We start from the raw sequence: 140,967 nt of genomic DNA on the forward strand, positions 1-140,967 counted from the left end.
ACAACAACAACAACAAACAAAACTTTGCAGTTAACCCCTGACCTATGCCTAGAGCTCCCCCTAGTGGACCACCCCCAAACCCTATTATTAAGCTCAACTAACAGAAGGTTAAAGTAATATGTTATACAGTACACATGGGCCAAGTAGCCTATGTTTATTGATGTCTTAGGTTTGGGGAATGGGATAAAAATGACTCCAGGAATACGTTACAGATATCGTGAGTTGCTATTGCAGGAACCCCAGGCACATTTTAACCATATTGAAAAATTATTAAGTAGTTTTTGCCAAAAAAATTGCTGTCTACCTATCTCGTTTCATAGGGTTTCATTCCAGGGTTGTCCAACCTTAGAATGTTGTGCAACATGTGACATGGGGAGAAGCGCTCTGATTGGTGGATCAGCAGACCAATCAGAAGGCCAACAAAGGGTCAATTAGCTCACTGAGTTAAGCGCTGGTTCTTGGTGTCAGAGGTTGTGAGTTCGAGACCCAGCCAGGGTGATATTGATGATGACCGATCAAAATGTCAAATGTCCTCAACATAAAACACAAGACAATTGTCCTAATGGTGGCATCACAGCAAGCTTCTAAATTTAAAAATTCAAATAGCTTGGACTGGACCATGTGCGAAGGCTCCTAACATCTTAGACTCATAGTAGATGTTTGACAAATACATATCATTATTTTACCTCAAAAACTGATTTTTCTTTTTCTGCCTACACGACAGTGAATGGCTTACTCAATTTGTGAAGCCACTGTTGAACTTCCACTTGTCAATTAGCTCAGTGCGATAGACAACGATCTTTGGTTCCCGAGGTTGTGGGTTCAATCCTCAACTGATGCAAATTGGACATTATAAGGACAACTGTCCTGTCTTCCTATTCTCCTGTTTGTTGCTCAGAATTGCCTAAATTTGCCCAAAAGTAGCCCGGACCCGACCCATCGCTGCGCAGCAGCTATAATTTAATTTTAAAGCCTCACACAGTTGCACTACAGGAAGGAGGGAGCAGTCGGAGGAACATAGAACGAATAAAGATTACAGTGTTTTATAAGGAACGTGAATGTTGATATAGCGTCTGTTCTTCTGATGTTTGTGTTTCTAAAAAAAATACCCACAATCCCATTCTTCCGTTTCCCAGTGCACGATGAGTTTCGCACAGCCTCGGTGGAGGGCCCGTTCCACGGCATCGACCTGGAGGACTGCGGCTACAACATCCCCCAGACGGACGAGTCCACTCTCATGACCACTGTTCCCTCTAAGGTGTTTTACTGTGCAATTGCACACTGCTCCCCACCTCTTTGCCCAGAAGACAAAAAAAGTTGCACACTCAAATATCCCCGACTAGTTTACTGTTTATTTCTCCCTAATGTGGCTTCGAACTGTGAAATTTATGACCTTAACCGTGGTCTGTAGTGCAACTACGATTTAAGTTTTTGCTTGAGAATTATTATTACTGTTCATATCAAGAATACTTCTGTGCCAAGAGTTGATGACACCAACTTGATGTTAGTTATTTTTTTCATACTGTTCATATGGCAATAAATGCAAACTCTATTTTGCCAAAACAATATTGTATTTTGTTATAATTAACTGTAACTGACCTAGATATGGAGTATCCTAGGTAATGTTGTCAAAATAATCTGTTATTAATCATTATAGTAATAGCCAATAGTATTGATATTTGGAGTTGGAGAGGTGAGGCCATAGCACCAGCATGTGGACGTAGTGTGTTCGCTTGAGCTTTCGCTCAGAGTTGCTCAAGCAGGTCACCAGGGGAGTTGAATTTCTGCTCAGGAGTTTTGAAAATTAGAGGGAACATTGCTCATGACCATCGCCTACATCATGGCGGGAATCTGCGCTCTCTTCATGCTGCCGCTGTGTCTCATGGTGTGCCAGTGGCGCTTCGCTCGCTGCCTCCACCGACACGGGGACTTCGCTGACGACATATCACTCCTAAAGTGAAACAGCGGGGACAAAAGCACGCTCATAGAGACCCACACTTGTTGAGTTGAGACACAGGACAGAAGTGGATTTGGGTGAAAGGGTTTGTGATGTATGGTGTTACAAAATTGTTGGTGCTGTTTAAGGAGAGCTTTGAAAACTTTTTTTTTTCAGGAATATAATATATTAAAGCAGAAGTAAGCGATCCGGTCGTTTTGGCTAATGCTGCGTTCCAGGCAGGCTTTTGAAACCGTAAATTACAGCTTCAAGTCACAACTTACGATTTTGTAGCGTTCCAGGCAACCCACTCGTGTTTTTCCGACCTGTTTTACCTGTGAAAGTCACTATAACGGCCACTCGTAACTTCCGACCCGTGAACTCGTACCAGATCGAACTGGTACGACTTCACAGGTCGGAAAAACACGAGTTACGAGTTGCCTTGAACGCACCATAACAGTCCTCGTCCCTACGTCACCACATTCACGCGCATCCCTTGGCTGCACACACAGCCCTGCATGCCGTTCTCTCTCCTCATTGGATAAAAACTGTAGGATACGAGAAAAGTTTTCTCCTCGGCTCAGAGCAGAGCAGAGTGACTGACAGACCCGTGTTTCGGTCCAAACACTCTATAGAAGTGATTGCTGTCGGAAGATATAACTATTTAAGACTTATAAGTTATATTAACACAAATATATCGCTTACTTCTGCTTTAAGTATATACTGACTTCCAGCATGTGAGGATAACTAGAGCCATTACTAACCTGAAGGACAAACTGGATGTCATCAGCGGCAACTTTGCCTGTTTACGCTACCTATGCAGATCGGCATGGTTAGAGGAACAGAGGTTAAGTCAAAAACGAAACACTAAATCATGTCTTTATTAAATATATATATACAGTATATATATATATATAGACAACAGAGGGATGGGATTTTGAATTTTGAAAGATTTGTCTCTTAATGTTGCTGACAGACTCCAGAATGATTTGGATTTGCACAGAAGTTAAAGAGCAAACACTAAAAATGAAGAAGCTGACGACAGGTTGTGAAAGCAACACGTCGTCAGATGTGTTTAACGATGGTGTGAATTTAAACATATGAACGTGTGATTATAGACCTATTGTTTGTGGCTTGTGAGTGAATGAAACAAGTTGATAATGTGTGAGCATGCCTGTATGTGTGCACAGCTGTACTGTAAGTGAAGAGTATACAGAAAGACTTATATGAAAATGATACTTATGAAGATGAAAAATGATACTAGCATCTACAGAATTTACACTTTTGCAAACGCCAGCAAAAAAAAAAAATCTGCAATGCAAATCAAGCATAAAGAGGCTAATTTGATGAAATATCAGATTGTAACAGCATTTACAGTTAAAAAAAAAAAGAAGTCAGTTTTGCTTCGTGTGAAACTGAGACTACTGAACACTATCAGATGTCACTTTTTCTTTTTATATTGATACTTAAAATCCATTGTACGGGAAATGTGTGCGTTCCAGATCGTCTATTTGCGCAGACACACACACACACACACACACACACACAGAATACACACTGCTTATCAGAGTACACATTACTGCACCATCTGATGATTTGCACATTTAACGACACACTACATGTTAACAAACCAAGACTTAATAGGGCTTCTTTCACATACACAACTCATCACATCTTTCAATGGGGACCATATTATGCTTGGACAAAGAAACCAGCCCAAAGTATAAGTATAAGTTATACACTAAAGAACACTATGTATGTCTACAAGGGACGTATTGTCTCTCAGCAAGCTGTAAATAGATAAACTCAGAACTGTATATTCATCTGTCAGGCGCTGGCAGCACCGTTGAACCAATAAAGTACTTATTGTAACTGTAACATGGGAGTTTCTTTTCTTTTTTTTTGCACAAAACATACAGGTATAAAAGATGCAGTTTCTTCTCTTGTGAAGAAAATACTAATGACACAAACCCCTTCATCTTTATGTGTTGTTATAGGTTGTTTATGTCTTTTATTTTACTATCTGTATGGGGAAACCATAACCTACACAAAATACAGTATATGATTCATTAAGATACCATATTTTATACCATGTAAAATAGCTGAGATATAGTCTTGTTATTTTGGAAATGTTATGTGATAATTGGCATGGAAAATACAGCATTACTTTTTAAAGAAAATGGTATGACAACATTTTTTAAAGCAATTAATATTCCTTTCACCTGATACTTAACAGTATGCTGTTGTCTGCGGTTTCACCATCTGATAATAGAACGATATTATAATAATTAATGTGGTTTTTAAACAAAGTTTTCTGAGGAATTTCAGGATAATATACTAATTATATAGTCTAATTTAGAAGTCCCATTAGCATATCAACAACTGATTGTTTCTACAGTTTAAATAACATACTATACCTTATTTTGCCTACAAGGGTTTTTTTTTTGTTTTGTTTTTTTTTATCATTCTGTGATTTAAAAAAAAAAGTAGTAGTAGCACAACTTCCAAACTACTTCAAGGGGCCGATTAGCCTGACAAGCCAGACTATATCATTAAAATATATTTGCTGCCGCTAGGGTGCGTCTAGATTTCTAGGCTAGGGGCTGATATGTATCAACAAAAATGCCAGGGAAAAAAAAACAAACTGTTTTTGATTTAATGTCTTTTTAAATTGGTTGTTGAAAATTACTTTGTTTTTAGATATGCTTGGCGTTCCTAGGTGGCACAGTTGTTTGTGTCCTCTTATGTACCAACATGTCAGGCACTGTTTGTCTGAAAATGCCATTATAATGGCCCTAATAAGCCCTTTAATGGGCTAATGGGCTAATAAGCCCATTAGCCCATGGCTGGCAATGGTATGATAGCTTTGACCCTTTTTTTTCTCTTTCTCACCTTTTTATTTATTTATTTTTTTTTTTTAAAGCATAATACATCTGTTTATTGGTATACAACAGTGGAAGCACAATGAACTTGAACCCCTTCTGCCCTGTCAAGCCCTTATTCCCCATATACTGAGACCTACATGGTCACATTAATGCATTATTGTATACATAAATATACACAAAGAAAATAGCTGAAAGCAGGAGCTTGACCCTTTTTAAAGTAAATGCTGTCCCATATGTGCCTCAAAATATGTATGGTTTGTATATATTTACATAAAATGTTGTGGTTTTTTAATGGCAATAGTAACACATGGTACTGCACAATGTGTTTCCTCCCATTTTTTGTCTGTCTTTTAATTTTTTTAACTGTCATAGGAGGACTAAATGCCTGAAATAAAGATCATATATCATAAATCGTCCTTCCGGTCCTTCCTCTTTAAACGTCGGGGGCGGGGCTTATATAAACGTCGCAGCTGATTGGCTAACTCCTCTTGACCCAGGAACGTCGCCGGACGTCCAGCGTCCACTTGCCGTGACGTAGGACGTACGACGGAGGGTTGTGGTTTGTGTGGTTTATGGAAATGAGATGACAAGCTTTATATTACTCATTAATGTCGCGAGGGACAGGTGAGAGGCAGGAATTCAGTCGAAAGGTAAGCTATACCTGTATTATCGCAACAAACCGCCATGTGCTCTGATTCTCAACACGTTATTTTTCATGACGAAAATCGATCTCGACAGTTGGCGTGAGGACACTTGCTATCATTACTAGCTATGTTATGACAACAACAACACAACGCTTCAGGTGAAACTCCAGTCTCACTTCTTGTTTTTGTGTCCTTTTAGCCGTCGTTTTTTAGTTAATATGCTGGTTTAACCCTCGCTTTTCTTCGGTGTCACACTCGTAGATCATTAACTGAAGTGGCTAGCGGACCTGCTGGCTAACGTTTATTATTAAAACTAAAGCGATCAGCAAAACTGAGAGTTAGCCAACCACATTAGCTGAACAGGAAGCACAGACTGTGAGGGTCGGAGGTCGATAAAACTGTACACTTTACACCTTCAGTCTATCAAACATGAGGTGGTTTCACTTACAGGGACGATAAACTCTAAAATGAGCGATGTTTAACTGTTTGAAAGAGATATCTGTTGATAATACTTGACACTAACGTCGTTATTATCAGTTTCTCATGTGGTCACAGGCGGGTTGTTTGGCCACAGTGCAGCATTGTCTCTCTAGGGAAATAAATGTGGTTATTATAAATTAGTGTGATTGTTTCGATAACACTGTTTACCCAGTTTTCTGTCAATACGGTTCCTTCCGTCAACAGGTCACTATCTCGAAGTCTGTGTTTTATTTTACTTGACTTTGGGTGTGGTGGCGGTGGTGTAATCTTGATGACTCGAGTTGGATTCATATTACTTAATACACTACTCTCCCCATATTACACCGTTGGGTATCGTTCACATACAAACTCACTGACACAGACAACTACATGTGGTCGAGTTGGATTACCAACTGGTCAGAGGGGACAATCAGGTTTACAGGGGACAGTATCCAAAGTTAAATCTCTTTAAAACCAGGTAGTTGTTTCTGTGTGTCTGGGGGAAAAAAAGAAAGAAATATTAAGTGTTAAATTTGCTTTGCACATAATGCTTAGGAAGTGATGTGTAAATAAATGCACCTCCAAACTGGTTGATCAGGGTTTATATTCTTCTTCTTTTTTTTTACTTTAAAATTTTCATTCATAAACACAATAGAAAAGAAGAAAAAAGCAGCTCAAATAGTGAAACATGGATTGTAACTCGACAACTCATATGTCTAATTGTTGCACACTGATACAATGCTATGTGTTTGTGTAGCCTATGTGTTTTTTAATGCGATGGTGACTATTTTAATTTCCCCTCTGGGGATCGATAAAGATATCAATCAAAAAAACATGCATGGAGTGCTGCATGGTTCTCAGTTGTCTTTGCCTCTTGTCTCTACCTCTGGTGCTCTTCAGTGTGAGGATCCAAATACTAGATGGTAGCGGGAACTGAGGCACTCAGAGCAGGAAGGTTATTTTAAAAAGCCTTTATTGCAGCATGGCCAAACAAATTAAAACCAAGCCAACGTGTTGCGGCCACAGGCCTTCATCAGGGCTGATATAAAATGGCTGCCCATATGGCCCATAAAGATATAAATCAATAAGACAATAATAAGACACAAAGGGTAAAGTCAGACAATAACATGAGAAGTCACAAGTATTCCCGGAAAAATAAGTTTGGGATACAGAAAAAAGAATAATAATAATAAAATAGATCAGTAATAATAATAATAATACAGAGGAGACGACTACTTTGCAGTGAGGTGACTCATATTAAGTTTTCCCAACATCCTGATGTCACCGGCCTTTTGCCCCTAGTCCTAGCTGGCAGAACCTCATATGATGCTGTTTCAGTCATTAAGAGTTTCCACTCTTGCAGTGTTGGTTGTGTGGGTGATTTCCAGTGCCCCAGTTTGATCCTGGCAGCTGACGCTATCCCAACCTTCACGACTGAATATGCATTTGTGTTTTATCCACCAAAAGGCAGAAATGTGGAGACACTGGCAAAGAAATTCCTGCCCAAAACTCTGCCCAAGTATGATCAGGGTTATATTTTAACTTCACGATCACAGCTGAAGTTTACTGCATTAAAGTTTGACCTTTTCAAGTCAAAACAATGAATCAAAGGTATTTGTCCAGGTTCTGTTATTAAATTTTCTCCCCCTGCCAGCGCTAACAGAGAAGCTTTTCATGTGTAATAGTCAAGTTGTCCGACTTTCATGTAAACACGGTGTTAATCAGATGTCCTCCTCTGATGCCACAGCTCTCTCTCTGTGCTCGCTGGCGTCTAGTTAGTGTGAAGCTGTGAATCTAATAAGTGTCCTCTGAATACAGCACGCCATTGATACTCAACCAGACTCTCCTCAGATCCTCCTCGCTCCTAACCAGACCTTCCCTCTCCTCTCTTCTTGTCGTTGTCTCACGTCCAGGTTGCTGCTGTTCAGATGAGGAGGAGGACTCGCCTGGTTGACGCCGTGTGTCGCCCCCCGTTGCTATGGCAACGCCCTATTTTCCCACATTCCTCGTGCTCCTCTTCCTGTCCTCCGTCACCCTCTTGCTGCTGACCCTCCTGCCCGCCGTCGTCCCGTCCGTTTCCTCCGACTCCCCCTCTCCTCCCTCTGCTTGGCCGTCGCATTCGTGCGGCCCAGGTCAGTCCTGGGCCGTCCAGCTCCGCGCCGAGCCACACCACGAAGAAGAGGACGGCGAACAGAGATCTGTGCTCTTGGATGGAATAGCTGATACGGTACGGTGGTGCTACATTAACACTTACGTTTTAATCTTTCTAAACGGTGTCAAGCTGTTTTCCCACAGCTCTTGGACTCTTTCATGTTTTATGATATTTTCTAAATAAAACAGAACTACAACCTTTATTTACGTTACTGAGATACTGTTGTTTATAGGAACAGCACATTTGGTACTGCTTTGTTTCTTACTGCATAACCTTAGGGGTATTTTTCATACTCAGCTTTTAGTTCTTTTAGAAACAGATTCTGTTTATTTCTAATACAGCCAAATAGATTTTAATTTGTTAGTTCAACATTTTGGAGGCTCATGGGATTTCTTGGTTTCTCTCATCAAATTCATCAAATACACAATCCAACAACTCCAAAATGCTCTGGTGGACAAGTTGTGACCTGCACATTCACCACGCTATGAGATAATAACAGAACGTTACCAGTTGTTTTCGAGGCAAATGCAGAGACTGCTTGCCAAAAAACTGCTCCGACGGGAATGTGCATCAGCGGTTTTGCCTCGAAAACAACTCAGTTTCTTAACGCCCCGGATTGTGTATTTGATGAGTTTGATGAGGGAAACCAAGAAATCCTATTAGCCTCCGTAGCGTAGCTCTTCTAAAAATAACTTGCACTGACAATTAAAGGTAACAAACCTACTCCTGAGGCTACTGGGATTATGGCAATGGGCCAATTTGCCAAAATGTTGAACTATCCCTTATCTGGTTTCCTGCAAGAATTCAATCTTCCTGCAAGAATTGTTCAAGTCTCATCTGATGTATATTGAAATCACACATGAGTTATTGTTAAGTATTGTGTCAGATCTGTGATGATTAGTGTTTTCTCCGTCGCAGGTGGCAGAGCAGGCCGGGCTGCAGAACCAGGGCCAGATTGGACAGCTGGAAGGCCATTACTTGCTGTGCTCTGTAAATCCCAGTGCTGGATCTGAGGGAGACAGTTTGAGACAAAGTGTCCACCCTGGGGACGTCCTGGCAGCCGACCCTCATGTCCTGTGGTACTCCCAGGAGAGGGTGCTCAGCCGCTCCAAGAGATCCATGGCCTTCAACGATCCCCAGTACCCTAATCAGTGGCACCTGGTGAGGATGTGTATTTTTGTTGTCTTAACTCACTCACTAGAGATGGATAGAGAGATATAGCATTTTCTGTATAATTATTAGTATGGATTTGCTTGTGGTCACTGTGACTTTCAGGGACAACGTAAAAAAAAAAAAGAGTCTAAAACCGAAAACACCATCTAGCCAAGGTTTTCAATTCTACCATTAGCCTAAATATTAAAGGGGAACTGTGCAAGTCCGCTCGCTTTTCCGCTGTTTTGGTTACGCTCTTCTCGCCCATGTGCATTTTTTGACAACGAAGCCGGCGAAAAATCAATAAATGGAGCGGTGGATAATGCTACATAACATATAAGATGTTACGGCGTGTAGGCGTGTGTAGTCGTAACCGTCATAAACAAAAGATTACGGGTTACGGAGCGCGTTTGTGTCGCGGTGCTGCAGAGACGAGAGCTGCGACAGGTACTACACTGATGTTGCAAGGTTGGTTTTCAGCCGTGAGACGCCAGGTGAAGGCAGAGAGCCTCCGTTCTCGCTCGTAACAAGTCACAAGTCATGTAGTTAACAATCACAATTACTCCAGAGCTTTTTAATTAAAGCAGAAGTAAGCGATCCGGTCGTTTTGGCTAACTTCTTGTCAGCCGATGGAGTTGGCAGTCCCTGTACTCGTCCCTACGTCACCACATTCACACGCATCCCTTGGCTGCACACACAGAGAGGACCGCCCCTTTATGCCGTTCTCTCTCCTCATTGGATAAAGGTTGTAGGATACAAGGAAAGTTTTCTTCTCGGCTTACAGCAGAGCAGAGTGACTGACAGACCCGTGTTTCAGACCAAACACTCTATAGAAGCGATTGCTGTCGGAAGATATAACTATTTAAGACTTATATTAATACAAATATTCCGCTTACTTCTGCTTTAAAGGTTGCCATTTATATAAAATCAGGTCTTATAGTTGACACAGTTTAACTAAAATATTCCGCTTACTTCTGCTTTAAGGTAAAAATGTAGCAGAGCCACGGGACAAATCCTGCTTAGTTCCTCTTTAATACAACAGTTGGCACAGAAGACTATTTTAATAGCTCACTGAGGATGTTACATCGACATTAACGTCTCTGTCACAACTGGTTTTCCTCTTGCTTACAAGCAGCAGCCTGGTTTCATAAAGGGCGGGGTGAAAAAGAATGTGCCCGTTACCAGTGTTGGCAATTAACCTTTGTTTTTACAGGGAGCATAACCTGCCAAACCAACACGAGAGCCCAGACAGGATCTATTAAAAAAAAAACATTCATGTCCTGCTCCTTGTTTGTTTTGTTTTTTAACTTAGTTTTGTAACAGTAACATGACATCCATCTACATTTGTTTTCATTTACATTTTTTCCCTATTCACAGCTGCACATAATTTTTTACACTTATGTAAAAAAACAGGATAATTGCATAACCATACATTTTAAAATATATACATATATGATAAGATAAACAGTAACAATTGTATTACACAAATTTAGAAGGAGATAATAGAAGACTCTTTCTTGTTTTAAGTGAGACTTAAACTTGTTGTGCTGAGGCATTAATGTGACACAAACGTAGTTGCTTGATTAGGTGGAGTTTATGTTTTGCTTTCAGTTTGATTTGGTTAAATGTGTTATTACGTGACCTCTCAGCAACCTCAAACCTCAACCTGTTTACATAGAAAAGTCACTGTGGTTATTTTGCAAAAAAAAAGCAAAAGCACTCTAGACACTGGTACTGCACACAGAACTGTTCAACTACAGATAAAAGATCGTCCAACTGCGACTGTTTTTTTTTTTTTAATCAAAGACTTACTCTCCTCTTCACATTACCTCAACATTTCCTTGATTTTCTTTCTTTTTATTTCAGCATAATCGAGTCAATCATGGGATGGATATCAACTTGACCGGGGTGTGGGAGCGTAACATAACCGGCCGAGGGGTCACGGTGGTCGTGGTAGACGACGGGGTGCAGCATACGCACAAGGACATTCAGCCAAACTATGTAAGTCAGCAACATCAGTGGTTTATGCAACTCAACTCCCATGCGCTGTGTTTTCGCTGTTATAGCTGAATCGTTTTGGGAAGTATAAAAGGCTTAATCATACAGGAAGGAAGTGTGTCGGACGTTTGCCAATGAAACTGTATTCATTCCTGTTTGTCAGTCCTTAACGGGCCCTTTATAGTGTGAGTCTGTTCTTATGCTTCAGAGATCATTGTCGTGAAAATGATTTCATTTCTTTAAACTTGGACTCCAGGACAACCTGATTAGATTTTGGTGGTCAAAGGTCACATTGTGACATAATTCATTAATTCAAACAATAATAATTAAACAATTTAATACCACAATGTCCAGCTGGTTTAAATGATGAAGTCATGACATTTTATATATCCCCATTGTCCAATTCTAAAAGGTCGGCTTCAGTGTGACATCATGGTGTTTTGCAAAAACATGCCATAACTCAGGAAGAGAGTTTGTGACCACATACAGTGGTTAGTTAGTTTTCTGCATGAATTGGCCATTAAATGTGATCCGATCTACATCTAAGTCACAAGTATAAACAAACACAATGTGCTTAACCTAATACCACACAAACGATTATATTTCATGTCTTTATTGAACATATCCATTAAACATTCACAGTGCTGGTGGAAAAAGTAAATGAACCCTTGGATTTAATAACTGGTTGAACCTCGTTTGGCAGCAGTAACCTCAACCCGACGTTTCCAGTAGCTGCAGATCAGAACTGCACAACACTCAGGATGAATTTTGGACCATTCGTCCTCACAGACCTGCTTCAGCTCAGCCATGTTATTATAGGATGTCTGGTGTGAACGGCTCTCTTGAGGTCATTCCACAGCATCCCTACTGGATTCCCAGTCTGGTCTCTGACTGGGCCGCTCCCAACAGTGGATTTCCTTTTTTTTTTTGAAGCTACTCTAGATCTTTTACACCATATGTACAAAAAATACAAAACAGTTTAATCTTAGTTTCATCCGTCCACAAAACATGTTCCCCTTAGTATTATGGAGTGGCAAACTTCAAGCCTGCAAAGGAAAGCAAAGATGCCGAAAACTAGGAAATTCCAAAGGGTTCACTTACTTTTCCTTGCAACTGTGCATCCTGCAACTTGGCTGGTTGGTGGAGGCAAACAACCATCAGACAGGAATTCTTGTTAAATTATAGTCAAGGTGTAGTTACCGTACCTGCAAAGGCAGAGGAAAAAGCATCCACTCTAAAGTCATGTTAGGAGCTGTTTTCTGTTCACTCATTACATCAGCGACAGAAATGTCCTAGATTTAAATGTAGACAAGGTTTCACATCACATTGGCATCTTAAAAGTGTTGCAGCAACAGCCAGGAAGATAAGGAGGAGTAGTGGTGGGTGGTGGTGGTGGTGGTGGTGGTGAACTGAGTGGATTTGTTGTGGTTATGCTCTAGTTTTGCTGATCTGGCTAAAAAGACTCAAAACATTTCTAGTAAAACCAGTTTTTATTTATTTTTGAAACGAAACGAAGAAGAAAAGTGACGATGCTGCAAAAGCTGGAGAAACTCCCCTTTGAGTTTGCAATTGTGGCATTTCCCAGCAGTAGGATTGACGTTTTATTTTTTGTATTTTACCAGTCAACTTTGCTTTTACCTATTTATAAACCACATACTTTGAATGATGTTTCTGTCCAGAGTCCAGAGGGGAGTTATGACCTGAACTCCAACGACCCAGACCCCATGCCTCACCCCGACGTCAGCGACAACCACCACGGGACTCGATGCGCCGGGGAGATCGCAGCCGTTCCCAACAACAGCTACTGCGCCGTGGGCGTGGCCTATGGCAGCAAAGTGGCAGGTACAGTACAGACACTGGTCCAAACTCAGAGCTCAGAGTTAAAGGGATACTTCACCCAAAATCGATAATTGAACCAATCATCTACTCACCAACATGCCAAGGAAGGGTTTGGAGAAAACGCTTTAGGAGTTCCAGGGGGGGTACGACTGGCAACGGATTTACATATAATGGCAGCGGATAGAGTTCACTTTTGAATCGTCCAAAACACACACTATGAAACATCCAGATACCTCCATACTGCTCGTCTGTACTGACCCAAGTGTCCTGAAGCCGCAACATGAAAAAATTGTTCAGAAAAGATGCATTTGATATCTGTTTTAGCCTTGTTGTAGTAGTAGCTCCCAGTGGCTGCACGAGATTTGCTGCGAGATGTTCGTCCATGTTTACGTCACACATCCAGTGGTTTACAACGATGAACAGTTCAGATAAGAAACAACGCACACCGTAGGTTGTGGAGGTGCTGGCGATGGATAAAATTGAAGAAAGAAAAAGAGGAACGCCGCACACTCTGCAACTGGAGCTGAGTGTGCGGTGACGTTTTTCTTTCTTACAACGATGAACAAACATCTCGCAGCAAATCTCACACAGCCACTGGGAACTACTACTACAACAAGGCTAAAAACAGAGATCAAATTTTCAACTTTTTCATGTGGCGGCTTCAGGACACTTGGGTCAGTACAGACGAGCAGTATGGAGGTATCTGGATGTTTCATAGTGTGTGTTTTGGACGATTCAAAAGTGAACTCTATCCGCCGCCATTATATGAAAATGCGTTGCCAGCCGGACCCCCCCTGGAACTACAAAAGCCTTTTGATAACTCTGAAAGTTCTCCAAACCCTTCCTTGGCATGACGGTGAGTAGAAAATTGGTGAATTACTGATTTCGGGTGAAGTATCCCTTTAAGAACGTGTGACATACTGTAAAGGCTGAGACTGTGAGTTAAGTGTGTGTGGTGAAACAGGCGCTTGTTCTGCCCTCAGGTATCAGAGTCCTGGACGGCCCGCTGACCGACAGCCTGGAGGCCATCGCCTTCAACAAGCACTACCAGGTCAACGACATCTACAGCTGCAGGTGACACACAACTCTCCTATTAACGTGTTTCCATTTTAGGCGAGACACTACAGCCTAAAAACATTGTTCATGCACCAATGAAATTTGAAGATTTTGGGCTATTTTGCTTCCTTAACATGTCGTCTTTCAGAATAGTGGAAAGAAATGGTTATTTTACTTCATTTTGTCTGTAGCGTTCTCCTGAATTCACCAAAAGCTAAAATACGACTGTGCCATGCCTGTTGTCTGACCCATGTCATGTCTGGCATCTTACTATGACCCCTGTCTATATCCTGAACATTTTTACAGAGGGGTTTGTTTATATATCAATCACAGCCTGATTTACACAACATTTTATTCCTAAAAACATGGTGAAATTGGATTTTTTTTTTTTTTTTAAGGCTGGTGAGTATTTTCTCATTTACAGAGTGATAAATGTATGGAAATGAGCTCATATTTAACTAGATATTGCCTCATTTACATATTTAAACATAAAATCTGACCAAACTTGTAATACAAAAAAACATTTATCTTAATTTAAGTGATAAACTTGGGCAGTTTCATGGTGACATCTGTTAGTTAAAATTTTTACCCTATTCACCTGTATAGTAGTGAAATGTCATTCTTTGACAGCTTCTCTGCAATGTAGTGTGGTATTTAACCTGATTTCACTTTGCCTCTTGTTTCCCTCAGCTGGGGTCCAGATGACGACGGACGCACTGTGGACGGACCTCACCCCCTGGGAAAGGTTTGTGCGCAGTGTTTCTTCTCGTCCAGCAGGGGGCAGCACGTTGCAGCAGATTCTGTGCTCAGTCTCACTCTTTCACTTCTTATATTATTGATTAGATCATTTGGAGCCTTTTTTCCATGGTGTGTGTGTGTGTGTGAAATGTTTCTCTCCTCCTCTCCACAGGCGGCGCTGCAGCACGGCGTGATTGCAGGCAGACGAGGCTTTGGCAGCATCTTCGTGGTTGCCAGTGGCAACGGAGGTCAGTTTGACGACAACTGTAATTACGACGGCTACGCCAACTCCATCTACACCATCACAATCGGTAAGACGCACAGACCGGTGTGTGTGAGTGTGTGTGTGTGTACATGAGTGAGTGACTGTGTAAGTTGCTTTGTGTTTGCGGTGTGAGTGTAGATAATCAGTGTGTGTGTGTGTGTGTGTGTGTTACAGGAGCAGTTGATGAAAAGGGGAGGATGCCCTTCTATGCGGAGGAGTGCGCTGCCATGTTAGCTGTTACTTTCAGCAGCGGGAGGGACAGCGCAAGGAGAATAGTACGTCTCACTGGAACACACACAAACGCACAATTTGATGACTAGACTGAAAGAAAACATGAATGGTGGCACAAGGAACGCGACACAGAGCCAGCAGTCTGCGATGTTTCCTGAAACTGGAGCAAAAAAGACTTGAATAACATTTTCTGTAGAAGGTCAAGTTGCAGTGAGTGAGTCAGAGGATGGTACCGGCGTTACCAAGCAACTGGACCAAGCGAGGGCACCTGAACAGAAGAGTCTACACAGAGCAGACCAACCGCAATAATCAGTGATCTCAGCTTTAAAGGGATAATTCAACATTTTGGCAAATTGGCCCATTGCCATAATCCCTATAGTCATAGCAGGTTCGTTACCTTTAACTCATTGAGTGCCAACCACGTAATTTCTCGTTTTTCGTTCCCATGCGTTGAGTGCCAAAAACGAAATTTTTCGTTTTTTGCTTTTTTTTTTAATTATGAAAATAGACACTTTAATACACATTATATGTAAATTTGGGGACTCTACGACGAGGAGAACTGAAATAGATGACGATCAAAGTCACATGACAGCTCATGATCTGGAAGTTTTTATCATAACTCAGCTTCTGCAAAAGGAGTTCTGCATGCAGATGCAGCGCAGCTGCGCCGCAGCTGCTCTGCTCTCACCCGCGAGGCTGCAGCAGCTGGGAGCTGAACCAGGAAGCTCTCAGCCGACAGTCCCGCCCGGTCTTCATCTGGAGCAACACCGTGTCCTCCCCAAAGTCCTCCCGCGGTAAAATCTGATGGTCTCTGGGTCAAAGCAGACCGGCACCACCGACCCGTACCACAGAAGGACCACGACCACCGACGGGACCGGTGTTCGCGAGCCGCTGTGGCCGGCAGAGCCTCACGTTCCGCGGCGAGAGGCTGTGACACGGCACGGTGCGTCTGTGTTATTGTTGTTTAGTGGCGCCCCCCCCGCCCCCGATGGTGGTTTTGTGAATAGAACAACAATTGTTGTGTATATTTATCTTATACGAGCCCTTTGATCCAGAAATGCGAGTGTGAGAAGAGCGACAGGCACAAACAGCGCACCTTTCATAAAAGACGCTCTATCTCCTTTTCTAGAAAAAAAGGAGGGATTTTGGTGAAACCCAGCCATGTTTAGCTTGACTTTTCTCAGGAACGGAGGCACGTAGAAACAAACGGTTTGTGGCCATTTGAAGGATAAAGTTAAACCTTTCAAATGAGCCACAGTATGTGTTGGTGGCAATAATATAGAATACACTATGGCTCTAAAATAAAAAGTCAAATATGGTCTAATTTGCCGGTACACTTGACTAAAACTTTGGAAAGGAGCGCGGCACTCAATGAGTTAATTGTCGGTGCAAGCTATTTTTAGAACGGTGGAGCAGAGCCGCGCGCTGTTCAGAGTTACGCTACGGAGGCTAATCAAACGCATCAAATACACAATCCAACAACTTTCGTTAGTTTGTTAGTTCGTTAGTGTTAGCACCCAACCACTGCTACTGTAACACAGATTTAAACAGGTAAATGCAAAGCCGGTGCCGTGCCGAAAAACTGCCTCCAACGGGAACGCGCTTCAGCAGTTTTGCATGAATTCACCTCTAAAACAACTCTGTCTGTCTTGTAACGTCCCGCTATTATTTCATAGCGTGGTGAATGTGCAGGTCACAACGTGTCCACCAGAGCGTTTTGGAGTTGTTTTGATTGTGTATTTGATGAGTTTGATGAAGGAAACCAAGAAATCCCGTGAGCCTCCGTAGCGTAGCTCTGAGCAGCTCGCGGCTCTGCTCCGCCACTCTAAAAATAGCTTGCACCGACAATTAAAGGTAACGAACCAACTGCGAAAACTATAGGGATTATGGCAATGGGCCAATTTGCCAAAATGTTGAACTATCCCTTTAATTAAAAATCTAAACAACTGTAAATATATATCCTTTATTTCAACTGGAGAGCCCATTGAGAATCCTCATTTACAACGGTGACGACAATAAAACAACATCAATTAAAGAGAGAAAAAACAAAGATGAAGACAATATTAGCAAAATAAAGCAATGAATCTGCTGATAGGAATAGGTGATATCTTAAAGTTTAGTTTTCATAGTTTAAAGTTTAGTGTGCACTTTGGTGGCGTGTAGCCCACAACTCTGTGTGTCAACTTCAGCAGTTTGTTGTGAAACAGAGCAGTTACATGTTGCTATGCCAACAGAATATAAACATGCAGCTCTTTATCGTGCATTTATCTGCCTAGTCTGTCAGTATTTATTTATTTATTTATCTATGCCTTGGGCCAGTTTCAGTCTATCTCTGTGTCAGCCCTTTGTGACTGCCAGAGAAAACGTTGCAGCTGTCAGAGGTTGGGTCTGTGTAGCTCTGAAGTTCACTCACTTTAGTTTAGTTTATTATTTAATTTGGTCGATTAGACTGACAAATTGCATAGATTTAATTGGTCAGTACATGCAACCAAAAGGTGTAGGCTGAAGCAATAGCTTATTGTGCCTACCCTTTGTACATAAGATTTCCATTTACATAGTGAAGCTGCAGGATCAGCCGTATGTATATCTCTAAATGACGGTATTGTTTATCTGCTATAATTTGGTTTATCTTTTTTGGCGTTGCAGTTAAAAACTGAGCCGTTAAATGCAACATCTCCACTGTCCTTCTGCTTGAACTGCTTCTTGAAGCCCCCCCACCCCCAGACAAAAAAAAAAAACAGCACATCTATCACAAAGTCTAACTGTGTGTGTGCGGTGGGACCTGAGGTGTCGTCCTGCCAGCCTCTGTTTTAGCGATAGTGACAGCTGTTTGAAAGGTCATGAAGGAGCAGAGACTGTTTCCAGCTGAAAACAATGACGGACGATGACAGGAGCAAGGGCCCGTTTATGAAAAAAAAAAGACGAAAATACTGACCTCTTATTTGCTGCTGTTTGCGGCTGTCGCCATGGGAGCGCAGTTTGGACAGAGGATGTCATCGCCAGCGGGAGAGAAGGGCTAAGCCAGGGTAGGGCTCTCTCTCTCTCTGGAGAAGACTGATCCACCACCGCTGACCACAGCCGACTCGCCCGCCAAGTGCTCGCCACACACTGCCCATTAGTGCATTATTCTGCAGAAGCTGTTTAGGATCCACCAAGAACAGCTGCCGTCGCAAATGCACTAGATCACAGTTGGAGTATTTGCTGGTCAGTTTGGGCTTTGCACTTTAAAAATGTTCCCGTTAAACCGTTTTTTTTTTTCTCCGTGGGTCAACTGAGGTCATTATTTTGGGGGCTGATGCATCAGAGGTTCCTCGTTAGCTCGGGGCTTGTTCATTACATGGTCACCACCACATCAACTGCTGCTTTTAGGCGAACACAAGTATCCATGCACAACATTTATTAGTGGCTTTAAACCATCAACATAACTGGAACAGCTGTTGGAAAAGACTCACATGCCCCCCCCCCCGCTCGCATGTAAACACAGAGGAGTGGTTAATGTCTCAGCCCGCATCGCTGTGGTCCCTCCGTCAGACGAGCTGTCAACTGATGTGTGTACCAGCAGGTGGTGTGCTCCAGAAACATACAGCAGGGAAAACATATTTCTCAGTGAATATATTATATTCACTGAGAAATATGTTTTCCATCCATCCATCCTTTTTCCCTATTTCTTATAGACATGTATTTGCTCAGAGCTACGCTACAGAGGTTCATGGGATTTCTTGGTTTCCCTCATCAAACTCATCAAATACACAATTTAACAACTCCAAATGAAGAGACTGCTTGCTGAAAAACCACCCTCGACAGCATCAGCGGTTTTGCATGAATTTCCCTCTAAAACAACTCTGTCTCATAACGTTCCCATGGCATGGTGAATGTGCAGGTCACAACTTGTCCACGAGAACGTTTTGGAGTTGTTGGATTGTGTATTTGATGAGTTTGATGAGGGAAATCAAGAAATCCCATTAGCCTCTGTAGCTCGCGGCTCTGCTCCGCCGTTCTAAAAATAGCTTGCACCGTCAATTAAAGGTAACGAACCTACTGCTATGACCATAGGGATTATGGCAATGGGCCAATTTGCCAAAATGTTGAACTATCCCTTTAACAGTTTACAAAAATACATTTTAATACCTTCAACAAAGTATATAACAGTCAAACTATATAGTTAGTTATAGTTAAAGAAAAGACAGAACTCAAAACAAAACAAAACTGGGTAAAGACATTACGTAATCATACACAGCTAGGCATCAAATGGTTAAGGTATCGACAGTTAGGGACATATCACCTTCAAGTTACCAGAGTTTCTTCAACTTCACAGTTCTCTAAGATGCAAGAAAGGGAATCCAGATCTCTTTGATTTTGGAGTGAATACATTTCTAATCGGGCCATTGATATCAAATTTTCACCAGATGTCGGCAACAACCCAAGTAATCCACACATACAGAGAAATCAAAACATACAGTATATGTCCAAAAGTTATGTGAAATACAGTAAATTGAAATGACACAAGGAATAAGTATTGAACACATGAAGAAATGGAGCCAAGAAACCAACCAGCTGGAATCTGTCAGCATTTAGAAAGTCATCCTGTCCCCTATCAGTGCTAATTAATATCAGCTGGTTTAGTCTTAATTGACGCCTATAAAAGGTCTTTTATTACCAAAGTGCCACACAAGAAGCATCTCATGATGGGTAAAAGCAAAGAGCTCTCTCAAGACCTTCACAGCCTTAATGTTGCAAAACATACTGAGGCCGTTGGTTACAGACGTGTTTCTAAACCCCCTTAAATGCACCATTGGGGCCAGTATCCAGAAACGAAAAGAGCATAAATAATTTCACCATAAACCGGCCACGACCAGGTGCTCCTCGCAAGATTTCTGACTGAGTCTAAAGAAAACTCAGAAGAGTTGTCCAAGAGCCAAGTAGCACTCACACAGAACTTCAGAGAGACCTAGAGTAAAATAACAATGAGTAACTGTGATATGTTCAGTACTTATTTTCCCCGCTGTGTATAGCACGTATACACTACACATATAAAACAATATGAAGAGTTCATCTTGTGTTGCCATGTCTGCTCGTAAACTTAATCATCTGTGTAAATCCATCCCCTCCTTCCTCCTTTTCACCCACTGTGGACTGACTGGATTTTAAACTACGCTACATTACCGTTCCCTTTGTTTTGACATTTTTATTTCCTGGTCTGTTTTAATGGTTTAACAGTTTTCTCTTCTTCTTTTCACTGTCTTTCATCTTCCTAAAGCTGAACCTTCCCAGGGACTTAAAGTACTGAGGTTCTGGCCACTCGCAATAAATATGTCGCTCTGTGACACTGGTGCCTGAGTAAAGTGTTAGTTTATGCTCATGACTTAGATCATTTGTTTTGGATATACCCTATAAGGGGTTTGTATATGCACATCTGTTAATGTATAGCTAAATATATGCACCGTTTGATTTCAGTTTACGTTTGGCTCCTCACCAGAGCTATTACCGGCTTGTCTCTATGTTTGCACATGAACTTCAGCTCATCCGACTTCTCATGTGTGTCCGCAGGTGACGTCAGACTGGTCCATGCGTCAGGGGTCGGGCTGCACGGACGGCCACACCGGCACGTCCGCCGCAGCCCCGCTGGCGGCAGGAATGGTGGCCCTCATGCTGCAGGTGCGTCCCTGCCTCAGCTGGAGGGACGTCCAGCACATCATCACCTTCACCGCCACAGAGGTAGGTGTGACGAAATGACCTTCTGCCCCAGTCATTGCTTTAGTTTACATATGACACAATCTAAAGGGATACGGTAACATTTTTTTTTTCTTGTCTTGCCTCACTCCTGAGTCCATGACCAGCAGATAGACACCATCCTTTCGACTCTGCGTGCAGTAACAAGGGAGATACGGGCAGAGCTGGCGCACCGCTAATTAGCTTAGCTCAAACGCTGGAAGTGTATAGGTAGTGTTAGCCTGCCTCCTACCCAAGCCGAAATCAGCAGTCAGAAGCTGATTTCATTTTATCTGTAAACTCTGTAAATATATCACTTTATCGACATTTCAAACATTTTCAGGCGAAAAAGTAGCCGTTAAGATCAGCAGTGTGTCGTCAATTTGTTTAAATACCAGCTGTTTACAATTTTGTTCAGACGAATTAGGCGCTACTCAAGCTAGCCGTTGTGACCGACGCACTTCCGGTTACTTTCACAAAATAAAACACCCGTCGCCCTTTACATACAGAAAACTATGACGATAGAATCTGTGCTTTTACTTTGAAATAGGAAGCTAACCTACCCTCGATGTAGCTAGCTTGAACCAAAATAAACCGTCTTTGCTTGAACCCTCCGTTTTGACCGATCTCATCCCGTTGCCGGCATTTGACCGCTCAAGATGCCTTACCGGAGAGTTTTGTCAGCTCTGAGACGAAGATCGGCCCGCCGGTTTCCGTTTAGAGTTGCTGAAGAGTTTCTCTGATGACTTTAGGTGGAGGCAGGCTAACACTACCTATACACTTCCAGCGTTTGAGCTAAGCTAATTAGCGGTGCGCCAGCTCTGCCCGTATCTCCCTCGTTACTGCACGCACAGTCGAAAGGATGGTGTCTATCTGCTTGTCATGGACTCGGGAGTGAGTCAAGACACTAAAAAAAAATGTTGCCGTATCCCTTTTAAAGGTTTAATAATCAGGGACAATGCACATTAATAAAATAATTTTGTAAACGTGCCAGAATTAGCCAAAAGGTATTTTATATCTGCTGTCCCTGGACTGACGTTAAGTCGTCACCCTAAAAGAGAATAAAATGATTTAGTTATAGACATACAAATAATACATTAAAGGATTAGAAGGCTACATCTGGATTAAGATTAAAAGGCAGAAAACTATGCAAAAGTCCATTAATACACACACAAGCTTAGATAAACTCAGCTCAAACACCAGCCAATTGCTACAGACAAAACAGAAGCAGCTTTGACACTGGCATCCGATATGGTCATGATGACATCCCCATAGATATACGCACGCAGTTTAATCCCCACCTATGATTTAATACTAATGGCCTAAACTAACAGTTATTTAATCAGCTGATAAATTGTCAGTGCAAATCTTGTTTTGTCCAAAAGCAAAAGGTCGGAAAAAAGTAGCAAATCTTCACTTTTCGAGAAGCTGGGAACCTGAAATGTCTTGAGGACTTGCTTCAGAAGTTCCTGAATATTTAATCAATAACAGAGAGGTACTGGTAGTTCCTTTTCTTTGTGACGGTTGAGAAAGTCAGTGCCATTTGTGTGTATGTGAAGCTACAACAGTGTATCTTAAGACTGGCCTGGCTCTGTTCAGTTTTCCAGTGCCGTTAAAAGTTCAATAATTCAATAACAACACCACATTTCCTCTGCTCCTTGTTGAGTTATTGTGGCTTTTCTCTCCTCTCACAGTGCAGAGATGAGATACTATCTGCACTGTTTGTTTGTCTGTTATATTGCTGCATAACAATAACAGCAGAAAGTAAACTGAGCTTTGTGGTTCGTATTTGTTTTAACAGTGCGACAGCAGTGCAGACTGGAGGGTGAATGGAGCTGGTTTCCATCACAGCCACCAGCACGGCTTTGGTCTGCTCAACGCGTGGAGGCTCGTCAATGCTGCCAGTGTACGTGCACACATTTTTTTTTTTACTTTTACTCTTAAAATATATATATTTTTTATATATATAATTCACACAGCACTATTTACCACAAGAGCTTCATGTTTTCTCTGTTTCACAGGTGTGGGAGCCGGTGCCGTTCCTCGTGTCCTATCAGAGCGCGGCCATTAAAGAGGAGGCGTCCGTCCTGACCTATCCGGACGAGCTGATCCGAACCTGGAATGGTAAATCTGTCTTCTCGTCTGCTGCCTCTCTCTCTCTCTCTCTCTCTGGGCTCTGTATCGGACAGTTGCTTGTCGAGTTTACACACTGCGCCGTGTGGCCGACTCCCTGCCTCCCTCCCTGCCTGCTCCTCAGTCAGTCTCTCTGTCCATATTAGGTAAAAATCTCTTGTTTGTGAGTTCCTGCGTCCACATTGAAATACTGGGTGAGATTTTTCCAGATTGCTGCTTTTTCTTTTTTTTCTCCTTTTTTTTTTTCTTTTCTCCAATTTTTTTTGTCCCCCGCCCCCACCTAATCTGTGTCTGCATTTTACAACAGAACGTTTTGTTCCCTCTTCATTTCTTCATTTCCTACCACTGTGATTCTCTCATTCTCAACTCATCTGTGTATGTGTGAGTGTGTGCGATTCGTCTCTTTCTCTCTCAAACACATGTTTTCACAAATGCTCACAGTGACCTCATTCTAGCAGAAACATTTCCTTCTCCCTCGCCTTTCCCTCTCCTCCCGCGATCAGTATCTTCCCTCTTTAAGGCCTCGTCCCAGTCAGGAGTGCAGCCAGAGACCAGTCTGTGTGTGTGTTAGTGTGTGTGTGTGTGTGTGTGCAGTCTCAGGCAGCAGGAGTTTCTTGAGGACAGAGTGAAAAGTTGCTGATGGTTACAGAGCAGACTGGGCGTTATTTCAAAAAAGATATTGAGTCACATCAAACTACTGTAATTCACATTTGCCTTTTTTTTTTCTTTTTTTTAACCCTCTGTTGGATCGGTCCGAGTCCGTTTGTCACTGATGCAGATTATGGTCTGTCTGTCACATCACTTTGCAATGTCTGTTGTCATAGTTTCTATGTGTTTTGGCTGCCTCAGCGGCTACTGCTCTGTCCCTTAAGAGAATTCCAAACTGCCGGCTTCCCGTGTGAACACCTCCGCCACTGATGCGTGTTGGCGTGTTTGTGTACATGTATACATAGTAACTGGCTCTGACTTAGTGCTGCTGGTCAAGTTCAGGGCTTGTGAGGTGAGCTGTGGTATGAAAGAGCAGCAGTTGCACCGGTGTGTTTCAAGTTTATTGGTGTAAAGTAAGTGTGTATGGACAACATTTGTGATTTAAAAAGAGAATTTGGTTGAAAATGACAACTGGAATTCATTATGGAATAAAGGGGAAAAACACTTCTCTTTCAAAATTTACATCAAATTAATTTAGATAATAATAATAACTTTATTTATATAGCACCTTTAAAAACACAAGTTTACAAAGTGCTTCACAAAACAATATAGAAGAGACAGGTCACAAATGCCATAAAACCAAAAGAGGTGGACCGCCCAAGTCATACAGCAACACAGGCAACACAAGAACCCAACAACAGACTGAGACCACAGGAGGACTCAAATCAGAGTGCAGGATGGAGTTAAAGATACATTAACTAAATAAAAGGGGGGTATAAAAACAAATAAAATGAGATACAATAAAATAAGAAAAAGATAGGATAAAAGAGTTAAAACCGAAGAAGGTGTAAAGTAAAACAAAGAGCTTCTGAGTAAAACTCTGAGATAAAATAGATCGTAGGATGATCACATGAAAGCAAGTCTGTAAAAGTGGATTATTTTACCAATAAATTCAGGCACTTAACACAAGTAACAAAATGTCATGAAAGTATCTCAACCATTTCGTGAGGCTGAGATTGTGAGGTGGCAGCCATATTTGGACTAGAGTTTGTTTTGTTGGCGACTGTGAGACCCCCCCGGCATGATAGAAAACTATGTGGCAGAAATATAAAATGAGTAACTTGATAGTATTTGATAGTTTGTATTTGATAGTACGTGATAAGATCTTAGGAGAAGCAAAAGATATTTTCCCACATATTATCCCGTGGTCGGTCTTCATCCTTTCATCTCATCCGGTGGATGTTGAAACGCTGATTTAAGTGCTGGGAAATCATACTGAACATATAACTTTTGACCTACAGTTGAATGAATCACTCGAAGCCACCAGTGCAGTGTGGACTTTTCTTCCATCTCACAGTCGTGGTAAAGTTAAAAAAAAAAAATCACCTTCATCTCTCTAGTTTTCTTTCTCCTCTCAGTCACTTTCTTCCTCCATCTGCTTTGAACTCACCCTCCATCCTCTCCTCTGTCCTTCCACTTGTCTCCATCTTCTCACCACCCGTCCTCTCTCTCTCCCTCTCTCTCTCTCTCTCTCTTCATGTGGGTCCCCTGACGCTCTGTCTCTCCCTCCACACCTCTGTTTACACTCCGCGTCCCTCCCTACCCCGAGGATGTGTTGCTGCCCTACATGGTCAGGGAGCACCACGACTCATTAGTAGTCAGAGCCCAGGAAATGCCACGAAATTACCAGACACACACAGCGGGAGGTGGTCACGACGACGAGTGATAACACTTTACTATAGAGAAAGTGGAGAAGAGACAACCAGGGTCTGTTTGGAGTCTGCATCTGAAGAAAATCAGCTCCTGTATAATTTAATTATTATTAATTTCTATGTACCTAAATTATATTTATATACATTTTTTTTATTTATTTATGGAAATGTACTGTTTTTTGCCATACATTTTATTTATAAGGAGTCCACAGCCCTGCTCTTGACATGATGCTCTAATGTACAGTGCTAATATGCAAACAATAACAATGCTATACGACTAGAAAATAGTTTCAAGTTGTTATAATGATGATCAGATTCTCTCTCTCTCACACACACGAACACACATGCGTGCGCTGACTGAGTCACTCTCTCCTCTCCCTCAGTCTCTGCTGCCGACCTGAGACAGTCTGGGATGGAGACACTGGAGCACGTGGCCGTCACCGTGACGATAAACCATCCCTGCCGTGGCAACGTGGAGATTGTGCTGGAGTGCCCCAGCGGTATGACGTCAATCATCGGGGCACGCCGCGCCGTAGACAGGTGCGCACACACACATGCACTTAACAGTGAGGTAAACAACAGCCAAGACATATCACATACACATATATGTATTCTTATTTACTGGTATTGAAATAACAAAGTTACAATTATCACACTGCATGTAAGGGTAATCATCTAGCTCATATTAAAGGGGTAGTTCAACATTTTGGCAAATTGGCCCATTGCCATAATCCCTATAGTCATAGCAGTAGGTTCGTTACCTTTAATTTTTGGTGCAAGTTGTTTTTAGAACAGCGGAGCAGAGCCATGAGCTGCTCAGAGCTACGCTACGGAGGCTCATGGGATTTCTTGGTTTCCCTCATCAAACTCATCAAATACACAATCCAACAACTCCAAAACACTCTGGTGGACAAGTTGTGACCTGCACATTCACCACGCTATGAGATAATAACAGAACGTTACCAGACCGCTTATGTGCGTTCCCGGGGGCAGTTTTTCAGCAAAGCAGTCTGCATTTACCTCTAAAACAACTCTGTCTTGTAACGTTCTGTTATTATCTCATAGCGTGGTGAATGTGCAGGTCACAACTTGTCCACAAGAGCGTTTTGGAGTTGTTGGATTGTGTATTTGATGAGTTTGATGAGGGAAACCAAGAAATCCCATTAGCCTCCGTAGCTTAGCTCTGAGCAGCTCACGGCTCTGCTCCGCCGTTCTAAAAGTAGCTTGCACCGACAAATGAAGGTAACGAACCTACTGCTATGATTATAGGGATTATGGCAATGGGCCAATTTGCCAAAATGTTGAACTATCCCTTTAAAGTATCTTCATGTCAGGATTTTTTTTTTTACTGCTGTATAATAAATTAAGGTGTGTGTGTGCATTTATGTGCCCACAGAGACTCTGGCGGTTACCAGGATTGGACTTTCTCCACCGTGCGCTGCTGGGGAGAGAGAGCCGAGGGCCACTACACACTCAAGATATCTGACCACAGTAAGACGCTGCTACAAACACACACACACCTACAGTACAAACATGACGAGTAACTGTGAGGCCTCAGCACAGGGACAGGAAAGACTCTCTCAAGAGTCAGAAACACAAACACACACATTTCTATGTCTTTTATGGTAGTCGTCGTTGGGTTTTTTTTCTTGGTGACCTCATGCACTTCTCCTGCCCACACTGACTCTTCTCTCGGTTCCCGCAGAAGAGCCGTCGTCTACGAAGTGTGCCGCTGTGGGGGTGTTGAAGCAGTGGAAACTGACCCTGTATGGCTCCTCCATGACCTTCAGCGAGGTCAAGGAGAGACAGAGGTACGACCTCACAGCCTGGGAGTAACCTGTGTGTTTTCATTCACAATTTAATAGTTTCCACAATTTCTTATTTTAGTGATTTTAGTGTCAATAACAATGAATTTCATCTTTCTTTCTTTATTTTACGTAATTTATACAAATACTTGCAATTTGAATTAAAGAGATGGTTCGACATTTTGGCAAATTGGCCCATTGCCATAATCCCTATAGTCATAGCAGTAGGTTTGTTACCTTTTGTCGGTGCAAGCTATTTTGAGAACGGCGGAGCAGAGCTGCGAGCTGCTCAGAGTTACGCTACGGAGGCTAATGGGATTTCTTGATTTCCCTCATCAAACTCATCAAATACACAATCCAACAACTCCAAGTTGTGACCTGCACATTCACCACGCTATGAGATAATAACAGAATGTTACGAAAACAACTCTGTCTCGTATCGTTCTGTTATTATCTCATAGCGTGGTGAATGTGCAGGTCACAACTTGTCCACCAGAGCGTTTTGGAGTTGTTGGATTGTGTATTTGATGAGTTTGATGAGGGAAACCAAGAGATCCCTTTAGCCTCTGTAGCATAGCCGTTCTAAAAACAGCTTGCACCGACAATTAAAGGTAATGAACCTACAGTACTCCTAAAACAATAGAGATTATGGCAATGTGCCAATTTGCCAAAATGTTGAACTATCCCTTTAAATGCTGAATGGCAATTAGCTCAGAGTTACCAGCTTTGAATATATTCTGAATGCTGTTTGGTTGTTGATTGACAGACTGGTGGACGAGGCTATGAGTGGTAAATATCTGGACGGCAGCTTTTCTCTGCCCTGCCCCCCAGGCCTGGACATCCCTCCAGAGATCGTTCACCCGTTCACCTCCAACAACCTCAAGGTGAACTCGCACTCAGACACACACACACCACATGTTCACCACCACCACGTCGATGTCCTCCACGACTCTGTCTCCATTAGCCGTTAGTGTTATCTTAGCTGTCTCTACCTAACAACAGGTTGCAGCTGTGTTTCTTTTCCCCTCGAGTAAATAATGCGCTGCACATGTTCCAACATTCATGCTTTTTTTTCTTTTTTTCTCAAAGGAGGTTAAATCGAAAGCAACTGGACTTAGTTACTGTCTAGGAAGACGTTTCACCTCTCATCCAAGAGGCTTCGTCAGTTCATGTACGCATCTGACCAGGCTGACTCCAACGACTGTCGTTATAACAACATAAGGCACTAACGAAGTCGAAACCAACTTTCCATCAAAGACAGTCATTTAAACGACTGTCGTTGGCACTTGGAGCACAAAAGGGAACCAGTGACATCATAACCCTTGTGAACGCCCACACAAGAGGTTAAATAGTGAGTCTCCACACCAGTTAGTTGGACTAGTCCCAGCCTGGTCAGATGCGTACATGAACTGATGAAGCCTCTTGGATGAGAGGTGAAACGTCTTCCTAGACAATAACTAAGTCCAGTTGCTTTCGATTTAACTTCCTTTGAAATACTATGACCTGGACAAATGAGAATATGCACCGGCTTAACATTCATGCTTGTTCTTCCTCCTCCCTCCTCTACAGTTTCTGCTGTTACTGGGCTGCTTCGCTCTCTTTTGGTCCCTCTACTACACGCTGGAGGTCACGCTGGCCCACCTGGACCTCAGGGTCCTCGTCTGCAGGCGATGGGGACGTCACAGGGCCAGGAGAGGGCGCCGAGGGAGAGGAGGAGTGGAGGACGCGGCGGTGGAGGAAGATCGGGAGGAAGAGGAAGCGGACTCAGGGGTGGAGTTGCATGCAGTGCTGCTGGACTCCGAAGCCAAAGCGCCGCTTCTCGGCGGAGATCAGCTGGTGACACACATCGGGCCAGAGGATGGGTCGATAATGTGATACTCAGGCTTTGTCCCTCCACTCCTCCTGTCCTCTTTCTGCCGCCCGTCACCTGCGCCCTGTGGTGATGGACTGCAGATGAACTGAAGAGGGGACTCTTTGTCCCACTCTGCATTCCCCAACTCGTGGCCTTGTATGAGCATCAATTTGTATTTGTGCCGCGACAATATGTGTGAATGTGTGCGTCGTACTCCTGTCCATTGATCAAATGTCCTCGCAAGGAAACAATACTGATGACAATCTTCTAACATGAGGATGTTTTGTCAGTCCTGGGGTTGGAGTGAGCTCAGGACACTGACTGGAAAGCGACCTTACTGGGTCCTCGTGTACTGTAGGCGCATGTTTACATGTGTGAAAGGGTCTTTAGAGGCTCGGCTGTATGTTGAATATGCACCCACAGAAGAACTGAGCTTATAGGTTGATGGGTTTTTTTTTTAAATCAGGAGAAAACGAGAACATGATGTGCACTATAGACTGGTAAAAATCTGTGTGTGAGTGAGTTTGTGCTTTCTCGTGTGTGTGTGTTGTTGTGACACGACTGAGTGAGTGAGTGTGCTTGTAATGTACAAGATCTTCCAGGAAAAGTATCCTCACATGTGAGGTTTTAAGAGTGTACTGTATTTTAAGAATAGGATTTATTTTCTGAGGTGTTTTTATTTTTAAGCCTGGGGTTATTATCTGAGGGTTATTGCCCAACTACTGAAAAAAACTTGAAGTGGGATTTTCAAGAGTGGGATTTGCATATGTATTTCTTTTTGTTTTTATAAAGTGTAATATATACACAATGTGTGCCTGTTGTACAGATATATTCAAAATTTGTTTCATGATTTGTATAAAGTGTTTTTAAGAATGTATTATTAAAGAGTTTAATTTTTTACTGTAATGGAGTGGTTGGAGTGAACTTGGAAACTGTGTTTTGCTGTGCAAGTCACAGGTGATGTGAATGACAATAAATGACTGTTGATGGAAATCAGTTTATTATTCTAACAGTTTTTGTTTTTTTTGTTTTTTTGCCAGTAATTAGGCCTACAGCTCAAGTGAGAATTGTGTAAGATGTTAAAACTGTTTATAAAAAAAGTCTGCAAATATTAACTTTCCTAGCACACTGATGCAAATTTCAGCATATAGTGACTTCAAATGGCTTTGGGACCAAATTTAAGTTTAGGATTGATTTTTAACAACAGCAAAAAAAAAGATTAAAAGCACTGTACAAACAAAGATGAAGGTTATTGAATGGTATGAACTTAATAGTGTACCATCCATACCATGCAAACTCATTTCTGTTTCTGTTGGGGCCTGCCGCCTTTTACAAATTGTTCGTATTTTTATTGCTAGCTTGTGACTAAGGTTTTTCAAAATAAGAAAAAAAAAAAAATCAAATGTTTAATTCAAACCCGAAAAGATTATATTTTTCACCAGCTACCTACTTGTTACTTTTCCCTTTGACCAATGAGCTCGCTCGTTGTCATTTGTGAACACTCGCGTGACGGTCATGTAAGCAAGAAGCTGCAAACTTCAGAGAATGGGCGATTCATTCAGCAACAATGACCCTCCTGCTGTTTACCAAGTTAAAAAAAAGAAAGAAAAAAAAGCGTCGCCTAGAAGAGGACGGATAAAAGAGAACCGGATGAGTTTACCGTGAGAGGTAGAGGTTATTTAGGTCTTTTATACTCAAGCTATCAACGTGTAGCTAAGTGCAGCCAGATGCTAAAGTTAGCTGGAGCGGCTAACCTCCCAGTCAGTGTTGAAGTGAAGTGTTAAGTAGGCCTATGTAACAGGAATGTGTAAAATAAACAAAAGGCATACAATTAAAACAATATGCAAAACAAATAAGTTGCATACTCGAAAAGAAGAGAGTAAAACTAAAAGTTATTCGCTCCCACCCCTCCTCTATAAATCAGTACATAATCTGCTTCCTCTCCATTAGCCTGTGTGAACATAAATGTACACATCTCCACAACTGCAACAATACCCAGACCACCTAGTAATATACTTACTACGGTATATTTCTTTTAAGGAGGATTAAATCTTTGTATTTCTTTGCATTTCAAACTTGTTGGTGACTTTACCTCCCCAGGGTGGACACCGCCCTGGCCCAGTGTTGGCAGGGATTGCCATCCAGCCCACCCTTGGATGAATGGATGGATATTTATGAGTTTGCTGAGGTAGGTAAATTTTCCATGGGTGAGTTCAAGTTTCTCTGTTGAAAAAACATCTGTATAATCTGTGTGACTGCTGGACTCGATAAATACAGTAGGCTACATGTGATTGTGTGATTAGATAATTCATCCAGTCAGGCTGGAAAGACCTGGCTATAGCCTAATGACCATGTGCTTCTCTTCTACTGTGTAAACTTGTTTTTTGTGAGGTATTAGCTGTTGTCAGTGTTGGTTTGTAAGCAATTTAGATTTTTGATACAGATGTGCTGATGAAAGGCTAGTGTGCAGGAGGTGGAGTAACATGGTGAACATTTCATGGAAATTGTCTGTGTTGTTTTTGTAGAGGGTGGGGGATATTATACAATATTTGCACCTGAGCCACTTACAACTGATGTCAACCTTCTGGCCCATAGTAGCTAATGGTAAGAGATACATGCTAATGTTCGCATGCCAACCTGTCAAGCAGACATTGGAGTTACTTTATTCTCCATCTTTATCTTGCCTGTTAGCATGCTACTGATTGCTAATTAGCTCTAAAGGCAAAGCACAGCTAAAGTTAATGATTTGTTGTATTAGTCCATAGACAAGCAACCACTGGTCAAAAATACATTTTCAAACTGGCTACAGCTGTCAGAAGGTAGAAACTTTCCATAGGTAGAGGATGGGATGGATTAAATTGACAGTTTTAAAGCTTTAAAACAACACCCAGTAGCCAGAATCACAAAGTCAGTTCAGAGCTGTATTTCAAAGTCATTATTTAATAAGACAATGTACAAAAATATTGGCGCTGATACAGCAGGCATAGCATTGTGGGAGGTGGTAGAACAACATTATAACAGTAAAATTAAGAAGTACTGGTAAACCACGAGTTGTGTCACCATTCAATTGAAAAGAATGTCCCTTCTGCAAATTACATACTTAAAATCAAAATCAATCTGCGTGAGAATCCCGAAGCAATATTTCTGTAGGTAACCAGTGCCACAAATGTTTGTTATGTATACAGAGCTAGTGGTCAGTCATCTGTAATATCAATGCTGTTTCATGAGCAATAACGTACGTTTTGGCACATGTCATCTTGGTGTTTCTACCACCAAGGCAATGATTTGGTCATATTTATGGTTACTATTAGCTCAATTAGTTGTACTGGTCCTAGCGGAAATGGGAAGAACAAAGCATGGTGACCAGTGCAAGCTTCTACACAAGGGGATTTTGAGGGCTAGTGTCAAGAATAGAAGAGAAGAGGGGGACCTTTTTAGAAAGTAATTAATTTCTAAAGCAGAGAATGTTTTACAATGAAAGGGGAGTTGTAGTTGACTGATAAGATGCTAAGAGGGTGTCGGGGGCTGCAGAGGTTATGGGTATCTTGTGGCTCAGTGATTTTACATGATCTGCCGGGGTCTTCCGTAGCTCATACCCTCCTGACTGGCTCCCTTATTGGAGCCCATCTGTAGGCCAATAACATTTTTGCCCGCCTTCATCTGTTCGTCGCTGAAATCTCGCTTGTTCTCAATCGCTTTCCTGCAACACATCATTGAAAAAAAAATGTCACCAGACAAGTCAAGCTATAAAACTTATCCTAATGGGGGTCAGTGAAATGGCGACTTACTTGAAGAACCAGTTAGGGTCTCCGTTGTATGTGCCTTCATCCTTGGTAACGGCAATGCTCCCCAGAGCTGAAAGGGTCCTCTGCACCGCTGCCAGGTCTTTACCTGTTCCAATACACATACAACCCTACAGTTACATTATGATGTCTCCATACTTGGGCATTGTCATCTCCAAGCAAATACGCTGAAATCTAAGTCAAGATTTATCTCCATCTTTAACTGTTTGAATGAGGAATGAGAGTGACCCACTGACCTTCCCAGAGGTCCACGGTCTGGAACATGTCGGTCTTGGTGACACCGTACTTCTCGGCAGCATTCAGGAACTGGGAGATCTGCTCCATTTGTTTGAAGGCCATGGGTGAGCTCTGGATCTTCTTGATGGGTTTGTCTCCAGCAAACAGACTGTTAATCAGCTCGCTCAGGATCTGGAAAGATGAGAAGACAAGACACACAACGAATTATAGTCTGAAAGCAAATTCTAGGAAAACAGTTCATCAAAAAGCAAAGTGTACTACTCACACATCCGTCTTTCAGCCAGGCCTGGAAACCCATCTTTCCGGGTTCTGGCTTTCCCACGCTGGAACCACACTGACGGGTAATCCACTCCACCAGGATCATCTCCAGCTCAGGGTCGTACTTGCTGTCAATTTTATCCTGGACCTGCCGGCTCATGCCGTAGGATGGACCTTTGTTAGCCATGTTGCCCTGAGGGATGAGTGTGAAACAGTGGATGATGGGGAGTGAAGAGGTTGAAGAGGAGGAAGAAGAGGAGGGACAAGCAGTGGAGGTAGACAGGAAAGTATGGCGGAGAGGAAAATAATGAAAGAAGGAGACAGTGGAAGACAAAAACATGTTAGGAAAAAATGGTCCACGGAGAGACTGAAAAAATGTGAGGAAGAGCAGTTTGGCCGTCACTGGTATCATCCTCATCCTCCTCCCTCTTGACAGTTTACTGCAACAGGACAGATGTTAGAAACTTACACTTTTGTGTAGTAACATCCCAGTACAATTACCTCTCTGTCCAAAACGATTCTTTATGGATACCTGAAGTGTTTATACTTCAATACATATTGGACATATCCTCCAAACATGCATATGTGTGTGACTAACTTAGATTAAGACATTTGTATATAGTCTAATTATTACACAGTCTATTTATATATTTTGTGTATATGCTGTCTGTATAGGACAAACACCAAAGCAACATTAACATCATGCATATCAAAAGCGTGTAAATAAGCGTAAATGCCCAGCGCTTCATTTGAACACCTGTCCCAGAACAGTAGCATTAACAGCGTTGCGTCTCCTAATGCACACCATTTAGCCCAATCCGGACCTGTGTCTGAGGCAAAGTGGTGTACAATGGGAGCTCTCTTTCAGCCCGATAATGTTTTTTGCATACTTAATCTTTTTACACACCGACACATTCACTCACACACACACACACACACACTTCCTTTTGGTCTCCGTCAGCACATACACACACATGACTGCCAGCAGGTTTTTTTTTCATTGGTTTTATGCGCCTGTATTGCCTTTGGGCCAACAGCCAAGTGAAAAAAAACCCATGTCAAGGTGCTGTCTGCACCATCCAACCTTTGCTGCCATCTTGATGTCAGGTCACTTCAACTTCCTGTTCCTGGAGAGGTTCAAAATGTTAAAGGTTAAAGCCAGGAGTTGACTGGAAGAGGCTCGTCTCTGGAGAATCTTATTATAGTGGAAAACAATAAACTTTTGTTTGACAACAATAGGCAACACTGTTTGCTTGTTTTTGTCTTTTTTTTCCAGTGGTTACTGGACATTTGCAACTGGCTGTATTATTCATTCCATAAAAGTCAAGTTGGGCCAAGACTGGACTGATCCACACTTAATGGATTTAAAACTAATATTATACAGTATGCTCTCAGGGAGCCACTGTGGTACATTTTAGTGCTTTTAAACATATATTTTTACAAACATACTTACAGTGAGTGGGGTACTTTTCAATGCAGTACTTAATTGTGGTGTTATTTTACCTTGTGGTTCTGCTAAATTAAACATTTGCATACTTGCCCCACCACCGTAAATAGATGCATACTGCATGTCTGCAATTTAGACTCTGCATGCCAACGGCATTAATGGATTCCTGCCCAGGAGTTGTCCGCACAGTGTCACCACCAGCTCTGTTTAATATTCTTTGCATTCCCTGTAGTCTTTTTCCAGACCGCAAGAAACCAAACACACATGCTGGGCAACACGCTCACTTATACTCAGCCACAAGTTCAGATACTATATTTTATCTTGGTCTGCCCCTCTCTCTCTCTCTCTCTCTCGCTCTGGCAAATACACAGACTTGTACCCCCTTGTTGTTCCCACTGACATGCGTCATTATATAATCATTATTACAGAGTAATGTTTGTCTGGTATGCTGTTAACTTTTCTTTTTTTCCATTGGCCTCCAGTCCTTAGCCTCATAAACTTCTCTGTAGACCACAATTGCAAATCACCCACACTACACTCTTTGTAGGGGAAGAAATAGAAGCAATGTTCACCACATTGTGCACTCACTGCCTTCTTGTGTCTTGTCCAGAGACAAGAAGAGAAGAGGAATTTTATTTCTCCCATAAGTTTTGTCTTGTATCGGTCTCTATGTGGACATTGCATGACAACCAAACAAAGATCACAATATTTTTGGAGGTTAAATGAGTCTGTTTGGGCCTGCTCTCTATTTCTGGTATTTATGTGTGTCCAGGGACCCGCTGTTATGCTTGGGACCCGGCCCAAGTCCAATAATTTAGGATTATCTGCTTAACAGCCTTCTGTGCACTCTGTCTGCTTTTCCTTAAATATTTAAAGTTCTTTTTAAATTTACATAAAAAATGAAAGTAAGCCGTAATCCTGAATTTTTGAGTGAATATGACCCACCTACAGTATCATGCAGAGAATGCTGCATTACCTTTACAACTATTGTTTCAGAATGAATCCTGAAACAAATCCTGCAGATACAACTTTAGCCATTGTATTAACAACAGCTGCTCTCGACTAGGACTGAAAGTATGTGATTAAAGATTCAACTAAAAATGTGATTGACCAATGAAATAAGTGGAAAAACCCCAACATTGAAAGTAGAAAGAAAAGAAAACTAAATAAAAAAGAAAATGCTTCATAAAAATCAAGACAAAAATAGGATAAAACCACAGTTTTCAAGTCTCTAAATTGCTTTATCCCACAAATATGACTTCATCACCTCCATCCCTTCTTCAATCCATCTCTCTCAGTTGTGTTTGTCTTCCTCTGTTTCTCTATTACCATGGTAAATCTGCCTAATGCCAGAACAGGAAACCAGTGAGAGGGCTGTGGCAACTGTGGCAGCCTGAGGGGATGTGGCGTCATGCGGCCTCGCCTGCTCTACAGTTAATCAGCAAACCACCATATAATGATTTGGTATGAATGCAGATGCTGGGGACTTAGTCACTGTGAATAATTGTATTCCTCAGTATGCTTTTATTAGAGGTTGGGATTTGGGATAAAGGAGCTAAAGCTTTGTTAGATTAAGCATCTTCTCTGAAGTTGAAACTCAGCAGACTTGATGTCAGTCGAGTCATCTGGCGTTCTGGACGTTCTCCCTGCTCACTGATGTTCTGCACTTTGATGATGTTCTCAGAGCACTTTTGTTACATGGCTCTGCTTCTTGCCAGCTGCACCGAAAACTGCTGCTCTGCCAGACGTTTACTAGCACAGAAAACCGCTGCCAAGAGCCTTCATGGTCCTGATTATTCTGACAAACTTTATAGCTGTCGTGTGTCTGGACGAATGTATTTCTGCTGCAGATAGTGCTGTCCGATTCAGCTCGGTACAGAGCCCCTGCACCGTGACATGGATGTGGTTGTTTCCTGGCGTGTAAACCACTGTGCCTCTGGGCTCTGCTGTGTTTATGTGCTGCCACAGGATTGGCAGTGCAGATAAGTGTTATCTGCTTCTGCTACTGCTGCTGCTTAGAAGTTGAACTGCCCACTGGTACTTCCTTTGTGCCACTGTTGGCCTGGTTTTCCTGGAACCACTTGATGCGCTGCCATCTTTGAAGATTTACTAGTTACCTTGAGTCGAACTATCACAGAATGCTTTTGCTGTTTACAGCAATTTTCTGTCAAGAGACATCCATTTTCACAAACAGGGGATGAAATTTTGGATGGACTTAAATGTCCCCTGTGGAGATATTCTCTTTCTGCATTTCTTTGTCGAGGCCTCTGCCTTTTTTAGAACGTTTTTTTTTTCCATATACCTGAGAGTGTCTTTATCTGCATCTGTATCTTCATTAGGAAGTGTGGTGTCCTTTCATGAGGTCATCCTTCCAACGCCCATGTATGGCAGTGGATCTTTTGCTTGTGCAAATAAAAGTTATGTTCACTGACTGAGATATGCAACACTGTCTGGCTCACCTCTCTGTCTCCTCCCCTTGCTTCACATGGAAAACATATTAACCCTCAAATAACATCTGAACCATATTAAGGACAAAGAACCCAACTGGAATGAGACCATTCTCTGTAAAAAAAAAATAAAAAATAAAATATATATACGTAATTGTGAAAAAACACACAAAAAAGTAGACTCCAGTGGTTTTTAAACGCTCATTAGTATCCTTTTGAACAAGTGAATAATACCTGTTGTATTATGTAACTCACAGTAACAGATACACCCACAACTGAGTACTGAGTGCAAGAAAACCCAAAGAGTATGATAACCAAATGACACAGAGGAGCAAGTTTTACATACGTTAAACAACCTTTGATATTAAATATACATGATGGTCAAGTGCAGATGCATCTTAACATAAATATTTGCAGACAGACCGTTCCTTTGATGACAATGCTCTCATTTTGAAATGACCACAACGCCTGCTGTTGTTGTTTTATATTCAAAGACTTGCTTTTTTTTTTTTTTTTACCATAAGATGCTACTACATAAGACCTCATGCTTTCAAAAGTCCTGAAGGCCCGTTGACGAGCCACAGGTGACTAGTCCCAAGTTCACCTCACAAGATTGACCCTGTGTGGTGAAGTAAAATTTAAAAAAAAGTATACTCACTGTGTGGAGGAATAGGTCAGTTCACTGCTGGCCACTAGTGCAGTTTGTGGGGTGAGCGTGGATGCTTGACTGAGTGTTTGTATATGCCTCCAAGGGACCTCCCTCTCAAAAATGCCGGCTTAAAAGGAGCAGATGAGGCAAGATGACTTCACTACAGTCTACAGAGAGAGAGAGAGAGAGAGAGAGAGAGGGAGGAGGGAGTGTGACGGAGGACTAGGAGGGCGGGGGAGAGAGAGAGAGAGTGAGAGAGAGGGGAAGGAAAAAAGGAAACTTCATCCCTAAAAGGGCATGGCCTTTCAGCAGCTCCCTCTCCCTGTCTGTGCGTCTCTTCCCCTCACGTTGAGTTAAAAAGCCCAGCCTTATTTGGGTAGAGCAGCTACTCCGCGTAGAGGAGGGAGAAGCGGTGGCCAGGCACTGTTGGTTTGGTCAGCGGGAATTCTCCAAATACTTTCACCACATCCCTCAGCTCGGTCAAAATGGCCGAGAGATGGTGAAGGAGGAGGAGGAGGAGGAGGAGGAGAAGAAGGGAGGAGGGAGATGAGACTTGAAGAAAATGGAGAAAAAGGAGACATTGGGTGTGGAAAAGAGTTTAATGGAGTTGGTTCTGTCCAACGACATCGCAGAGAAGGTGGAAAATTGATTCTGTGTCTGTGGTTTACTGTAACACGATGAGGAAGGAAAGAAGTGAAGAGGAGGGAGGAGAGCAGAGGAAGGACAAGAAGGAAGGAAAGGAAAGGGCAGGAAGATGGAGAGAATAGGAGGAGTAGAGGACACAGAAGGGAAAGTGTGGACAAAGAGAAAGAAAAAACAGGAGGCAAAGTAGGGGGAATAAAGAAAAAGGAGAGGAGAGAGAAAGGTAGAGGGAGAAGGGATTGAGAGGAAAAAATGACAGAGGAGAGGAAGGAAAGTAGAGGCAGACACAAGAGGAACAGGAAGGACTGGAAGATAGACAGAGAAGGAGGAGTGAAAGAAAAAAGGGAAAGGAGAGAAGATGAAGGAGAGGAACAAAGAAAGAAGACGGGTGACAGAGTTAGATGAGAGGAGAGACAGTAGGAGAAGAGAGGATGGGAAGATGGATGGAGATAGGAGGAGGGAAAGTGTGGTCAAGGAGAGGAACTACTGTAAGAAGAGAGTGGGGTGATGAAAGGAATGAAAGAGGAGAGGAAGAAGGGATGGAGATGAAATGAGGAAGGGGAGGCGAGGAGAGGAGAGACAGTAGGAAAATGGAGAGAATTGGAGTGGGGGAAATGAGGGAGAGAAAAGGAGAAAGAGAAGGACAAGAAGATTGAGAGAATAGGAAGAGGAGGAAGGTGTTGGCTATGGCTAGGAGAGGAAAGACAGAAGATGAAGGAGAGGAACTAAGGAATGAGGGAAGAGGAAGAGGGGAGGAGAGGAAATGGAGGAAGGAAAGGAGAGGAGAGACAGTAGAAGAAGCGAGGGCAGGACAATGGAGAAAATCAAAGGAGTGGAGGAAAGGAGAGAAACAAAGAAAGAAGAGGGGGCATAGAGAAGAGAGTGGAGAAAGACAAGATGGAGGTGAGGGAATGAGGGAGAGAAGAGACTGGACAAGAAGATGGAGAAAATAGTGGAGAAAGCAGAAAGGAAAGTAGGGAGAGAGAGAGAGAAGAGAGAAAGAGAAGATGAACGGGATAAACACAGAAAGGAGAGGGATGAGGAGTGAGGAAAGGAGGAATGAGAGGATTAGAGAGGAGAGGAGGAAAGGACAGAAATGGATAAGAGTGAGGAGGAGTAGCAGCAAAGTCCTCATCATTCAGACAGAGAATTCCATGTAAGTCCTGGGTGTTGCATCCAGTGTGTGTGTGTGTGTGTGTGTGTGTGTGTGAGTGTGTGTGTGTGTGTGTGTGTGTGTGTGTGTGTGTGTGTGTGTGTGTGTGTGTGTGTGTGTGTGTGTGTGTGTGTGTGTGTGAACCCCCGCCACCTCCACATTCATCATGACATTTCCATCGCTTCCTATTCCATTACAGATGCTTTCTGGCTCGCTGCTCGCTGCTGTTTCAATATAAGAGGCGTTGAACGTACACTAACTTACACCAGCGGTTTCCTTACCTCAGTGGAAAGTTTGACGTTATATCACACTCGTGATGAGAAACCCATATGTGACCACACTTACTTTGGGGAGTGGCAGGCATCTCGTCTGCAAATGTAGCAGGCAGCCATTATATTAAAGGGACAGTAGTTGGCCCATTGCCATAATCCCAATAGTTTTAGGAGTAGGTTCATTGTCGGTGTAACGGCGGAGCAGAGCCGTGAGCTGCTCAGAGCTATACGCTACGGAGGCTAATGGGATTTCTTGGTTTCCCTCATCAAACTCAACAAACACACAATCCAACAGCTCCTAAACGATCTGGTGGACAAGTTGTGACCTGCACATTCACCACGCTATGAGATAATAACGGGACGTTTCGAGACAGAGTCGTTTTAGAGGTAAATTCATGCAAAACCGCTGATGAGCGTTCCTGTCAGGGGCAGTTTTTCAGCAAGCAGTCTCTGCATTTGCCTCGAAAACAACTCTGTCTTGTAACGTTCTGTTATTATCTCATAGCGTGGTGAATGCGCAGGTCACAACTTGTCCACCAGAGCATTTTGGAGTTGTTGGATTGTGTATTTGATAGGGGTGCAACGGTACAGGTAGCCCAAGGTACGATATGTACCTCGGTTTTTGGCCATGGTTCTCGGTACGGTTTCGGTATGTGTTTTGTGCAGAGAACTTTTTTTTTCTCCCAAAATAATGTTTATAATTTATAATATTTCTAATACAGCTTTCCTCTCTCTCTATCTCTCACTCACTCACTCACTCACTCACACACACACACACACACACACACACACCTGAACTGTCTTAGCCTCCGTAGCGTAGCTCTGCTCCGGCGTTCTAAAAATAGCTTACACCGACAATTAAAGGTAATGAAGCTACTGCTATGACTATAGGGATTATGGCAATGGGCCAATTTGCCAAAATGTTGAACTATCCCTTTAATATTAATATAAAAACTATGTCTTTCTAACTACTTACCAAATACTTCTCTTTTCTGAACTCGTTATAACAAGGTGGCATCATAAGTCTTTGGTGTACTCGTGTAATCACATGTCGCATGTAGGAAATGAAGAAAATCTGCCTCATGATCATTTATTCCCATCTCATACTGATGTGTGTTCCTCTCATATAATCTGCCTCAGTCAGATGTTCACGTATCTCTTTTGTTATTATTATTGTGTATTTACGCAATTATTTTTGCCATAGAGAGGTTGACTTATATGCAACTACGAGGGATTTTCTTTCCTACATGCTATTTCACGGCATAGCGGAGAAAATAAAACAATTTAGCAGAATATTACATTTCTGTAGCTTTATTTATATAATTGCTGTCTTCCTTGAAGACCTTGACTTGATGCTTTGCCAGAAATTGAAAATTTGATTATATAGAGTTTATTAGTATTATATAGATATTATATAGAGTTAAACAAGCTTCATACCACTAAAACAGATATGAGCATTATCAATGTTCTCATCTAACTGTTACGTAAGGAAATGAAATCCTGTTTCTAAAACGTCACACTATCCCTTTAAAATAGCACCATGGATCCACATAGAAGCTTTTTACTGGAATGACTGGTATGTCTAAACTCATGGTGTGTGTGCGTTTGTGTGCGTACTACCTGTGTGTGTAAGCTGCTCCTACATCATGTGTTTATTCAACTGAAAGAATTTCCTCAGCCTGGCAGTGGTTTATATTCATTTGTAATGAGCTTCCATGAAAGGCACTTGTTTACAGTGTTACACAATACTGTAATAGGCCAAATGTCAGCAGCAGCAGCAGCAGCAGCAGCAGCAGCAGCAGCAGCAGTGCTATGATCCACTGTAATCATTCCCAAATTATATCAAAGCCTCTGACTGCTACCTGTTTCCATTCATGGAAGACTGGTGTGTGTGTGTGTGTGTGTGTCCAGTGAGCTAAAATACAAAATCAAACTAAAAAATAAATCTATCTCACCTGTCAAACTTTTTTATTGTGTCCAAACCAAAACAGTTTCACACTTCCTCTGTACACAGAACATCACTGTACTTTTAGCATATATACCTTTTTAATGATGCAAACATTATCAAAACTTCTGTTTCCATGCAATGCAAAAAAAACATCATGAAGTATCTTTCATTGCACAAGTCTACGTATGTTTGACTTGTCCTGTTTATTTCTACTGCAGAGTGGGTCTATGGGGCTTGTCACACACACATCTACATCTGGTGGATCAAAAGCTGCTAGTTTGATGATGTCAGCTGAGCAAGGTTAACTGGATTCTTTCAAGCAAGGTCCTGGAGTAAGAGACGTTCAGTGGCGCGGATCTCAAACTGGTTTAATACTCTTGACTTAAAGGGTACAATATGTATCCAGTGAAGATATTATACTGCAGCGCTTCGCAGAGCTTCCTCCCGGACATCAGCTCTGCATAGACCTGATCTCCTTGCTGCAGCTCCATTACCACAACCTGAGAACATGCACAGTAAACAGTGTCATGTTTTACATAGACATTATATGCAATCAGATCAGAGTCACAGAGTCAGTGTTCAATCGGATACATAATTGCAATATTTAATCACGAGATATGTAGCAACCAAAATATTCTTATGTTCACTTGTTACCTGAGTGGCACTGTCTTCACCATCCTCTCGATTGTTCTCCCACACACTGGCTGTCGGCTCAGAATTTCGCATCAGCTGCACCTACAGATCAAACAAATGCAAAAATTATTATAGAAATGAAGAGCTATTTCTACATAGATAAACTAGCTGAATGTTCTGAAATCAGATATCTGTGAAGTCGAGGTGGTTTGTTTACTTTGTGGTAGAGGCGCATATTCTCCTCCACAGATGAGTAGACTGTGATGGAGAAGCTATAAATGCCGGCACAGGGGGCAGTGAAGAGGCCTGGAGGGTGAAGGCACAAGTTAGTGCAAGTGGCCTTTACAATTATGGATAATAAGGTGTGTGTCTTTGTGTGTGTGTCTCCTACCCAGAGTGGGGTTATATCCCATGCCGTCGTTGAGAGCGACGATGCGGTAGGGGATTGGCACATTAGTGTTAAAAGGACCAAAGCAATTTTGATTAGATCCAGGAATTACAACGGCGTCATTTGGGTCCATGGTGGCTTTGAAGGCGATCTTCACGCGATCTGCAAGTAAGAGAGAGACAGATTTATTGTACAACAATGCTCAGCGTTCACCATCCATTTAGTGTGTGTATTGCTGTGCATGTTGGTCTAAGTGCCCCATCCATCAGCGAAAGTGTCTTTACCTGTCATTTCGTGCACTTTCTCATTCAGCATGCTGACATTGTGCCACAAATGTGCAATCCTTGTGAAGGTCTCCTCCTCTATTTGGAATAAGTCATTGGCGCCACAGCAGCATCCACGCTGGCGATTGAAAGTACAGTCGCAGTCCCACGTGTCACAGGCCAGAGGCCCCTGCCACTGCACTGGGTTAGGATGAAGGAGTGGTGAGAAAGAAGAGAGGGCACAGAAGGTCACAACACTGGGTTCAGAGGTGTATAACTGAGCTAAATTTAAGCAGGGGTTAACTACATATTAATATTCCAGTTTTGTCTGCAAAAAAAACACAAATTTGGGTTGCAAAACCTCAAGAAGAAACGCACAAAGGATTATATGAACCATGTGCATAAGTGAGTAAAATGTTGCAGTTTGTGTGGCCTTACGTGCAGCTTGTTTCAGCATTTCAGTGGTGGAGGATTGGGCCTCAACATGACCACAGAGAAACAGCGACCCCAACAGGAGCAAAGCTGGTAGTACAGGCATCTGAAAAGCAGACGTACAGGTTCAATCATGGATTTGTATGCACTGAAAAGGGCTACAGGTCAGGAGGTAGTTGTAGTAATAGTTTTTATTAAGGCCTCCGTAAAGTAAATATAAACGGAAGTAAGTAAACTGTAACACATTAATGATAATTTATATGATTTCATTTGACTTAGCTACATATCTTACATCATCTTTTTGGGGTATGTGTGTTGCATTTAATGGTGAATTTCTGACACAAAGTTTGAAGCTGTTAAATTTGTTTCAATCTGAGTTAATATTTTATTTTCTATATTTTTATATTGACTTTCTACATAAGGTGAAAAGGTGGAGCGGATGGTACCTCAGAAATCCTCTTGGACTAGTCTGTGCACACTTTCAGCTAATTGTTTGGATTCTCTGGACAGAAATACACTGTGGTTTCAGTGTTGCAACAATCACTAACGATCCAATGCCACCCATTATGCAATTAATTTAGGCAAATATCCACACTGAACTATTGTTACAGTATAATAATTTAATGTCATCTATAAGTTTCATCTAGATAGAAGAACATTTTCTTTTTACCAAGAGATACCCTAGTTTTGAATTCAAACTAAACAGATCTTGGTCATCAGCGTTTACCAAGCTCAAAGGAATCACCTGTGTATTACAGTATGGGTTAGATATCTGCCCAGCATTAAGATAACCAATCTTAAGAATACAGACATCTAGCAGCTGAACTCTTGTGCGAGTAACGAGGAGATTATTTTTGAGATTATTTTTTGAACCACAGTAGTCAGAAGTCACTTATGCAAATTTTTAGCACATCAAATTAAAGCAGAAGTAAGTGGTCTGGTCGTTTTCGCTAATGCTGCGTTCCAGGCAGGCTTTTGAAATCGTAAATTACAGCTTCAAGTCACAACTTATGACTTTGTAGCGTTCCAGGCAACCCACTCGTGTTTTTCCGACCTGTTTTACCGGTGAAAGTCACTGTAACGGCCACTCGTAACTTCCGACCCGTGAACTCGTACCAGATCGAACTGGTACCACTTCACGGTCGGAAAAATACGAGTTTCCTTGAACGCACCATAACAGTCCTCGTCCCTACGTCACCACATTCACGGCGTTCCTTGGCTGCACACACAGCCCTGCATGCCGTTCTCTCTCCTCATTGGATAAAAACTGTAGGATACGATAAATGTTTTCTCTTCGGCTCAGAGCAGAGCAGAATGACTGACAGACCCGTGTTTCAGACCAAACACTCTATGTAAGTGATTGCTGTCGGAAGATATAACTATTTAAGACTTATATTAACACAAATATATCACTTACTTCTGCTTTAACAAGTAATTGATATAAATGTAAAATAATCTAAAAGTAAGAGGAATTACAGATAACAAAATCAATGTGATGCTTACTCCCTTAACTGTGCTTTGAGGAAAAAGCAGTGCCAAGTAATTTGTCACAACTTCATCAAGGCTATTGCATTGGTTGGTGGTTTCACAATCTGAACGATCAATTTGGACTGTTTTGTCTTTTAATTTATATGTTTGGTGAGAGCTATTAAAGGATAGAAACATCAAACTTACTGTTTCTTTTTTGCTCCTCCCTGTCCTGGCTCTGAAAGACTGTGTCAAGTTGTCGTGGGTTTGTGAAACTGAGAGTCAGAGTTTTTAAGCAGGCGTTGGTTTTTAGCTTCTTACTGATGCAGTTCCAGGTGATCCTCCCCCCTGAGGAGGTGAGGGATACAAGCTCCGCCTCCCCCTCGTCACATACACAGATACACGATCACATTGGTCTAAGAGCCAAGCATCCATACTCCTGTTACCAAGATAACCAAGTGCATCGCTGGTAACACAGCACTATAGATGGTTTTCCTTTAGCGTAAAAGAACAAGCATCGATCTTGTTGCATCTTTCAGCACCTTATTGTTGGCGCCATAATACCTTAAATCAGGACAGTGGTGTCTGGTTGCCGTTTTTTTCCAGAAGGACACCAGCTGGTGAACATTGTTGTCAGGTCCCTGAGGGCACAATGGTCTGCAGATGAGAAGACAGAGGAAGCTGATAGGAAAGAGTTGGGGATCCATTGATAAAGACCTAGAACCCACAACAATAGAAAATGTTGCTCGGTTCTCATGCCGAGACAGAGGGACGACTCGAGTGAAGTGATACCAAGTTTTCCCATAGTTGCTTTCCTTTTGGATGCTGTTGGAAACCTAGATGCACTGATTGTAGTTCGGTACTTGGCCAATTTCACTTCAAATTCATTGGGAATGAGTTGATCTTGTGTTCTTCTGTCACAATATTTGGTCAATAACAACACACAAAGCCTTTATTGGGAACAACCAGGAGGTGCCATCGTTCTTTTTATTTTTTAGTGGCAGTTGAGAAAAGAGATAGAAATTGTTGGTGCAGGATGTGTCGCACAGGTCAAACAAAAACAGAAGTTGGCAGCCATCTTATCCTGATGTGGAGTGTTGCTAAAGTTGGTTCAAAAACTGAGAGCCAAGTGAAGTCACAGCAGAATAATCAAATAGAAAAATCCATTTTGACTTACTCCCACAGAAGCATTCTCAGTCTGGCTTGGTGCTGCTAAGCATGGAAATGTTGGTTGGTTGGCTTGGACCAGTTGAAGGACTTTACTGTATATCTATGCATAGGATTTCTATAGGAAAATCAGCTTGGTGGCTTTTGTGCTGTTATGTGAAAGAACGACAATGCAGGAGCAGACACGGTTTATTCATGGGGTTTTGCTCTTAACACATTTACTGTATGAATCTCAAAGCATAATGCCAGTCACCGGTGAGGGCAACTGGTCACGGTCTCATTTATCTCCACTGGTTGTTTGTAACCTGAAGTTGCGCAGTCATCTGTCCTGGTTTTTCCTCTGGTCATATTAGATAACAGGGTGTTTACTCCGTGGGCTTTTAAAAGCTTTCTTTGCTCCTGGGGCAATGCATTGTCTGCATGTGTGCAGTCCCAAGTCAGCTGACCTGGTTCTTCATAATCTGATCTGCTCGATGGAGGCCATGGTGTATCAGGTGTTTACGTCTGCTTTGCACACATGAAGTATCCGGGTGCAAAATAGTGTAAGATAAAATTTTAAGCGGTCATAGAGCTCAGTGTTGAAGAAAAGTGAGAAACATCCACACATCTCCAAAAGATTAACACAAACAGAAAATAATGCAAACTGGCACTCGCGTAAAAAAAAATATGAGGAAAGCGGAGAGCCAAAACGTGTCCTATGTCATCCTTTGCCCAATAAATTCAATATATATTTTTTATGTTAGTGCAGGTTTTCGTTATTTTTTAGGGCTCAGGATTGCCAGAAAATTGTGTGAGAAAGTTGAATCTAGGTCCACTGGAGTCAGTTGTAGGTTCTTGAAGACATTTCACCTCTCTTGCTGATCCCAGAGGTGAACACAACTCTGAAGTGTCTGCTCAGCTCTACAAAGATTTTGTAGTATCTGTCAGTTAGCATGTTGCAGCACCACACTGCAAACTCCTGATGCAGTGGAGCAGATTTTGCCCCCATGAGTTGTTAGTGACCACAAAAACACCAGATAAATACCCGTGCTGTTGTGCCTGCTGCCTGGATGTCAAAGTAAGGCATGATTTGCTATAGTTTCATGTCGTCACATCAACTTAACAGGTGATACCATGTCAGTGTTGCTTGCGCTACTTTGTTTCCACGTGCACGTATTTGTGTCGTAATATTACCTCGTTGCTTCCCAATGGGTGTGGTTCAGAGTATTCAGAGTTTATTGTCCCTCAGAGGAAAATTTGATCCACAATAGAATACACAAAGCACACTAGACTATTAATCACAACACAATTTTGATTTGAACATGAATGCACGAATTAGTAAATTGAACTTAAATCAATAACATGCTCACAGTAGGTCAGGCCCTCTTTTGATTTAGTAAAATTCAAGTTCTCCATAACAGTGGGATCAGCCTTGACACACAACATTGTCTACAGCCATGGCCAAAAGTTTTGAGAATGACCCAAATATTAGTTTTCACAGTCTGCCATGAATAAAGGATGGTACCAAAACATCCTCCGAGAGCATCTTCTCCCAACCATCCAAGAAACTCGATAAACGTAATTGTCAATAAAAGCCTTTGACACTTGAAAATCCTTGTATGTTCAGTATACCATAGTAACATCTGACCAAAACATCTTAAAACACTGACACAGCAAACTTTCGTGAAAACCAATGCTTGTGTGACTCTCAAAACTTCTGGCCACAACTGTACAATGACAATGCAGCTCAACTTCCAACAGTTTTAGACACATGGGTGTGTTAGCGGAAAGTAGTAGTAGTAGTAGATAAAGTAGCCTGAAGCCTTTGGCCTCAAGCATAGATTTAAAAAAAGCTGAAAACTGTGACGGAAATTTGACACTGTTCTCACTGGAGATAGAAAATAATTCGTACATTTTACATTTCTGGTTAAATATACGTGTTTGGATTGGATATCTGACTGAAGACTGTAGTTTTCCAACATTGTGTAACCGAAATGTTTAATTAAAAAAAACAAAACATATGCATTGTGTGTCTTTCAGGGTACTCACAAGTTCTATATTCTTGCTATGTTATCCATAGTGTTTTACTGTGGTGAACATGTGTCACAGAAAGGCCTTGAATTGTCTCTGTGAACACAACATACTGAATGATATATATTGTACTATAATCTACACTTATTTATGGACTCTCCTTCACCTGGCTGGTGAATTCATTTTAATTTCATACACAGAGAAACCAAAACTGTAAAGAAAGTGCTTTATTTAAATGTTCATACCTGTTATTCACTAAAATCACACAGCAGAGTAAGGGTGGTATTTCAGTACTTTCATTTTGCCAACATTTTTTTTCAGTGACATCACATGAATACTACACTTGTTTTGTTGTTTTTAATCAATAATGATGCCATTGGCTTTGTTTAGAATTTATTTTATTGTGAGTTTACACGTTGAATTGGTGTCTAGTGTTTTTCTCTGAAGCATTACACAACATTAATTCAGCAAGAAACAGAACACACATACTCTTTGTAAGTTTTCAAGTTTGGCTTCCCTCAAATAGAGCAGATAGAGATGAGGTGAGGACTCCACAGACAGATTTGATCTAGCAGACTCTAACCTTGTTAGTAGGGAAAGGAGTTGGTATAAAAACCAATATACCCTTCCTCCATTATTTATTCAGTAGGATAAAGCAGGAAGGCGCTGAAAGTGTTAAAGTAGCTTTCGTATTCACAGAGGAAACAGCCTGGAGGCAGGTTGACAGCCACCTCATCCCCAGCTTTCAGTTGAAGGGCCACAATAATACTGGCACTGTCCTCTTGGTCGTCTTTATTGTGGTCGTTGGAAACGCTCATCCGCTGGCCGTTTACCTGCAGCTCGCCACAGGCAGCCAGGGTCCTGTCCCCAGAACCGGCGTCGCTGTAGATGGTCACGGCGATGCTGTACACACCGGAGCAGGGGACGGTAAAGATACCAGTGACCACGCTGTAGCTGTTACCCAGGTTGAGTAAGACATGTTTATACATGACGTTGGTGTTCACAGCGAATGGGCCGAAGCATTGAAACCTAACAAAATCGAAGAGAGCGACGGAGAAGGCAGTGCGGCTGGCTGGAGATACAGAAGGAGAGAGAACAGACAAGACAAGTTAGAAACATCAAGAAAGATTTACAGTGTGTGTGCAGGTTCAATTCCCTTCAGATGCCTTGATCATCCACACTCTTGTCACTCACTTTCGATCTTGCTGAGACATTGCTTTGTTTCCTGGTATTCCTTCTCCAGCCTGGTCAGGGTCGAGTTGAAGTCCATCTTCATCTGGTTCAACTGTTGCTGAATCAAACAGCAGCCGCAAGAACCCAGGTCCACGCCGCACTCTGAGCACAAACACGCGCATAAACACACACTGAAGACTAAAAAAAACCATGCGCAGGCAGGCACTATACCGATTACATACCCAACACAATTCCTCACCATTGCCTGTGTTGGGGTCTGATGACATTTCTGGCGGCTCAAGGGTCGGTCCATTCCAGGGATTAGAGAAATCAGCATGGGCCGCATGCAGCAGACACAGCAGTAGAATAGCTGGGGTGGGGGCAAAGGCAAGAGGCAAGAGGCAAGTACCCCCAGAAAGAGCTTTGCATTAGATGTCCGCCATTGTATTTTTTTTTTATATCTGAACCACTGCTACCTCTGTAAATATATTCATTCTCACCTCTCATGTTGACGTTAAGTGGCGACGGCTTCAGAAAGGATGGAAGGAGCAATGGACTGATCAGGAAGGTGTAATGGATATTTATTTTTCCCAGAGCTCCTCCCTGGTTTTATTCCTCCTCTTCTCAGATCGCTCCTCCTTGTTTCTTTTAATCATCTCCCCCCCGTCTGCCTTTATAAGTGTATCACTGAGGATATTTAATCGTCACCACCAGGTGCTCTCACTTTCTAATATCAACACACACGCACACCCTCGTGGGCTTTGGGCCGGGTATCATGTATTGTCTGGGGAGAGGCGCCTGGACAGTCTCATCAACACACAAAGAAAGTTAGAGAAGAGCTATATTATGGTTTAATTGATGTACAAAATCACTAAAGCTTCTCTGTGTTTGTCCTTAACATTGGATATAATGCTTAACTGCACTCATCTTACTCGAACATGCTGCAGTATTTTAATATTATATATGTAATAGAGCACTCTCTTGCTTCATCATAGATATGTCAAGTCCAGAATTAATTATTAAGTACAGATAGAGATGTTTTATAATAGTCCACAATCTATATGAGGTATTGTAACAACCTGTTACTGTCGTCACACTGGATTTATTATAATCTTTATGTTGTCTGTGTGTGGATGGATATGGTGTCCATTTAAATTCATTGTGAGAAAGGAACAGTATAATTATACAGCGTAACTGAGGATCTACAATAAAATCCTTTATCATGAATAACTAAAAAAAAAAAGTTACGTTACTGTAACCAGATGTCTTTTAATGTAGACTTTTCTCTTTGTCTTATGTTTTCAGTGTTGGGGATGGAAACAATTGACAATGGCAGCAGGTTTTTTCAGCAGAAGTCTGGTTTATTTTGTTGTTAAAGTTCAGATTCATATTTCTATCACAATTTACATCAAATAATTTCAGTGAGTTGAAGATCAACAGCTAGGACAAACAAGAAACTTGATACATGGTATGAGAAAGACACGAAAGCAATTTTTTTTTTAAAGGTTTGAAAGCTTGCACAATGAGTCCTGATAAAAATCTATCACTCAAAGGATGATATTGGCATTTCATGGAACATGATCTCAGCATTACATTGGGTTTAGAGGCTACAAGTCATGACTGTCTCCACACAAAGATGTTGTCTAGCTGACTTTAAACCAGACTGCCAACTTAGTCGATGGCGTAGAGCAGGAAGCCGGTGAAAGTGTTAAAGTGGCTGTCGTTATCGCAGACAGAAAATCCTTTGAGCAGCACCACAGCCACCTGATCCTCAGCCCTCAGCTTCAAGGCCACGACGACGCTGGAGCTGTCGTCGGCGTCGCCGTCGTTCCTTTCGCGGAGGATGGCCACCGCCTGGCCGTTGACCTGCAGTTCGGCGCCTATGGCCACGTTGCCAGAAGCAGAGGCGGTGTAGACGGTGACGGCGACGCTGTAGACACCGGAGCGCGGGACGGTGAAGATACCCGTGTCCATGTTGTAACTGTCACCCAGGTTGAGGAAGACATGTTTGTAGACGATGACCATGTTTTTATCGAAGGGGCCGTAGCATCCGAGGATCCTGTCATTGTTCAACGCCACGGAGAAGGCGCTGCGGCTGGCTGGAAACAAAATCGTCAGGTTAGGACTTGAGAGAAAAAGGATTTGCTGATGCTAGCTCAGGGCCGTTGCTAGGAATTCTGGGCCCCCTTAAAGAATACTAAAGTGGGCCCCTCCCCCTAACTTTTCCAGTTCCGTTTTTTTTTCTTAGACTACGTATGTATTATCATTTTTTATTTAGCCTACTTTGTTTTGATGCTAATGCAGCAGTACACTGCAAAAACTCAAGTATCTCACCAATAATATTTGTCTTATTTCTAGTCCAAATGTAATTTCTAGTCAAAACAAATCTCATTCTACTTAAAATAAGAAACATCATATTAAAAGTAGCTTGTTTTTAGACACTTTTTACTCCTTTCAAGTATATTTTCACTTGAAATAAGTAGAAACAATTTGATAGTGGAACAAGTTTTTCTTCCTTATTACAAGCACAAAAAACATGTTTTCACTGGCAGATTTTTCTACTTATTTCAAGTGAAAATTTGTTTGAAACAAGTGAAAATGATCTAAAAACAAGTTATTTTTTGGGTTATGAGTCTTATTTTAAGTGGAAAGAGATTAGCGTTGACTAGAAATGAGACATTTGGACAAGAAATAAGACAAATATTCTTGGAAAGATGTTGAGTTTTTACAGTGTATGAGTATCAGTCAGGGTCTTATGCAGAATAATTCACTCATACAAAGATTAGACTACTGGGGTTTTTTATGGGCCCCACTGGGCGCTGGGCCCCTAGAATTATAATCACCTTTCTCCCCTATACAACGGCCCTGTGCTAGCTGTGCACAGTCTCCTGGATTGAGTGTCGCTCACCTCTCATATAGTTGAGGGCCATCTTTGTTTCTGTCAGCTCCGTGTTCAGTCTTTCGGTGGTGAGGTTGAAGTACCACTCCAACCTTTTTATCTGTCTCTTCATCAGACAGCAGCCACAGGACGCTTGGTCCCGAAGACACACTGCATGCACACAAGGTCACACAGTACATCAGGTTAGAGTTTAAACTTTGTGCAGACAGACACAGTGACTTAACTGTATGTTGACTTATTTCCTGAACGGTCTCCTCAGTCTCACTTTTATCAGGTTCTGTTGGTTGTGGTTGCGGTGGTGTCCGGGAAGGTCCATCCCAGGAATATTGCGCATTCCCACCAAAAGCATGCAGCAGACACAGCAGTACAATAGCTGAAGGGGGGAAGATCAAAATTATGAACCACTTAAGTCAGAATAAAAGCTTTTTTACATATTTCTTTTAACTGTCTTGAGCCAATTAATCTTCCCTATTAAGTAGCCTACAGTTGTAACTTGAACTACTACTATAATCTCTGATTTTTTCAGTTCTCTATGAAGCTCCAACTATCGCCGTCTTAGAAATTATGCAAGTGTATCTAGTCTCACCTCTCATGTTGATGCTGATAAATGACCACAGCTTCACAATGGAATGGAAAGTGCGCAGACTAATCGCAAGACAAGAGTCGTGGGTATATATTTTTTTGGGGCGGGGGTGCCCCTCCCTTGTAACCTTTTCAGTTTTATTCCTCCTCTTTCAGCGTCGCTCCTCCTTGTTTTAATTTATCGTCCGCCCCATTTGGCTTTATAACTTTATACCTGAGATGTATTTCTTCATCACTAGGGGCCCTCATTTTCTAAAACTCACACGCAAGCAGGCAGACACAAACCCTTCAGGGCCCTGGCTGTGTTGTTGATGCCAGCTAGGTATCATCTATCACCTGAGATGAGGTGTACACTGTGCAGAGTTTAGTGTTCTCATCAGCAGCCAGACATTAACTGTTGATAGAGCTACATGAGGAATATAGATTATATAGATTTTTATAGATGATACACAGTATTATTAAGGAGGAACTATGCTTTTTTTTAAATTTAAATTATTATTAACAGCTTAGGAGTACATGGTAAAATGGCTTGTTACAGAGAGAATGGAGGCTCTCTGCCTTCAACGTAGTGTTTCTTCGCCGAAAACCAACCTTGCAAGATCGGCGCCTGTGACCTGGTGTCCAAGCTCTCGCCTCTGCCGCACCTCCACACAAACATGCCTCGTTTATGATAAAGATAAAACTACACACATTGTAACACGTATGATATATAACGTTATCCACCACTACTACCATTACTTTCTAGTCGGCTTCATTGAAAACAAATGCACATGGCCAGGTGCGGAGGGAGGAGGGTTAGCGACTGGACTGGTGAATCAGCCCAGTCCAACCACCTGTTGTATTCTTGCATTACCACATAGTAGTTGTATGCTTAATTAAGTTTCAGGAAATAAGGAATCACAATGTTGAGGAATGTTTTGCAGAACATTATGATGTCAGAGTGAAGTTTGACCTTTGACCTTTCGCAGTAAAATGTCACGACTTCATCCCTGTAGGCATTTGTGTCATTGTTGGCCTATGAATTTGTGGGTTGGTCAAAAAAGTGTTTTTAGGTGCCAGTGACCTTGAACCTTGACCATTAACCACCAAACTCTAATGAATTAATTCTTAAGTCCAAGTGAATGTCTGTGCCAAATTTGAAGAAATTCCTTCGAGACTTTAATGAGACAAAACACCACCAATTGTTTCTGCCATTTGTGTCTATTGTGTGTGGAAGCCAAGTCTCTTCAGCCAAATCTTTAGGGGCCATGATGATTAGTCATTATGATCAAGGGTCTACAGCCATGTTGGCAGCTCTGTGAGGCTGGATTTGTGTAGGCCCAACAATGCTTTGAGCCAGCATGTTCACCTACACACAGCATGAATACACTTTATATCAGTTTAGCAGGTTCTCATGGAAATGTTTGCTAATTAGCGATAGCTGATAGGAATGTGATCAGACTGGCAGGTATATGGAGGTCAACATGGATGTCATTCTTATCCAGTGTACCTCAACAAAAATCTATGGGATTTGTAAATTTTGGATTATTGCAGAAAATTGAAAATGTGAAATAGGGCTCCATCAAGAGCATGGTGGGGCATTATCTTATTTTTGAAACCATTTTCTTCATCTGTTTGCAGTGGTAACTCGGTGCACCTTATTTTTCATCTACGTCAGTGCAGGGGCGTGGTGAATGTGCAGGTCACAACTTGTCCACGAGAGCGGTTGGATTGTGTATTTGATGAGTTTGATGAGGGACAGGGGTCAGTGTATCGTTACCTCAATTCTGTTCACTGAGCAGCTCGCATCTCTGCCCCGCGGATCTCTAAACAACATGCACCGACAATTAAAGGTAATGAACCTACCCTGTGACTATAGGGATTATGGCAATAGGCAAATTTGCCAAAATGTTGAACTAATAAACTCTCAAATTAGTGATTAGCCAGCTCCCTCATGATCTTTCTATGTGAAACTTCTTGTCATCTTGCAACTGTCCATTTCCCTGGAAGTAGCCTACGGTAACATCATGTTAGTAATAGCTCAGCTAGTTTTGACCAAGGGGGCAGTTGTCGGTCTGAGAAGTGAAGCTCACTTCCGCGTTCAAAAAACTGCAATCCCCTCGGATTCCTCTGGGGGCTGGTGTCAGAAGGGAGCATTCCCCATAGACCCCCATGTTAAAATCGCCGACTTTACATCCTCAGTAAACATGTTAAAAGCCTGGTGTCAGAACGTTTTTTCGTCTCAATCGATAGTTTCTACCCCCGCACACACTCTGAGGGGGGTGAATTTTTTTTTAACTCTACCGTTTTACTGTTATTAGGTTAAAATTCTGGCCAATTAGGGCGCGGAAACGTTGAGTGACAGGTCCGAGCAGCTCCGTGGACAGCTGCTTCGAGGCCAGTGGGCGGGTTCTCGGCCGGCCAATCCAACATGGCGCTGTTCAGGCCGCCATATTTGAGTCACAAAAACGACTCCCCAAAACCAATGGGTGACGTCACGGACGCTACGTCCATTCTTTTTACAGTCTATGGTTTTGACCATAGTTGTTAAGTTGTGAAGAAGTTGGGGTCATGTTAGCATGGCTCCAGAGGAAGCTGCAACAATTGAAGGCTGCAAGTCCCAATATGAAAGAAATACAGTGGTGTGGGGTTAGAAAGACATGAGCTTAAACCAATGCATCTCTGCATGATGCCACTTTACCCGCATCACAAACCCAATCTCCAAACCAAACTTTCGTTGTATGTGCGCGGAGTGCGGGATATTTATTCTTTGGCTTTTTTTTAATCCTATGATCGTGACTCTGACAATGCTATAGTTCTGCAAAGTTGAATCAGTGGACTACTATCTTTACACTGACATGTGTTTTAGTGGATATTAAAAAGAAGACACCTCACAATGTTGTTATTTTGTTCAAAATCCTGTTTTATTATCTTGTCATTTTACAGATCACATATTTCCATCACACAAAATTATTCACTGTAAGATTTACAGTCACAAGAAAGAAAGCATGTGAGACATTAGACGTATAATATTAGGTGTAAGGAAAGTCAGGACATGGACATCAGTAACAATATTTGCGACGTTTGATTTATGATGTGTGAAAAGGCTGGAAAAGCACTTGGACTTAAAAAGACACAGCAAGTACAAAAATCAGATAGATGAGTGGATACATGGCACAACTGTCACTTTAGATAGATTTATTCTAGGGCGCGCAGCTACATTTAACCCTAACTTAGTCAGTAGCATACAGAAGGAAGCCGGTGAAAGTGTTATAGTGGCTGCTGTCATCGCAGAGGAAACATCCGATGGGCAAGTTGACAGCCACCGTTTCCCCGGCCCTCAGGTGGAGGGCTACGACGATCGTGGCGCTGTCCTCTTGGTCTTGCATATTTCTCTCTCTGGGTCCCGACACCACCTGGCCGTTCACCTGCAGGCCGGCGCAGGCGGCCAGGCTGTTGCCGGGAGAGCCGGCGTCGCTGTAGACGGTGAGGGCAAGGCTGTAGACGCCGGAGCGGGGAACGGTGAAGATGCCCGTGTCGGGGCTGTAGCCGCCTCCCAGGTTGATGAAGACGTGTTTGTAGGTGATGATCTTGTCGTCGCGGAAGGGGCCGAAGCAGTTCATACTCTTCTCACTGGTCAGAGCGACGGAAAAGGCACTTCGACTGGCTGGACAATATGCAACAGGAAAAGAAATATGAGTGGTTCTGGAGATGTAAAGCCACATATACTATATATAATGTAACACATGCACGTGTCTCACCTCTGATGTTGTTGAGGATGGTGTTTGATTTTGTGATTTCTGCCTCCAGAGCATTGAGAGTCTGGTTAAAATACATATTCATCCTATGTATCTTCTGCTGCATCAGACAACAGCCGCATGACGCCTGGTCCGTCAGACACACTAAACACACATAATGTAGTCATTCAAAAAGTTGACGAAGCCAATGCAGATCAGATCATGTACAATAATCATCTTTATTATGGACTCGAAAAATGGTCCACTCTCATACACATAGCCTACACACTTAACATACAAGACAAAGCAAACAAACAAACAAATAAAATAAAATACAATAATTTGTCACTGTTAGATTAAAAGAAACGGTGCAAACTATTGTGCCAGTGCTTACGAAGCCTGGATGTGAACCGATATCCCATCATGGGGCAGGTTAAGGCCTTAATAATGCAGTTATCAGATAAGTCCAAAACGACACCGTGAGTGTGTCCTTTGACTTTAAAAATAAATCTCACCATTTTCCGTGTTGGGATCGATGCTCTCCGCCGTCTTGCCAGGCCCGCCCCAGGAGTAATCATTGGCTCGGACCAACGCCGACTCCAGCAGACACAGCAGTAGAAAAGCTGAAAGAAGAAGAAGAGCATAAGCACTCAGAAAGACAGCAGATAATCTCTCTTTTACGTCTTCTGCATGTGCATCTCTGTTCTGTCTCAGTAAATCTGGTCTCACCTCGCATGGTTACGCTGACAACTTAAGATGAAGGCTTCAAGAGGAGCAAGAGGTTTGACAGACTGATGCACCGTCAAGCATCACACCTATATATACACACATATATGATCCCATCGGTTCTATTCATGTGGATGTAAGTAGCTCCTCCCTGTTGCCTTTATACTCCACCTTTTTCTGCCTCCATTCCTCTACACCTGTATACCTTGACACCTGTATACCTTTCGTTATGAGGGGTGGGAGGTGGGGGGGTTATTCAGACACACCCTGCGGGGCTTTGTGTTGTAGATAGATGTGGGTCAGGTATCATCTTCCCTCCGAGGCAACTTCTCCATGTTATGTGAAGTTCCCATCAGTACACAAAGATAGCGTCGCTCCTCTGTGTTTACGAACGCATTAAATTCTTTATTATGGATGAAAAAAGATGGAGCGATTTGTCACATAGACCTGTTTTAAAGAGGATGAGAGTGAGGTTTGTCTCCATGCTGATACTGCCTGCCTTTTCTATAATTTTCTGTTTAAAAAATCATTTTGCACCCAGAAAGCCCAGTGTTATTACATCTTTCGAACCTCTTCAACAACAACTCCAGCAGGGGGCAAGCTGTAAAATGAGTTTCATTGTCCTCCTATGAATAGTGTAGAATTACTTGAGTTAAATAGCACAGCACGGCAAAGTGAGGTTACGCTTATGAGTGTTTGAAATAGAAGAGGAAAGGCTGCCAAAAATGTTGTTTACTCCAAGAGAGTGTGAGGAGTTGAAAATCAGTGCAAGTTCCATAAAGATTTTAAAAAATGTATGACTTTTAAGAAAAGTCTTTTTCAAAAGACCAATGAAGGTCAAATTGTTCTTTCCGTCATTGTGTGGGAAAACTAACAATCCTGCAGGGAATAAGAAGCATCCAGGTCACCGAGGTGTAGGAGTCATGATAAGATCAATAGGACTGTCTATGGATATTTTCATTCATCCAGGTCATCGTTATCTCTGGGCAACAAACTGAATCGAAGGCGACTTGACTTGTATTTTTCTAGGAAGATGTTTTGCCTCTTATCAAAGGGGCTTCATCAGTTCACAACGCATCGGTCTGACAATGGAGTAAGACCCAGGAATTTAACCGGTATTTAACCAGGTTAAATACCTAGGTCTTACTGTACTATTTGTCAGACTAGTGAGGACTAGACAGTCAGACCGATGCATTGCTCTAGTTTTTCCCTTTAGCAGGACCTGTATTACCCTAACATTCAAACATACTCAAGAGATGTTTATGTGCATTTTAAAAATGTTAAAAAAACAAGGGATTACAATTAAATGTGGTCTTTAATCCTTTATTTATACATATACTGTATAAAGTTACAAAGACATTTCTGAAGATTTAGATCAGATCAATTAAAGGTGCTTGTGAAAACTAGACATTCCAGAGATATTCCAACATTTTGGCGAATTGGCCCATTGCCATAATCCCTATAGTTTTAGGGGTTGGTTTGTTACCTTTAATTGTCGGTGCAAGCTGTTTTTAGATCGGCGAGGCAGGAAAGTGAGCTGCTCAGAGCTACGCTTCGGAGGTTCATGGAATTTCTTGGTTTCTGGCAATGGCAATGGGCCAATTCGCCAAAATGTTGGACTATCCCTTTAACAGATTTGTTTGTCATTTCAAGAGAAAGACATCATTTACTTCCTTATTCAGATTTCAAAAGTCAGACAAACAAGTTAACTTAAAACAAACAACAGCCCATCATTCATATAAAAGTCAATCCAACTGGCAGACAGTCACTGTGGCCCCGACTCCCGCCCAGAACCTGAACCCAGGGTACAGCGGGCCGGTGAACTGGGCCTGGTGCTGGTGGATGAGCTCGGCCTTGCTGTTGCTGTTGGTGATGCTGTAAAAGGCCAGAGTTCCCTCATGTTGGTCCAGATAGATGCCGATCCGGTTGGTCTTTGGTGAACCCAGGAGTTTTTCCTGCCCGTCGTGCCAGAAGGAGAAGCCGCTCCCGGACCAGTACAAGCTCCAGGACATGGGATTGTGGCCCAGTCGGCTTTTGTCATCCGAGCCTTTACGGTCCATCTCCTTATAGGCCACGCCAACGGTCATCTGCATGGTCGGACAGGAAAAACAAAAAAAAACAGATTAGCAAACAAAAGCGAGGAATGAAGTTGTGTATTTTGTTGTCAAATTTGAATTGATTTTCATTCATCTATTGAATGAAAAACATAAACGAAAGTTTGGGTCAGAATTTCTGTTATTGTGAACAGTTAAGCAAGTGGAAAACGAAATTGATCGCCAAAGGGCATAAAGTTAAACATGAAACACTCTTTTGCAATATTTTGAACTATACCAGTGTATTACAGTATTTATGTTTTCTACAATTTCAGAGTGAAAAAGGGAAACAAAGCAGCAGCCTGTAAAAGAATGGGAAACCCAGGAGACTTGAGCTCTCAGATAGCTTTGACCAAGATATCAGACAAGATATTTAGTATTTACACACTGTGATAGTTTCCAAAGTGGGAGCTAGTACAGTAGGTGCTCACTATGCAGGGTGGCCAAACCTTTGCTGTGGGCCTTTTTCCTTTATGTTTTATGTAAAATATGAAAATAACGAGGACTTCCGGGTATGGCGGCGATCTGGTCGGTGGTGTAGTTCGCGAGCTCCCAGAACGGTCCGACATTTCCCCTGCTTTAGAGTAACTAATACGTCTATATCTGTGATTTCTTATGGGGAAATACCAACTAAGAAACGCTAAGACCACAACGAGTCCAAATAGTGAGGAAAACGAGGATATGGCGACAGGAGACGTTGATTCAGGTGAAGCTAACATGCATGCTCCCATGGATGTCCTGCAAGCTAGCTTAGATGCTATCTAGACGCTGACATAAAAGCAGGACATTATGGACATGAAAAAAGAACTGAGTGGATTTTGTGAGACAATTGAAATATGAAAATAACAAAAAATTATATTGTTTAAAATGTAAAGGGATCCACCTTCTGGCCCGTCCACTCCACCTCCCAGTAGTAGGGGCTTCCAGCCAGCGGCTCTCTGCAGAGGACCTGTCTCCAGAAGTGGAAGCGTTCAGAGTGGTCGGGTGGGTTCAGGTTTTCAGCTCGCATCTTGGCCTTACGACCTCCGTCTGACAGCTGAATGTGGCGATACACCGTGTTAGGGTCCATGGTGGGTTCAAAGCGAACTAAAGAGGGAGAGAGGATGTATAGATGATGTCAACACTCTGGGCGCACCCCGAGGGCTTTGACTCTGTGGTTTCTCTCTTCTGTTTCATATAGTGGATTTACACATGAACTTACATTTGATCAGTTCTTCTCTAGACTTTGGTTGTGGATGCCCAGGCCCCGCCACTGTGGAACCTCGGTTAATATGACCTTCAAAAACATAAAACAAATTATCATAAAAGCAAATTACATTACTGTTAATTAGTTTTTAAGATAATTAAAGGGATAGTTCAACATTGTGGCAAATTGGCCCATTGCCATAATCCCAATACTGTAGTTTTAGCAGTAGGTTTGTTATCTTTAATTGTTGGTGTAAACTGTTTTTTGAACGGCGGAGCAGAGCCGCGAGCTGCTCAGAGCTACGCTACGGAGGCTAATGGGATTTCTTGGTTTCCCTCATGAAACTCATCAAATACACAATCCAACAACTCCAAAACGTGAGGGAATGAGGGAAACCAACTCTGAGCAGCTCGCGGCTCTGTTCCGCTCTTCTAAAAAAAAGCTTGCACCGACAATTAAAGGTAACAAACCTACTGCTAAAACTATAGGGATTATGGCAATGGGCCAGTTTGCCAAGATGTTAAACTATCCCTTTAAGATTAACAGTTGTTATAGAAGACTACACTATAACTTTGTGCTGCAGTAACAATATCTATCTGTAAATACTTACAGTGCGACAGTTTTTACACCTCAAGTAGTTTACAAATAATAATGCGCAGGCAGTTTTTAAAGCTTTTGCATTTACCTGGAGGACGGTGAGGGAGGGGTGGAGGTGGCGCTGAAGCTTCACATCCAGAGAGAGGCGGTAACAAAGTGAAAAAGGTAAAACAAAGAAATTAACTACATGTAATATTAGAGAAACTTTTTCATGTAGTGCGGCAGGTGCTTGTACTCTTACCTTGAGCACATTCAGGATGTGTAACTGGATATTTGGATGAAGAATTGCACCCTGGGAAAAGGACAAAAACAGTGTCACATTTATACATTTTCACCTTCAAGACTGTTAGTTTTCATTTTGATGACGGCCACTGACAGGTCGTGCTGTCGGTACTCGGTAACTTACCTTCGGCTCGTGGAGGCGGCAGAGGTGGAGGGTCTGAGGTCATTTCATACACTGTAGAAGAAGAAGGCGGATGAGTTGTGGGAAACGAGTCTGAGTCAAAGAGTCAAAACGCTGGATGGGTTTAAGTTTCCCTACCTGTGTTCTGTGCATCGGCCCGAGGAGGATTATCAGCTGTCGAAGTGTCGGCCGCTGCACCGTTTGGTGTTGAAGCCACGGGGCCGTGATTCACTGTGATGGAGAGGAGAAGAAGAGGGAGATGAAGAGGAGAGGAGAGGAAGATGAAGAGGAGAGGAGGAGGAAGATGAAGAGGAGAGCAGAGGAGAGGAAGAGGGAGATGAAGAGGAGAGGAGGAGGAAGATGAAGAGGAGAGTAGGGGGGAGAAGAGAGGAAGATGAAGCGGAGAGGAGAGGATGAGGAGGAAGATGGTGAGGGGACGAAGAGGAGGGGAGAGGAGGAAGATAAAGAAGAGAGGGAGAGGAGGAGGAAGACGAATAGAGGGAGAGGACGCGGAAGATGAGAGGAAGAGGAAGAGGGAGATGAGGAGGAAGAAGATGGAGAGGAAGAGGGAGAGAAGGAAGATGAAGAGGAGAGGAGTGGAAGAGGAAAAGGGAGAGGAGGAAGATGAAGAGGAGAGGAGTGGAAGAGGAAAAGGGAGAGGAAGAGAAGAGGAGGAGGAAGATGGAGAGGAAATGAAGAGGGAGAGGAGGGGAGAGGAGATGGAGAGGAGAGGAGAACGAAGAGGAGAGCAGAGGAGGAGAGGAGAGGAGGAAGAGTAAATGAAAGGAGGCAGAAGATGAAGAGGAGAGGAGAGGAGGGGGAAGATGAACTGGAGGAGAGGAGGAAGATGGAAAGGGGAGGAAGATGAAGAGGGAAAGGAGAGGGAGAGGAGAGGAGAAGAAGAGGAGGAGAGGAGAGGAAGATGAAGAGGGAGAGGAGAAGAAGAGGAAGAGCAGAGGAGAGGAGAAGAAGAGGAGAGGAAGATGAAGAGGGAGAGGAGAGGAGAGGAGAGGAGGAGGAAGATGGAGAGGGGAGGAGGAGGAAGAGGAAGAGGAAGAGTAGAGCAGGACTGACCTAGCGTGGCGATCTTGTTCAGACCGGCCCTGCAGAGCTCCTGTACCGACGTCTGCAGTTCTTTCATGGCCGAGCGGACGGAGGCCACGACCGCTTCCTCCTGACTGAGCACCGACTCTCCTGAGACGCCCGTCTGACCCAGAGGCTCCATGGTGAGGAAATTCTACACAACAGATGAGACACAGTTACAAAATTAAAGGGATAGTTCACCCAAAATTAAAATTTCTCATTTCTCATTATCTACTCACCCTCATGTCAACTAAGGGCTGGGAGAAGTTTCAGAGTCCTCCGTGCCTTCTCTGAGTTACAGGGGGTCTCAGCGTAGCAGTGCATGTCCATATAACGGTTGCAAATGGATACCACTTTTCTTTGTGACAAAAAGACACACCAAAAAACATCCAAATACCTCCATACTGCTCGTCTGTAATGTCCCTCTTGTATTGAAGCCCCAACATGAGAAATTGTTCCGAAAAAAATTAAATAAGTATATGTTTTAAGCTTGTTTGTAGCGGAAGCTCCCAGCACTGCTCTTCCTGGTCCGTCCAAATTTGACGAACCAGGAAGAGGAGCTTCGAGAAACTTCCGCTACAAAACAAGCTTAAAACATATACTTATTTAATTTTTTTCGGAACAATTTCTCATGTTGGGGCTTCAATACAAGAGGCACATTACAGACGAGCAGTATGGAGGTATTTGGATGTTTTTTGGTGTGTCTTTTTGGACGAAGAAAAGTGAGCTCCATTCACAACCATCATATGGACAAATACTGCTGCACGGAGCCCCGCTGTAACTCAGAGAAGGCACAGAGGACTCTGAAACTTCTCCCAGCCCTTAGTCGACATGAGGAAAAATGAGAGAAATTTGAATTTTAGGGGGAGCTATCCCTTTAACCAGATGTCTCATTTTATTGATCATGAACCTTATGCTTTTGTTTTCCCTGTGAGATTTCAATCAGCCCCTGTAACACTCCTGTTGAACTCCACTTACCTTCAGAAAGCAGACGTGGTCCTGCATGTCCGCCAGCCTGCTCAGCTCTTCGCTCCTCCAGCGGAGCTGCGCCACCTCCTGCTCCAGTCTGTGGATCTGCCCCTCCACCTGGCTGCCCAGAGCCGCCTCGTGGGCGCCGAGGAGCTCGCCAACCTGGGCGCCCGTTACGCTCACAGTCTTGGATAACTCTGAGAACAAATCTGTGCCCTCTTGTCCTAGAGCCTGAACCAAGGCCTGAGAGCAGACGGAGAGGGGGAAGAGGAGGATGAAAGCAGGGAAGGAGGTGTGTCACAAACAGATCTAAAAGAAAAATCCACATGCACATCTGTGCCAAAAAACTTTGGACAGGTGCTTAGCTGGAAACATACAAAAGTTTAAAAGAATATTGCATATTGGAGCCCTGTGGTGTGCGAGCCGTTCTCCTTTCTTATTCACAAACAGATCTACAAACTAGTAAAAAGATAGAAGTTGTAACAGTCGCTGACCTTGTGTTGGCGAGCAGCATGTGGGAGCTCCTTCAGCCTCCTTTCAGTCTCCTGAACTCTCTTCTGAACCTCTGCCTGCATCTGCACGAGCTCTCTCTATCACACAAACACACACAATCCAAGGTTTAGACACACTCTGTGAGGCAGTGATAGCCTGAAACTATATTTAGTTATTTGTCACATCATAAAGTCTTATCCCTTTAAACACCACTTTGACATCTAACAGGTAAACAACACAGCAGGACAACTGTTTTACAAGTATTTCAAGTTCAGTTACAGTACATGTTGAAAAAGCTGCACCTGCAACAACACATTCACCTAAAAAAAAGGAACAGCACAGTATGAACTGAAGTATTGTATTTTAGTGCCTACCTGTCTCTCCCTCCTCTCCTCCTCTGGTTTGAGCACATGATGCCCTTTGTGTCCGTACTGGCAGCAAACCTCACACACACACTCCCTGTCTTGGTGGCAGAACAGGTCGAGGGGTCGGTTGTGTTGAGGGCAAACTCTGGGCTCCGCGGGGGGAAGCTGAGGGTACATGGCGCCCTGCTGTCTATCTGGCAGGACCTCCAGGTAGATGGGCATCGATGGCGGAGGTGTGGCTGTTGGGGTCGGCGAGCTTTGCCTCAGGCTGTTTGTTCTGAGTTTTTCCATGGCCTCGACGAGGACGGTGCTCTTGGCCAGCGAGGGCCGAGGGGTGAAGACCTGCCGGCACTGAGGGCAGCTGTACCGACCCTTGCTGTCTCCTTTGTCCCAGTGTTTCTGGATACAAGCCAGGCAGTAGGAATGCCCACACGGCAGAGTGGCCGGCTCCTTCAGGGTGTCCAGGCACACCGAGCAGACAAAGGTCTCCTCCTCGGTCCAGGCAGAGGCCATGTGTTAGTAGTTTTCCTTAAGTTAGAGATCAGACCTGGATATATATAAAATAAAATAAAAAGCACAGCTACTCTGCTCGAGTCAGGAGATGCACAACGAAAGATGGCAAGCTTGAAATGCCAGATCACATGAGTCACGTGCTGCTTAAAAACCTGAAGGAGCCTGCTGGGCCCCGGGTGGGGCTGGAAGAACAGGTGGGGCGAGGAGTTTCTCTCTGTGTCACAGCCAGGTGTTTTCCAGCCTGGTCAACTCAAATGGTGCACTTCATGAACAAACAGAAATGTTATGTCAGTATCAAACTTAGGCTATAGTGATTAATGTCAGGAATTGGCAAAGACTGTGATATTGAGACTTGTAATCGACTAAAAACTGTGATGACCCCTTGTTTTTTTAGTCTTAGTCTCACCAGTGAAACACACAAGACTGGTCAAGGCCTGAGACAAAAGAAGATAGACTGGTTTATCAATGGAGGCGTGACGACCGGTGGTGTCACCTTTAAACAATGGGGATGTTTTCCAGATGAGTTCATCAGACAATAATGATGTAAATTCACCTCACATCGCCCTCCATTCATTTTCAGTACAAAAACAAAAAAACAAGCTTAGGAGGTCAGAGGTCAGAGAAAAAAAAGTCTACCCCGACTTCTGACGTCACACAACAATTTGCACCCGCACACCAGTGCATTTTTAATACCAAAATACATCAAAACGTTAGGAATATACAATATTTCACTATTAACTATAGCCTACTAGCCTACTTTAAATTTTAAAAGGTTTTAAAAATTAACTTTCTAGTCATTTCAAGTATTGAAACTTTTCTTTTATGTATGTCTGTTGTTGTGTTGTTCATCTGAAACAAAGATATAGGCTACTTACGGTTTAGCCTACACACACTACTGATGTTGTGGATTCATGTTGTTATTTCTCTTCGATTTTAAATTATCTGTTTCATTATTTTAAAAATGCTTCTTTAAAAATAAATAATGTTTTGTACCTTTTGTAATGTTTTAATGGCTTAGATGAAGCACTTTGTCCTGGTTTGCCATGTTTTGTGGTGCGTCTCGAACCACACGCATTAAAGTCGGGAAAAAATAGTTTTCCGAGTTGTCTTGAACGCAGCATACGTTTGGCATTTTTATTTATTTACCGTATTTATTCTAAATTGTATTTTATTTTATGTTTTAATTCAAACAATACATTGTATTTCAGCATCAATAAAGGTAATAGCATTTACAGACAAAACTTACTGTAGAGATGAACGGACAATAAATAAATAAATAAAGCTGGACGTTTGGCGTTTACGCTGCGCAGTGAAGGCAACACCGAAGCCACCGGCGGCTAACGGAGGAGCGTCACCCAACTTTCAAGGTGAGTGTTGGTGTTTCCCCCTCTCATATTACACTTAACATTTAACTCTGGCACCGTGGCTTATATCTGCCTTCCCGTCGGACATGTCAGCGACCACATGTGTGTTTTTAGATCCGATTAAATATTCAGCTGTGTGTGTGTTTTTCTAGTTGATGCTAATGCTAATTAGCCGGGGCTATCTTAGTTAGCATGCGTATATTTTGACAGTTTCCAGTCAAAACAAGACAAGGACAGCTACTAAAGTGTATTATTATAGCTTTAGTTTGTAGTGGAGAACCCATAAACGCGATATTTAGATGTGCTTTATTTTTGTAATCGACGCTGACACCGCTGAGATAGTTCAGTAGCAGCTGTAGCTGTTAGCCAAAGTTTGACTACATAAGTGTGTCAGATGATTGTCATGTCAGGGGTTTGAACCTCTGCTCTGTCTGTTTAAACTGTGGTCGATCTGAGTTCAAGGCCCCTGTAGACATCAGATTATGTTAACATTTCCTCCTCTTCTACTGCTATAAATGGAGATATGTACTCTCTGTTTACCTCAGATGTCAGATTATAGACTGATCTCAACATGTTGGTGTAGTTATCTGATGGTGGTGTTGTAGTCGAGACCAATGTGGTTTGATATTTACATTATTCTTCAGCTAAAAAGAAAAGATCATTTCACATCAAATTTAATTGAAACAAAGTTTGGATTGAACAGATTATTACAGCACAGAACCTGCGGAAGTTTCCTCCCACTTTTGACACTGGTGCAACCAAGTTTTGCAGATGGAAAAGTCAACAATTTGAATTATCTCAAAGTTATTGAATTACATTACATAAACCAAAGTAAGCCAGTGACACAGAGAGAGACATTTGTGCTTTTTTAAAAAAAAGATAGTGTTGTTGTCAAGACCAAACCAATGCGAGACCATTTTCAAGACAATTACCAGTACTGTATTCATTGCCAGTAGTCATAATAATAATCGTGTGGCTTGATATTTACATTATTCCTCAGCTAGCAAAGATTCTTTAAAAAAAATCTATACCATATTTAATTTAAACAAAGTTTGGATTAAACATAATAAAAGTGAACTACATAAACCTAAGCGAGTGACACAGAGAGACATTGGTCATTTAAAATATTTTTTTTTAAAAGATGTCACTGCAGCTGTGGTCTTGAGAAAAAATCCAGAGTCTAGGTCGACCAAAACCAAAAACATGGGTCTCGAACTTACAACATTATGTGATGATGCTTTTTAGACTCTTTGATTCTCCCTGTTTTCTTTTCTGTAGGATGTTTAGGGGCCCTCACATCCTGACCTGGTCGTGTCCCATAAGGTCGTTGCTGCTACTGAGAGACCCCCACCTCTGTGTTTTGTCTGAGCCGACCGGTGCTGCGGGGCCGTTTGCAAAACATGGGAGAGAAAGCAGATACAGCAGGATTGCTGAAAGAGGCAGAAACCAGGAGGGCTCCTCCTCAGAGACTGCGTACTGTGCAATGCAACCGTCTTTATTTAGCTCGGACTGTGGAAGTCGCCATCTGAGAGAGGCTTCGTTGCAAAACCTTGCACCCAAAGTCAATTTTTCCAGCCATCACCGTCGTCATCATACCACCCTAGTTTCTACCTCTACAAAAGACAAACAAGCATCTGATCCTTGGAAATACACTGTAGTAGAAGATTCAGGTCAAACCCCCAAAGCTGTGAGCTCGTACCAGGACTGTTTAACCCGCACAACCTGCCTTCAACCCTGGAGAAGGCCTGGGGACAAAGCTTCACTCACTTTCACCCATAAGACTCAAAGCCGTTTATATCACAGACGATTCAACTTGTCGGCAAGTGCGTCGTCACAGACTGTTGTTAACCACTTCCACGGCGCTGTTTTTCAACAAATCAAAGCTATTCATCAGGCTGCTAACCCCCGAGCCCCGGTCGACGCCTGGAGAGACTGTTTATCCCCGGAGAATGAAAACAGGTGTCGACAAAGCCTGGGGCCCAACTTGAAGTTCTACGAGGCGGACAAGGGCAAGAAGGCAGCGAGTCAGAGCCAAGGGAAGAGCCAGGGGAGGTGGGCGTCCGTCCTGGTCTCGCTCTGCTCCGTGGAGCGGCAGCCGGCGTTTCTCTTCACCCTGCGCTCCAGCACGTTGAAGGGCCGGCACAAGGGAGACGTCAGGTGGGTTACGGGCAATAAAGAGGCCAAACTAGTATTACAAACATTCAGCTAAAAGGATAGTTCACCCAGAATTGAAATTGCACTCATTATCTACTCACCCTCATGTGGACTAAGGGCTGGGAGAAGTTTCAGAGTCCTCCGTGGCTTCTCTGAGTTACAGGGGGTCTCGGCGTAGCAGTGCATGTCCATATAACAGTTGCAAATGGATACCAACTGTCTTCGTAACAAAAAGACACAACAAAAAACATCCAAATACCTCCATGCTGCTCGTATGTAATGTCCGTCTTGTATTGAAGCCCCAAAATGCGAAATTGTCCCGGAAAAAATTTAATAAGTCTATATTTCAAGCAGCGGAAGCTCCTCTTCCCAGTTCGTCCAAATTTGAAGAACCGGGAAGAGGAGCTTCGAGAAGCTTCCGCTACAAAACAAGCTTGAAATATAGATATATTAAATTTTTTTTGGGACAATTTCGCATTTCGGGGCTTCAATACAAGACGGACATTACATACGAGCAGCATGGAGGTATTTGGATGTTTTTTGGTGTGTCTTTTTGTTTATGTTACGAAGACAGTTGGTATCCATTTGCAACCGTTATATGGACATGCACTGCTACGCCGAGACCCCCTGTAACTCAGAGAAGCCACGGAGGACTCTGAAACTTCTCCCAGCCCTTAGTCGACATGAGGGGGAGGAGATAATGAGTGAAATTTCAATTTTGGGTGAACTATCCCTTTAAGTATACCGCGTAGAATACATGACCTTATATCCCCATTTATATGCAGCTTTGCAGGAGGGAAGAGCGACCCGTCAGACAGAGATGTGGTTGCCACGGCGCTGAGGGAGGCCCGGGAGGAGCTGGGTGTCCATGTGGGGGCGGAGAAGGTCTGGGGGGTCCTGAAGCCTCTCAGGGACATGGTGAGTCAGACTGAGGTTAAAGCCATGTGGTGAAGCAGTGAACTGTATTTAAATATTAAAAGAAGTAATGTTGCCTTAAAGGGATACTTCACCCAAAATCGATAATTCACCAATCATCTACTCACCGTCATGCCAAGGAAGGGTTCGGAGAAGAGTCGTCAAAACGCTTTAGGAGTTCCAGGGGGGGTCCAGCTGGCAACAGATTTTCATATAATGGCGGTGGATAGAGTTCACTTTTGAATCGTCCAAAACACACACTATGAAACATCCAGATACCTCCATACTGCTCGTCCATACTGACCCAAGTGTCCTGAAGCTGCGACCTGAAAAAGTTGCTCTGAAAAAAAGTAATTTGATCTCTGTGTTTAGCCTTGTTGTAGCAGTAGCTCCCAGTTGCTAGTCGCTACCACAAGATGTTCTTCCGCGTTTACATCATACATCCAATGGTTTACAACGACGAACGAACATATCGCAGCAAATCTCGTGCATGCACACAAACGTCAACACAGCCACTGGGAGCTACTGCTATAACAAGGATAAAAACAGAGATCAAATTGATTTTTTCTGAACAACTTTTTCATGTGGCGGCTTCAGGACACTTGGGTCAGTACAGACGAGCAGTATGGAGGTATCTGGATGTTTCATAGTGTGTGTTTTGGACCATTCAAAAGTGAACTCTATCCGCCGCCATTATATGAAAATCTGTAGCCAGCCGGACCCCCCCTGGAACTCCTAAAGCGTTTTGATGACTCTGAAAGTTCTCCGAAGCCTTCCTTGGCATGACGGTGAGTACAAAACTGGTGAATTATTGATTTTGGGTGAAGTATCCCTTTTTAAATAATGATGCAACTTTTTTCAATTCCACATATTCACTGAAGTATGATTTAGCACCAAAGCCTCACGTTTTAGGATTTGATTTGGTCGTTTTAATTAATGAATCACTTTGAAAATGTATTCTTTATCCTCATAGTTGATTGGATTTTTTATATCCTATGATCACTCCACCAATCAATCAATGAATTTTCAGAAATATCCCTAAATAAAGTATAAAGTGGCCATCAGAAATTTGTCTGAATATAAACTATCAAACGGACAAGTGATACACAGACAAAGCAATCAAAAAACACAATATATTGCTTCATGTAGGATTTATTCAAACATTTTTTTTAGTAATCTGATTGTTTTGAATACCAAATCTGTAATGTTTGTGTGTTTTGTCTTGGTCTCCAGTCAGGAATGATGATTGCTCCTGTGCTGGCTAACCTCGGCCCCATAGAGGAGTTGTCCTTCAAACCAAACCCTGGAGAGGTACAGCAGTCCTTTTTATTGTATTGTGTTTTATTTTATTGCCACTTCCCTACATTTTGTTTAGTTGATTTATTTTTTTACATGGAAATAGGAATTCAGTATTCGGTAAGTGTTTATACCACAACAGACACTATAATACCACAGTCATTGTTTGCAGTCTGCAGTCTTGAGTGTTGACTGTTTCATACATCTACAGAACCAGTTCTTCTCAGTTCAGTCTGCAGCTTTTATGTTTGTTTCATCATCTCCTACAGTAACATACACTTTAATAGACACTGCAACAAATCAACAAATGTCTTTCTTGGCTGCTATTTAACAGAACTGAATATGTTTGTTATGTGCCTGTTTCCGTCCCAGGTGGAGGAGATCTTCACCTTGTCCTTGTCCCACTTGTGCAACCCCCAGAACTGCGGCTACACCCACTTCCGCACCGGTGACAAGTATGGATACACACTCCCAGTGTTTCGCAACGGGAAGCACCGAGTGTGGGGCCTGACCGCCGTCGCTTTAAGTCATACGTTGAAACTGGTTGTTCCTTCTTAGCAGCTCGGTCACCGTTAACCGTTTACAAGAGTTAAAAACAGACCTGTCCTCCTGACGCTCAGAAGATCTGATTACGAGAGACGTGCAATCAAGCTTTGTGTAGCAAAATCGCGTCCATACTGCATCTCTTTATGTTCGTCACCGACTCCTTTCCTCCCTAATTCAGAAGTTACCAATCAAGTTAATTTAACTCACATGACTTTGACCTCATGAGGTCTGAATTTGTTTTATTTTACCATGCCTCAGACCTCATGACTTGTTCAACCCCATCGTCTGTTCCCCAGTTTATGAAGCCTGGACTGTTATAAACACTGAAAAAACACAAGCACATCATAATGTGTTCTGTTGAAGGACAGTGCATTAAAGTTTGTTTTTAAGTGTTCAAGTTGGAGTGTTCATTGTCTTTTTACATGATTTACATGACATCAAAACAATAAATAGTGCAAAAAAAGTGAATTTATAACTGTTTGATTTTCTTTTGGAGGCTGAAAACTTCCAATTTGGTTTTTGGGAATCACAAAAAACCTGATAAAAGCTTTTCTGTTAAAACAGCTACTGTGTCACAATTTTCTATTTGTACTGCTGAAGCTTTATGTGCAGGACTGAGCGTCACTACTTTCTACAACGCGACTCTTGAATGCTGTCCAGATTTTTTTTTAAAAGGGCCTTTTTCGTCCTCAAGGCGTCTGTCTCTCTTACGAACGGCACAAGTGTAACTTCCGACTCTTTGCGTCGTCAAGGCAGCGAGCACTCCATGGGGTCCTGTGAGTCGGGCAGGAGGTGGCAGTTGAAGGGCCAGCTGAAGGAGAGGAGGTCCAGCGCCTGGCTGCACTGCTGCTCGGCGGAGGAGCAGACGGAGCGGCACGGCTGCAGGACGCCGCCCTGAGCGCTGCACTGGGGCAGGAACATCCCACACACCAGCCTCTGCAGCGGCGTGAAGCAGGCCAGCTCCATCAGCACCTGCACGACAGCACAGAGCCTCAAGTCATTGAAGGTAACAACACATCACCAACAAGAACAAACAGTAGAGCAGAGATGGACAGAGTACTCGACCGCAGTACTTGAGTAAGAGTACAAATAATACTGGTCAAAATTTACTCCGTTACAAGTAAAAGTAGCTCAGTCGACATGTTACTCGAGTAAGAGTAAAAAAAGTACTTGCTTTTAAAGGTACTTAAGTATCCAAAAGTACATGCTTTTAAATTTACTTTAAGTAAAAATAAGAGTACACTGCAAAAAAAATTTTCCAAGAATATTTGACTTATTTCTCGTCAAAATGTCTCATTTCTAGTCAAAACTAATCTCTTTCCACTTAAAATAAGAATTAACTTGTTTTTAGATAATTTTCACTTGTTTCAAACAAATTTTCACTTGAAATAAGTAGAAAAATCTGCCAGTGAAAGCAGGTTTTTTGTGCTTGTAATAAGGAAGAAAAACTTGCTCCACTATCAGATTTTTCTACTTTGTTCAAGTGAAAATATACTTGAAAGAAGTAAAGACGGTCTAAAAACAAGCTACTTTTGATGTGATGAGTCTTATTTTAAGTAGAATGAGATTTGTTTTGACTAGAAATAAGACAAATATTCTTGGAAAGATTTTGAGTTTTTGCAGTGTAAGAGTAAATTTCTTATTTTTCACATCAATGAATTACTATATTTTTTTCTAAATGAATTTAAGGACCTTTTAACTCTTGTTTCTGAGAATTAACTCTTTGAAACCACCTGCACTGATGTGCTGCTATAGGGGTTAGGGTTTCCTTCTTTGACAAACACAGCTTGTGTTCAATAGTATTTTAGAAAAAAAAAAAAAAAAAGAGCAGACCTGAAAGTAACGAGTACTTTTCAGCTTTTTTGAGTAAAAGTAAAAATATTTGTCTTGGAAATGTATTCAAGTAAGAGTAATAAGTACCAAAGAAATCTAATACTCAAGTAAAGTACACATCCTCTGGATATGTACTTACCGTAAGTACAGTACTCAAGTAAATTTACTCCATTACTGTCCACCACTGCAGTAGAGGTAAATTAGAAACGTTATGAAGGTGTTTTTGTTTTTTTCTTTACCCGGTACTGCCGTAAGAGTGTGGCAGCTTCTCTCTGATCGGCGATGGACAGCCAGATGTTTGGGAATGAGGTGAGGTTGTAGCTGAGGCCCAGACACATCTCTACCTCTATACGCTCACACGATGAAGCTGAGGGCATGAAGACAGGAAATAAGGATGTACTTTACTGTCAAGGGCAAACAGAATAAGGCATAGAATAAAATCAAAAGTATATTAAAAACATGTAGGGAAATAAAACTGTGTTAAAAGGGAGAATAGAGCACTGGCATCTAAGACATGATCGACATACAGTTGGTGCAAGTTGCTTTACATAGGAATCATAATAATAATAGTCTAAAATAAAATAAATACAATAAAAGTTACATCGAATTGCATTTGTCCTAAAAGAGTAATCATTTAAATCTAATTAAAAATAAAAAATAAGAACCAGACAGTGCATATAACTGGAAGATAGGGGTTATTAATAAGACGGTGTTTTGGTGTCAGGATGTTTGGCAGGAGATCCGCAGCAATGAGCCTCCCCCCTGCCCGGCATATTATGTGTTCCAGTGTGCTGCTAATGCACAAAGGAAATGGTGATATAATCTTAAGGCTAAAATGTGAAAGCTTTACGGTGATAAATTTTCTCTATTCTGCAAACTTTTATTTTGAAAGGAAATGTATCTGTGCCTCTGTAGACAAAAAACTGCTGTATCTGTGACACGTAGTATGATGATGATCAGGGTCAGATAACAGGGACTCACTGAAGGGAGGGTAGGTGGAGTTACCACAGCCCTGCTCATCCGCTCCGTCGGGGCAGTCGTTCCATCCGTCACACAACCACTGTGGCTGCAGGCACTCGCCCGAACTGCAGGCGAACTGGCCGGGACCGCATTTCCCTTTTTAGTTAAAGAAAAAAGAAACACAGAAGGAAGTTAAGGAAAGATGAAGCAAAGGAAATACTTTGGTTTCTTAGAGCTAGAACTCACGGTCCAGCACAGACACGGCCTGGTACGTTGCGTTGAAGCCGCTGTCGGCCACTCCCTCGTCAGCCACGAACACCACGGTCATGTGGGGGCCGGAGGAGGTCAGGTCTGGTGGGAAGGTTGTTCCACAAAACCTGAGACAAAAGGCAGAGGAAATAAAAGATGCCTCAGAGCAGCGTGGTTATATAACTCACACTAAAGGAGTAGTACACACGTATGGATTAGGATTTAAACTAGGAAAAGACATCTGAAGCTGCATTCATTGTCCAGCAGAGTTACAATATATACACGTGGACAAAATTGTCGGTCCCATTCTTCTAAAGAAAGAAAACTCCACAATTGTCACTGAAACAACTTGAAACTGATAAAAGTGACAATGAAAATAAAGATTTACGAACAAAAATCAGACATTGCTTTTGAATTGTGGTTCAACAGAATTATCTTAAAAAAACAAACTAATGAAAGTGGCCTGGAAAAAACTTATTAACATATTTATGTTAACATATATATTACTAACATATTTTGTTGCACAACCTTATGAGGTAATCACTGCAGTCAGGTGGTTTCTGAAACTCTCAATGAGACGTCTGCACCTGTCGAGAGGTATTTTAGCCGACTCCTCGTGAGCAAACTGCTGCAGCTGTCTCAGGGTTGAATGCTGCCTTCTCCAGACTGCATGTTTCAGCTCTTTCCACACATGTTCGATAGGCCACTTCAGAATAGTCCAATATGTTTTGTTCTTCTTAGCCATACTTGGGTGCTTTTAGCTGCTGTGTGTTTTGATTTATTACCCTGTTGGACGACCCCTGACCTGCGATTTAGACCGGGCTTTCTGACACAAAAGGTTGCGCAACTAAATATTAAGTTAAGATTAAGTTAAGGGTGCCATTGTTTTTGTCCAGGCCAGTTTCATTAGTTTGTTTTAATTAGTTTGTAATTCTGTTGAACCACAATTCAAAAGCAATGTCTGGTTTTCATTTTTTATCCATCACCACTTTTGTCTGTTTCAAGTTGTTTCAGTGACAATTGTGAGTTTTTCTTTCCTTAACAGAAGGCTACCAACTTCAACTTCAACTTCAACTTCAACTTCAACTTCAACTTCAACTTCAACTTTAAACTTTATTGTCCCCAAAGGGAAATTCATATTGCAGAAGGGCAAAAAACACAGAACATATAGAGCACATCCACACAAACTCTACACAACATTGAACAACATTGAATGGCAGTACCCCAGAGGGCAAAGTGGGAGCTGTTCCATACAGTCGAGGTAAAAAAATAAGAGTGTATCATAACTGTTTAGTATTTGAATTAAGTTGGATAATGGCTTGTGTTATGAATGAGTTTTTCAGTCTATTTGATTTGGCTTTTGACAACAGTTTTGTCCACGTGTGTAAAATAAGATATGTGCCACCGGATAAAAAGCTCAAAGCCGTGATGTGTCTCACCTTCCCAGGACTCTACCGGCTGCGGTGCCGATGCTGTCGTGCACCTCCACGTAGTCGAACTCGCACACGTCCTGAGTCTCCAGGCTGAAGTTCCTGAAGCTTAGCGTGACGACGTGACCCTCCTCGACATTTATGTACCATATGCACAGCTAATGGAAAACAGAATAACTCCGAGTTTAGGCAAAACAAAGACATTGAAGCCGGGTGTGTTCAGCTGCGTACTGGGATGTTGAGTTGAGCGTACCTGCTGGTGAGGATAAGGCTTCGGGTGGTTTGGACTGGACAGGTAGCCGTTAGGACCGGTCTTCTGCCCACCGCACTCTGGAGGTAGAGTCAAGAGTTCAGACTTTGAGTTGTTCAAGTGTGTCACAGGTGCATCTCAATAAATTCGAATCAGTAATTCAATTCAAAAAGTGAAGCTAATACAATATATAGATCCATTACAAACAGAATGAAACATTTGATGTTTCTATTATATAATTAGTTTTAAAGCAGAAGTAAGCGATCCGGTCGTTTTGGCTAACTTCTTGTCCCTACGTCACCACATTCACACGTATCCCTTGGCTGCACACACAGAGAGGACCGCCCCTTTATGCCGTTCTCTCTCTTCATTGGATAAAGGTTGTAGGATACAAGGAAAGTTTTCTCCTCGGCTTACAGCAGAGCAGAGTGACTGACAGACCCGTGTTTCAGACCAAACACTCTATGTAAATGATTGCTGTTGGAAGATATAACTATTTAAGACTTATATTAATACAAAAATTCCGCTTACTTCTGCTTTAATTGTAATGATTATGACTTACATTTAATAAAGACCTAAAATTCAGTATCTAAAACAATTTGAATATTACAAAAGACCAATAAAAAGCATTTTTACTATGGAAATGTGGCCTTCTGAGAAGTATGGCCATCTACAATATGTGTACTCAGTATTTGGTTGGGGCTATTTGACTTGAACTACTGGAGATGGACTTTTTTTTTACATGATATTCTAATTTATTGAGATGCACTTGTAAATTCATGTGTAACTTGACGTCCATGGCTCTCACCCTTGTGTTTGTGGCTGCAGTTTGCCTCGTCCGTTTGGTCCTGGCAGTTTGGGTGACCGTCGCACACGGACACGGGCAGCAGACAGCGCCCACTGTCGCACATGAACTCTTCTCTGGAGCAGCTCTCTGTGAAAACACAACACGACGACACGCCACATGAATGCACACAAGTTTGCACTGTTACTTCATAACTTCATTTTTATGTATTTATTATTGAAAATAGACCAGTGACCTGTGACCTACACTTGTGCAATGGGCATTGTGCAATTTAACTCACACTTTAATACACTTTGAATACAAGCAACATGCAATAACAAACAGTACGTGCAAGAGGGAAGTGTGCTATTCACAAAGGACTTTAAGACCAAATGTATGTGATATCTGCAATAATATGAAGCACTAAGCACTTCAACTAGCACTAGTAGCACTTTAGCAACTTGCACATTTTACTAACTCCTCAACAACATGGAAGATGTCCGGCCTGCATTCAATAATTTCATTGCCATTGTGTTTGTTTGTTTTTTTTTTTAAACCTCCTTCTTTATTGTGAAAAAGGCCACAGAACTTTGCAGAGGTGCTGGAGCTGAACTTTAAAACTTAGAAAACAACAAAATAGCAACTGCACACTCAAAACATCCTCCTTCTTAATTAACATTTATCTTATTGTTGTCTTTTTTTCGTAACGCTTGATAATAAATACACATTATTAAGCATTAGGCATTAATAAATACTGAATTCTTCATTTATAGCACATGAATACTCATTAGTATGTATTTTATAAATACAGTTAGTGCTTATCAGTGATGAGTAAAGCATTTTTAACTGTTTATAAACTACATACTAATGAGTATTCATGTGTTATAAATGATGAAATCAGTATTTAATGGTTAACTAATGCTTAATGGTGTGTTCCTATTATAAAGCGTTACCCTTTTTTCTATGAACACCATCCTGCTGGTGGCACTGGAGATGGAAATTAGCCTCAGCTACAATCTCAGGCATATTTACATGCAAATGTTCATCAGTATGTACTGTATGTCCCTTTTTCTTTTTAAAAAAAGAAGAAAAAAAGTGAAGCAGCTGCAACACATAGGCTTTTCAGATGCAGACGACTATACTGACTGTGTCCGGGCAGTACGGTCCTGTACTGAGCCGTGAAGCCGGTGCCTGCGATGCTGCTGTCGGAGCGGAAGGTGACCCACACCGTGCTGCTGTTTGTGTTGATCGTTGGCGGTGCCACGTTACCACAAAACCTGCAAAGAGAGAGAGAGAGAGAAACGCAGGCCTGAGCTGGAGCTGGAGTTGCCACATGAGTCTGAACTTTGTACCCTAAATTCTTAAAAGGATTTGTCAGCAGGACTTGGGTAACTTTTTTTTTTTCTTTGCAGTTTCTTGAATGTTCAAGATACTTTCCAAGAATGTGAATAACCAAAACAAGTCTTCACATGTACCGAGATCTTTCCAAGAAACCTCCAGTTACTAAGAAATACTTTAGACCTTTAGTGCCATCTAGCAACCAAATAAGGAAATGACATGAACCTTGATCCTCTTTTTTTCCTTCAAGTGGAACAGGCTTAAAGGGATAGTTCAACATTTTGGCGAATTGGCCCTTTGCAATAGTCCCTATAGTCTTGTCGGTGCAAGCTATTTTTAGAACGGCGGAGCAGAGCCGCGAGCTGACCAGAGCTACGCTACGGAGGCTCATGGGATTTCTTGGTTTCCTCATCAAACTCATCAAATACACAATCCAACAACTCCAAAACACTCTGGTGGACAAGTTGTGACCTGCACAGTCACCACACTATGAGATAATAACAGAACATTATGAGACAGAGTTGTTTTAGAGGTAAATACAGAGACTGTTTGCTGAAAAACTGCCCCCGACGGCAACGTGCATCAGCGGTTTTGCATGAATTTACCTCTAAAACAACTCTGTCTGGTAACGTTCTGTTATTATCTCATAGTGTGGTGAATGTGCAGGTCACAACTTGTCCACCAGAGCATTTTGGAGTTGTTGGATTGTGTATTTGATGAGTTTGATGAGGGAAACCAAGAAATCCCATAATGAGCCTCCGTAGCGTAGCTCTGAGCAGCTCGCGGCTCTGCTCCGCCGTTCTAAAAATAACTTGCACTGACAATTAAAGGTAACAAACCTACTGCTATGACTATAGGGATTATGGCAATGGGCCAATTTGCCAAAATGTTGAACTATCCCTTTAAAATTGATGCAGTAGTTTCACTCAGGTCTCTCTGTGTCAACCTCAGATGTTCGATTCCTGCAGGTCACCGCCGCGCGGCGCCTTGTACCGACCTGGTGACCACCGAGCTCTGCTCCGGCTGCTCCTGCACCTCCAGCCAGTCGAACAGACACGGCGACGGCCCCTCCACCGTCAGCGAGGAGACGTGGATCTGCACCGCGGACGGAGGCGGGACTCGGATCACCCACACGCACAGCGAGTTGGGCGGGTACGAGCCGGGGTGGTTGGGAGAACTGAAGCTGCCCTCGGGGTCGGTCAGCACGCCGCCGCAACCTGAGGACAAGACGGGACGAAGGCAAACCAGTTGGACGACAACAACACCAGATGATAATTTATGTTGGACGTTTAAAGGGATAGTTCACCCAAAATTGAAATTTCACTCATTATCTACTCACCCTCATGTCGACTAAGGGCTGGGAGAAGTTTCGGAGTCCTCTGTGGCTTCTCTGAGTTACAGGGGGTCTCGCCGTAGCAGTGCATGTCCATATAACGGTTACAAATGGATACCACTTTTCTTCGTAACAAAAAGTACACACCAAAAAACATCCAAATACCTCCATGCTGCTCGTATGTAATGTCCGTCTTGTATTGAAGCCCCGAAATGCGAATTTGTCCCCAAAAAAATTCAGTAAGTCTATATTTCAAGCTTGTTTTGTAGCGGAAGCTTCTTGAACCAGGGTCTGTCCTCTTCCCAGTTCGTCCAAATTTGACGAACCGGGAAGAGGAGCGAGGAACTTCCACTACAGACGGACATTACATACAAGCAGCATGGAGGTATTTGGATGTTTTTTGGTGTGTACTTTTTGTTACAAAGAAAAGTGGTATCCATTTGCAACCGTTATATGGACATGCACTGCTACGCCGAGACCCCCTGTAACTCAGAGAAGCCACGGAGGACTCTGAAACTTCTCCCAGCCCTTAGTCGACATGAGGGGGAGTAGATAATGAGTGAAATTTCAATTTTGGGTGAACTATCCCTTTAACCCTCCTGCTGTCCTCCTGGGTTAAGGAAGGAAGGAAGGAATGAAGGGAAAGGAAGAAGGAAGGCAGGAAGGATGAAGGGAAAGAAGGAAGGAAGGAAGGACAAAGGGAACGATGGGAGGAATGAAGGAAATGAAAAAGGAAGGAAAGATAGATGGAGGGTCAAAAAAGAAGGAAGAAGTAAGGACGAAGGGAAGGAAGGAAGGAAAGAAGTAAGGAAGGGAAAAATTATTGTGGAAAGAAGGAATGGAAAAGGGAAGGAAAGAAAGACGGAGGGAGGGAACAGGCCAGGTCAACTGGATCAAAAGAGGAAGGAAGAAGAAGTAAGGACGAAGGGAAGGAGGGAAGGAAGGAAGGAAAGAAAGAAAGAAGGAAGGGAAAATGATTGTGGAAAGAAGGAAGGGAAAAGGGAAGGAAAGAAAGATGGAGGGAGGGAAGGTCGACTGGATCAAAAGAGGAAGGAAGAAGAAGTAAGGACGAAGAGAAGGAAGGAAAGGAGGAAGGGAAAAATGATTGTGGAAAGAAGGAAGGATGGAGGAAGTGAACAGATTGGGGATATGTTGTTGAATCACCTACGTGTTTCAGACACTGGGACCCTGGTGGTCTGCGGTGCGGCCGTGCTGCCCCGGTGACTTCTGTTAGAGGGGATTGTGGGTAAAACATGCGACTCTCCGTCCGCTGCGCTCGGTGTGTGTGAAGCGCTGGTGGACAAAACCTGATCCTCCACCGCTTGGCCTTTCATCTCTAAAACCAGAGGAGAGAGAAACACACACAAGCACAGGATGGATGGAAATGTGACACGACAATGAACCTTTTATTGTTGTAATGGTAACACTTTATAATAATAAGTACACACTATTGAGCATTAGTTAAGCATTAAAGGGATAGTTCAACATTTTGGCAAATTGGCCCATTGCCATAATCCCTATAGTCATAGCAGTAGGTTCGTTACCTTTAATTGTTGGTGCAAGCTGTTTTTAGAACGGCGGAGCAGAGCCGTGAGCTGCTCAGAGTTACGCTACGGAGGCTAATGGAATTTCTTGGTTTCCCTCATCAAACTCATCAAATACACAATCCAACAACTCCAAAACGCTCTGGTGGACAAGTTGTGACCTGCACATTCACCACGCTATGAGATAATAACAGAACGTTACCAGACAGAGTTGTTTTAGAGGTAAATTCATGCAAAACTGGTGATGCGTGTTGCGTTCAGGGACAGTTTTTCAGCAAGCAGACTCTGAATTTACCTCGAAAATGGCTCCGTTTCGTAACGTCCCGTTATTATCTCATAGCGTGGTGAATGTGCAGGTCACAACTTGTCCACAAAAGCGTTTTGGAGTTGTTGGATTGTGTATTTGATGAGTTTGACGAGGAAAACCAAGAAATTCCCTTAGCCTCCATAGCATAGCTCTGAGCAGCTCGCGGCTCTGCTCCACTGTTCTAAAAATTGCTTGCACCAACAATTAAAGGTAACGAACCTACTCCTAAGACTATAGGGATTATGGCAATGGGCCAATTTGCCAAAATGTTGAACTATCCCTTTAATAAATACTGAATTCTTCATTTGATTTGATTTAATGCTTAACTAATGCTTAATAGTGTGTACTTATTATAAAGTGTTACCATTGTAATTGTAATTGAAAGTAATGATCAATTCAGTGACGTACGTGTGAGGATGAGGGCCAGCGCCAGTCCGACGGCCGCTAGCAGGAGCAGAACGGCAGCAGTGACTAACACCACCCCCCAGCCACGCCGTGGACCCCGCAGACGCATTACACACACGCCAAACACACCCCAACCTGCGCCTAAATGACAGTACACACACAGAAACACAACATCAACTCTCTGCTTTCATTTTACTTTTTTTTGCATTCGCCTCATTTCATTTTATTGGTCTTAAAAAGTGAATTCTCTAAATCTTAGAGACAGAAAAACTCGACCACCACCGTTCCACCACCACTCCTGGACAGTGAATCAAAATGAAAGCTCAATAATCAACTACAACTTAAAGGTCAAAGGTCAAAGGTCTTTATTTTATCAGTTTGCTACGTTACAGTGTGTAGACAAAATGAGATGACGTTTCTCAGGGGCTCGAAAAACAACACACACACACCCCTCCCACCTCCATTTCCCCCACACATACCCACTCGCTTATAAAATATAGAGTAAAAATTCTATAAAAATAGAATAAGATTATGAATGAATAAATAGATAAATAGAAGGATACTTTTTTTTTTTTTTTAAATACATAAATAATTTATGCGACTACATGAACTGTGGTTATTGTGTAAGAATAGTATACTAAACCGTTAACTACTGGGTTCCTCCTCCTTAGACAGAGTTGATGGAAATGTAATAATCAGAATTCATCATTTTCAATCTGGATGTTGTGGTTTCAAGTTGATTTCACTTCCCTCGTAACGACCGGCTCCACCTTTCCACTTAGCAACACAGGCTTTCCTTGATTCACTGTAACATCAGGGCGGGTTGAGTGGGACAAACTACAGCTACAACCAGTAAACCGACACTTTAAAGGGGCAACGAGGAGTTTTGGAAAAGCGAAGCGTTTTCACACTACATTTATGAGCCTCCGCGCGCACCGTGAAATTCTTTGACCGGCGCAAGACGGACTCATGTTTTCATTCATCAAGAATTAAAGTCAGAGGTTCGAAGACGATCAGATACCGTCGTAGTTCCGACCATAAACGGCGATTCGGCGGCGTTATTCTCATGACTCGCCACGAAACCGAAAGTAAAGAGACGCTGGTCGGCTCGACCAGTATTTCCGCCACCACTAATAATAACAAAATAACGATAGAGACAAAACGATATATTTATCGAAAATGGGCCCATTAACAAGTGTGGGTAGCGTAGATTCATCCACCTTAACGTGAGACTTTTTTATAACCAAATAGAAACTCCTCGTTGTCCCTTTAACATGTGAAACTGTTGGATTAACCATCGTTTCCTCATCAGGACACACAACTAGTTCAGTTAATGTGATTCATATGCAGCAGCACATTGTCATATAAATAACTGGCTGACTCACCGGCTGCCGGTGGTTTGACCGGTTCGGGGGTGGACGAGGACGTCCTGAAGCCCTCCACCCTCTCCTCCCGCTCCCCCTCCAGTTCGAAGGCAGGGTTGCAGAAAACATTCTGTGAAAAGGAGAAGAACAGGGAAAAGTGGAAATGAAAATGACCCAATTGAAAAAAATTATAATAATAATTCATACAATTGCAGTTCCAGGTATAGATATCATATTCTTCCTCTTCTAAAATTACAAGTTGTCATAACCACAGAAGCACGTCCTTGTTCTGGCCGGGAGCTTGTGGTTGCTGATGTCAGCAAACTTCTGGTACAGTTTGGTTTAGTTTGACACGGTTTGACATCCTTAAAGGCCATATAGCAACTCATCTTTTTTTGGCAGACTGTTGCTTATTTCCACATTCAGGAGTTACTGTATGGAGCAGGAATAGCCTTTATTTCTAAACTGTGTTTTTGGCCTTTTTTTGCAAATAGAAGTCCAGCAGTGGATTGTACCATTAAGACTGACCAGGAAAACAGTTCTTTAAAACTAAATATGAACACCTGCATCATTTTCTGTAGGTTTATATGATTAAAAAAGCATGGATTATAGCTGATTCAATGCACTGTTATCATGTACCTATCTGCTTGAGATCACAGCAGTCACTGTTGTCATTTGTGGCCTAACACACGCAGTAGTTAAAAGTTAGAGGGGCCGTGCACTGATGTTGGTTTCTGGCCTAACAGCTAAGACTCAGGCCCAATTACTGGCTCCCTCATTTCAACCCTATTGTATCAATGGGCTTCACCAGGAAAACAAATTATGAAATATATAATGATATAAAAGATCAATCGATGAGTAACTGACTTCATCTGTAGATTTAATGGTTGAAAGCTCTAGAAAAAATACTGTATATATTAAGTGGATTTTCAGGTCCATATGGCTTGAAATGATTGATTCATAAATCTCACACAGGACAAGACAAGGATACCTCACCTTACAGGCTTCCTACACAAGTATGGAAGAGAAAATGAAAACTATTGTATGGAAATATATTTATCTTAACACTTACCTGGGTTTGGTCTTATCTGAAGTTATTTGGGTTAATTATTTTGTATGCGCTATTGTACCTACCTAGCTACAATCTCCTGGAAATGATTTGGTTACATAATGGCATACGCATTCAGAATAATGAAAACAAATGATTAATTGCATTATTTATTTACATGATACACATCTATTTACTCAAATGTTACAAATTATTTGAATTTTTTTTACCAAGAAGTCTGGAAAAAGTACGGAATTTGGAAATTTCAAATGTGTAGGAAACCTGAAAAAATGTAGCATTAATGCAAGGGCTTCAATCAAATGGATTTTAGTTTACAATACACCATCATCAGTAACCAGCCTCTTCTTGTCGTCTTGTCGTCCTCACTCACCTTGTAAATATCCGAGGAGTCTGAGTACACAGCGACCTGGCTGAGGTCAGACATCTTTATGTGTCGTCCCGTCTCTCAGGGAACTCTAGTCGGTCGTCGTCGTCCTCCCAAAGGGCCCGATGCTGCGATCAATACACCCAGGATGACGCTGCGACAGAGCCATGTCTCTTTCCCAGGGTTTCCTTAACATTGTTTGTTTTCTTTACTCCGACTTTAAAGTTTCCTCTGTGGTGGTGAAATCTTAACAGGCTTCACTCCTCAAAGCAGAGCAGAGTGCGTTGTTGAACATCTATCGATAGATCCAGACAAAATTTTTTAAAAAAATACATAAAAACACAGCACAATGCACTTTAAATCATTTTCATACTCCAGTTATGAAAACATCCGTGTTTGACGCTGCAGCTTGAGCAGCATCGACCTGTGTTTCTCTTGTTTTCTCGATGGAGCGTGAGTGGTTACAAAAGAGTTTTAGAAACTCTTCAGTGTTGAACAAAGCCGAGTCAGCTGAGAGGACTGAGCACCTCCAGGAGGAGGAGGAGGGAGGTGACAGAAAAAGAGGGGAGAAGGGGTGAGGATGGAGGTGGAGCTGCTAAATCTCCATAATCCCCATAATGATCTTTTAAGCCTCTAAAATGTTTAATTCATTCACATGCACACACACACACACACCTGCAAACCTCAGCAAGCAGGAACACAAACACAGAAAAGCTAAACATTGGCACAAAAACGACACAGTTTGAGTCATTCACTAATAATTCTGGGCAATTAGGCATAAAAAAACCCCAACAACAACAACATGATGATGAGGTTTGGATTTGGGAATGGTGAATAATAACAGCTCGAAGTGCTGAGGAGATTTAAAACTGCCTGACCTGACATTGATGTTGAGTTTTGCTAGAATATATATGGCTGCAACTAACGATTATTTTCATTATCGATTAATCTGTCGATTATTTTAACGATTAATCGATTAGTTGTTTGGTCGATAAAATGTTAAAAAATGTTGAGAAATGTCAATTAGTGTTTCCCAAACCACAAGATGACGTCCTCAAATGTCTTTTTTTGTCTACAAACCAAAGAGAGACTCAGTTTGTTGTCGTAAAGGAACAAAGAAACCAGAAATATTCACATTTAAGAAGCTGAAATCAGAGAATTTTGACTTTTTTTTCTTAAAAAAACTACTCAAACCGATTTAGTTTAGTTTAGTGCATTTATTTCGGTCTTGTAAAAACAAGTACAATAGACAAATATAAAAGTATAGCTACAAAACACAACAAAAACACAACAAAGCAATACAATGCACTTTGACCGAAAAGGTGTAGGCTGAAGCATCAGCTTATTTTGCCTATACCCTTCTTAAATTAACATTTTCCGTAAGATTATTAGATTATCAAAATAGTTGACGATTAATTCAATAATTTATTATTGTTTAATTAATTGATTAATAACTTTTGGGAAAAGCTTTACGTGACGAGGCAAAAATATTAGTCGTAAAAAAAAAGAGAAACTAACACAACTAGTGCAGCCAGAAACGAAAGTAAGAGCTCAACTCAGTGTCCTGCCCTGAATTGCCCAATCCCTTCTTCTCTATTTGAGTTTGCTGTGTAATGGGTAATCAGTCATCAAATAAAAGCAGCTTCCTACAGGTCGATACAGACACTCTTGTTGTGTCGAGTTGTGTCGCTCACAGACAGAAACTCTGCTCACACACACAGAGTCTCAGTCATGAATATCAAGTCTTCACTGTGGCTGCTGCTCTTCGTCTGCGTCCAGGAGGGTGAGCTTTGCAACTCTTATGTGGCATTTGCTGTGCGATTATGTCACATTTATATGAAAGTACTAAGTGTGTGTGTGTGTGTGTGTGTGTGTGTGCAGAGATTCATGTTTATCACAGGCCTATCTGTTGTTTGTGCTCTAGTGACGCTGCAAGAGGACGACTATAATTATGATGACACATACGGGGACTATGACGAGGATCTGCAGCCTCTGAACTGTTCGACTGAAGAGACCATCCAGGGAGGTTATGTCACCTACTCACAGGTAAAAATGACATTATAATATGGATTTTTGGTTTTTGTTTCGCTTTTCTCTGATCTATCATTTTAAACTAAATATTGTTTTCATTGAGAAATTAATTTAAAAATCAGAAATGGTTGACTTAACTTAAAACAACTACGTCCAGCTCATTTGGAATGAATTTTTTTCATGTCATTTTAACAATCCTGAACGTTTGTATGGACTTCAAATGTTGTGCCATGCATAAATTTAGTTTCAGAGTGAAAACGATTCAGAATCAGATTCAGAATTACATTATTGGTCCCTGTAGGGAAGTTCTTTTGACATAAAGCTCTTGAATAGACAATAAAAAAAAAGAAAATGTAATATACAGAAGAGTTAGAGGGAACGAAGATAGATAACTACTGTTTTCCTATATAAAATGAAATAAAATAATTCACAGATATACATGTAATTCAAATTAGGTATACACACTATACTACAGTGTTTAAGTTTAAGAGATTAATAAAAGTTATGGTATTTAATCTTCAACTACAGGGGCAAAAAGAGAGAAAATAATGTCAGAAACATGCATTAAAAAATGTACAATATGAAAACAGTACCATCCAATTTTTAATATTATAATATAATATATATAATATATATCATGCACCTTTTATATATATCATTAAAATGATACAACTCATAAAACTCAGGTTACAAGAATAAGTGCAGGAACTGAAAAAATAATGTGGTATCCAAAAAGAAAGAAAAACAGGATGAAATCATAGTGTGAGTCACGCAAATTAAACTGAGTTAGGAAGGAAACTTTTTAAGTTCCTGCTTGAAAAGGAAACTTCACGGTCGGGGAAAACGAAACTTATCGTGCCATCTTTTACTGGAAGTTTTCACGTTCCTTAATTCAACTCCTGAAGTGACACACACACATGTTTCTGCCACAGGGGGGGCTGGAGGGCAGCGTGCTGACCTTCCACTGCGGCCCGGGGAAATACCCGTCCCCCGCCAGCGACAGGGTCTGTGGTTCTGACGGGGAGTGGTCGCCCATGAGATCAACCAGCGGCAGACTGGTGTCACATGCCACATGCAAAGGTAGATGATGATGATGATTGAGTTGAGTTGACTTGACTTGACTTTATTTATCCCATAGAGCAATTCTGTTTCTACAGCTGACCACCGCACCACAGTCACATACACACATAAGAGTAAAGTACTTGCTTTTAAAGGTACTTAAGTATCCAAAAGTACATGCTTTTAAATTTACTTTAAGTAAAAGTAAGAGAATGAATTACTATAATTTTTTCTAAATGAATTTAAGGACCTTTTAAAGGGATAGTTCACCCAAAATTGAAATTGCACTCACTATCTACTCAACCTCATGTCGACTAAGGGCTGGGAGAAGTTTCCTCCGTGGCTTCTCTGAGTTACAGGGGGTCTCGGCGTAGCAGTGCATGTCCATATAACAGTTGCAAATGGATACCTGCTTGAAAGAAGTAAAAAAAAGTGTCTAAAAACAAGCTACTTTTTAATGTGATGAGTCTTATTTTAAGTATAATGAGATTAGTTTTGACTAGAAATGAGACATTTTGACTAGAAATAGGACAAATATTCTTGTTAAGATTTTGAGTTTTTGCAGTGTACACAGTACAAAAAATAGAATTGGAGACCACTGAATCGGTGTTGATGTCAAATTTAAAGCAGAAGTAAGTGGTCCGGTCGTTTTCGCTAATGCTGCGTTCCAGGCAGGCTTTTGAAATCGTAAATTACAGCTTCAAGTCACAACTTACGACTTTGTAGCGTTTCAGGCAACCCACTCGTGTTTTTCCGACCTGTTTTACCGGTGAAAGTCACTATAACAGCCACTCGTAACTTCCGACCCGTGAAGTCGTACCAGATCGAACTGGTACGAGTTCACGGTCGGAAAAATACGAGTTTCCTTGAACGCACCATAACAGTCCTCGTCGCTACGTCGCCACATTCACGGCGTTCCTTGGCTGCACACACAGCCCTGCATGCCGTTCTCTCTCCTCATTGGATAAAAACTGTAGGATACGATAAATGTTTTCTCCTCGGCTCAGAGCAGAGCAGAGGGACTGACAGACCCGTGTTTCAGACCAAACACTCTATGTAAGTGATTGCTGTCGGAAGATATAACTATTTAAGACTTATATTAACACAAATATATCACTTACTTCTGCTTTAAGCTGGGAGTCAAACAAACTGCTATTTTGTTTGTTTTCTTGTTACTATGTTTCATCATCTTTAATATTTTGAAATAGAGTATAATATTGGTGTTGAAGTAAGCCAATGTAAGTATAACAACAGAGAGGGGCAGGTACTATAAATTTTTTTCATCCTGCTCCTTTTCATTCATGGTGACAATTAAATGTGTACATTATGTAAATATGTGCAACCCTGTGAAGAATGTATACCATGAATGGAATAAATCAAAATGAAATGAAATGAAATGAAAGTACCCAGGTATTTATAAGATTCAATGATGATGCATTCAGTGTCATATGTACACAAGATGACTCTCTGAGGTTTTTCTCTCAAAGCAGAACTCTGGTTTTTCGCCTCATCCTTCCTCTTTATCCCCTCCTCCTCCCTCTCAGACGTCTTGTGTCCGGCTCAGCTGCAGCTGGATCACGGCGAGTTCTGGCCCCGGGATCAGTGGCTCGGCGTCGGGAAGAATCAGACCTTCTCCTGCTTGGAGGGGTTCACCCTGTACGGGTCGGCCGAGAGGACCTGCACCGCGTCCGGGGCCTGGACAGGAACCGCTCCCGTCTGCGACAACCACGGTGAGGACTGAAGAGGAGGATTACAATTTATAGAACCACATTAAAGGGATAGTACAACATTTTGGCAAATTGGCCCATTGCCATAATCGCACCAGGTTGGTACGAGGCGCCACGCGGCGGTGACCTGCAGGAATCGAACATCTAAGGTTGACACACAGAGACCTTAGTGAAACTACTGCATCATTTTAAAGGGGTAGATCAACATTTTGGCAAATTGGCCCATTGCCATAATCGCTATAGTCATAGCAGTAGGTTCGTTATCTTTAATTGTCGGTGCAAGCTATTTTTAGAACGGCGGAGCAGAGCCGCGAGTAAATGCAGAGACTGTTTGCTGAAAAACTGCCCCTGAAGGCAACGTGCATCAGCGGTTTTGCATGAATTTACCTCTAAAACAACTCTGTCTGGTAACGTTCTGTTATTATCTCATAGCGTGGTGAATGTGCAGGTCACAACTCGTCCACCAGAGCGTTTTGGAGTTTTTGGATTTTGTATTTGATGAGTTTGATGAGGGAAACCAAGAAATCCCATGAGCCTCCGTAGCGTAGCTCTGAGCAGCTCACGGCTCTGCTCCACCGTTCTAAAAATAGCTTGCACCGACAATTAAAGGTAACGAACCTACTGCTATGACTATAGCGATTATGGCAATGGGCCAATTTGCCAAAATGTTGAACTATCCCTTTAAATATACATAGTATTTTGGCTGAATTATGAGATATGGGTTGATGTTACATCAGAGAAGTAGGAGAGACCGTCCACTTACATGAGGCCCTGAGGGATTATGTGCTGACTAAGCTCACACTTACGAAGCTTTACATTGTATAAGGAGCTTTTCATGAACACAGAACAGAGCTTTCAATGTTACACTCTGACAAAAAAAAATTAAAAATAGGTCACCACTTTGACCACTTAATGCATTTACATGATTCAGTGTTTAGATGTGTTTTTAAAAGGCCTTTAAACGATGTAGCTACTATATGATCAGCACTAACATTAATGTCATTTTAAAACCATTCGTTCATTTCATTTCTCTTAAAGGGATACTTAACCCAAAATCGATAATTCACCAATCATCTACTCACCAACATGCCAAGGAAGGGTTTGGAGAACTTTCAGTCATCAAAACGCTTTAGGAGTTCCAGGGGGGGTCCAGCTGGCAACGGATTTTCATATAATGGCGGTGGACAGAGTTCACTTTTGAGTTGTCGAAAAACACACTATGAAACATCCAGATACCTCCATACTGCTCGTCCGTACTGACCCAAGTGTCCTGAAGCCGCCACATGGAAAAGTTGTTGGGAAAAAATGAATTTGATCTCTGTTTTTGGCCTCGTTGTAACAGTAGCTCCCAGTGGCTCTGTTGATGTTTGTACACATGCGAGAGATTTGCATCATACATCCAATGGTTTACGAGAACGAACATGCCGCGGCTTCAGGACACTTGGTTCAGTACAGACGAGCAGTATGGAGGTATCTGGATGTTTCATAGTGTGTGTTTTGGACGATTCAAAAGTGAACTCTATCCGCCGCCATTATATGAAAATCCGTTGCCAGCCGGACCCCCCCGGAACTCCTAAAGCGTTTTGATGACACAGAAAGTTCTCCAAACCCTTCCTTGGCATGACGGTGAGTAGGAAATTGGTGAATTATTGATTTTGGGTGAAATAATGAATGGTTTTAAAATGACATTAATGTTTGTGCTGAACATACAGAACGTCGTTTAAAGGCCTTTTACTGTATAAACACATCCAAACACTGAATCATGTTAGAGTAGATGATTGGTGAATTATCGATTTTGGGTGAAGTATCCCTTTAAAAGTCCATTTATATCCAGTTCACTGTTTTTCATCTGTGTTTAAATGCAGCTGAAGACTGTAAAGACCCCGGGGTCCCCCCAGGGGCCCAGAGAACCGGCCGCTTCCACGCCGGGGAGAAGGTGGCGTATCGGTGTCAGACCGGTCTCACTCTGCTCGGCTCGGCTGAGAGGGTTTGCCTGGAGAACAGGGAGTGGAGCGGCTCAGCGCCGCGGTGTCAAGGTGTTTTACATTTACCTGTTTTTACCAACCAACAGTGATTTAACACTATGTGATCAAACAGTCATACATGTTGTCCTTGTGTTTCACTACAGGCCCGAATATCTACGACTCCCCCAGCGTTGTGGCCGAGGCCATGGCAGGGTCGCTCGCAGGGGTCATGGACGTGGTGTCACCGGACGCCAAAAAGAAAGGTGAGTACGATTAAATGAGTTGATGTGCATGCAGATAAAGCTGGTTAAAGGACAATTCCGGGCAAATTCAACTCGGGGCTGTATTTTCCTAACATTTTAGGTCTAAAAGAAGGAATCTGAAGATTTTCAGTTTAATTTGCTCCTGTTTTGCGGTAGTTGTGTCTGTCCCCACATCGCCATGGCAGCGATGAATGGGAGCGGATGCAAGTTCCGCTGCTTAGGCTGTTTACATAAACATGTGTCATAAACACAGGAATATCAACTCTTGACTTGCTTGAAGTGTACATTTTTTTCCACAGACAGCGTCAGGTGGCTACTCAAACATGCGGCGAGAAGTTTTTATTACTTGAAGCAAGTAAAGAGTTGATATTCCTGTGTTTATGACACAAACGGGAGCTTCCGACTGCAAGTGAATACACCGAGCACGGCAACTTGGGTCTCGCGTGAGACTCTGCGAGACTTTGAATTAGATCTAGTTTTACAAACATGTCGGCTTGCTTGAAGTAAATAAACTTCTCGGTGCATGTTTGAGTAGCCATCTGACGCTGTCTGTAGAAAAAAAATTGCGGCTTTGAGGGATGTAAACAGCCTAAACAGCGGAACTTGCATCCGCTCCCATTCATCGCTGCCGTGGCGATGCAGGGACAGACACAACTACCGCAAAACAGGAGCAATTAAACAGAAAATCTTCAGATTCCTTCTTTTAGACCTAAAATGATAGGAACATACACCCCCGAGTTGAATTTGCCCGGAATTGTCCTTTAACAAATATTCACAATATAACGATATGTACTCTTTGTGTGTTTTAGAGAGGAAGAAGTCCTTTGGCCGAACTTTCCATGTGGAAGAAGGCAGCCGTATGCACGTCTACATTTTACTGGACGCATCGGGAAGCATCTCAAAGCAGGACTTTGAGTTAGCGAGGAAGGCCACCGTCGCTCTCATCAGAAAGGTTTTGTGCTACATGAGCTCAGTTTTATTTGACTTTGACAAGTTGGTGAACCCCACACCCCCCCTCCTATAACACGTCTGCCTCGCTCTACTTCCAGCTGGACAGCTACGAAGTGCTGCTGAACTTCCACGTGTTGTCATTTGCCAGCGACTATAAAGACATCGTAGACATCACAGACAATGATTCAAGCGGCAGCACAGGGGATGTCATAGACCTACTGATGTTGTTCAAATACGAAAGTATGACTCTTGCTTGTTTCTCATTTAAAACCTGAACTGTGATGCATCAGCCTGTTGAGTGGACTGTTTCATCATTAAAGTACAACTGCCCGTCCAAAAAACAATAGTCACACACTCTAATATTTCGTTGCACCTCCTTTAGCATTGATTACGACACGCATTTGCTGTGGCATCGTTTCAATAAGCTTCTGCAATGTCACAACATTTATTTCCGTCCAAAGTTGAATAAATTTTTCAAAGATGCTCATTGGGGTTAAGATATGAACTCTATAATGCGTTGGACAGTTCTTAACCCAATTTTAGTAGTTTCAGCAATCTCCTCTGAGGTTTTATTTGCTTGATGCCAATAATTTGATCCTTCTGAAACAGATAAACATCTTCTCCACGACCACAGGATGTGTCTTCTAACATGGTTGTTTAAGAAATGAGACTGCATCAGTTAGGGTTAAGTAAGTTGTTGCCAGCTGAAACATCATCATCCATGCAGTAATTATCCAATGGGAGGCTCTTACCTATTTGCTTAGTTAAATCCAAGTGGTGACTTTTTTTTTTGGACGGGCAGTGTAAGTTTCACTCACTCACTCACTCACTAACTCACTCACTCTGTCCTTTGTGTTGTGTTCAGGCCACGGGAACGGCACGGGCACCAACATGTACGCTGCGATAGAGCGCGTCAATGTGTTGATCAGCTGGTTCAAGGAGAGGGACCATTTCAACGAGACTCAGAACATCATCGTCTTACAAACAGACGGTAAAGACGAGCGGCGCCTTTCTTGTCTAAGAAAACAAGCGACATTTCAAGTCAACAAGACCTTAAAGGGATAGTTCAACATTTTGGCAAATTGGCCCGTTGCCATAATCCCTATAGTCATAGCAGAGCTACGCTACGGAGGCTCATGGGATTTCTTGGTTTCCCTCATCAAATACACAATCCAACAACTCCAAAACGCTCTGGTGGACAAGTTGTGACCTGCACACTCACCACGCTATGAGATAATAACAGAACGTTATGAGACGGGAATTGTTTTAGAGGTAAATACAGAGACTGTTTGCCGAAAAACGGCCCCGACAGGAACGCTCATCAGCGGTTTTGCATGAATTTACCTCTAAAAATAACTCTGTCTCATAACGTTCTGTTATTATCTCATAGCGTGGTGAATGTGCAGGTCACAACTTGTCCACCAGAGCGTTTTGGAGTTGTTGGATTGTGTATTTGATGAGTTTGATGAGGGAAACCAAGAAATCCCATTAGCCTCCGTACAGTAACGTAGCTCTGAGCAGCTCACGGCTCTGCTCCGCCACTCTAAAAATAACTTGCACCGACAAATAAAGGTAACTAACCTACTGCTATGACTATAGGGATTATGGCAATGGGCCAATTTGCCAAAATGTTGAACTATCCCTTTAATGACTCTGTTCTACAGATCTTTCATTGAGTCTGTTATTTCCTTTTCTATTATCTGCTAGTATGGCAACCTTGACACTAAATAGGGAATTCCCTACATGGCATCATGAAGGTTGCAAGTAAGATTGTGGGGACTCAAATCGTTAAACTGAATTGCTTATTTAAAAAGCAAGTACTGAGGAAAGCTAGGAGTATTATTTATCTGTTATTATTTTTAATTATTTGTTTGGACGGTACCCATCCTGTTAGCTCTTGAGTATGTTTGATTACCATTCATTCATCCCCACCTCCATCAGGGTATGTTGCCCAAGTTGGGACAAATAAACTATACCTGATGCTTGATACTTGCCTCCTGTCTCTCCAAAACAAATGTTAATATCTCTTTCTGGACTTTATTCTGTTTTTCAGGTTACTCAAACATTGGCCGCAATCCTGGGGAAGCTGTGGCCCACATCCGCGAACTGCTGGGCTACAGCGCCAGATCGCAAGATCACACTGATGAGTCAAACCTAGGTAGCACGCAAACAAAACACACGACTGAACAACAGAAACACAATATATGTACAGTATATGTGTGTATATATATAGTCATTCCTTATATGTACATGGCGATGTGCTTTCAGATATCTATGTGTTTGGTGTTGGGAGCAAAGTGAAAAGAGAGCAGCTGAACTCCTTAGCCTCAAAGAAACGTGGCGAGGAGCATGTCTTTGTTCTGGAAAACTACGAAGACCTCGGAGAAGTGTTCAACAGCATCATCAGTAAGTGAGAAAAATGATCTAGACTCTAGGATACAAACCCTTCATCGCTTGCTGAGCTGAGGGGTTCTGTGATTGGCAGAAAAATTAAGATGTGAGACAAACAAACCAAAAAAGACGATAACCCTTTAACTTACAGGCTGTTAATTACGTGATAATGTCAAGAAATAGCCAAGAAATAAGAATTAATTGCGTAGTAATGTCGTGAAATAGCCTAGAAATAACGGTCAATGTCATAGTAATGTCATGTTTTTCATAAAGGCAAAAGATTACACGTGTAGGCCAGAATTTTTCTCCAACAAGTCCTTTGCAATTGACCATTATTTCTTTCTTCAATTAATCGTTATATCTTGGCCATATTTCTGGACATTACTATGAAATTGACCGTTATTTTTGCATTATGACGCAATTAATTGTTATTTCTTGGCTATTTCTTGACATTATCACGTGATTAACGTCCTGTACCAAAAAGACTCCTTGTATAAGTTAATTATAAATATGCATTTGCTGAAATCAAACGTGCTGTGTGATGCAGGTGACAAGAGTGTGACGATGTGTGGAGTAGCTCAGGAGTACCTCGGCGAAAAAGAACAGGAAGGGGTATACAGTAAGCCCTGGCACGTCGACCTGACGGCGGTAAGAGCTTCTTCTCTCACACATTCAGTCGTTTCGTTTGCTCCTCTCTGTTTCACACTCAGAGTCTGTGTTGTTTCTTTACAGGCTCAATGGGGACTTAAGAAATACTGCTCTGGATCCATCGTGGCTCCGAACTGGGTGCTGACGGCTGCTCACTGCTTTGCCAAAGTGGGCACAGAAAAAATCTCTTACGAGGTGGCTATACAACACGGTCAGTGTCAATATGGGAAAATAATGCGATGACTGAATTTTTTTGCTTTGATTTTCAATGTATTTAAAGATTATTTCATTAATAAAAAGAAAAAAGAAAAAAGGTAACCCTTTTATTTACAGGCTATTAATCACGTGATAATGTCAAGAAATAACGTTAAACGTTAAAGTAATTGCTTCATAATGTCTAGAAATAACGGTCAATTTCATAGTAATGTCATGTTTTTCATAAAGGCAAAAGATTATACATGCTTGTTTTGTTGAGAAATATAGCCAAGAAATAACGATCGATTGCATAGATATAGCCCAGAAATAATTGATTGTAAATTGACAATTGCAAGGACTTGGTGGAGAAAAATTCTGGCCTTTCCCAAAAAAATTACTATGAAATTGACTGTTATTTCTAGGCTATTTCTAAACATTGTTACGCAAATAATTGTTATTTCTTGGCTATTTCTAGACATTATGACATAATTAATTGTTATTTCTTGACTATTTCTAGACATTATGACGTAATTAACGGCCTGTAAATTAAAGGGTTACAAAAAAAAACATATTAAAAAGCAGATTACAATGTAGAAGATGATGGTTGTGGTTGTAGATCAGGTTTTAAACTAGTCAGTAAGTCGTTTCTCTGGTTTCCACCCAGGTGGAGGCACGGTGAAGTCCAGCAACGTGACCTTGCACCCCAGGTACAACACCAATGCACTGCGTCACAGGAACGTGTCCGAGTTCTACGACTACGACGTCGCTCTGGTGAAGGTGAACACGAGCATCCCGCTTTCCTGGAAGGCCAGGTAAGAGCCCAGAGGAGAGAGGGCTTGTATTTCAGTTCAGTTCAGTTGGATTTATTGTCACTTCCATGAAAACTTTGTTATACATGGGAGCGAAAAGCCATAAGTTATAAATGAGACACATTGAGGACAATTAGGGATTTCACGATTGTAGATTTTCTTGGTACGATTATTGTCAGAGAAATAATCACCATTATCATGATTATTTCGATTATTAGCTATATTACATCATTTTACAACACTATGAATGTGTAAAATCAAATATATAATATTTATAATTGCATCACTAATTATAGTGTCACGATTAATTGTGAAAACAAGTAATTGTGACATCCCTAAGGACAAGACAATAATTCTAAAAGACAGCAGCAATTTCTATAAATAAAATAAATAAAGACAGATAAAATAAAGTGACAAAAACCAGTGTTTCTCAACCTTTTCCTGGCACTGGACCTCCTACATAGTTTTTAGCTCATCATTTGAAAACAACACAGGGAAGGTTGAATTTGTAGTGACAGTTTAATTTAAATTTAAATTAAAATTTACATAGACAGTTTAAATAGACAAACGAGACTGAAAATTAAAAATCAAAATGTGGCTTGTTGTATCACCGCTGACACGTCTTTTCTTGCATTCAAAAAGAGTTTATTACAAGAAAGAACAATGTCACAAAAAAAAGCCAAATCGTGGAGAATATCTGGTGCCAATATGAGATCTCTCTCCTGTTCAGCCCAAAGTACTGTCCTAACCTCCATAATCCCACCTTTTCCAAACAGAAGGATGTACAGTACTCGGATGGTCTATAAACTAAGACAACATCTAACCTATAGAATTTACCCTCTGGCATTTAACCTCTTGACCAGGCAGTAAACCCTTAGGCTAATCGTAAACATGGGTGGATCAAAGACAGAAAACAAAGGTTTCACAGAGTACAACATTCTCAAACAAAATAAAAGGATAATATACTCCAGACTTCTTATTAAAATATGATAAATTCCCCATCTAAACATAGGAGATTTAGAAAAAATAATGGCTCTGGTCACTATTTTAGTAAAATGATAAATAATGTCTGTAAAAGGTCACTCAATAAAATATTTTATCATTTTAAGTACCTTTTGCAATTCCAGCAAGTGCCACTAGAGGTCCGAGTTACCCTTTGTTGAGAAACACTGACCTAGACAACCAATATATTTAGTGTCCTTGTTGAGCACGCGTGTGTGTTATTTAGTTTTTCAGCTTGATTTTTTATTTCAGTTTAGTTTTAGTTAGTTTAACAAGTGATAAAGCTGTTTTTGTTTTGTTTTTATTTTTGAGGAATTGATTAGTTTTAATGTAGTCTTTTAGTTTTTCAGGTATTAGGAGAAATCCTCTGTCTGAAGATGATCTTCCAAATTCAGTTTAGTTTCAGTTAGTTGTAGTGCATTTTTATTTTTATTTCAGTTTACAAAATTATTTTTTCACTGCTAGTTTCAGTTTTAGCCTTAGTTAACTATAATAGCCCTGGTGTGTGTGTCCCATATCCTACAGACCCATCTGTTTGCCGTGCACCGTACCGGCCAGCCGAGCCCTGAAGAAGATCAACTCCACCTGTCAGCAGCACAGTATGTGACCTTAGATCTTTATGTTACAAGAATGCAGAATTAATAATATTTAGTATCTTAAAAGTGTTGAATAAAACCTGTCAGTAAAACGAGTGTGTGCACACAGGGGAGGAGCTGCTGCCGTATGAGGAGACGGCTGCTTTTTTCATCCATAAGAAAACAGAACGGAGCAAAACACACTTTCACTTAAAGAGTCAGGTGAGAGCTGTGATTCAGGCTGCTTTCATGTTTACAGTACACATATGTAGTGGAAATATATATATATATATATATATAATACTTGTTATGTCTGCAGAGGCCGGCCTGCGTGGAAAAGGCCAGGGTAACTCTGAAGACGCCAAACAATGTGACTTTGGACGAGTATGTAACAGACCGATTCCTGTGCTCCGGAGGAACCAAAACACATAAAGATACAGTCACCTGCAAAGGTCTGGACTCTGCCCTGAGTTTGTGATCAGTAAAATACTACAAGATTCAAGTTTACAGTAACATGCAACCTCTTTTTTTGTTTTTTGTTTTTTGGATAGGTGACTCCGGTGGATCGATGTTTCTGCAGAAAAGAAACCGCTACTTTCAGGTCAGCAAAGTTCCTCCTCATTTCATGAACGCACGCTCATACACAGCACAGCAGCGTCACTCAAAACACTCATATAAGGCAAGCAACAGAAAAAGGGTTTAGGGGTTTACAGTTAAAGGGATAGTTCACCCAAAATTCAAATTTCACTCATTATCGACTCACCCTCATGTCGACTAAGGGCTGGGAGAAGTTTCAGAGTCCTCTGTGCCTTCTTGGAGTCTCGCGCGCCAGATTTGGACGGACTAGGAAGAGCAGTGCTGGGAGTTTTCTTTACAAACAAGCTTAAAATATAGACTTATTAAATTTTTTTCGGAACAATTTCTGCTGCACGGAGCCCCGCTGTAACTCAGAGAAGCCACGGAGGACTCTGAAACTTCTCCCAGCCCTTAGTCGACATGAGGGTGAGTAGATTATGAGTGAAATTTGAATTTTGGGTGAACTATCCCTTTAAAGGTCTAACGCTGAGGAGATTTCACGAAGTCGGGGACTGATCAGGATTAAGATCTGGTTCTGTTTCGGTGTGCATCTCGGTGAGGAAACCACCTGTAGGTAATGGTAATAGGGATCGACCAATTATCTGCATGGTTTTGTCCCACTCATCCACAGGTGGCAGTGGTAAGCTGGGGCACTATAGACATGTGTGACAACAAAATGAAGAAGAAGAAGGAGGCGCCGCCGGACGCACGAGACTTCCACATCGACCTCTTCAAGATCCTGCCGTGGCTGAAGAAGCACCTGGGCGAGCAGATCCAGTTCCTGCCTGAGATCAAGTGAGAGGATCCACACTCAGGTCGACCAAACCACAATGACACAACAGAGCCTGTGTGGACTGATCGATCAACTACTATATTGTTATTATTGTTAATATTATTTCTTACGACATATGGGAATAATCACAACTACCGGTAGTACTCTTCTCTATCTATCTGTTCACTTTGGGGGAGACCAGACATAGAATGTTTTCTGATCATGCCAGTTAACATGTAGTTTTTCACAATAGGTGTTGCATTGTTTGGAGACAGCCTGTAGCTTTCCAGTAGCTAGTAGAAAGGCTATCTTGGACTCAAATGGAAGCTTATGAATTAAGGAAGTTTTCTATATACATGTTAGGCATAGATATTCTCCATAAAGTGCTGAAAAATAATAATTTTCATGAGAATTTGTCAGGCGAACAGTACTTTTTTTTGTCTTTTTTGGGATGTTGAGGGTGATATCTTAAAATTGAATTGCAACAAACCCCAGAATCTTTTTTTCATGCCTCCCCCTATGTGTCAAGATACTCTCTGCCAAATTGTATAGTTGTATGACTATTTATGCCATTGTAGTACCTAAATATTTGCATTTACATAATTTCGCCAGCAAAATTACCCAAGAAAGGGGTTTTGGCCCCCTGTAGCTTTCCAGCAGCTAGTTGACCGGGTTGTCCACCCAGGTTTTAATCCTTGAAGTGCCTAGATATGATTTCTGGTGTCAAACCTTTTACAATGCTCTGTGTCTGTTTTTTTGCTTTGCCCCCTGGGTATAGAGCTGCAACAATTAATCAATTAATCGAACAATAATCAATTATTAAAGTAATCGTCAACTATTTTGATAATCAAATAATCGGTTTGAGTAGTTTTTTTTAAAGAAAAAAAGTCAAAATTCTCTTGATTTCAGCTTCAAAAATGTGAATATTTCTGGTTTCTTTGTAACTTTATGACAATAAACTGAGAATCTCTTTGGTTTGTGGACAAAACAAGACATTTGAGGACATCATCTTGTGGTTTGGGAAACACTGATTGACATTTTTCTGCATATTTTAACATTTTATTGACCAAACAACTAATCGATTAATCGCATAAATAATCAACAGATTAATCGATAATGAAAATAATCGTTTGGTTGTCACAACCAATCACAGATCTGTAATATCAAATGTGTATTTATTATTCATTTTCAAAAGCAGGAAAGTTCATTACAGAACATAAAAAGATAAGTCTGTTTGTTTTGTTTTCGATTTTATTTTCTCTAAACCCAACATGTAAAACGCATCAATGATCAGACACTGAAGCACAAACATAACAGAAATGTATTTGCATTCATGTGGATACGTCATATTCTTCACTCTTAGTGTCCATCAGTGGTACAGTTTAGTTTATAAACCGACAAGAAGAAGCAGTAGCAGCAGTAGCGGACTGACATATGTGCAGCGTGGTAGAACGCCGGCGGTCCAATCAGCCCTCAGAAAACTGTCTGAACAGCACCTCCGATTGGCTGTCTTTGAAGTTTGGGACAAAGTGGATCTGGAGGATCTCGGAAAATCCCTCGGAGAGAGCTGGAGCCACGAAATGTTTCCTGTTCAGAGAAGGGAAAAACACACACGCATCCTGTTACAGCAACACTAAGTATGAAGTCCAACATTGTTCAGTTTGTGTAAAAGCCAGGATTTAATCTGATAAAAAAAAAAAAAAAACTTACTTGTAGCTGTGGAAAATCATATCATTGACCTTAAGGTGTTTGGTGTCTGATGGCGCCATTTCACGGAACTGCAAACAGGAATAACATTTTTTTAACATATTTTTTGGCGCTTTTAATGCCTTTATTATGATAGGACAGTATGAGAGACACAGGGCTGACATGGGCTGTGCTCTATGGGCTGAAGATAACGTTTAAAGCAGAACTATGCAAGTCGGCCGGAAATAGCTTGCTCCTTCGTTGGTTTCTCTTTTTTTCCCTCTCCGGAGCTCCCCCACAGTTCTGGGAGGCACATGTCACTGTCGTAAAAAAAAAAAAAAAAAACTCGCCTCCGCCACCTCCCCCACCCCCCCTACACGTGCTTGTGTTTACTGCTGTTTGCTAAGCCCTGCTAACACCGAGCTAACGCTAACACCGAGCTAACGCTAACACCAAGCTAACGTTATGCTAACACGGAGCTAACGCTAACACGGAGCTAACGCTAATACAGCCCAGGGTTGCCAACTCTCACGCATCTGGCGTGTGTCACACGCTTTTAGGTCCTGTCTCACGCTCTCACGCCACTCAAACAATTCTCACGCCAAAATCAAGCGATTTGGCAAAAAAAAAAAAAAATTAAAGCAAGCTTGGCACTCATCAATAGGCTCTCTGATTGGTGTGCGCGATGCTTATCCGCGTGTCGATTGGACGGCTGCTCAAGCCTGTGATCACAGCACAGTAGGACGGGGAGTTGTCCACCAACAGCGGCACGGTGCTGAAGCCTGGACCCGACTTGGTCCGAATCCGATGGCCAAAAAAAAAGAGGGAGAGAGCGAAGCCCGAGACACAACCTGACCTGACCGAGTTATGTTTTCAGACTGAACGCGGCTGGAACTGACGCCTGCGGTCGGGCTGGTTGGGCCAGTCCGCTGAAAACTATAAAATCAAGATGCAGACTGGGTAGCACAAAAGTACAGCCAGGCAGCTCAGTCCAGAGAGCAGAGGAGAGAGAGACAGCGCAGCAACAGGTGTGTACGTGTGTGTGTACGTGTGTGTGTGTGTGTGTGTGTGTACGTCTGTGTGTACGTGTGTGCGCAACTGCGCATGCATGCACGTGGGCCATACCTGCAAACTCCGAATGGGTATGTAGAATGTTTATTACAGAAGAGAAACACACATTTCAGGACCTGACTTGTATCATCAGGCTGTAGTAGAAGACTGAAAATCACAGGACATGTCTGTTCTGTCCGTTCATATATTAATAGGGTCAATAGGCTGGTCCAGGCCAAAAGCCAGAGCTCCCCACTAGACCAGTTTCATACACTCCAGCCATACAATGATAGGAACCACAGATCTGCTTTTTTTCCCTGTTATCTGAAGCAAATGTTGTGTTTTCCCTTTATTTTCTTCTCAGAGTACACCAGAATGCTTCAAATACATGTTAAAATCACAATTTTTTCCTGGGGGGTGCCCCCAGACCCCCCTAGAGGGATATACGTATTTTGTCACCTATTACACCTCTAGCCTACTCAGTTTGCAGGTATAATGTGTGTGTGTGTGTGTGTGTGTGTGTGTGAGAGAGAGTGTGTGAGTGAGAGAGAAAAACTACAATAAACATAACTATTATTATTATTATTATAGACAAACACCCCCCCCCCCCCGCCAACAGAATCTCACTCCAGCCCAGGACCAAAAGTTGGCAACCCTGTACAGCCACACACAGGCACAAAGACACAGACACACACACACAGGAATAAAGGTTCCAAAACGCGAAGGTGTGTGTGTGTGTGTGTCATGATGTATTACATTATCTTATAAAAGACCCATGGTGTGTGTATCTGTGTTAGCATTAGCTCCCCGTTAGCCACAAGCTGAACTTCATCAGTAAACATTTCATGTTTCCATGGTTTCCTCCGACTTTCCGAACTCAAACCAATCACGATTCGTGACATGCATGACGCCATCTGCGTTCTTATCTCGTACTGCCGTAAGGCAGTTTCTCGCGATACTTCTATCCATTGACGAGATTTGTAACACCGAGACGGACGACTGATCTTGCAAGTGCGGTTTTCAGCCAGTGGGGGGGGGGTGAGCGCATTGGCCTAGACCCCATTCACTTCATAAGGTCACTCAACCATCACAGTGACTCTGAGCCACAATAATTACAGCCCAAATCCTGCATAGTTCTGCTTTAAGGAAATAAAACACACAAACTTCAGCACCAGCGAAAGACACAACGAAAGCGAGCGGAGAGGTGGTGAGTCATACCCTGTTGTTGTGTTTGGCTTGTTCCAGAGACGCTGAGAAGTGGAAACAGCGACAGGGCACTCCTGCTGCTTTGGCCACATCCACGTATCTGGGAGATTCATTATAGTTAATTAGTGTGTTTAGTTAGAGAAAAAAACACATTACACACAGATTATTACAGTCTACCTACAGCAGGCCTGTAGTACTGAATGTACAATGTCTCAATATACTGTGGTTGAACCAGGGTAAAGGATATTATATTGGTTGAGACATGTACGTATCTACCAATAACAGGCCAATAAAACACAATGTATGTTAATTGGGTAACACTTTACTTGAATACGGGTTCATAAGATGGACATAATACTGTCATAACCATAACATGACACCTGTCGTTAAGTGTCATTCGGTAAGTTATGTCACTTTTGATGCAAAGTTGACATTGTTTGAGATGTACTTGTTATGAGAATTTGACATAAAGACAAAATAACCTGTCATAGCAGACCTAACTGCCAAAATTTTTTAATTATGTCAAGTTCTCATATAAAGTACATCTCAAACAATGTCAACTTTGCATCAAAAGTGACATAACTTACAGAATGACACTTAACGACAGCTGTCATAAGTATTCATTGATGTTTATGACAGGTGTTATGTCATGGTTATGACAGTGTTATGTCAGTTTTATGAACCCATATTCAAGTAAAGTGTTACCGTTAATTGCGTGTCAAAAAAGGTGTTAAAATTACTTATAATGCATTAATGTGTTGCTATCACATATAATTTGACAGCTCTAGTATCTAAATAATGATGCAGCCGTGCTTCACCGTTTACGAGACTCAAGGTCCGGGCTGGTGTTGTCAACAGCGACGCTGCGGCCCTCCTGCAACGCACGCTCACATACCGACACACATTTCTGCCACGAGCCGATTGTGTCCTGACACGGGAATAAAAGGACGAATTAAGTACATGTAAAAAAAAAACACTAATAATGATTAATCTTCATCAGCATCTTGGTCTTTATGTTCACAGCAACACATAATTACAAACGTATGCGTCAAATATAAAAGCACTAGCTCGTAGCAAGAGGCGTCCACTCACCCTGTTGACGTACGCGTAGCCTTTTGGGACGATGTGCGTTTGGAAGAAAGTGGATTTACCCGCTGGGAAGAAAAAGGAACAAGTGAAAAATCTCAGTAGGGCATTCAGCAGAAAAACAAAAAGGTGATAAATACATCGTCCACTTCACTATCACTTACATGCAGGGAAACCCACGGCAACTATGACTTCTGTCTGACTGGACGTGAGGGAGGCCGATGGCGGGTCGTACAGCCGGGCAGTGGAGTCGATCTTCCTCTAGTAATACAGATTTAGAGAATTAAAAAAACATTTAGAAAGATACAAAACTCATCAAACAAATTATTATGCAATCTCACACTCACAGGGTCAAAGTCAGGCAGACTGTAGGGGGCGCTCTTCCAGCCCAGGAAGTACTCCTCGGGTGTGTGAAACTGCAGCCCAATGTTCAGAGCAAACTAGAAAAAACAAAAACAGAAAGTGGTGCACACACTGTTTAGGTTTAAAGACTTAAACTTCAGATACTCAAAACTTAAAAATAATCAGTCTTATGTACCAGTCGGTCACTGCAGGAGAAATCCTTCTTCTTCTTCCCTGGAGCCCAGTTCTCTGGTCGTCCTGCAGCGTCTGAGCACAGAAGTCATGATATAATTCAGCGGTTCCCAACCTTTTTTTGGCTCGTGACCCCATTTTGACACCACAAATGTCTGGCGACCCCCGTCAATCAAGATGCGCCGGCTCAGATTTTAGACGCTGCATTTTATTTGAACTCGATTTATATTTGAGAAAGTGAAAGTATAGAATACAGTTGTTTAACATTGTCTGTGTTGTTTTTAATCATAATTTTAAAAAGAATAATAAGTAGTTAAAAAAAAAAAAAACAGTTTAAATTTTTTTTTTTTTTATCAATTACTAAATATTTCGGTCCCGATCCCAAGGTTGAAAAACACTGATGGCAAGCAACAGAAAAAGGGTTTAGGGGTTTACAGTTAAAGGGATAGTTCACCCAAAATTCAAATTTCACTCATTATCTACTCACCCTCTAGTCGACTAAGGGCTGGGAGAAGTTTCAGAGTTATCCGTGCCTTCTCGGAGTCTAGCGCAATTTGCGTCGGCGTCAGTGCAAATCGCGCGAGATTTGGACAGACCAATAAGAGCAACACTGTCAGCTTCCGCTACAAACAAGCTTAAAACATAGACTTATTTAATTTTTTTCGGAACAATTTCTCATGTTGGGGCTTCAATACAAGAGGGACATTATAGACGAGCACTATGGAGGTACAGTATTTGGATGTTTTTTTGGTGTGTCTTTTTGGACCAAGAAATGTGAGCTCCGCTCGCAACCGTCATATGGACATGCAGTGCTACGCTGAGACCCCCCTGACTCAGAGAAGCCACGGATAACTCTGAAACTTCTCCCAGCCCTTAGTCGACATGAGGGTGAGTAGATAATGAGTGAAATTTGAATTTTGGGTGAACTATCCCTTTAAAGGCCTAACACTGAGGAGATTTCACGAAGTCGGAGACTGATCAGGATTAAAGGGGACCTATTATGCTTTTCCAGCTTTTCAGACTTTTATATGTGTTTAAAATGTTGGATAATGGTTCTAGAGGCCGTGGAAGTGTCATATCCTGAGGTTAATGCATTTGGAGGTAAACCCTGCTAGATAATTGGGATTTCTCTGCACACCTGTTACACTCGGTTGCGCTGAGTTTTTTTTGACATGAGCTCGCGTCTACGTCGATGCGTGCCGGACTCCCCTACATGGTCATGCCGAGGTCTCTGCTCCAGCCGGCCCCGCCTCCTCCCATGCTGCTCTGTTGTTGCTGGTGTCACAGCGGAGAGCGGAGCGGACTCCTTCCTGCTTCTTCCCTGCATGTTTTAGCGCTGTAGCGTCACTTTACTAAGTTTTATTTAGAAGTTTACGCCGACGTTTCATGTAAGTGAAGCTGTACCTGTGTGAGGAGCGACGTACCGCCGGGGTGACGTTGTTCGCCGGACCGACGTAACGCTGGACCGCCGGAGCACCGGAGCTCCGGAGCTGCAGCGGCTCCTCACACAGGCAGAGCCCGTCTGCAGGCCTCCTTGGCCGGGCAGGCGTCCGTGCTCATCGCGGTAGAGAAAACCATCGCTAATAAACATACCCGCAGGTTTTTTAGACGTTTACCGCCGTGTGGTTAGTCTATTTAGCAGAATGTTGGTCTCATTGATGAAATCTTGTGGCAGTTGAATCAGTTTGAATGAAAAGTGAAGCTGTGAGAAGGAGGAGGAGAGGAGGAGCAGTGCTGCGGAGCTCTGTAGTCTATGTGCACAAATCACCACATTTACATCAATAAATAACTGTTTTACAATGAACTGACCAGTCTGCATATATTTTTAATTTATTTTATATAATTATTTTTGCATTTTTATATTACATGTTACATAGTTACAGTAGCCTACATGGCAAAGACTACTCCATACCATCTTTGGTTAGGGTGAGACTAGGTCATGGGCACATTTCATTACACAATGTAGACTGGTCAGATACATACTGGAGATCTGGCACTTTGCCTACTGCAGATTTAGCTTTTGTTTGCATACTACATTTTGGCCAAATCAGTATAGGTACTAGTAGTAGACATCGTCATGGTAACGTAATGCTGAGGGAGTGGTTCATTTGCATTTAAAGGGAGGGGCCACTGAAACAGACCGTTTTGCAGAGCCCTGTTTTTGAGAATGCTGTGATGTTTGATCTTTGGGGTATTTTGACCGAAGCACGTCACAGACATGTCTTTAAGACACCCAGGAACTATTTTAGTTGGTGCAAAAAGGAGCATAATAGGTCCCCTTTAAGATCTGGTTCTGTTTCGGTGTGCATCTAGGTGAGGAAACCACCTGTAGGTAATAGGGATCGACCAATTATCTGCATGGCCAATATTCGCCGTTTTAACGATAATCTGTATCGGCCGTTCTTGTTTTTGTTTTTTTTCACTGATAACCGATAAAATTAATTTATTCCGAAACGCGCTCCTTTGGCTCTGATACAGCGTCTCTCTGCCTTAAGTCACCACTCTTTGGCTGTGTAACGATGTCCCGCCCACAGAACAACATCATTTCTGGGGAACTATGCAAATTGGGTCGCTTTTCCTCTGTTTTGCATTTGTTAAGCATTCCATGGAGCTGTGGATAACGTTATTTATCATACACGATGTTATACGACTATATTTGTGTTGACTTTTCTGTCATAAAACAAGAGATTACAGGTCACAGAGGGAGTTTGTGTTACGGTGCAACAGGTAAAAATCCTGCATCGTTCCTCTGTAAAGTCTTTATCTCACTGATTTTCACAATGTACAAAAAAGTCTAATCCCAGGTTAGTTATTCTAAATCTTGACACCGAAATTTTCATTTTTAATGCAAATGCACGTCAGTTCTAAATATCGGTTAACGGTTTCCTTGATTGCTAATAATCAGAATCTGTATCAGCCCTGAAAAAAAGCATATCAGTCAATCCATAGGAAATAATGAGCTGTTTTTTTAATCAAGTTCACTCACCTCCTACATAAAAACTGTTTTTCTTGTCCACAGTGACACCATCGTTAGCCTGAGGGGGGAAACACACAGACAGAAAAACACTTTGAATACAATGGGGGAAGAAAAAGTGTCTGTTCAGAGTGGGGATCCCAATAAACAAATAGATAACAGATAACATGCAGCTGCATCCACATCAGTTACCTTCTCACTCAGGTGATTCCACATTCCCATCACCGGTTTCCTGTAGATCCCGGGACCGGACGCCACAAACACCTGAGGCACAGACACAGACAGAGGCTCAGGAGCATCCAAACATCTGCTCTATGTACAACATCTGCTGACAAACGCTTAAAGGAGAATTCTGGTCATTTTTGACCCCTAAATCGTTGTCCTGATGGTCACCCAGTGTCGGGGGGAGCAAAAAACGCGACTAAAATTGATGCAGGCAAACTGGAGTTACACCATGGCTAGACGGCGCTAGCGATAGCCACAACGCTAACAGATGGGGGCAATTTTTTCAACCTCAACAAAAAAAACAAAAAACAATCAAATATCTATGGTACATGACTGGAATCCTTACGAGACACCACAGAACTCATATAGTGTACAGTATAAACAGTATAAACTTTGTGTTTTTGCATGTAGTCACTCACCTCAGATAGCCTAACTCTAAAACATCCTGGAAAGACATTACTATCCGATCACAGAGCGCCTGCTCTCCCCTCCACAGAAACAAACACTTTTTCTTTGTTGTGATGATTTCTTTACAAAAATAAACGGTCAGAGATATTTTGGACATTACCACTGCACTGCTCAACCGTTTATTTTTGTAAATAAATCATCACAACAAGGAAAAAGTGTTTGTTTCTGTGGCGGGGAGATCAGGCGCTCTGCGATCGGGTAGTAATGTCTTTCCAGGACGTTACAGAGTTCGGCTGTCTGAGGTGAGTGACTACATGCAAAAACACAAAGTTTATACTGTTTAAACTGTACAGTTTATGAGTTCAGTGGTGTGTCATAAGGATTCCAGTCATGTACCATAGATATCTGATTGTTTTTTGAGTGTTTGAAAAAATTGCCCTCATACTTAAGCGTTGTTGCTATCCCTAGTGCCATCTAGCCATGGTGTAACTCCGGTTTACCTGCATCAATTTTAGTCGTGTTTTTTGCTCCCCCCAACAGTGGGTGACCATCAGGACAACGATTTAGGGGTCAAAAATGACCGGAATTCTCCTTTAAAGAGTCAATCAACGCCAACAAAGCGAACCTGCACAGGGAGCTTCAGCGTGGCGAGGATGTCCTCCACTTTAGACTTGAAGACTTCTGGCCTCAGTTTGCCTCTAGCGATGCCCATCTGGTTGGTGAAGAACACCACCTACAGGAAAAAGAGCGAGACTAGATTGGGTTCAAACACGACTATCGGACATAAATGTTCATCACATCTCAGGATAAAATGAGAAAATAAATGTTATTAGCTCACCTTGTATCCCTTTTTGAGTAAAGTTGCTAATCTGGGCTGAATCTCTGGGTACAGAATCCTGGGAATCAAACATGTGATCATTAAAATAACTCATGCAGATGTGACATTTTATCTATCAGTGCATCAGTTTACATGGACTTGAATAACCCAGTTATGATCATATTCGGGATTGGGACACACCTCCAGTCATCTGGAGCCGTGGGAAACACTTTCCCAGACTTGGTGGTGATGATGCAGCCGTCTATGTCAAAGCCAGCGACCTGCAGGCGGAGCAGAGACGAAGAAATATTCACACAAAGCTGCACGAGCTCATCTGCTTTATAAACCTGGAAGTGAAACTTCTACAAAGTAAAAAAAAACACATCACTGTGTCTACTGAGAAAAAATAGCAAGAGCAAAAAATGACACATCTCTGTGGTTAAGCAGCATTATTCTAAGGGTATAAAATGTCAGAAATAGGGAAAAAAAAGTCTAAGAGCTCATGTATTTTGCATTTTACAGTCTTGTTTTGTTCAAATCAAAGATATTCAGTGATGTGAGATTGTACGACAGAGTATTAGGGCCACATTGAGAAAGAAAAATTTCACAGACTTTGAGAATAAAGTCATATTTTTACGAGAATAAAGTCATAATATTTTAACCGGTTGTTTTAGAGGAGGAAAGTTGTTAAAATGAGAGCAGTGGAGCATTTCATGAAGTTGTATAGTATAGTATAGTATATTTTAGTCAGTATAGTTTCACAAACAAGGAGATACATATTTTGGCTCATCAGCACCACATTGTCGTCAGTATCAGGACTTTGATAAGAATATGCAAAAAAAACTGCATCTATGCTGCAGAAAGAACCAGGCGGACTTGGAGGAAATCGTTGCTTTTTTCTCATAAAATTGTCACTTAATTCTTGTAAAATTATGACTTTTTTCTCATAATATGATGACTTTTTTTGTGAAAAGTAGCAAATCACAATTAAAAAGTGAGAATTTAAAAAACCCAACAACTACAGCTTTTATTCTAAATGTAAAAAAAATTATATAAACAGTGTCAGAAAGTAAAACTCTTCCGTAGCTCGTCCCCACCTTGTCGCTCCCTCTGACTCCAGCCGCGGTGTAAAGCATCAGGTTTCCGATCTGCTGCCAGCTGCTCGTTGCACAGGGCTTCGATGACGAGGACGATGAGGATGATGATGAAGGCCGGGTGCTGCCGCTCCTCTCTGACTTCTCCGCCAGCTCCTGCAGCTGCTTCAGCTTCTCCTCTGCCAGTCTCTCCTCCTCCTCTTCATCCTCCTCCTCCATCCTCTGGCGCTTCACCTCAGTGTTTCCCCTCTCTGGGCTCAGCCGCCTCTTAGACGACTTTAGAAGACATGAACAACAACATTTTCTCTCTTGTCTCACTTCAGTCGATTTCCTCTCAATAATAGTCTACTTGCCAGACCATAGGGCCCCATTGTGAACCCGGAAATGTTGAGTACCCCAAAGTTTTATGTTAGAAATATATAGTATGGGTCCCAGTATTCAGAAACAGCCGGATGCTAACTTATATATATTGGGCAATTAGCATAACGGACATAATTAGCATAAATTAGCATAATTGCCTATTATGGGCAATATTTCAACAAAATTGACTTGGCTGATCTCGGCAATATTGGAGTGGTTTTAGGGGTTATTGATGATGCTGAATCCATGGCTGTGTTCGAAATCATCCACTCACTCACTCACTCCCTATCCACTACATGTATATGATATAGTGCACTACATCATGTACACGATGTAGGGAATGACGGGAGGAGAATTCGGACACTACACGGTAATTTTCTGGACGTGGTTGCGTCAGCTGATGCGCCAGGTGTTGCTGTGACGGAAGCAGACGCGCCGAGAATCATGTAAACAAACCATGGATGTATGAAACAAACCGGACACATAAAAATAAAATAATAAAAACCAGACCCTTGCGGGAACATTTTAGGATGTGATTCTGTGTGGTTGTGTTACTCGGACAATAAACTGTTGAAATATCGGAAGTTTGGTTTGGTAAACTACTGTTGTGTGTCCCGACCGTGAGCCGTTAACGGCTCTGTGGCTATTAGCTTAGCTCGTCAGATCGTATTTACTATATTCTACTACAGTTTCTTTATTAGATTGATTTAATGCTGCCTGTTAATGTTCGGATGCTGCTGCCCAACTCCTGCTCCTCAGGCGAGGCAAACGGAGCGAAGGCAAATACGTCTGAGGAGTTTTTTTTGGTAAATTGCCTAAATAAATCATAGCTAACATGCTAATTAGCTTCCTCTTCTTCTCTGGCAAAACACGACCAAAAACACTGACATTGTGGGATACGGGAGTAGAAAGTAGTGTACATCGCTTGTTCACTCAATTTCGCGGTGCATTGTGGGTGTTTTGTCATCCACTACATAGTGGATGAAATTAATCGCGGAGAATTCGAACAACAGTACAAAATGGCAAACACACTATATAGTGCACTACATCCGTGATAGGGGGCGATTTCGAACACAGCCCGTTTCTGACATTTTCAAAATTCAAAATGGCTGTCTAAACCGGAAGTGACCAGATATTAACCGCCAGTGGGCCGATTTTGATGGATTTCAAAATCTGGTCTCTTCCGGTTTAGACAGCCATTTTGAATTTTGAAAATGTCAGAAATGGATTCAGCATCATCAATAACCCCTAAAACCACACTAATATTGCCCAGATCAGCCAAGCAGTTGTTGAAATATTGCCCATAACAATTATGCTAATGTATGCTAATTATGTCAATTATGCTAATTGTTCACTATATACAAGTTAGCATCCGGCAGTTTCTGAATACTGGGGACCCATACTATATATTTCTAACATAAAACTTTGGGGTACTCAACATTTCCAGGTACTCTTTGTTGGCAAGTAGACTATAACCACAACAGCTGCACAACAACATGCGTTACCTTCACGGGGGAAGTGGAGAAGAAATCCTTTATGCTGCGTTTAGGCGTCGGACTCGGCTGTTCCTCTTTCTCCTTTCCGTTCCTCCCTCCTCCTTTCGTCTTGCCGGGGGCCTTCGGTCCTCTCTGTGCGCTGCTGCTGCTGCTGCTGCTGCTGCTGCTGCTGGACGGCGTGCCGTTGGAGCTGAGTGAGAAGTGCAGCTTGAACGGATGGCTGTGGTTCACCAGGTAGAGAGTTCCTCCGTGAGTGAGTTTACCAGACTGACCCCGGCCCAGCGTCTCTCCGTCCAGGGAACTGGGGTTGGGACCGAGCTGTGGAGGGGGAAAAAAACAGAAAACAAAACAGGACGTGAGCTAAAAACGTTAAAAAAGAAATCCAAATGAGCATTAGGGCTGGGACGATACGCTTTTCTCCCGATTCGATTCTTCTATGATTTTTTGGATGCTGATTCGATTTAAGTTGCGATTCTACGATACTGCCGATTTTCTAGATTTCTAGTCTGCATTTTTAAAACCAGTGAAACAGTTGAATGATTATGATTGTCTACAGACTATTCCAGGAACCATATTTCAGTCAGTCAGTTTTTAAGATTTATTCAGCAGCAATGTTTACTCTCTTTGCAAAAGCCTGGACTGCATAAAAGAGGCAAAAATAAAAGAGTATAGAAAAAACAGGCTTCTGAAACCGTTCTGACAAAATGAGATACAGACTGAGATAAACTGCTACATTTTAACATTTATCTGCACACAAATACTGTAGGAGCCTGTAAATGAACATTTTCAAACTCTTTTCAAAAACTAGACTCTGTATGTAAAAAAGGCAAACAAATGCACATTGCACAATATAAAAAATAAAAAATAAAAACTAAAAAAAAAATCGATTTAAAAATAGTCAAAAATAAAATTGCGATACTTATGTGAATCGATTTTTTCTCCCACCCCTAATGAGCATCATTGATCGTTCATTCTAAAAATTAAATTGAATGTATTTTTAAATAAGATAAAGATCACAATCTGTTTATAATCACATATTAACAAGAGCATTGTCAGACATTTTTAATAAAAACAAGAAAAATATGAACAATGCCAGTTTATTTTGTCGTGTTACCTTTGACCCTCCCCTCTGTAAGGGACAAAATTAACAAAGTGCAGCTTCTCTTCAAAGTTAAATTACACCGACGACCTCATTTCACATTTTTACAAAATAACACCTGGTATTGATAGAGAACACATGTGAGATAGTGATCACAACAAAAAAATGTCTCTCTCTGTAACGCTATCTTTTTAAATGACGTTTATTTGCTCTGCCCTGTGACTATGAACCCTGTACCAGAGTTTTTATACCGTTGGCTCATTGGTTTTATGGCGACTGGGTGGGAGAAGTGCTGACTTGAGGTTTACAGATTTACTGACAAATGATTTACAGTAACTGATTTTTATGATTTTTTTTGTTTTAAACATTAACTCTCTGTGACACTGTTTGTTTTCATACCTGAGTAAAAACCACCTCCTGGTCTGCGTAGCACGCCACCGCCTTCACTGGTGGGAAAACAAAAACACACATGTTGATGCATTCTCCTTTTGAAAAAGAGTCGAGCATAATTATTCACTGTTAAACAACTAATATGTGACAAGAATATAATTGAATTAAACTGGAAAATAACCGTCTTGAATTTTTCCCCCCCAATCATATTGCTCCATTTATATCAGTAAGGGTTTTAACATATACCTCTCTGCAGTGGTGTGCACAGACTTTTTGAAGGGCAGGGGCGAAAAGGAAAAAAAAACGGCACATATAGCGCATCCTCACCACTGAAGAGGGCATTTTAGCACACGTTTTGGCCCCCATGAGGGCAACAATGGGCTCTATGCACAACTCCACTACTTCCTGAACTTAAAGCAGAAGTAAGCAATCCGGTCGTTTTGGCTAATGCTGCGTTCCAGGCAGGCTTTTGAAACCGTAAATTACAGCTTCAAGTCACAACTTACGACTTTTTAGCGTTCCACGCAACCCGTAACTCGTGTTTTCCGACCTGTTTTACCTGTGAAAGTCACTATAACGGCCACTCGTGTTTTTCCGACCCATGAACTCGTACCAGATCGAACTGATACGACTTCACAGGTCGGAAAAACACGAGTTACGGGTTGCCTTGAACGCACCATAACTTCTTGTCAGCCGACGGAGTTAGCAGCCCCCGCCCTCGTCATGGATCTATTGGTCCTCGTCCCTACGTCACCACATTCACGGCATCCCTTGGCTGCACACACAGAGAGGACCGCCCCTTTATGTCGTTCTCTCTCCTCATTGGATAAAACTTGTAGGATACGAGAAAAGTTTTCTCCTCAGAGCAGAGCAGAGTGACTGACAGACCCGTGTTTCGGTCCAAACACTCTATGTAAGTGATTGCCATCGAAGATATAACTATTTAAGACTTATATTAACACAAAAATCCTGCTTACTTCTGCTTTAATGCTGCTCCTTTATTTCCTGTCTTACACCAATAATGTAAGACAGGAAATAAAGGAGTAGCATTAAGTTCAGGAAGTAGTGGAGAGTGCAAAGAGCCCATTGGGCCACCAGGCCAGGGCCAGCCTCCCTTCTTGCTCCATCCTTCCTTCTTCTTATTTCCTTGACCCAATCTGTTCCCTTTGCCCATCCTTCTTTCCTTCCTTTCCCCCTTCCTTCTTCCCACCATCCTTTTCACTTCCTTCTTCCCTTCGTTCTTCTTCCTTCCCTGATCCAATCTGTTCCCTTCCTCCATCTTTCTTTCTTTCTTTCTTTCCTCTCTCCCTTCTTCTTCCTTCCTTGACCCAGTCTGTTCCCTTCCTCCATCTTTCCTTCTTTCTTTCTTTCTTTCTTTCTTTCCTTCCTTCCTTCCTTGACCCAGGAGGACAACAGGAGGATTACAGTTACATCTAGATTATTCAGTCTGACCAAGAGTCAAAACAAACAATTAAAGATGAGGAGAAAAATCAAAACAATGTGAAAATCGAAATTAGTTCTGTTGATCAACGCATTAATGTTGTCATTTGATCCGGTCAAAACCAGACCATAATAGTCCAAACTGTGCCAGTCAGTAATCTCCTCCTCCTCACCCTGGTGCCTGGAGCATTTCTTATCGGTGACTCCGGTGTCCGGTCCGCGGCCCAGCAGCACCGCCCGTCCGTCCGGCAGCGGCACCGCGGCCCCGGAGGCTCCGACCAGCGAGCACCGCATCTCGGCTTCAATGATGTAAAGTTTCTAATCAACTTTATCGAGTCTGAGTTGGTGTGTTGTTGTTGTTGTTGAGCTATGCGAAGAAACCGGAGGGAGTTTATTTTTGCATTGTACCCGCGGTCCTGTGGGGAAATGGGCTCGTGTAGAAACATTTCCTGCTTAAAGGTTCCGACTTGACTTTTTTTTTTTACGGAAGTATTTTTGATAGAAAAAAAGCTTCTTCTTTTTCTCCTTCTTTTTCGAGTAATGTACTTTCTGTTTTTTTTTCTCCAGATAATTTCTTCATTCTGGGTTTGTTTGTTTTCTAAATATTTTTTGTTTCAAAATAACAAGATAGACCTCTGTCAAAATCCTGTGAGAAGCTCCCAAAAATAAATACAACATCTATCTAGCATTTCAGAATAAAAGCCCTAGATAGATAGATAGATAGATAGATAGATAGATAGATAGATAGATAGATAGATAGATAGATAGATAGATAGATAGGTGCCAGGAAAAAAAATTCTCACACACATAGCTTACTGTAACATACAGTATTCACACAATCTATCTTCACACAATCTATCTTCATGAAAAACTGATGGAAATTATAGCTGCTGCGCAGCAATGGGTCGGGTCCGGGCTAATTTTGGCAAATTTAGGCAAATTCTGAGCAACAAACAGGAGAATAGGAAGACAAGACAGTTGACCTTATAATGTTCAATTTGCATCAGTTGAGGATTGAACCCACAACCTCTGGAACCAAAGACCATTGTCTATCACACTGAGCTAATTGGCAAATGGCAGTTCAACAGTGGCTTCACAAATTGAGTAAGCCATTCACTGTCGCGCAGGCAGATTTGAAACCACAGTAAAAAGAAAAATCAGTTTTTGAGGTAAAATAATGATATGTATTTGTCAAACATCTACTATGAGTCTAAGATGTTAGGAGCCTTCGCACATGGTCCAGTCCAAGCTATTTGGACTTTTAAATTTAGAGGCTTGCTGTGATGCCACCATTAGGACAATTGTCTTGTGTTTCGTGTTGAGGACAACTGACATTTTTGATCTGTCATCATCATCATCATCACCCTTGCTGGGTCTCGAACTCACAACCTCTGACACCAAGAACCAGCTCCTAACTCGCTGAGCTAATTGGCTGGTAGTGAGACCTGCTGTGTAGCTTCATTTATCCACTCAGGTGAGTCAGTGCCCGGGCAGCTGTTGTGATGAAATGGTCAAAATGTCAGAAATTCAGTTATCTAAACAAAAATCTGATAATACATAAATTGCATCTTGACAGCATGGAAATGTTGGTGATTTGTTTTTAATGATAAGTGTTTTGCTTCATAAGAGAAAATCTGATGTTTAAAAATTCCACTCTCACAATGACTGCAGTTGTTCTTATGAGAGCAGAATTCAAAATGTTCTCAAAAATTCAGTTTTTGAGATAAAATTCAGATATTTGCCAAACTTCATCAACCATGACTCCAGAATATTCCCATTTTTTTTCAGGAAGATTGAAAATGTATTTAGCAAGAATTTGATGGTATATGTTTACAGTAGTGTTTACAGTCAAACGTTTTCATGCACTGTAGGCTCAATTTTTGCTTCCGAGAAACAAGTTTTGTGGAGGACGGTCTGGATATGCTCTGTAGCAAGTTTGGTGTCAATTGAGCAAAAATTGTGGGAGGAGATACATTTTAAAAGTTTTACAGTTATTGAAAAAAAACAGAGTGATGGACTTCATAATTTGTAATGAGTTTAAGTGGACAAAAGTTTCAGCAGTATTGAGGCTACATTGTGGTGAAGTTTCAACACTGTAGCATCTACCGTTGGTTTGGTAGGAATTTTTAAAGTTTTTAAATTTAAACGCTTATTGTGTCTGTCCTTGGAGTTGAGTAAATCTGGCATGGATTTGGATGTTTCTGTGAAGTCTGGTGAGTTTTCACCCATGGGAAGTATGACTTCCTTGGAAGAAGAAAGAAGAAGAAGAAAGAATTCCTAGGAATACAATAATTACTCTGAAAAACCAGAAACATGAAGTAATCAGAAAAACAGAACTTTTTTTTTTTTTACGAAAGTATTTTTGATAGAAAAAAAGCTTCTTCTTTTTCTCCTTTTCTTTTGAGTAATGTATACTTTTCTGTTTTTCAGAGTATTTTTTCTGCTTTGTTTTTCACAGAATTTCTTCATTCTGGGTTTGTTTGTTTTCTTAGTATTTCAGAATAAAAGCCCTATAAAGATAGATAGATAGATAGATAGATAGATAGATAGATAGATAGATAGATAGATAGATAGATAGATAGATAGATAGATAGATAGATAGATAGATAGATAGATAGATAGATAGATAGATAGATAGATAGAGAGATAGGTTGGTAGGTAGGTAGGTAGGTTGATTGATTGATTGATTGATTGATTGATTGATTGATTGATTGATTGATTGATTGATTGATTGATTGATTGATTGATTGATTGATTGATTGATGCCTTTATTGTTCCAGAGGGAAATTTAGACAGACAGACAGACAGACAGACAGATAGATAGATAGATAGATAGGTGCCGGAAAAAATTCTCACAGTCCGTCACACATATGGCCTAACTTAATCACATAATCTATCTTCACATAATCTAACTTCACTGAAAAACTGAAAAACCAAAAACTTTTTTTTACAGTAAATGCAATATACTTATGTCATACAGCTAGCTTGCCGTTTAATTTAATTTAGATAGATCAGAATGAAAATTCTCATAACTATTAGTTCAACGTCCACAACATTTAGTCCTTTGTGCACATCATAGTAGACTATAGTGTATTTAAATTGTGTCGAAAACAATGTGGGTGTTGGCTTGACAGCAGTGGTCAAACATTTCCCACGGGTGGGAGTTCTCACTTAAAGTTTCCTCACTGAAAAACTGATGTAAAAAAATTCTCACAGTCTGTCACACACATAGCTTACTGTAACACACAGTGTTCACACAATCTATCTTCACTGAAAAACTGATGGAAAATACTCTGAAAAACCAGAAACACGAAGTAATCAGAAAAACAGAACTTTTTTTTTTTTACATGACAAATCAACTTCCTCAAAGATTACAGTAAATACGTGACTGTAGTGTATTTTTCTTTTGCACAACGCTGAGAACAAATTAGAATTGCAAAGAGGATATGCAGTAAAAATGTGAAACGTATGTAGTCAGTATCAGTTATTCCACTAAATACAGTAAAGTGCAACTTCACTGTAGTTTTCACATGGCTGTACAAGTATAGCACAGTCTTGAGGTAGTGTCACCAAGATCTGACTTTTTTTTGCATTGGATCACACATCTGGATGTGCTGGAATGAGTTACAGTAGGTTCAGTTACAATATTGTTTACAGTTGCAGTTAATTGTTTTGAGAAATGCACTAACTGTTGTGCAAATGTTACCGTAGTGATGTGAGAAAAGCACTAAAGCGACTGAGAAAAACTGTAACAAGATAGGCCTCTCTCAAAATCCTGTGAGAAGCTCCCACCTGCAAGTAACGTTTGACCGCTGCGGTGAAGTTAGCCTCCACTTTGTTTTCACAATTACAGAATCACAAAAAAAAAAGAAAAAGAAAAATCAACCGTCTATCTAATGTAGCATTTCAGAATAAAAGCCATAGATAGATAGATAGATAGATAGATAGATAGATAGATAGATAGATAGATAGATAGATAGATAGATAGATAGATAGATAGATAGGTGCCGGAAAAAAATTCTCACAGTCTGTCACACATATGGCCTAACACACAGTGTTCACATAATCTATCTTCACATAATCTAACTTCACTGAAAAACTGAAAAACCAGAAACAGAAGTAAACAGAAAAACAGAACTTTTTTTTTTTTTTTTTTTTACAGTAAATGCAATATACCTATGTCATACAGCCAGGTTGCCGATTGGTTTAATTTAATTTAGATAGATCAGAATGAAAATTCTCATAACTATTAGTTCAACGTCCACAACATTTAGTCCTTTGTGCACATCATAGTAGACTACACGTAAATTGTGTCGAAAACAATGTGGGTGTTGGCTTGACAGCAGTGGTCAAACATTTCCCACGGGTGGGAGTTCTCACTTAAAGTTTCCTCACTGAAAAACTGATGTAAATTATAGCTGCTGCGCAGCGATGGGTCGGGTCCGGGCTACTTTTGGGCAAATTTAGGCAATTCTGAGCAACAAACAGGAGAATAGGAAGACAAGACAGTTGACCTTATAATGTTCAATTTGCACCAGTTGAGGATTGAACCCACAACCTCAGGAACCATAGACCATTGTCTATCACACTGAGCTAATTGACAAGTGGCATTCAATGGTGGCTTCACAAATTGAGTAAGCCATTCACTGTCGTGTAGGCAGATTTGAAACCACAGTAAAAAGAAAAATCAGTTTTTGAGGTAAAATAATGACATGTATTTGTCAAACATCTACTATAAGATGTTAGGAGCCTTCGCACATGGTCCAGTCCAAGCTATTTGGACTTTTAAATTTAGAGGCTTGCTGTGATGCCACCATTAGGACCATTGTCTTGTGTTTCGTGTTGAGGACAACTGAGATTTTGATCTGTCATCATCATCATCCTTGCTGGGTCTCGAACTCACAACCTCTGACACCAAGAACCAGCTCCTAACTCGCTGAGCTAATTGGCTGGTAGTGAGACCTGCTGTGTAGCTTCATTTATCCACTCAGGTGAGTCAGTGCCCGGGCAGCTGTTGTCAAGGCAGATTTCAAAAAGTCAGAAATTCTATTATCTAAACAAAAATCTGTTAATACATAAATTGCAATTTAGCAAAACAGCTTGAGGACATGTGACATTTTGATCTGTCATCATCATCATCACCCTTGCTGGGTCTCAAACTCACAATCTCTGACACCAAGAACCAGCTCCTAACTCGCTGAGCTAATTGGCTGATGGTGAGACCTGCTGTGTAGCTTCATTTATCCACTCAGGTGAGTCGGTGCCCGGGCAGCTGTTGTGATGAAATGGTCAAAATTTCAGAAATTCAGTCATCTAAACAAAAATCTGATAATACATAAATTGCATCTTGACAGCATGGAAATGTTGGTGATTTGTTTTTAATGATAAGTGTTTTGCTTCATAAGAGAAAATAGGATGTTTATAAATTCCAGTCTCACATTGACTGCAGTTGTTCCCATGAGAGCAGAATTCAAAATGTTCTAGAAAATTCAGTTTTTGAGATAAAATTCTGATATTTGCTAAACTTCATCAACCATGACTCCAGAATATTCCCATTTTTTTCAGGAAGATAGAAAATGTATTTATCAAGAATTTGATGGTATATGTTTACAGTAGTGTTTACAGTCAAACGTTTTCATGCACTGTAGGCTCAATTTTTGCTTAATCAAAAATCCGAGAAACAAGTTTTGTGGAGGACGGTCTGGAGATGCTCTGTAGCAAGTTTGGTGTCAATTGAGCAAAAATTGTGGGAGGAGATACATTTTAAAAGTTTTACAGTTATTGAAAAAAACAGAGTGATGGACTTCATAATTTGTAATAAGTTTAAGTGGACAAAAGTTTCAGCAGTATTGAGGCGACATTGTGGTGAAGTTTCAACACTGTAGCATCTACCGTTGGTTTGGTAGGAATTTTAAAAGTTTTTAAATTTAAACGCTTATTTGTCCTTGGAGTTGAGTGAATCTGGCATGGGGTTGGATGTTTCTGTGAAGTTTGGTGAGTTTTCACCCATGGGAAGTATGACTTCCTTGGAAGAAGAAAGAAAGAAAGAAAGAAGAAGAAGAAGAAGAAGAAGAAGAAGAAGAAGAAGAAGAAGAAGAAGAAGAAGAAGAAGAAGAAGAAGAAGAAGAAGAAGAAGAAGAATTCCTAGGAATACAATAGTGTCGTGGCAGCTGCGCTGCCCGGACCCTAATTACTCTGAAAAACCAGAAACACAGGAAGTAATCAGAAAAACAGAACTTTTTTTTCCTGTGAATGCAATATGCTTATGTCATACAGCTAGCTTGCTGATTGGTTTAATTTTTGATAGACATCTGTCAACTTCCTCAAATATTACAGTAAATACGTCACTTGTATGTGGTGTATTTTTCATTTGCACAACGCTGTGAACAAATTAGAATTGCAAAAAGCATAATAGTAAGAATGTGAAACATATGTATTCAGTATCAGTTACTCCACTAAATACAGTAAAATGTAACTTTACTGTAGTTTTCACATGGCTGTACAAGTAGTATAGCGCTGTCTTGAGGTTTTTGACTTGATTTTGATTTTGACTTTTTCGCATTAGAAAACACTTAACTGTCATAATGAAAACATGCAAAGCCATTTGACTATCTTGTTCATAGACAGCGGTGTCAGGACTTCTCATTTTGATGACACACTGACAGTTTCATTGACATGAATACTTGCTTTTGAGGAGTGAACTATCCATTTTGAGCGCTTTTGCAGGTTTTTCACTTGGTTTTGAAGTTTGTGCTAATTGTTTTGAGAAATGCACTAACTGTTGTGCAAACGTTAATAGTGATGTGAGAAAAGCACCAAAGCGACTGATAAAAAACTGTAACGATATAATAGGCCTCTCTCAAGATCCTGTGAGAAGCTCCCACCTGCAAGAAATGTTTGACCACTGTGGTCAAGTAATCAGAAAAACAGAACTTTTTTTTTCTGTGAATGCAATATGCTTATGTCATACAGCTAGCTTGCTGATTGGTTTGATTTCTGACAAAGATATCTGTCAACTTCCTGTAAATTGTTGTTTTAGTCATCCAAGCTATGCTCTGTTATCTGACCTGGGCCTGCAACAACCCATCCTCCCTCTTCTCACTCTCATTCCTGCAGCAGCCACCGACTGTATATAAGTCAACTGTCCTGTCGGGTAGTTATCTGACTTAGACGCCTGCCTGCAGAGCACCACTTCACTTTCAGGTAAACAGTCACTTTATTTACAAAGGGATGGGTACCTTTCACATTTAAACCAATAGAGCACCAATACCTGGTTCCTGGGAAGCGGTACCGGTATGCAATGATACCTGTTTTTGGGGTATTTTTTGTGTGTTTTTCTGAATTTTAAATAGTCGCTGTTATGGATCAGTGTAAACAAGCAGAGCCGGCATATTGAGGGGTCTTCTTTAATGGCAATGTAAATGGGATCTCCCCAACCCTAACCCTAACCTATTACTGTAATGTGCTTGTGAGAAGTTCTACAAGAAAATAAGACTTTACACATTTTGTGTTTGCATCAGCTAGACAATTCTCCACTATCTCACAGACAAAAGGGTGTGATCGTACCTGAACCTGCGGTACCTTTTGATTTTATGTGAATCATTACCAGAGATGGACAGAGTACTCGACTCCAGTACTTGTTTAAGAGTACAAATACTACTGGTCCAAATTTACTGCGTTACAAGTAAAAGTAGCTCAGTCGACATGTTACTCAAGTAAGAGTAAAAAAGTACTTGCTTTTAAAGCTACTTAAGTATCCAAAAGTACATGCTTTTAAATTTACTTTAAGTAAAAGCAAGAGTAAGCGTAAATTTCTTATTTTTGACATCAATGAATTTGTATAATTTTTTCTAAATGAATTTAAGGACCTTTTAACTCTTGTTTCTGAGAATTAACTCTTTGAAACCACCTGCACTGATGTGCTGCTTTTAGGGGTTAGGGTTTCCTTCTTTGACAAACACAGCTTGTGTCCAATAGGATTTTAGAGAAAAAAAAAGAGCAGACCTGAAAGTAACGAGTACTTTTCAGCCTTCCTAGAAATTAACTTGAGTAAAAGTAAAAATATTTGTCTTGGAAATGTATTCAAGTAAGAGTAATAAGTACCAAAGAAATATAATACTCAAGTAAAGTACAAATCCTCTGGATAGTACTCAAGTAAATTTACTCTGTTACTGTCCACCACTGATCATTACTCATTCCCACTTTTTAGGCTTTTTAGATTCTCTAAAAACTGCAAACTTTTATTCTTTATTCTTCTTTCTTTCTACTCCAACAGGTCAGCCTGACATCTGACATCTAACAATTGTCAAATCTGTGTGATTTGCTTTGCTGCCATCGTCTTCCCGATCAGTTTTCAGAGCATCAACCCTCGTCACCATGTCCAACGAGACGACCAAGAACGAGCTTGAAGCGTCATACCTGTCGCTGATGAGAGGCTTGAGACAGCTGGATCTTCGTCCCTTACCCCGGACCCCCTGTGATCTGGTTCTGACCGGAGACCACGCCTTTCCTTTGGTCATGAACAGTAAAGGCCAGGTCCTGATGGCCGCCTCTCTCTACGGCCGTGGAAGGATTGTGGTTCTTGGTCATGAGGCCTACCTGACGGATTTCCCTGCTCTGGTAGAGAACGCCCTGACGTGGCTGAGAGGAGATGGATCTGACAACCTGTCTGTGGGGATCCACAGGAACGTAAAAGCAGTCGCTGATAACCTCAGCAAAGCCAGCTTCCAAGCCAGTGTTGTCGGGGCCTTAAGTGACAATCGGGGCGTTGGTGTGTATGTGACAGATGCCTACAGTGTGGGTGCAGACCCGAAGCACCTGGTGGCGTTCCTGAAAGCCGGAGGAGGAGTTCTCATCGCGGGTCAGGCGTGGCACTGGGCCTCAGAGCACCCTAAGGAGAACGTGCTGCTTCAGTTTGGGGGAAATAAGGTTTCTGGCGTAGCAGGGATCTACTTCTCTGGGCGTGTCGGGGAGAAAGACTACCTGCCTGTCTATCCTCAGATCCCTTCCTCCTGGATGGCTGTTGCGTGAGTGTATACTCTACTTCTCTTTATTGGTTTTCACAATTGAAAATCAAGTTTCAAGTTTCAATACTTTATTGCCATGTCAACAACATTGTTGATTGGGATTTGTTTCAGTGGGCTTCACACACTGACATAAAAACACAACATACACCCAGTACAGTACATGATAAAAACAGAGTAAAGTGCACTGCACACAGTAATAAATAGATAATCAATAAATCAATAGATAAATATAAATATGGCACATTAAAACAATACTCTGTCCCTCTAAATGGACTATGGTATTTAAAATAATATTTCTGAGGTGTTGAGGAGTCTGACAGTTTGTGGGTATGTGCTGTTCTGGAGTCGGGTTGTTCTGGATTTTATGCTCCTCAGTCTTTTTTGTGAGGGCAGGAAGTTAAAAAGGCAGTTAGCTGGGTGGGAGGGGTCTTTTAAAATCTTAACGCCTTTCTTCTGCAGTCTGGCCTCATAGATCTCAGATGTGGATGGAACCTCACATCCAATGATTTTAGATGCAGTGCGTACCACCTTGTTTAGCTGCCTCTCTTCCTCCGCAGACACATTCCCAAACCAAACAGTGATGCCAAACCAAACCAAATGTAACAGCATTTAAACAGAAATGCAAAGAACAAACTTTTTTCCTGCTAAAATTATCATTAGGACATTGTTGAGCCAGTCTAATCTTTTCTAGCTTCAGGGGTTGTAGTGTATCTCTAACCCAATGTCTGTAGGAGGGCGGGGCAGCCTGTTTCCAATTAAGTAAAATTATTCTTCTCGCTAAGAGGGCGACAAAAGCAATGCGATCAGATTGTGCCCTATAGGAAGAGGATTGTCCTCACATTGAATACCAAATATGGCCGTGAGAGGGTTTGGGTTTATTGATCTTTTAAATATCTTGGATAGGGATATGTCGAATATGGATGACCGGTTACCTGATAGTCTTAGACAAAACCAGAATCTATGAGCTCATGTTGCAGGTGAAAATTTGCATCTATTATCCGTTGCTGGATACATCTTTGCGATTCTGGCTTTGGACAAGTGCAGCCTGTGTGCTACTTTAAATTGAAGAAGGCTACTGTATGTCTGGCACAAATTGATGAGGAAAATATGTCTGACCATTCAGTATCTGTAATTTTTAAATTCAGATCAGCCTGCGTCCGTCAATGCATCAAGAGATGCTAACTGTAAAGATGAGAGTTTCATATATTTGGCAGATATTATGCCTTTGTTAGATGGAGCTGTTGGTCAGGGATTGCAGGATATGTTCAGTTCAGTTCAGTTCAGTTCAGTTCAGACAACTTTATTAGTCCCCGGGGGCAATTCAGTTTAAGCAGTTCTGGCGTAGAGAAAAACACACAAACAACAACCATGACATAACAACAAGCAGCAGACGACAACAGGAGTACAATATGCAAATCAGTACATATCCCCAGGGGGCTAAGGCACTTACAGTAAGCCACTGTCTCTTAATAACAGAGACCAACCATATGATCGTGTTTGGTTACGAATCCAATCCCGCACCTGTAGAAATCTTAAAAATTTTGATTTTGGTAATACTCTCCTCTTCTTTATCTGTACATTTAGAAAAACAAAACGTGTTCACGACAGTATTACGACAACTTTAATTGCATGTCAGCGTCTAAACTCAATGTATTTGTTCAGATGCTAACATGGTGAGAAGAATTCATTGTCAGTTAAACTTGATCATCACGCTGAAGCAAAACTGGGTCTTTAATTCTTTTTTTTTTTTTGTTTATTTCGGGCATGTCAATTAAGTCATCATCATCACACTTCATCTTAGTTCAAATCATACAATTCACATGGGAAAGGGAAAGCGGGAGAAGCAAAAGCTTATCTAGTCCCGCCCCCATTAGCCTACCCACAGAATAAAATCTTCATCATAATCTTTTCTTTTTCTTTTTTACATTTTAACATAACATTTTTTTTTTTTCTTATGACATTTTGACATAACATGTTACAGCAGGATCATGATTAACATTAACACAGCCGGTCAGTGTCTTGTTGACAAAAAACCCACCTCTTTAATCTGGCTTTTTACAGTTAGTCTTCTATTTTATTACTTTCTTCTCTCTTATTCTTATCTTTCTTTTGAGTGTTTTTATATTTTGTCTTACATTTCTATCCTGCATTTTATTCTATTTTATTAAATTTCTTTTTTTTTTTTTTTTACTATTGCTATATTTTATTGTTGTTTTTTAATCTTTGTGCATTAGTCTCCACGTCATTCTTCTTGATTCACTTCTTATACTTTTTCAATCAAAAAATAAAGCACTTTGAACGGCATTTATTTGCTTTGAAAGGTGCTATATAAATAAAATTTGATTGATTGATTGGTAGGATAGGTAGTATACAGAGCTGAAGTCTAGCTCTAGAGTACATACAGATTACGTGTGTGTCTGTGTGTATATTTGTCCATCATGAGTGAACAACAGTCTCATCCTGGGGCGGTGCGTGGTGCAGTGGTTAAGGCGGCCGCCCCATGTAGAGGCTACAGTCCTCAACGCAGGCGTCCCTTTCCTGCATGTCATTCCCCCTCTCTCTGCCTCCCCCTTTCCTGTCTATCTCACTATGTGCTGACAAATAAAGGCAAAAATGCCAAAAAATATACTTAAAAAAACAGTCTCATCCTGTAGCCTGGCATGTCACAGAGTAACTTTATATGCGGTATCCCTCTCTGTCCTCTCCTCTTCCCCCTTTTCACACAGGACCGGTAAGGACTTTAAGGACGACTTGGATTTCCTCCTCCAGGGGGTCTCAGACTTTGACATCCAGGGTGGAACAGTAGCTTCTGAGATCCTGGTCCACGGCCCTCTGACCTTCCCCATCGGCAAATCTGAGGATGGACGCGTGTTTCTGGCAGGAGCCTACTACGGGAAGGGACGTGTCGTCGTGATTAGTCATGAAGGACTTCTGGGACGAGAGGTAATGACCGGTCTTAAAGGGATACTGTAGTTCAGCATTTTGGCAAATTGGCCCATTGCCATAATCCCTATAGTTTTAGGAGTAGGTTTGATACCTTTAATTGTCGGTGCAAGCTATTTTTAGAACGGCTGAGCAGAGCCACGAGCTGCTCAGAGCTACGCTACGGAGGCTAATGGGATTTCTTGGTTTCCCTCATCAAATTAATGAAATACACAATCCAACAACTCCAAAACGCTCTGGTGGACAAGTCGTGACCTGCACATTCACCACGCTATGAGATAATAACAGAACGTTACCAGACAGAGTTGTTTTAGAGGGAAATGCAGAGACTGCTTGCCGAAAAACTGCTCCCGACGGGAACGCGCATCAGCGGTTTTGCATGAATTTCCCTCTAAAACAACTCTGTCTGGTAACGTTCTGTTATTATCTCATAGCGTGGTGAATGTGCAGGTCACAACTTGTCCACCAGAGCGTTTTGGAGTTGTTGGATTGTGTATTTGATGAGTTTGATGAGGGAAACCAAGAAATCCCATTAGCCTCCGTAGCGTAGCTCTGAGCAGCTCACGGCTCTGCTCCGCCGTTCTAAAAATAGCTTGCACCGACAATTAGAGGTAATGAACCTACTGCTATGACTATAAGAGTTATGGCCAATTTACCAAAATGTTTAACTATCCCTTTAAGTTTTCTGTCTTAATCAATCAAACTAGTCAATCAATTAGTTGTGGCATAGTAAAAACGTATTACATAATGATATAGTATCTAGGAAGCTAAAAAGAGAAAAGGCAGTATTATAGTATAGGGGGTGAATAAATAAATATGTATATAGTATATGTATATATGTGTGTGTGTGTGTGTGTGTGTGTGTGTGTGTGTGTGTGTGTGTGTTTTATTTGTCACATTTGAAGAAAGAAAGAAAGAAAGAAAGAAAGAAAGAAAGAAAGAAAGAAAGAAAGAAGCTGAGCGCTTGATAGATGGATATGACTTGGACTCCATTTTTACACATTAACATCCGACCACTAGCAGCAGCTGGCTGCTCATGTGCTAAATGATGAGCGTGGGGTTTGCCAAAAACATTTTCACGTGATTTGCTGCTGCCGCTGTTTTTCAATTAATTCCTGTCATTACAGACTTGGGCTCCATTTTGGAGCAACGCCCTTCACTGGTTGGACGAAGGCCGACAGGGGCTCGTTGGTGTCCAGCCCAACCACGCCCTCGAGGTTCTTATGAAGTCGGGGTTATCCTGTGAGAAGACAAGCTTCAGAAAGGACCTGAGTGTGTTTGTGTGCACGGCGTACAGCGATCAACATGCAGAGGAAATCCAAAACTTTGTGGCAGAGGGAGGCGGCCTGCTGATCGGCGGGCACGCCTGGAACTGGCAGTACTCGCACAGTGGGCAAAACGCACTGACAGAGTTTGAAGGTATGATAATGCACCACCTGCCAGGTTTAAATATGCATTGATATAATATCAGATAAGGTATGCAAAGTATATTCCAGACAATACTCTCTGAAAGACAGAGGCAGGAGACTTGGCTGGCTGCAGGTGTGGCTCAAACAGAGGCAGTTTTCATGATTTGCATGATGTTTTGTTGACTGCAGTGTGAGACAAATATGTTAAAAGCTGAGCCCAACACCGGTGTTTCAAGGCATCAATTAGTAGCCTCTATGTTGTAGCCTAGTCTCTCCTGAAAGATAATCACAGGGTTACATCAAAGAACATGCATGGAGTGCTACATGGGTATCAGTTGTCTTTGTCTCTTAATCTCTACAGTACCTCTAAATAATCACAGGGTTACATTTAATTCTGAAAACACTTGCAGACAGACAGTTTAGTTTAATGGAATTTGTGACCTTCACACTAAGAAAGTCACAGTAATTGCCAGACACATTGACAGTCCCTTTGTGCCACTTGGAAAGTTGTTGGCAGGGGGAGGGGGTTTCTAATGAGCTGTTCTGACGAGGTTTGTTTTTGCTACAGAGAGTCAGGAGAAATTTTCCAGACCCAGATAATATGACAGATATTTCCTGTTGGTACTAAACTTTGATGTCACGCCAGTGGCAGTGACAGCAGCAAAACAACCAAATGTAAACTAATATAAACTTGGAGATGTTAAAAACAGAGAAAAACTCCAAGGCACTCTCTCTTGGGTCAATTAAATGCCTTTAAAGCAGAAGTAAGCGATATTTTTGTGTTAATATAAGTCTTAAATAGTTATATCTTCCGACAGCAATCACTTACATAGAGTGTTTGGACTGAAACACGGGTCTGTCAGTCACTCTGCTCTGCTCTGAGCCGAGGAGAAAACTTTTCTCGTATCCTACAAGTTTTATCCAATGAGGAGAGAGAACGGCATGAAGGACTGTGTGACGTAGGGACGACGACCAGTAGATCCATGACGAGGGCGGGGGCTGCTAACTCCATTGGCTGACAAGACGTTATGGTGCGTTCAAGGCAACCCGTAACTCGTGTTTTTCCTACCTGTGAAGTCGTACCAGTTCGATCTGGTACGAGTTCACGGGTCGGAAGTTACGAGTGGCCGTTATAGTGACTTTCACAGATAAAATAGGTCGGAAAAACACGAGTGGGTTGCCTGGAACGCTACAAAGTCATAAGTCGTGACGTGAAGCTGTAATTTACGGTTTCAAAAGCCTGCCTGGAACGCAGCATTAGCCAAAACGACCGGATTGCTTACTTCTGCTTTAATTAAAGCAGTACTAAAGAACTTTCAGTTTTGGTTGAGTTTGGCGGCACCTGTGGTCCAAAGCGGTAGTGTTTTGCCTGAAGGAAGACTCCATTTCCCATGAACACTAGCGTGAAGCCCTGTAAATATCCTGTATTAAAATTAACAGAAGACATCAAAACTAAGTTTCTGTTTCCAGTGGATCATTTCAAAGTGAAAACACAAACATAATCCATTGCTAAAGTGCCGTTTTGCCTGTTCCTTCCTTGTTGTGACTCGCAAAAGTGAAAGTGAAAGTAAAGTGAGAGCCGGGTTCCTACCATGCTCCTCAAAGCTGCTTAGTGCCAGAGAAAGAGATACAGACCCCCTCAGACCACGACAGAGGTGTCATTCAACTTGTTGTAAGTCGATGTATCATCACAAAAGTTATGAAAATATTTTATGAAGGTTGAAAAGTTACTTAGTGCTGGTTTAATCTGGCATTGTCACAATAACAAGTTTGAAATAACTACGACACGTTCATCAGGGAGTAAAACAAACCTGGCTTGGCTTCCTCCTGCTCCTTTTCTAGCATACACTGTTTATTGATTTGAATATTGGTCTTGTTTGTATTTGTTGGACACTAAAACACATGTTATTTGTTTAATATGTCTATTCGTTTTTTAAATATGTTCGAAATAAAGAATCCATTGAAAAATAGAATAAACTGCTGCTCAGAAATCTGCCGCTTGGTGGTAGGCCAATGGTAGAGAAGTAATCATTACAGTACGAGCTGCTGGTGAGGAAGTCAAGGCACTGAGGACACCATGAGGGGGAAGTGGAGAATGACAACTTGTAAAACACAGATAAAATATGCAGTGTGAGAAATGTAACAGACCAACAGACCTGCAGACTGGAATTTAAAAGTTTCAACACAGCAGATTAAGTCAGGTTCATTTTTTTTTTTCATTTGATTTGATTTATTCGTCAAAATTTCATGATCAATATGGGCGAAAGGGCGAAGGCAGAAGCAAAGCTTATTAATGCCATTGCCTACCCTATTTATAGGAAGAAAAATTACAATAACAAAACAAAAGAAAATTTGTAGGAAGATTACACTCGAAGAGTAGAGTAAGTAAAGTGAATAGTATCAAAACAAAACAAGCAGAACCATCATTTAGTAATAATAATTAACTTACTTTATCCAAGTGTTAAATATTTATTCAATACATTGATTTTAAACATCCTTTTAAATTGGGTAATAGTTGTACATGATTTTAATTCATTGTCAAGACTATTCCATAATTTTACTCCAATAACAGAAATGAATTTGGCTTTAGTATTTGTCCTTGCTTTTGGTTTGTTTAAAGCAGAAGTAAGCGATCCGGTCGTTTTGGCTAATGCTGCGTTCCAGGCAGGCTTTTGAAACCGTAAGTTACAGCTTCAAGTCACGACTTACGACTTTGTAGCGTTCCAGGCAACCGCAACTCGCGTTTCTCCGACCTGTTTTACCTGTGAAAGTCACTATAACGGCCACTCGTAACTTCCAACCCGTGAACTCGTACCAGATCGAACTGGTACGACTTCACAGGTCGGAAAAACACGAATTACGGGCTGCCCTGAACGCACCATAACTTCTTGTCAGCCGACGGAGTTAGCAGCCCCCGCCCTCGTCATGGATCTGTCCTCGTCCCTACGTCACCACATTCACGCGCATCCCTTGGCTGTACACACAGCCCTGCATGCCGTTCTCTCTCCTCATTGGATAAAACTTGTAGGATACGAGAAAAGTTTTCTCCTCGGCTCAGAGCAGAGCAGAGTGACTGACTGACAGTGTTGTGCAAGTTACTGAAAAATAGTAACTAGTTACAGTTACTAGTTACTTCATTTTAAAAGTAACTCAGTTAGTAACTGAATTACTTAAACCAAAAAGTAATGCGTTACTGAGAAAGTAACTTTTTCATTACTTTAAAACTTTTTTTTGTTGTTGTTTTTTCCAATGCTCCCACTAAATAAAGGTTGATTGAATAGGCTTTACGCACAGCTCCACTACTTCCTTTTTTTTATCTGTAAATTTTACCATCATCATCATGCTGCATGATGTCAGCAGCTACAGCAGCTTTGACCTAACAGAACTGCAAAAAAATCTTGAGGATACGTCTTAACCGAGTTACATTCAAGAACCTGCATGTTTTCAATGACGGAAAGTAAATTCATTTTTTTCGATCGATCAGCTGTGTTTACCCAGAGCGGTCGATCAGCTGTGTTTACCGTTTTGGTGGATTTGAGTCCGTCTGTCGGACTCAAACCGCTGCTGCTCGGTGGAGTGGGTGCTTGTGTGTCTCACTGTGACTCTGGAGCTGTGTCCCAGGGGCTGCACTGGCACACAGCTGATCGGTCTCGGATGCTGCGTTAGCTGCGTTACCTTAACTCGCCGTCATGCCCTGTCCTGAGGCAGCTGATGTGTGGCCGAAACCACCTTGCGTTTCATTCAACCGAACTGTAGTAACGCGCCACTTCACATTCTCAGTAATGGCAACGGGGTTGTAACGATGGGAAAAGTAATTAATTAGATTACTCGTTACTGAAAAATATAACGCCGTTACTAACGCCGTTATACTCTAACGCCGTTATTACCAACACTGCTGACTGACCCGTGTTTCGGTCCAAACACTCTATGTAAGTGATTGCTGTCGGGAGATATAACTATTTAAGACTTATATTAACACAAAAATATCACTTACTTCTGCTTTAAAATGCAGGTCCCCCTGAGGTCATACTGGGACTCTCTAGTTGAGAACAGCTTTTGTATGCAGGGTGGAAGTAGGTTGTTTATTGCCATATAGGTTATTACAGCAGTGTTGAAATTGACCAGGTCTTCGAATTTCAATGTTTTGGTACTGGTGAAGAGCGGATTGGTTGGTGCTAAGTAATCCTTTTGCTTCAATGTCTTTCAGGGAACAAGATTCTGAACCAAATGGGCTTGAGCATAATGGCAGACACAATCAGTGGGGGTTTATTCAAGGCCCCCGAGCCCTGTGAAGCCGCCGAGGACGGCTACCACTTCCGCCACCTTCTCCACCGCTTCGCCGGCCACGTGAACGAGGGGAGGGAACTCACCGAGGGCGAGCTGGGATGTCTGAAGAAGCTGGGCAGAGACTGCAGCACCTACTTAAGCCTGAAGGCTCACTGCTGCCCCGCCTACACACAGGTCTTGTCCACGCTCACGGATGTCGTGCTGAGGGCGGGAATGCCACAGGTGAAAATAAACTCCTCATGATCATGTTACAGAAAAGAGCAGTAAGAGTTATTCACAAGGGAGGCAACAGAGAACCCTCAAATAGATTTTTTTTTAATTTTATTTCTGCAGGCTTATTGAAAGTGGCCGATCTAATAGAACTTCAGACCTTAAAAATAATGTATAAAGCAAAGAACAGATCATTACCAGAACATTTACAGAACTTGTTCAAACTGGAGGAAGAGGACAACAACAGACTGAAGCTTGATTTTAAACATAAATGTGCAAGGCTAAGCTTAAAACAAATGTGTAATTTCTGTTGCAGGTGTAAAACTATGACATTCACAAAGCAAGGAACTGAAAAGTTGTACAAGTATATCTCAGTTAAAGAAAATGTTTTAAAAAGAAAAGATAAGCGCCTACAAAAAAGAAGAAGGAGAAAGAGAAAAAGAAGGGGAAAAAAGAAAAGATAGATAGACGAATGGTGTCCACTGCTATTTTGCCTGTTTGTTTTCTTGTTATTATTATATGTTTCATCATCCTTATTTTTTTTTAAATAGAGTATAATATTGGTGTTGATAGTAAGCCAATGCAATTATAACAATAGAGAGGGGCAGGTAGGTACTATAAGTTTTTCTTCATCCTGCTCCTTTTCATTTATGGTGACTATTATGTAAATATGTGCAACCATGTGAAGTATGTATACCATAAATGGAATAAATCAAAAAATGAAATGAAAGCTATAAACCTTGTACAATATAATCATGATTGATTTTCTGTCAAGGTTTCCGGCAGCAGCCCTGTGAAGACCCCCAAAGAGCACCTGCTCCTCACGGTGGGGGGAGAGCTGTATGAAGCTTCTTCAAACCCCGACGCTCTCCTGCCTCACCTCATCAAAGACAACCAGCTGATGCCGGTCGTCTACAACCACAGGATCATGATTAACGTTAACACAGCCGGTCAGTGTCTTGTTGACAAATCACCCACCTCTTTAATCTGGCTTTTATGTTATTATCTCATAGTTATTTTATTCTATTCAGTTTTACAGTCTTCTATTTTATTACTTTATTCTCTCTTATTATCTTTCTTTTGAGTGTTTATATATTTTGTCCTATATTTCTATCCTGTATTTTATTCTATTTTATTAAAATTTTTATATTTTATCATATTTTATTGTGTTTTTTTATTATTATTATTTATTGATTGATTTATTACTGTTGCTATATTTTATTGTCGTTTTTAATCTTGGTGCATTAGTCTCCACGTCATTCTTCTTGTTTCACTTCTTATATATATACACTTTTTCAATCAAAATGTAAAGCACTTTGAACGGCATTTATTTGCTTTGAAAGGTGCTATATGAATAAAAAATTTGATTCATTGATTGATTGAAATATGTATTGAATATATTTGTGATTAGATCAGTTTGAAAATGCAAATCACTGAGTGTAACTTTGCTGCTGCTTTGTATTTATTTGTGTGTGTGTGTGTGTGTGTGTGTGTGTGTGTGTGTTAGAACGGGAGGAGTGGGTCAGTACAGGTCTCTACCTCGCTCCTGGTATGAAGACCTACGTGATCATACCTGCAGACATCGTCAACAGCGGGTGGGAGGTACAGTCTGCAAAATCAAACATTAGACAAATAATACAGGTGGACTGTTGAGTTCAGGTGTGTTCACAGTTGATTCAAGTGAGAATAAGGCTGAAAGTAAAGTTTAGGTTTTTAGGTTATAATAGAAATCCACCTTCTAACAAATCAACTAATAAATGATATCCAATAATGCAGCTTTTCCTTTTTCTTCCTCAGGTCCAGATCGGCTGTCAGACAGATCAACTGAAAGCTGAGGAGTTAAAGAGACCGCCGATGGTTTACAAACGATTCCCCATAACCTCGGAGACGATGCAGGTGTGGAACCTGTGGGGGGGGCTCGTCTACCTGGTGGCCCCGCCCAAAACACAAGTGGAGGGACCGGAGGTCATAGTGCAGATGGCTGTTTCTGCCCCGTATTACAAATCAGGTCAGTGTTTGGAGGGTAGACCTGTCATACTGTACGTAGATGGAGAGTGACGTTTCGTGAAGTGATATTTTGTGATTATTGTGGCCCCAGCTGAAGGTTTGGCGATCATTTTTAGGTGGGTATTGATTAATAAGATCGGACGGTAAGTCGATGGGTGGATTGGGTCGTTATTGGGTCTTAGAAAGAGTGTCATAATAGTGGTATTCATGTGTGTGTGGAGGTGGCTTTGGTTTCTGTAGTAACTCTGTGGTGATAAAGTGTCCTGAAAGTCTTCATAGAGTATTCAGGTATGAATCCATGAGGTCAAGGTGATTAATTGTTGGCTGTTTTTTAATACAAGGGACAGGGCTTTACCCTGTAATGGTAATGGATATGTATAAAAAAGTTTGTTCTTTAGATACAGTAGCTAGTCTCTAGGTCAGGGCTCCAGACTGCCCCTAAATATTTGCTCCTAAAATTTGAGTCAGTGCAAGAAGCCTGTGCATATTCTCATTTGTCCAGATCATAGTATCTCAAAGGAGTTTTCAATCGAAAGCAACTGGACTTGGTTATTTGTCTAGGAAGACGCTTCACCTCTCATCCAAGAGGCTTCATCAGTTCATGTACACATCTGACCAGGCTGGGACTGGTCCAACTATCTGGTGTGGAGACCCAGGTATTTAACCTCTTGTGTGGGCGTTCACAAGGCTGATGATGCCACTGGTTCCCTTTTGTGCTCCAAGTGCCAACGACAGTCGTTTGAGTGACTGTCTTTGGTGGAAAGTTGGTTTCAACTTCGTTAGTGCCCTATTGTGTTATAACGACAGTCGTTGGAGTCACTTGCCACTTGTGAACAGTTGTTTTTTAGAGGCTAGATCAGGGGTGTCCAAACTTTTTTCAGTGAGGGCCAAATACAGAAAAATAAACAAAGGGCCGGGTCACACACTGGTGACATATTAACACATTTTTTTCCTACACATTTCTAACTCACCGGTAAAGAACATTCACTCAGTGGGAGCAGTGCTGTGCTTTGGACTGCAGGATGGCTCAGGAGAAAGTTTGGTGGTTGAGACACGAAGGACTTCACAGAGATGGCTATCAGTCATTCTGGTTCTCAGTCTGCTTTTGTTCTGATTTAACAGAGAAAATGTTTGTTCACATATGTATGTTGAGCCGAACAGGCTCATCATTCTTTTTGCGTGGCGTCGCATCATAGGAAACTTGGCATTATCCAAACTCTGATAGAAGTCAGGGAGGGAGAAAAGCTGATGTTGACTCTTCAGAGAATCATCACAATGCATTTCAATGAGTTCTAACTGCAGACTCTCTTCCACTTCTTCTGCATCCACCATGAAGGGAGTGGAGAACAGCTTGATTTCTTTCTCAATGGCAGAAAAATCTTGGAAACGCTGGTTGAATTCTGTCACAAGAGATGCAATCACAGACACATATTTTTCCTTTTTAGCAGAAAGGTTGGCCTCTGGAAACGCAGACTTGATTTCAGACAGCGTGGGGAAGTGTGCAGCATTAAAGTTCCGTAGCTGTGTCTCAAATAGGCGGAGCTTTACACAGAACGCTTTGATGTGCGCATGCAGGTGTGGCACCAGCTGTTCTTTGCCTTGTAGGTTCTTGTTCAGTGTATTCAGATGATGAGTAAGATCAACTAAAAATGCCAGGTCTGCCAGCCATAGAGGGTCACTCAGCTCATGAAGCGGTCGGCCCTTCTCTTTCAAAAACTCGTCGATTTCTGATCTCAGCGAATAAAACCGCTGCAGCACAGAGAGGCTGAGCCACCGCACGTCACAGTGGTAGAGCACATCCCCGTATTCAGCATCCACCTCAGATAGGAAAGCTTGAAATTCTCTGTGGTACAGTCCTCTAGCTCGAATTATGTTGACAGTTTTTACAACAGTGTTCATCACATCGCCCAGCTGGACAGTCTTAGCGCACAGTGCCTCTTGGTGGATTATACAGTGCACTCGAACAGCCTCACCTCCGCTCTCTTTTACCTTGGCGCACACCAACGATGCCATTCCTTTGCGCTCACCCGTCATAGCCGGAGCTCCATCCATTGTTACTCCACAGAGCTTGTCCCATTTTAGCCCCATATTTTCAACTGCATCTGACACAGCTTCAAAAATGTCTTTGCCCGTCGTTGTGCCTTTTAGGCTCTTCATATCAAGCAGCTCCTCCGTACAGCAAAAATTATTATCAACTCCCCACAAATAAATTAACAGCTGCACGGTGTCTGTAGCATCTGTGCTCTCATCACATGCAATTGAGTAAAAATGCAAAAGCACAAGCTTTGTCTCTGAGCTGATCTTTCAAGTTAGCTGACAAGTCCTCGATTCGCCGCACCACTGTATTTCTGGACAGGCTCACGTTGTTAAAATCCTGCACTTTTTCCGGGCACATTATTTCTGTGACTTTGATGAGGCACTGCTTTATGAAATCACCGCATGAGAACGGTTTGCCGTGCTGGGCAATGAGTTTAGCAACTTCATAACTTGCTGCTGTGGCATTTTCTTGTGTTTTGTTGGCACAGGAAAAAAACTGTTGTTGAACTTGCAGGCTAGCTGCCATTTGCTTGACTTTCTGTATTCGTTCAGCATCGGTGTACGATGTGTAGCTCTGATGTTTGGTCTCATAGTGCCGACGGACATTATACTCTTTCATCACAGCAACAGCTTCATTGCAAATCAAACAGACACACTTTCCGTTGATTTCTTTGAAGAAATATTCATTTTCCCACCATGTCTGAAATCTTCTGTACTCACTTGCTATTTTGCGTTTCTTCGGTTCTGCCATTTCTGGTAACTGTACGGGCTCGCGGGAAAAGCTCTTCTTTGCTTAAAGGGATATTTCGGCGTAAGTTTAACCCATGGTCCAACGCACCGTAACACCGAGTTAGACCCCCCCTCGGGAGATGAAGTCTGCTAACCGCTAGCTTCTCCAGTTGTAGCAACTTTAGCAATGACCGCACCATAACAAACAGGGCAGTATACTGATCCACTATCCACCGATCAAAAAGCCACTTACAGCCACAAATAATGCTCAGAACAGCACCAAACATCATCAACAGTACAAACAGGGTCCGAGGCACCAAACATCTGTTAGCTTAGCCTGGTTTCTATTGAAAAGAGACAAAAACAACTCACCCACTCTGCTCCAGTTATACGCTATGCAGCAACTTTCCGCGTCCAGCATAGAGTCCAGGCACTGACAACACACGTCCGAGTCCGACTGGCAGCACAGACATCTGGTTTCAGCGGCCACCGACAGGGATTGACCACCACACTGACCACTTGATTCCCCCAGGTCCAGCACATAGACGCCCCCAGCTCTCTCCCTCTGTCACTTTTAGCCTCCGTTTCCAGCACATAGCCTCCACCGCAGCTGCCCCTCTTTCACTTTACTCCTCCATTTTCCTCAGCTTGTCTTCAGTAAACTCGGTCTCAAACGGATAGTGGCGCCCATCGAAATTAAACCAGTCGTTGTTGTTCTCAAACTCCATAATCTCAGCCATGTCCGTGATGTCTCCATGGATGTATTATATTAACTGATGTCTCCTTCACTAAATTACAGTCTCTTCCAGCAACGAACGGTGTCCTGGTCGCGCGTGTGACGTGACGTTGCGTCTAATGTCGCGCTTGTTTACGTAATTGTCTCCGTTCATTTCCCTGTGAACACTCGATAATAACTAAACTGATAGGCAAGATATATAGAGACTTTGGCTGCATTATATGGAGTAATACACACACATTCATCCTAGCTGCGGGACTCTGCTTCACTCGGTAATCGCCTCCACGCCAGCTGACTACCTACAAGCAGACATCACAGATATAGGATATGGGGGAATCAAGTGGTCAGTGTGGTGGTCACTGCCTGTCGGTGGCCACTGAAACCAGATGTCTGTGCTGCCAGTCGGCCTCGGTGTGTGTTGTGAGTGCTGGACTCTACGCGGAAAGTTGCTGCATAGCGTATAACTGGAGCAAAGTGAGTTGTTTTCGTCTCTTTTCAATAGAAACCAGGCTAAGCTAACAGATGTTTGATGCCTCATATTATGTGCTGGGACCCTGTTTGTACTGTTGATAACGTTTGGTGCTATTCTGAGCATTATTTGTGGCTATAAGTGGCTTTTTGATCGGTGGATAGTGGATCCGTATACTGTGCTGTTTGTTATAGTGCGGTCATTGCTAGCGGTTAGCAGACTTCATCTCTCCAGGGGGGGTCTAACTCGGTGTTACGGTGCGTTGAACCATGGGTTAAACTTACGCCGGAATATCCCTTTAATTTTGTTTAGTGGAGAAGCACTAGCGCTGGCTCCATCTAGTGTTATAACTGAGAAGTGCAACAGAGTTGAGTTCAAGCTTCATGTGCGGGCCGTGGTCAATTATATTTTCATAATTTGCTGCGGGCCAATAAAAACTGGACCGCGGGCCGGCCGTAGTTTGGACACCCCTGGGCTAGATTGTTGAATCTCCTGGGAAGGGATGAAAGCAAGTACATTTTTCATCTACTTGCGCATGTGTCTTTTATAAACTGATACTTCACACAGAGATGCAGTGAACACACTTTTTTCACACAGATTTCAACACAGCTCCCTGTTAAGTGGCCATAGTTGTCAATGGGCCACTCATACTCATACTCTTGACCTCTATCACAGTAAGGACTTGCTAATATCAATATCATGTGCATTGTTTTTTCATGGTCATGATTGCAGCCTGGCTTCTATTATTCGTCATTATTCTGCAGTAGATGCAGTAGAGCTGTATGGTCCTATAGTACATTCGTAAGCTGTACAGTGATTCATGACAGACAGTCTGTGGAATGCAGTTTGTGAATCTCGTGGTTTGTTTTCATCTTAGCATGGGGCGTGTTGCATGAAAAAATAATCCAATAATACAACAATTCAAAGCTCAGTTTTGAATACATCTCTTCCATCCCTTTTGTTCTCTGTAGGTGTGACAACAGCAGCTGACTGGTCTTCGCTGCGCACTTCTCCCTCTCCCTGGGCGGAGTTGGAGTTTGACAACATCATCCTCATTGTCCCGTCCAGTGCTGTTCGAGACCTGGAGCACCCTGACAAGTTGGCGGCACACTGGGACGCCATCATGAGAGGAATCGCTGATCTTGCTGCCATCCCACACAAATTACCCCGAAAAGAACGTTTTGTGGCAGATGTGCAGATTTCCCATGGTGAGTGTGTTTGGCTCGGATACCCTGTCCCATTTCTCCACACTTGGCTGAGTGCGCTTGGTTACGCACACACATTTTGCTGGTGGAACGTACATTTGCATATAGTGTGCAAGCATGTATTAACAAAGATACTCTATTTAAGTGGCCAAGCGCGCAGGGATATTTAAAAGAAATCGGGACAAACTTGACAAGTGCAGCCTGTCCCATTGTGCAGACTTGCACAACTACGACACACACAGCACAGCAACAGTTTTAATAAATAGTGCTGATGGATCACAGTCTCATCAACTCCAAAAGTGTGCAAGATTCAAAGCGTGAGTAAAAAAAAAAAAAGAAGAATAAAGAA

General features: G+C 41.8%; 12 protein-coding genes across 13 annotated transcripts in view; 4 read left to right on the forward strand and 8 right to left on the reverse strand.

The window, feature by feature from the left end:
- The first annotated feature begins 5,372 nt into the window (after positions 1-5,372).
- pcsk7 (proprotein convertase subtilisin/kexin type 7) lies at positions 5,373-30,210 on the forward strand. The gene is made up of 17 exons (XM_085794901.1): positions 5,373-5,471; positions 7,838-8,151; positions 8,995-9,237; positions 11,095-11,229; positions 12,906-13,068; positions 14,049-14,139; positions 14,812-14,866; positions 15,032-15,170; positions 15,299-15,399; positions 20,903-21,070; positions 22,866-22,970; positions 23,086-23,188; positions 25,941-26,097; positions 26,954-27,048; positions 27,263-27,368; positions 28,129-28,246; positions 28,932-30,210. The coding sequence occupies exons 2-17, from the start codon at positions 7,903-7,905 to the stop codon at positions 29,235-29,237; spliced, it is 2,334 nt and encodes a 777-aa protein (XP_085651027.1). The 5' UTR covers positions 5,373-5,471; positions 7,838-7,902; the 3' UTR covers positions 29,238-30,210.
- Positions 30,211-32,134: 1,924 nt separating this feature from the next.
- Positions 32,135-38,117, reverse strand: tagln (transgelin). 2 transcript variants are annotated; one of them, XM_085794902.1, is made up of 6 exons: positions 38,065-38,117; positions 34,597-34,639; positions 33,520-33,705; positions 33,254-33,425; positions 33,003-33,105; positions 32,135-32,914 (listed from the first exon to the last, which is right to left on the reverse strand). In XM_085794902.1, exons 2-6 carry the CDS (start codon positions 34,606-34,608, stop codon positions 32,776-32,778), a joined length of 612 nt encoding a protein of 203 aa, XP_085651028.1. In that variant the 5' UTR covers positions 34,609-34,639; positions 38,065-38,117; the 3' UTR covers positions 32,135-32,775. The 2 variants fall into 2 exon arrangements, with proteins under 2 accessions (XP_085651028.1, XP_085651029.1); XM_085794903.1 differs by lacking the exon at positions 34,597-34,639.
- A 4,012-nt stretch (positions 38,118-42,129) lies between these two features.
- On the reverse strand, positions 42,130-45,507 carry cbln18 (cerebellin 18). Its single transcript, XM_085794405.1, has 7 exons — positions 45,461-45,507; positions 43,793-43,892; positions 43,376-43,555; positions 43,095-43,253; positions 42,921-43,009; positions 42,725-42,805; positions 42,130-42,570 (listed from the first exon to the last, which is right to left on the reverse strand). The coding sequence occupies exons 2-7, from the start codon at positions 43,890-43,892 to the stop codon at positions 42,439-42,441; spliced, it is 741 nt and encodes a 246-aa protein (XP_085650531.1). The 5' UTR covers positions 45,461-45,507; the 3' UTR covers positions 42,130-42,438.
- A 3,423-nt stretch (positions 45,508-48,930) lies between these two features.
- Positions 48,931-49,739, reverse strand: LOC146975683 (complement C1q-like protein 4). The gene is made up of 2 exons (XM_085794406.1): positions 49,625-49,739; positions 48,931-49,502 (listed from the first exon to the last, which is right to left on the reverse strand). The coding sequence occupies exons 1-2, from the start codon at positions 49,704-49,706 to the stop codon at positions 49,069-49,071; spliced, it is 516 nt and encodes a 171-aa protein (XP_085650532.1). The 5' UTR covers positions 49,707-49,739; the 3' UTR covers positions 48,931-49,068.
- Positions 49,740-51,274: 1,535 nt separating this feature from the next.
- Positions 51,275-53,742, reverse strand: LOC146975684 (complement C1q-like protein 2). Its single transcript, XM_085796647.1, has 4 exons — positions 53,676-53,742; positions 52,768-52,875; positions 52,512-52,652; positions 51,275-51,702 (listed from the first exon to the last, which is right to left on the reverse strand). Exons 1-4 carry the CDS (start codon positions 53,740-53,742, stop codon positions 51,275-51,277), a joined length of 744 nt encoding a protein of 247 aa, XP_085652773.1.
- A 2,463-nt stretch (positions 53,743-56,205) lies between these two features.
- Positions 56,206-57,559, reverse strand: LOC146975685 (complement C1q-like protein 4). The gene is made up of 4 exons (XM_085794407.1): positions 57,530-57,559; positions 57,316-57,423; positions 56,825-56,965; positions 56,206-56,730 (listed from the first exon to the last, which is right to left on the reverse strand). Exons 1-4 carry the CDS (start codon positions 57,534-57,536, stop codon positions 56,297-56,299), a joined length of 690 nt encoding a protein of 229 aa, XP_085650533.1. The 5' UTR covers positions 57,537-57,559; the 3' UTR covers positions 56,206-56,296.
- A 1,579-nt stretch (positions 57,560-59,138) lies between these two features.
- Positions 59,139-65,348, reverse strand: ftr86 (finTRIM family, member 86). Its single transcript, XM_085794904.1, has 11 exons — positions 64,724-65,348; positions 64,352-64,447; positions 63,867-64,100; positions 62,880-63,042; positions 61,944-62,036; positions 61,809-61,859; positions 61,644-61,694; positions 61,491-61,529; positions 60,821-60,895; positions 60,503-60,705; positions 59,139-59,613 (listed from the first exon to the last, which is right to left on the reverse strand). The coding sequence occupies exons 1-11, from the start codon at positions 65,225-65,227 to the stop codon at positions 59,272-59,274; spliced, it is 1,851 nt and encodes a 616-aa protein (XP_085651030.1). The 5' UTR covers positions 65,228-65,348; the 3' UTR covers positions 59,139-59,271.
- Positions 65,349-66,533: 1,185 nt separating this feature from the next.
- nudt8 (nudix hydrolase 8) lies at positions 66,534-71,899 on the forward strand. Its single transcript, XM_085794908.1, has 5 exons — positions 66,534-66,594; positions 67,870-68,748; positions 69,531-69,663; positions 70,894-70,971; positions 71,329-71,899. The coding sequence occupies exons 2-5, from the start codon at positions 67,871-67,873 to the stop codon at positions 71,512-71,514; spliced, it is 1,275 nt and encodes a 424-aa protein (XP_085651034.1). The 5' UTR covers positions 66,534-66,594; position 67,870; the 3' UTR covers positions 71,515-71,899.
- mfrp (membrane frizzled-related protein) lies at positions 71,891-85,182 on the reverse strand. The gene is made up of 13 exons (XM_085794907.1): positions 84,739-85,182; positions 83,321-83,429; positions 81,939-82,076; positions 80,848-81,015; positions 79,344-79,563; positions 78,155-78,285; positions 77,033-77,158; positions 76,228-76,304; positions 75,984-76,132; positions 74,542-74,672; positions 74,317-74,451; positions 73,575-73,702; positions 71,891-72,474 (listed from the first exon to the last, which is right to left on the reverse strand). Exons 1-13 carry the CDS (start codon positions 84,790-84,792, stop codon positions 72,250-72,252), a joined length of 1,791 nt encoding a protein of 596 aa, XP_085651033.1. The 5' UTR covers positions 84,793-85,182; the 3' UTR covers positions 71,891-72,249.
- A 1,210-nt stretch (positions 85,183-86,392) lies between these two features.
- Positions 86,393-99,941, forward strand: LOC146975689 (complement C2). The gene is made up of 19 exons (XM_085794905.1): positions 86,393-86,515; positions 86,657-86,778; positions 87,696-87,843; positions 89,367-89,552; positions 91,415-91,585; positions 91,678-91,776; positions 92,586-92,728; positions 92,826-92,967; positions 93,593-93,718; positions 94,781-94,885; positions 94,996-95,133; positions 95,666-95,766; positions 95,851-95,977; positions 96,626-96,773; positions 98,298-98,371; positions 98,478-98,569; positions 98,667-98,799; positions 98,899-98,948; positions 99,555-99,941. Exons 1-19 carry the CDS (start codon positions 86,464-86,466, stop codon positions 99,720-99,722), a joined length of 2,325 nt encoding a protein of 774 aa, XP_085651031.1. The 5' UTR covers positions 86,393-86,463; the 3' UTR covers positions 99,723-99,941.
- A 1,003-nt stretch (positions 99,942-100,944) lies between these two features.
- Positions 100,945-115,875, reverse strand: pnkp (polynucleotide kinase 3'-phosphatase). The gene is made up of 17 exons (XM_085794906.1): positions 115,734-115,875; positions 114,130-114,176; positions 112,641-112,949; positions 110,779-111,051; positions 109,883-109,962; positions 109,703-109,760; positions 109,490-109,597; positions 108,424-108,495; positions 108,244-108,292; positions 105,262-105,332; positions 105,071-105,163; positions 104,888-104,984; positions 104,730-104,791; positions 104,456-104,565; positions 103,650-103,737; positions 101,406-101,473; positions 100,945-101,282 (listed from the first exon to the last, which is right to left on the reverse strand). The coding sequence occupies exons 1-17, from the start codon at positions 115,852-115,854 to the stop codon at positions 101,162-101,164; spliced, it is 1,827 nt and encodes a 608-aa protein (XP_085651032.1). The 5' UTR covers positions 115,855-115,875; the 3' UTR covers positions 100,945-101,161.
- Positions 115,876-123,918: 8,043 nt separating this feature from the next.
- Positions 123,919-140,967, forward strand: part of LOC146975691 (TRPM8 channel-associated factor homolog) — an 18,852-nt gene continuing 1,803 nt past the window's right edge. The window contains exons 1-8 of the mRNA XM_085794914.1: positions 123,919-124,586; positions 127,313-127,529; positions 128,657-128,948; positions 133,146-133,447; positions 134,211-134,385; positions 134,943-135,037; positions 135,233-135,443; positions 140,385-140,621. Of these exons, the coding sequence (XP_085651040.1) occupies positions 123,937-124,586; positions 127,313-127,529; positions 128,657-128,948; positions 133,146-133,447; positions 134,211-134,385; positions 134,943-135,037; positions 135,233-135,443; positions 140,385-140,621 (2,179 nt within the window). The 5' untranslated portion in view covers positions 123,919-123,936. The remainder of the gene's footprint in view (positions 124,587-127,312; positions 127,530-128,656; positions 128,949-133,145; positions 133,448-134,210; positions 134,386-134,942; positions 135,038-135,232; positions 135,444-140,384; positions 140,622-140,967) is intronic.

Source organism: Trachurus japonicus, chromosome 13, assembly GCF_045865225.1.
Source record: "Trachurus japonicus isolate A0001 chromosome 13, Traja_1.0".
Classification (NCBI taxonomy): domain Eukaryota; kingdom Metazoa; phylum Chordata; class Actinopteri; order Carangiformes; family Carangidae; genus Trachurus; species Trachurus japonicus.

Bases quoted from the DNA above. Each gene is read 5' to 3' on its own strand.
- LOC146975685 (XM_085794407.1), bottom strand. The intron at 56,966-57,315 runs GTGAGATTTATT...ATGTGTGTTTAG, and splicing joins CGATCCCAACACGGAAAATG to TGTGTCTGACGGACCAGGCG. The intron at 56,731-56,824 runs GTGAGACACGTG...CATATTGTCCAG, and splicing joins CATCCTCAACAACATCAGAG to CCAGTCGAAGTGCCTTTTCC.
- tagln (XM_085794902.1), bottom strand. The intron at 33,426-33,519 runs GTGAGTAGTACA...TCATCTTTCCAG, and splicing joins CCTGGCTGAAAGACGGATGT to ATCCTGAGCGAGCTGATTAA. The intron at 33,106-33,253 runs GTCAGTGGGTCA...GTATTGGAACAG, and splicing joins GACCGTGGACCTCTGGGAAG to GTAAAGACCTGGCAGCGGTG.
- pcsk7 (XM_085794901.1), top strand. From the start codon at position 7,903: ATGGCAACGCCCTATTTTCCCACATTCCTCGTGCTCCTCTTCCTGTCC. The intron at 22,971-23,085 runs GTACGTGCACAC...TCTGTTTCACAG, and splicing joins GGCTCGTCAATGCTGCCAGT to GTGTGGGAGCCGGTGCCGTT. The intron at 28,247-28,931 runs GTGAACTCGCAC...CCTCCTCTACAG, and splicing joins TCACCTCCAACAACCTCAAG to TTTCTGCTGTTACTGGGCTG.
- LOC146975684 (XM_085796647.1), bottom strand. From the start codon at position 53,742: ATGTTTGTGTGGAGGTGCGGCAGAGGCGAGAGCTTGGACACCAGGTCA. The intron at 52,653-52,767 runs GTGAGACTGAGG...GTGTGCATGCAG, and splicing joins ACCAACAGAACCTGATAAAA to TGTGTCTTCGGGACCAAGCG. The intron at 51,703-52,511 runs GTGAGCGACACT...TTTTGTTTCCAG, and splicing joins GGCCCTCAACTATATGAGAG to CCAGCCGCAGCGCCTTCTCC.
- cbln18 (XM_085794405.1), bottom strand. From the start codon at position 43,892: ATGCCTGTACTACCAGCTTTGCTCCTGTTGGGGTCGCTGTTTCTCTGT. The intron at 43,254-43,375 runs GTAAAGACACTT...TCTTACTTGCAG, and splicing joins GAAAGTGCACGAAATGACAG to ATCGCGTGAAGATCGCCTTC. The intron at 43,010-43,094 runs GTAGGAGACACA...TTCACCCTCCAG, and splicing joins GGGATATAACCCCACTCTGG to GCCTCTTCACTGCCCCCTGT.
- nudt8 (XM_085794908.1), top strand. From the start codon at position 67,871: ATGTTTAGGGGCCCTCACATCCTGACCTGGTCGTGTCCCATAAGGTCG. The intron at 68,749-69,530 runs GTGGGTTACGGG...ATTTATATGCAG, and splicing joins CGGCACAAGGGAGACGTCAG to CTTTGCAGGAGGGAAGAGCG. The intron at 70,972-71,328 runs GTACAGCAGTCC...TTTCCGTCCCAG, and splicing joins TCAAACCAAACCCTGGAGAG to GTGGAGGAGATCTTCACCTT.
- ftr86 (XM_085794904.1), bottom strand. From the start codon at position 65,227: ATGGCCTCTGCCTGGACCGAGGAGGAGACCTTTGTCTGCTCGGTGTGC. The intron at 63,043-63,866 runs GTAAGTGGAGTT...TCTGTTGTGTAG, and splicing joins ACCACGTCTGCTTTCTGAAG to AATTTCCTCACCATGGAGCC. The intron at 61,695-61,808 runs GTAAGTTACCGA...TCCTTTTCCCAG, and splicing joins GCCGCCTCCACGAGCCGAAG to GGTGCAATTCTTCATCCAAA.
- LOC146975683 (XM_085794406.1), bottom strand. From the start codon at position 49,706: ATGAAGATGGACTTCAACTCGACCCTGACCAGGCTGGAGAAGGAATAC. The intron at 49,503-49,624 runs GTGAGTGACAAG...CTGTATCTCCAG, and splicing joins ATGTCTCAGCAAGATCGAAA to CCAGCCGCACTGCCTTCTCC.
- pnkp (XM_085794906.1), bottom strand. From the start codon at position 115,854: ATGCGGTGCTCGCTGGTCGGAGCCTCCGGGGCCGCGGTGCCGCTGCCG. The intron at 111,052-112,640 runs GTAACGCATGTT...TGTCTTCTAAAG, and splicing joins TCTCCACTTCCCCCGTGAAG to TCGTCTAAGAGGCGGCTGAG. The intron at 109,598-109,702 runs GTGAGCTAATAA...TTTTTCCTGTAG, and splicing joins TACTCAAAAAGGGATACAAG to GTGGTGTTCTTCACCAACCA.
- LOC146975689 (XM_085794905.1), top strand. From the start codon at position 86,464: ATGAATATCAAGTCTTCACTGTGGCTGCTGCTCTTCGTCTGCGTCCAG. The intron at 92,729-92,825 runs GTTTTGTGCTAC...CTCTACTTCCAG, and splicing joins CCGTCGCTCTCATCAGAAAG to CTGGACAGCTACGAAGTGCT. The intron at 92,968-93,592 runs GTATGACTCTTG...TGTTGTGTTCAG, and splicing joins GATGTTGTTCAAATACGAAA to GCCACGGGAACGGCACGGGC.
- mfrp (XM_085794907.1), bottom strand. From the start codon at position 84,792: ATGTCTGACCTCAGCCAGGTCGCTGTGTACTCAGACTCCTCGGATATT. The intron at 77,159-78,154 runs GTCAGTATAGTC...GTGTTTTCACAG, and splicing joins GACCGTACTGCCCGGACACA to AGAGCTGCTCCAGAGAAGAG. The intron at 76,305-77,032 runs GTGAGAGCCATG...CTCTACCTCCAG, and splicing joins CTGCAGCCACAAACACAAGG to AGTGCGGTGGGCAGAAGACC.